This window comes from Myotis yumanensis, unplaced genomic scaffold (genome assembly GCF_028538775.1).
Source record: "Myotis yumanensis isolate MYYU_CA2020_CCGP unplaced genomic scaffold, mMyoYum1.0.hap1 SCAF_7, whole genome shotgun sequence".
In the NCBI taxonomy this organism is placed as follows: domain Eukaryota; kingdom Metazoa; phylum Chordata; class Mammalia; order Chiroptera; family Vespertilionidae; genus Myotis; species Myotis yumanensis.
Genome location: NW_027223758.1, coordinates 70300481 through 70415468, shown reverse-complemented (window position 1 = coordinate 70415468; position 114988 = coordinate 70300481). Strand labels below are relative to the sequence as shown.

Genomic DNA, 114988 nt, shown 5'->3' with positions numbered 1-114988 from the left:
ATTTTTCCACTTGTCAAAAACTAAGTCCTCACCTAGCCAGTGTGGTTCAGTGGTTGAACATCGACCTATGAACCAGGGGGTCACAGGTTCAATTCCTGGTCAGAGCACATGCCAGGTTGTGGGCTCCATCCCCAGTGGAGGGCGTGCAGGAGGCAGCTGATCAATGATTATCTCTCATCATTAATGTTTCTTTCTCTCCCTCTCCTTTCAATCAATTTATGTATACATATATATGTATATATATATGTATATATATATATATATATATATTCAATAAAATATATATTAAAAAGCTAAATTTGCAACCAGCCATGGCTGCTATAAAAGGAAAAGAAACATTAGAAGACAAGAAAGGACTTTGGGAAATTTAAAATGTTATTGCAGAGTTAAAAAAATTGAACACAAGGTGAAAGATAAAGTTGAGAAGATTGCCCAGAATATAGGATGTTCCCCCACAATGTATACACACACTTTGAATAATTATAAAGGTAGTGTTTATTAAGATACATTTTATTTTCAAAATTGAGCTATCAGTTATTAAAGTGTGTATAGACTTTTTGGGACACCCTGTATATAGCCAGGTTACAAACTTTTACCTCTTCTACACCTTTCCTCAGAAAGACATTGGAGAATGTGCTCCATCACAATGAGAGATTAAGTAAAAAAAGAGGAATATCCCAGGAATGCAAGGATAGTTCAACATATGAGAATAAATCTACTTTATGCACCACATTACTAGAATGAGAGGCGGAAAACACCTAATCATCTCAATTGATGCAGAAAAAGTCATTTGACAAAATCAACACCACTTCACAATAAAAACAGTCAGAAAACTAAGAACAGCTTATAAAAAAATAAACACAAAAACCCCATAGTTGACATTATATTCAATGGTAAAATACTGAAAGCTTTCTATCCAAGATCAGGAGCAAGACAAGGAAGCCCACCTTCATCTCTGCTATTCAGTATTGGACTGGAAGTTCTAGCCAGAGCAATTAGATAAGAAAAATAAATTAAAAGTGCCCACATTTGAAAGGAAGAAGTAACAACTATCTCTAGTCATAGATGACATGATTTTATAAATAAAGAATCCAAAAGAAAGGTGCTAGAACTAGTAAAAAAATTAACTACAGTTGTAGGGTATAAGATCAACACAAAAAAATTACTTATGTTTCTATATACCTGCAACAAACAATCCAAAAAAGAGATTAAGAAAGCAATTCCACTTATAATAGCATCTATAAAAATAAAATACACTGGAATAAATTTAAACAAGGAGATGAAAAACATATACTGAAACCTATAAAACATTGCTGAAAGAAATGAAAGAAGACCTAAATAAATGGAGAGACACCCATGTTCATGGGTAGGAAGACTTAATATTGTTAAGATGTCAATACTACCCAAAGTGATCTACAGAGTCAATGCAAACCTTATCAAAATACCAATGGATTTTTTTTGCAGGAATAGAAAAGCTGATCCTCAAATTTATGTGGAATTGCAAGGGATTTCCCAAAACCAAAACAATCTTGAAAAAGAACAAAGTTGGAGGACTCAATCTTCCTGATTTCAAAACTTATTACAAAGATAAAGTAATCAAATAGTCTGATACTGGCATATGGACAGACATAAAGACCAATTGAATAGAATTGAGAGTCCAGAAATAAACCTATATATCTATGGACAATTGATTTTAGATAAGAGTGTAGTCCATTCAGTGGGGAAAGACAGTTTCTTCAAGAAATGGTGATGCGACAACTGGATCTCCCCATGTAAAAAAAAGTTGAAAAAAATGAAGTTCAATGCCTTCCTTACACCATATACAAAATGAACTCAAAATTGATTGACTACCTAAATATAAAAGCTAAAACCGTAAAACACTTAGAAGAAAACACAGAGATAAGTCTTTATGACCTTGAAATTGACAATGCATTCTTGATGTGACACCAAAAACACAAACAACAAAAGAAAAAATAGATTAGTTGAACTTCATCAAAATTTTGTGCATCATGGACATTATCAAGAAGGTCAAAAGACAACCTACAGAATGAGAGGAAATAGTTGCAAATTGTATATCTGACAAGGGTTTAATATCCAGAATATATAAAGAACTCCTAGCCCTGGCCAGTGTGGTTCAGTTGGTTGGAGTGTTGTCTCGTACACTGAAAGGTCATGGGTTCAATTCCCAGTCAGAGCATATGCCCAGGGTTTCGGGCTTGATCCCCAATAGGGGGTGTGCAGGAGGCAGCCAATTGAAGTTTCTCTCTCCCTCTCCCTTTCTCTCTCTAAAATATGTTTAAATAAAAACATAATTTTAAAATATAAATAAATAAAATAAAGTAATAATAATAAAGAGGAAAATAGGATCCAAGAAACAGAACATGCATCAAGGACAAAGACAAAGGGAATTTCCAGAGTAATGGGAAGGAAGGGCCACGTTGACAACTGAGCAACTCTCCAGGTGAGAACCGAAGGGTGAAAAATACTCAAACAAACTGAAACCTAGATATTATTTTAAGAGGATATTTTCAGCTGTACCAGAGAGCTTAAGAGGGAATTATATGTATAGTAGAGGCCTGTTGCATAGATTTGTGCACCGGTGGGGTTCCTTGGCATAGCCTGTGGGGATCGGGCCAAAACCAGCACTCCAACGCCGCCTGCTGCTCCTACTCATCCTGGCCCCACTGCGCCAGCCATCACTGCCTGGTAGGCTCGCTGCTGCTCTGCTGTGGTCTCCAGGCCGCGGTGGCCAGCTGTGAGCCCTGCATCTGGCGCGCCCATGGGTCAGCTGAGCGGCACTCCCGCTGTGGGAGCGCACTGACCACCAGGGGGCAGCTCCTGCATTGATAATCTGCCCCCTGGTGGTCAGTGTGCATTATAGAGACCAGTCGTTCAGTCATTCAGTCACTTAGGCATATATATATCTAATCTAATAAAAGAGAAACATGGTAATAGCATACGACCGCTACCCTTTTCATTGGCTAATCAGGGCGATATGCAAATTAACTGCCAACCAAGATGGCGGTTAACCGCCAACAAAGATGGCAGTTAATTTGCATATGTAGGTACAATGCAGGGAGGCAAAAGGGAAAGCAGGAAGAAGCCCCCTGCCACTGACAGTGATCGGAAACCCAGGGGGGAGCTAAGAGCCGGGGTGCAGGGCAAAGGCAGCCCCCAGGGCTGCCTTTGCCCTGCCCCCCAGCCATGATTGGAGAATCGGGCGCCTTTGCTGTCCTGGCCAGTGATAGCAGGAAGTAGGGGTGGAGCCAGCGATGGGAGCTGGGCATGGGCGAAGCTGGCAGTCCCGGGAGATAGGGGTCCCTTGCCTGGGCCTAAAGCGGAGCCCGCGATTGCGGGACCGCTGCAGCTGCGGGTCCCTGCTGCCCAGGCCGGACGCCTTGGCCAGAGGCGTTAGGCCTGGGCAGGGGCGGAGCCTGCAACCGTGGGGAGCTGGGGTCCCCTGCCCAGGCCTAATGCCTTGGCCAGAGGCGTTAGGCCTGGGCAGGGGCAGACCGGGAGATCGCGGGGAGCGGGGGGGGGGGTCTCCTGCCCAGGCCTAATGCCTTGGCCAGAGGTGTTAGGCCTGGGCAGGGGCGGAGCCTGCAATCGCCTGGAGCTGGGGGTCCCCGGCCCAGGCCTAATGCCTCGGTCAGAGGTGTTACGTCTAGGCAGGGGCGGAGCCTACAACCACGGGGAGCTGGGGGTCCCCTGCCCAGGCCTAAGGCCTCGGCCAGAGGCGTTAGGCATGGGCAGGGGCGGAGTCAACAATCATGAGCAGCTGGGGGTCCCCTGCCCAGGCCTAATGCCTTGGCCAGAGGCATTAGGTCTAGGCCGGGGCAGAGCGGGAGATCGCGGGGAGCTGGGGGTCTCCTGCCCAGGACTAATGCCTCCACCAGAGGCCTTAGGTCTTGGCAGGGGCGGTGCCAGAGATCGTGGGTAGCAGAGGCGGAGCCGGGAATGGTGGGAGCTGGGGGTCCCCTGCCCAGGCCTGACACTTCTGCCAGAGGCCTCAGGCCTGGGCAAGGGGCCGATCAGGCGATCGGAGGGTGATGGGGATCGACGCCTCTGGCTGAGGCATCAGGCCTGGGCGAGGGCAGAGCCGGTGATCAGAGGGGTCTGGGGGTCCCCTGCCCAGGCCTGGGTGGGGGGGCAGAACCAGTGATTAGGGGGAAATGAGGGTCCCCTGCCCAGGCCTGACACCTCTGGCAGAGGCATCAGGCCTGGGCAAGGGGCCGATGCTGCGATTGGAGGGTGATGGGGGTCAATGCCTGAGGGCTCCCAGTATGTGAGAGGGGGCAGGCTGGGCTGAGGGACACTCCCCCCCCCCCACCCAGTGCACGAATTTCGTGCACCGGGCCCCTAGTACACACACACACACACACACACACACACACACACACACACATACTAGGGGCCCAGTGCACGAATTTGTGCACCTTGAAAGGAACTGTGCACTGTGAGGCTGTGGTGGGCACAGGGGCGGGTCTCGGCCCATCCTTTGCGTCCCTGCCCTGCACCTCCCACCGCGGCCCCCAGTCCCCTGTCTGCTGAAAGCCCCATTCCAGCCACCACCACTCCCACATACTGACAGCGCGGATCAATTGGGGCCGGCGCCAGCAGCAGGTGCGAGCGGGGCGTCACCAGCAATAGGTGCAAGAGGCAGCTGCTGGCCCTTATCGCCCCTCAGGAGCAGGAGGAGGTGGCGATCAGGGCCAGCATCTGCCGCTTGTACCTGCTGATCATGTGATATTTATCTTTCTCTGACTGGCTTATTTCGCTTGCATAATGCTCTCCAGTTCCATCCATGCTGTTGCAAATGGTAAGAATTTCTTCTTTTTTACAGCAGCGTAGTATTCCATTGTGTAGATGTACCACAGTTTTTTAATCCACTCTTCTGCTGATGGGCACTTAAGCTGTTTCCAAATCTTAGCTATTGTAACTTGTGCTGCTATGAACAAAAGGGTGTATATGTCTTTTCTGATTGGTGTTTCTGATTTCTTGGGATATATTCCTAGAAGTGGGATCACTGGGTCAAATGGGAGTTCCATTTTTAGTTTTTTGAGGAAACTCCATACTGTTCTCCACAGTGGCTGCATCAGTCTGCTTGCCCACCAGCAGTGCACGAGGGTTCCCTTTTCTCTCCATCCTCGCCGGCACTTGTCATTTGTCGATTTGTTGATAACAGCTATTCTGACAGGTGTGAGATAGTACCTATTGTTGTTTTGATTTGCATCTCTCAGATGATTAGTGACTTTGAGCATGTTTTCATATGTCTCTTGGCTTTCTGTATGTCCACTTTCTAAAAGTGTCTATTTCGGTCCTTTGCCCATTTTTTGATTGGGTTGTTTATCTTTCTTTTGTTGAGATGTATGAGTCCCCTGTAAATCTTGGATATTAGACCCTTACCAGATATAACATTTGTACCCAATACCGTTATGTGGGGTTTTAAAAACTGGCTTTGGAAGTGCAGGGAGGGGGGTGTGGTGGAGCAGGAACAGGACAGCTCCAGAAAGGGGCCGGACTGGGGCTCTGCCCTGATTTGCTTGGTGCACTTGGGCCAGCCACCGCCCCTTTCGGGGAGGCCAGTCACATGCTGATGGGTATGTTGGTGGAGGCGGGGAGTGGGGCACACGGGGCTCCTCTGGGGCGCTGTGAGAGCTGCCAGCTTTTAAAGCGCTACCAGTACTGGAAGTTGTTGACATTCTAATGACATGCAATTGGAGAAAGCATCCTGGCAGTCAGACTGAGGAGGGGTCACCGGGTGGAGCTTTTCTTACCTGTCCAGCAGGCCAGGCCCTGTCCTTCCCTGAGTTAGAAACGTCAGCCTGGGCACCTTCAGGTCAACCAGGGAAAGCCTTCCCTCCCTGGGAGCTGGTGAAAGCTGAGCCCTGGTTCCTGGGACTTAGATCTCCGAAGGGCAGAGCGGGGCCTGGGTCTCAGCCAGCTGTAGTTCTCCCACGTGGATGCCCGGACAGCGCCAGCACAGGAGAGCTCTGGACAGCAGGCTTTGGCTCAACACAAGAGCGTGCCAGAAGTGTCAGGCATGAGGCTGGCTCAGGTGGGCATGAGCTGCCCCCCCCCCCCCCCCCCCAGAGGTGTCCACAACAGGGCTGATTACACAGGCTGGTCGTCCTATCAGGGACTGGCGGAGGGGAGAGTTGTGTGCAACAAGCCTTTTGGGTGGTCAGCTCCCCAGGCTCTAAAAGGAAACATGATTCAGCTGATGGAGCCAGGGAAGGCTGTGTGGGAGAGTCAGCATATGCGCTGAACTTGGGAGGGGAGGGGAGGGGGAGATTTCAGACACCAGAACTGGGACAGTGTTGAGAGGGACTTCAGAGACCCTCCGTGAGGCCGGATACACACCATCACCACCAATTCGAGTGAGGCTCAGGGAGCTGAAGTCGCCTGCCCAAGGTCACACAAGTTGTGCAGTAGCTTTTAAAAGTTCAGAGGTTCCCCAGGGCAGGGCCTTTGAGGAGCCACTGGGTGCAGCCAGCATGGTGATTCAGGGCCCGTGGTTAATTAGTAACAGAGCCCTGTGGCCAGCTCTCAGCTGGCCTAGCTGGGAGGTTGAACTTGAGCTGGTTCGTAGTTTGAGTGAGTGGATGACAGGTCACCCCTGACTGGGAAGGTTCTTCCGGCAATTCAGGATTGGGGGACCATGCAGAGAGACGGGAGGGCAGAGCTGTGCTCGGGGCTGCTCCCCAGGACCTGAGCTGGGACCCAGCATTTTCAGGTGAGAGGCTCAGCTGTGGGCAGGACACCTGCCTCCCAGCCTGCTGGTCTGCCAAACCGACTAACTAGTTACCTAGCCAACTTCCTTCCTAACTACCTACCTACTTTCCTTCCTAACACCCTTCTTCCTAATTCCCTCTTTTCTTCCTAACTCTCCTCGCCCTCCCTCCCTTGCTTCCTTCTTTCCTATTTTTTTTTTCTTAACTCCTTTCCCCCTATCCTTCCCTCCTTTGCCTCCTTCCCTCTCCACTCTCTCTCTACCTCTCAGCCACCTAGTTGTCTTCCTTCCTAACTAACTAATGTACATTCTCACTTCCTTCCCACTAACTTCATGCCTCCCTTTTCTAAATTCCTAACTCCTTCCTGAAATTCCAGGCCTTGGAGTCAGACTGCCTGGGTTCACGTCTCAGTTACATCACCTACTAGCTATGTGGCCTGATCAAGTCACTTCACCTCCCCGAGCCTCAGCGTCCTCCTCCTTCAAACAGGGACGATGATAGTTCCTAACCCATGGCGTTGTGGGAACAAAGTCAGGTCAAGCAGCAGAGAAGGGAGCCCGAAGCCTTAGGAGCAGAGAGCTGCTCAGATGTGGGGTTCACAGTCAAGGTGATGGGGGAAGGAGAGGGTGTGCAATGGGCATGTCGAAGTTCCCACCAGGACTTAGAGACTTGGCACAGTGCTACAGGATAAGAAATAAGCTAACCCACTGTCACCTTGGGTCGTGGCCCTCAGACTTTTCTCTGTGGCTGTGGCTCTACACAAATGTCCATGTGCCCACCTGTCTTTTTGTTCTGTACAAAGACAGTACCCCTGGTACACCTACCATTTTGAAATCTGGTTTGTTTGTTTGTTTCGCTTGACACTGTAGCACATATATGTTTCTGCTTCCATGCACATAGGCTTGTATGTCAGTTTTTTTTAAATATATTTTTATTGATTTTTTACAGAGAGGAAGGGAGAGAGAGAGATAGTTAGAAACATCAATGGGAGAGAAACATCGATCAGCTGCCTCCTGCACATCTCCCACTGGGGATGTGCCCGCAACCCAGGTACATGCCCTTGACCGGAATCGAACCTGGGACCCTTCAGTCCACAGGCCGACGCTCTATCCACTGAGCCAAACCGGTTTCGGCAATTGTATGTCAGTTTTGTTTGCTGTTGGGTAATATTCCATTTTATATGTGTCCTGTAATTTATCTTATCAATTCATTCCTTGATTCATTAGTCAAATATGTAAGGAGCACCGACTGCCTTCCAGGCCCCGTTCTCGGTGCTGCAATCCACAGTGAACAAGAGAGTCTTTGCCCTCCTGGAGCCAATGTTCTCATTCGAGATAGAAAACAAACAAGACACTGCGTGTGAAGGTGTCAAAGAGTGATAAGTGTTCCGAAGTAAAAGATAGCGCAGGAAAGTGCAGAGGGAGTGAGCGGGACTGGTTTGCCCAGGGCTGTACTGGTTTTAGCACTGAAAGTCCCACATCCTGGGAACCTGGAAGTCCCAGACAAGCCAGGACAAGCGGTCACCAGGAATCAAAAGAGACCTGAGAGGCCACACGTGAGCAGAGACCCCTGTGAGGTTAGCGGAAGGCAGCTCTGCAGATGAGCATTCTAGGCAGAGGAAGTGTGAGGGGCAGGAGGCCAGAGGACACGCTGTGTGTCTGAGGAACAGCCCAGAAAGCCAGAGGCTGGCGTGTTGTGAGAGGAGAGCAGTGGAGATGGGCAGGCAGGGAGGCAGAAGCCAGGGTGGGGGAATCTCATAGACCAGCGTAAAGACTTTGGATTTTGATCCTCCAAGTGATGGGAAGTCACTGGAGTTTTGAGCAACAAAGTCACATGATCTGATTTACATTGTTAAAGAGTCATTCTGGCTTTTGGTGGGAGCTTGTACTGGGTAAAGATAGAAATAGAGAATCAGCCCTAGCCGGTTTGGCTCAATGGATAGAGCATTGGCCTGTAGACTAAAGGGTCCTGGGTTCAATTCCAGTCAAGGGCACTTACCTTGGTTGCGGGTTCCTCCCCGGCCCGGGCCCTGGTCAGGGCTGGTACAGGAGGCAACCAATCGATGTGTTTCTCTCACATCGATGTTTCTCTCTGTCTTTCCCTCTCTCTTCCACTTTCCCTAAAAATCAATGGAAAAATATCCTCGGGTGAGGATTAACAACCAAAAATTAAAAATTAAAAAAAAACTTAAAAAAAGAAAAGAAATAGAGAACCGGTAGGGCAGCTATTGCAGTGATCCATGCAAGGTGGTTGCAGCAGTGGGTTTCTGGTTGCAGTCAGAGGTTTGAGCCTCGTGGGATTTCTTGGAGGAGTGGAGGTGGGGTAAGGTGCCAGCTTTTTAGAATGAATTCCAAGTTGCGGGCTTGAACTTTTGAGTAGGTGGTAGTGCCAGGGAAGAGTGGAAGGAAAGTGAGTCAAGACTGGTTTCGGACGTGTTGAGTCTGAGGTGCCTCTGGACATCTAACCAGTGAAGGGTTGAGGAAGCCGTTAGCTATTTCAATCCAGAATTCAGGAGAGAATCAGAACCAGGGAGATACATTTGGGAATTATTGAGTACACTTGGTACTCAAAGCCATGAAAGTGCTTGAGCTCAACTAGGAACAAGTGTAGACAGAGGTCCAAGGGCTGAGCCCTGGGACAGGCCAGTGTTAAAGGTAAAAAGAGGAGGCGAATCCAGCCGAAGAGGTGGGGGAAGAGCAGTCAGTGAGGTGGGCGGGCATCCAGTAGCTCCTGAAGCCAAGTGGGAGGAGTGGGTGTGTCAGATCCTCCCGAGAAGCTGAGCGAGAGGAGGACGGAGGATCCATCACTGTTTCGGTGCCGTATTGGGGTGACAGCTTCTTTGTGATGGGTTCAAGAGAGAACAGAAAAAGGAATGGAGGCTGAGTCCACACAGTTCTTTCAAGGAGTTGAACTGAAAAGGGGAACAGCGAAATGGACAGCACCTGGATGGGGATGTGAGGTCAAAAGGGAGCTATTACAGCCAGCAATATTCCGAAGCGCCTTGCGGTGGAACATTTAGGTTATTACTATCACTGCCATCGCTTCCCTGTTCTAAACAGTGCTGCTGACTGGAGGGCCAATCAGGGGCTTGTTATTGAAAAGAAATGTCCTTGTTCTGCTACGTGTTTTGCCAACATGACACCCTGCCCATCTGTGTATTGGTTCAACATTTCTATTTTGTTGGAAGATGGGAGGCTCTGATGTCGTTCACTCGGGTTTCCTTGGCTGACACCTCCAGTGCCCTGCTCTCAGAGCCTGCAGAGAATCCCTGGGGCCACTAGGCTCAGGTCCCCCCCTGACCAACCCCCTTGGCCCCAGCTCCATAAATTCCTCCACTGTGGTGAATTGCAAAGGTCTGGGTGTGGCATGTGGCAGCCACACAGAGAGTTCCAGAAGAACAGGGGCTGTGTCAGGCCATGTCAACTCCTGCGTTCCCTAGAACATCCCTCATGAGCTCTGGGGGAGAGGAGAGACCCATGAGTACCTAATTACCACACCAGGGAACAAGAACTTCATGAGCCAAGTGCTGGCTGAGACCATGTTCCTGCCTCTTACATAGTCGCAGAGCAGTGGGCCAACCAGCCCTATCCTGGGACTGCAGGCCAGAGTCCTGGAGGGGCCAGCAGGGAAAGGCCCCAGTGGCCAAGGACTTGGCATTCAAAGACCAAAGCCAGCTGGATGAGCCAGACACCTGGGCTCCAGGTTCCTCTCAGGTTCTTGGGGAGGCGTGAAGGGCTCTCAGCTGCCATGGTGTAGGTCCTGGGACCTCATCTTCAGTCTCAGATGGTTTACATTAGGCCTGGGTATACCACAGGGAGCATATCTTACAGACAGGCACCTACACACACACACACGAGATTTACCAACATGCACCAATGTGAATGCAGACATACAATAACCTACATACACACATGTGGTTACACTGTCATGCACATGTATCAATAGATACCTATACTCATCTGCAGACTCACACATGTAGACACCCACACATGACTCACATGCATACACACAAGCACATTAACACATAGATACACACTGACACGTTGACTCACTGCACAGAGGCGCACACACATGCACACTGAGAGCATACAGTCAGAGTTGCACAGACACACAGAAAAATTATACAGACAAGGTCACCATGCCACACATTCATAACAGAGCACAGGCAGCCATCTGCATGGACTCACACACTGACACAATTCTTTGCCATACAGGGACACACAGACACCCCAGAAGACACACAGGCTGAAGCACATCTATACGTGAAACACTTGCACACGCACACACACATGCTGACCCACACCCACATGTTCTAACAAGCCCGGAGTCTCCAGGGCTCTCCTGCAGCTGTTGCCCACCCCCAGGGGGAGCCGATGTCCCCAGGGAACAGAGGTTTCCCATCCCATCTTTAGCTCTGCTGGGTCCTGCATGACATCAACGGTCCCCTCGGTGCTGATGCTGCCGGGAGTTCCGAGTTGGGGCCAGGCCGGCGCCAGGCACAGACACTTCAGCCCTTGTTGGGAGAACAGAGAGAGGCTGTGTTGTCCATTGCCCATCCTCCGGCTCCAACTGCTGGTTCTCTCAAAGGCCTCTCCTCAGGCCGGTGCAGGTATGTGGGTCCGGGGAGGCCAGGGCCATGCAGGAGAGGGTGTGGCAGCATCACAGGAGCGTAGGCCTGGGGCACAGGCTGTGCTCCCTATGGGCAGTTCTGCAGCTCGCTTTCTCAGGGCTCCACAGAGCTGGGGGACGCCCTCCCTTCCCCCGTGGTCATTTTCTCAGCTCCCAAGAAGGCCATGGGGGGGGTGCCAGGTGCCCCCTTGCAAGGATGGGCAGTGTCTACCGAGAGAGGCCAGGCTGCAGCCCGGGCCCCACAAAGAACCAAGGCTGTGGTCTTGGGATGCACAGTACCCAGCAGTTCCCGCAAGCAACTGGGATGTCAGATGAGCTATCAGCTCTTGGCCTTGGCCTTCCACCCAGGGGTGGGGCTGTGGGGCCCTGGACATCCTGAGTCAGGGCCTAGATATGCTAGCCTCCTCCAGCCTGCAGGGTGGGGCAGGGAAGACACGGTGCTCCCTCCTTTCCCTGGGCCTAGACCAGCTGATCTGTTTAATCTCAACTAGACACTGGCCAGTCTGGGGACTCTCCATGGCGTCAGTCCAAGGCCCCCAGGGCAGCGCCCTTTCAGGGGCTCTCTACAGGAATTCAGGGTTACAACATGCTTGTATGGGAACCTGGGGAGCCCAGCCTGCCCCTCACAAGCTGTGCAATCATAGCAAGTCCCTTTCTAGGCCTCAGGCTTCCCATCTGTGAAATGGGGGGAGGGGTGCAAACTTTTATGTTCTGCCAGAGTCCCCCCAGGCCTAGCCATCCTGGACTTCTGGAGCTGCCCTGACTCACAGGGATCTTGCTACCTTGGCTGTCCTTGAAAAAGACTCAGCCTGGGAGGAGCCATCCTGACCATTCTTCTTCCTTCCCTCCTGAGATGTTTGATTGGAGAGGCTGGGTCCAGTGGGTATCCTTTCCTGTCCCAGGCAGGGGTTGCCGCTAAAGCTCAGGCTGTGGCAGGTGCATGGACGGGGTTGGGGAGGGGTGGTGAGAGCAGCGGTGCTTGAAGCTCTAGACAGGTGAAGCTAACTCCCCAATCAGCTCTCTCATGCCTGCTCCTCCTTGTGCCCCCAGCACCCACCCTATCACTGTTACAGAATGGACTCTAGTGCCAGCCCGGCGGGGACTTCCAGTCCACAGGTGAGTGGGTCTTGGTTCCCCTGCCCACCAGCAGGGGGCTCACTTCCTTACATGGCTCAGAAATCTATGCCAGCACCCGCTGGGAAGGTGGGTCATCCCAGACAGGACCAGGGGGGTCGACAGGGGTCACTCTGAGCTCACAGAAGTGAGCCATTTGCAGGATAAACAGAGAAGAGACTTGGGCAAAGGCTTCACGAAGTAAATGGGGTGGAAAAATCATGGGATTGGCCCGAGGAACAGCCTGTAGTAAGTCCCTGGACAGCGCTCTCTGGGCCTCAGTTTTCTCACCCGCACAACTGGCATGACAGCAGCTTCCCAAGGTGGTTGTGAGAAGCAGATGAGATGGTGGATGGGGGAGTGGGGTGGAGAGGACGGTAGAAAGAAGGAAGGAAGGAAGGAAGGAAGGAAGGAAGGAAGGAAGGAAGGAAGGAAGGGGCCTAGTAGAATGGATCAGGGCCTGGGGCCCAGAGAATAGGGAGCCAAGGAGTAGGAACCTGTTGATATTAATCTCTTCTTTCTGTAAATGTCTTTAGCCTTCAAGGGCCAATGGGAACATCAACCTGGGGCCTTCAGCCAACCCAAAGTGAGTTCTGGTCTCTAAGGCAACTTTCCTCCCTGGCTCCCCTCAGGCCGGGCTCCCCTAGCCTTGGGAGTAAAATCCAAGCTCTCTGGTCTACCTTCAAGACCCTCTGTGACCTGGGCCCCGGACCACCTCCCAGCTTTACCCCCCCACGAATTCCCAGCCTCTGCCCATGCTGAGTCCTGGGCCTGGAATGCGCCCCAAAGTCTGCATTATTAGCAGCTCCCTGCCCTTCAGGCCCTTCTCAGGCTTTGAGCTGGCTCCCTCACCTCTATGCAGTTGTGTCTGGGTTTCTCCCCACCTTACCTGCTGTTTACCTGATCGTGAGATCCCCAGGTGCAGGGCCAGTCTTACAAGCCCCTCTTGGCTGGGAGGACATGTTATTCTTCAGTGGTGAGGAGGCTGGGCTGTAGGAAAGCTCCCTGTATTCCCCACCTTCAAAGTGAAAAAGAAGTCTGGACTTGATCTCAGGATGGAGTTTCACAATCTTGCAAATGCTGACCGTGTTCTTCCCTCTTCCCCCAGTGCCCGGCCCACGGACTTCGACTTCCTCAAAGTCATTGGCAAAGGCAACTATGGGAAGGTGAGTAACATGGTGAAGGTGGGAAGCCTAGGTCTCCCCTTCTCCAGCCTCCTCTACTCCGTGCCTATCACCTGCATGTGCAAAGAGGGAGCTCACAACCTGCAGGTCCAAGGATGCAGGGCGGGCGCTGGGGCCATCAGAGGAGTGGTCACCTGCGGGACCTTGCATTTCTGCTTCCGTCCAGGTCCTCTTGGCCAAGCGCAAGTCTGACGGGATGTTCTACGCAGTGAAGGTGCTGCAGAAAAAGTTCATCTTAAAGCATAAAGAGGTACCCGAGCTCAGGCATAAGCATCTCCTCTTCTCTTCCTCGACTCCCAGGCTTGGGGGGCTTCCCCAGATGGGTCCCAACTGTGAAGGGTCCATGGGCTGGGTGCAGAGGGGGTCTGAGCAGGGGGCCAGCTGGTGCCAGGATGCTTATCATTCTCGAGGAAGGCAGGCCAACCACATCAGCCACAGGCTGCAGGAGGAGCCAGTCCCAGCCCTGTGCCTCCCTCTGATGAAATCTGGGCCTCACAGTGGACAATCCTTGCCCTGCCTGGGTGCCTGCCACCCCATCTGTGCAGAGTGGGGTCACACCTCCTACTCTTCAAAGGCCCTCCCAGCCATAGCCATCCTGGAGTTCCAGATGCTTTAGCTGATTAAAGTCTCTTTACTGGTAACTCCAACCCCAGTTGGAGAGAGCAGGCCCATAGAGGGTTGGATATAAAATCAGAGCACCCAGGAGAGGGAATTAACGTTAATAAGGACATAATGAGGGTGGGTAAGGGGGGTCTTCCTGAGGGAAGTGGCCTTGCAGCTGGCCTTGAAGGTAGGGTTCTATGGTCTGAAAAGAGGGTGCCCAGGCAAAGGAAATAGCACAAGCAAAGGATGCAGTAATCATATATTCTTGGTCTGGGGGCTGGAGCTGCACCCATGTGAACTGACTGGGGATGAGACTGACCACGCAGACCCCTGAATACTAGGCAAGGAGCCGGGCCTGGCAATAAGAAGCCACAGGGGGTGTCTGAGGAAGGGCATGGGAGCCCCACCAGCGAGCGGTGGGCGGTGACACGGCCCCTGTCTGTGACCCCACAGCAGAACCACATCATGGCGGAGCGCAACGTGCTTCTGAAGAACGTGCGGCACCCCTTCCTCGTGGGCCTGCGCTACTCCTTCCAGACCCCCGAGAAACTCTACTTTGTGCTCGACTATGTCAATGGAGGAGAGGTGGGTGGGGCTGCAGGGGGCTCCCCTGGGCCAGCTCTTAGCTGGGAGCTGTCCATCCCACATACCCCCTGTGTGCCAGGTTCTGGAATGCTCTCACATTATCCATACAACAGACCCATTTTGTAGGGGAGGAAACGAGGCTCAGGAGCTAATCACTTGCTCAAAGCCACCAGCCCAAACCTGGCAGAGCCAGGACTGGAATGTGGATCTGTATTGACTTCCCCCTGCAAAGCTGCCCGACTCACCTGGGAAGGTCAATGTTACAGGAGCTCTGTGGTCAAGATTTGCAATGCCCCAGTTTACAACAGAGGCCCCTGGTGGGGGTGGCCTGTCACTGTGGTAAATGGAGACCTGAGGCCCCCTGGTGACCTAGCAGCACAGCTGCATGAGCTGAGTTCCTTCTTGGACTTCACCCTGGCTTTCTTAGTGAGGCCCCCTCAGTGACCCCAGATTTAAGCTCTATGACCTCATGCCTTTGGCCTGATGCGGAGAGGGAAGTTTTTGTCCTGCCTCCCTAAGTCCCCTGATGGAGTTGGAAGGTTTTCCATGCTAGCAGAACACGCCAAAACAATTGGCCCACGGGCCGATCTACCCTGGGTTGAGTTTGACTTGGCCATGATAATCTTCTCACCTGGGTTGGAGGAAAAACCTGTCTTTGAACCACCCAGTTTCAAATCCCAGCTCTGCCAATTGCAAGCTATGTGACCTTGGCAAGTCACCTGACAGCTCTGACCCATCCCAGACTCCTCTTAGGTGAAACTAGCGTCATATTTGATACTTTGAAGACGGTCATTAGGATTAAATAAGAGATGTGAAAGGTTCTGGCTTGGAGCTTGGAACATAGTAGGTGCTCAATCCATGTGAATTAATCTCTCCTGCTGACCCTAGGGACACCTACAACTGCTGTATGGGGTGCGGGCAGACATGCCCTTTGTTGTCTGAGTACATTGCTGTTCAGAGAGGGGTGACTTGGGCCGCTGCCCTCCTGCACTCCAGCAGCTGGAGCCCCCCAGGAAACCCTCTCACAGTGTCCTCCTCCTCCAGCTCTTCTTCCACCTGCAGCGGGAGCGCAGGTTCCTGGAGCCCCGCGCCCGGTTCTACGCCGCCGAGGTGGCCAGTGCCATTGGCTACCTGCACTCCCTCAACATCATCTACAGGTGAGGCCTGCCTGTGGCTCAGGGGTTGTGTGGCCCCTGAATCCTGATGAAATGCCAGTGAACTGGTCCTCTGTCTGAGGAAAATGCCCCCAGGGGGTAGGGTGAGAGCCTCCTCCTTTCTAGGATCAAGTGCCCATCCCCCCTGGACACCTCCGTGAGCCTCCATGAATAGTCCTCCCGCCAGGCCCCCAGGTCCCCAACTGTCCTCACTCAGTGGCTGAGCCGTCACAGCGTGCTTTTCTCATTTTATGCAGGGACCTGAAACCAGAGAACATTCTCTTGGACTCCCAGGTTTGTGTGTGTGTGCACCTGTGTGTATGTGCATGGTTGCACATGAATGTTGTGTACCCACATGTATGTGTATGGGTGTGCATGCATTGTGTAGAGATGCATTCAAATATATGTGTGCACATACCCATATATGTGTACATCTGTATATATGTGCATCATGTGCACACAAGACCATGTATATACGTACGTGGGTGTGCACATGTGTATTCAGGAGGTCTGTAGAGGGCAGAGGTGGGGCCAGGTGGAGGCTTGTGGAGTTTGTAGTCCCTCCATGTCTTAGATTGGGTTCCCTGGAAACAGACCCTGAGATGAAGCATTGGGTGCAGGTTATCAGGGGCCACTCTCAAGAGATCTCCCTTTAAGGGGGTGAAAGGCAGGAATAGGCAGAGGAGGAAGCTCACCTCCTCCTTGTGGTTGGAAGTGAGGCCTCAGATGATCTTATAGGGCAGGGACGACCCCAGATGGAATGGCTCTTTGGACCTGTTCCAAACTGAGGCAAGAAGGCTGGGCATTTGTGCCCCTGCATCAGTCAGTCATTGGGTGGGATTGCCCCTAGGAGGGGCATAACTTTGGCTGAGGGCAGTGTCTCAGCACGGGTGGGGGGATGGGCATGACAGCTCCCAAAGGGGAGATTTGGGCAGAGTCCCCCAGTGTCCACTCACTCCACGGCCTCCACCAGCCACCCACCTGCCCAGCTGCACAGGTGTGGCTGCTTTCTGGGCCCCAGCCCGCTGTCAAGGGACTTCTGCCACCGGGCCTCTCCAGCCAGGACATTCTAGAGCTGCCAGTGTAACAGGGCATGGGTCTGAGTCTGTGATGAGCTGGGCAGACAGTGGAATGCCATCTCCCCACCTTGCCCCCTGTGCAGCTCCTAGTCCAGAAGCCCTGGGTCGCTGAGTAAAACCTCAGCCTGTGTAGGGGCATCAGACCCCAGAGGTGCTGCCCTGGGGGGTGGGCATTGGGCATTGGGGTTAGGCCTGGCCATACCATTATCTTAGACCACCCTCCTGTCCCTGACTTCCCTCCTCTGCAGGGACACGTGGTCCTGACAGATTTTGGCCTCTGCAAGGAAGGTGTAGAGCCGGAGGAGACCACGTCCACATTCTGTGGCACCCCCGAGGTGAGCTAAAACTCCGAAGAGAAGGCAGGCTGGGTGGTTGAGGCCACAGCTCCTGATTAGAGGTGACAGGTGACAGCTAAAGGGGCTCACTCCTTCCACCCAAGCACTTCTCCTGAGCTGCTTGTGCACTCAGCCTTGGTTTCCTCATCTGCATAATGGGGGCATCAGCTCTGGGGGCTGCTGGGCCCCCACCAGCTGCTGAGGACTCTGCCACAGTGATGTCCAATAGAAATAGAAACAGAAATGCAAACCATATAGGCAATTAAAAATTTCCAGCAGCCATGTTTGAAAAGTAAAAAACAAACAAGTGAAATTGATTTTAATAATATATTTAAATTAACCATATATATATATAATATTGTCATTTCAACATACCATCAATATAAAATTGTTGAGGTATTTTATTCTTTTTTTCTAAATTTTTGAAATCTGTGTGTATTCTACACTGATGGGCCATCTCAGCCACACTTTAAATGTTTGATAGCCATGTGTGGACAGTGGCTGTGGTCCTCCATGTGCAACAGGAGGGCCTAGCCTGACAATTAAGATCAGGGCTTGCAAGTGTGAAGGAAGCACTTTACTTCTGCCCTCTTTCAGCCACAAAGAGCCTGGGGGTTAAAATGTATGTGTCCCAGCAGTAATTCACGCGTCTGTCCAGCCACGGCCTCTATGCAGCCCTGGGGTTCAAACCTTCCCTTAAACTCCGGACAGAAGGGTCACTAGTTGCTTGGACAGATGTCTGGGTGGGGTTGTGGGCCTGAGGCTGTAGGACCTGGCATGGGGCAGGACATTAACTGCTCCATTTTTCTCCCTATGCTTGAAAGTCTGGGTTTCAGATCTCAGCTGGGCCTTCTCAGTTTGGTTTTCGGGTAGCCGATGGACAGATGACCCCTCTGAACAGGAGCCATTGCCCGTGTTTGTGTGTGGCAGGATGTCTGCTGGACAGAGCTGGCCTCCCAAAGCCCGACAGCCCAGCCATCCTTTCCCTGGACATTGCCAGGGGCAGGGAGCAGAGGATATGGCTCGTGTAGGAGACATGTGGCCCCAACATGTCATCTCTTCCACGATCTTTTTCTCCAAGTGCCTTGTTTACAGATGGGGAGACTGAGGCTGAGGGTCTTTCAGATAAGTGTGTTTCCCCTCAACAGTACTTGGCTCCAGAAGTGCTTCGTAAAGAGCCTTATGATCGGGCGGTGGACTGGTGGTGTCTGGGCGCTGTCCTCTACGAGATGCTGCATGGCCTGGTGAGTGGGGTGCAGCTGTCTGCTAGGGACATCTGGCTCTGGGGAGAGATGGGGGTGGGTCTCTCCCTTACATCACCTGCTCTGGCTCCTCAGGGAACTGAACAGGCCACTCCAAGCTAAAAAAGATGATGCCAGCCTGGCCGGTTTGTCTTAATGGTTAGAGCATCGGCCTGCGGACCGAAGGGTCTCAGTTCGATTCCCGGTCAAGTGAACATACCTAGGTTGCAGATTTGATCCTCACTCCGGAGGCAACCAATCGATGTGTCTCTCTCACACTGATGTTTCTCTCTCTCTCTCCCTCTCCCTTTCTCTCTCTCTCCTCCCCCCTCTTTTCATCTCTTCCTGTCTCCCTCCTTCCCTCCCTCCCATTCTCTCTAAAAAAAAAAAAAAAATTAATGGGAAAAGTACTCAGGTGAGGATAAAAAAGAAAATGACACCAAAGTGAATATTACAAGGATTATATGTGATTTTTCAATACCGTCAGTTCAGCACTTTATAATACACTGTCTCTTATGTTACTCCTCTTGTGCCTCAAAACAGCCTTTGGAGGGCGGCTGCAGGAAATGGAATTGTTCTTCGTTTAATTAGTGGAAAGGGAAACTGAGGCCCAGAAAGGTCTCAGTGCTGGTAGGTTGTGGGACCAGCCCTGGACCCGATCCTAGGCTGCCTGCTTGGATGGAGGCAGTGCAGGCGCCCCAGGCCAGGCTTCACTCTGGGCAGCTTCGTGGATATGAAGGAGCAGGCTCCGTGGAGTCTGGAGAAGGAAGAGCTGGCAGAGGAGGTGGGAGGAAGAGCATCAGGAAAGGTGGGCTCTGGATATGGTTGGGGCCTGGCTCTCTTCCTAGCTATGCCACAGGCTTTAATCTCTTTGAGCCTTGTCTTCTTATCTGAACAATTACTACCTGTCTCTAAGGGTGGTTGTGAGGCTGGGATGAAATGATGAAGGGTAGAGCATGAACTCTGCAAAGTGCAAAGTTGGTGCACAAGCCAGATTTGGAGAGCTGGGATAGGGGATGCTCCAGGAGGCCCACAAGCCTTACACCCATGAAGAGAGACTCCTCAGCCTTCCCAGCAGCCCTCTCCACTGTGCTGGAAGCCCAGGTCTCTCTGTCCCTCTCCAGTCTGCCCTGTGAGCCATTGTACAAGACGTGGTCTGGCTGAACCCTTCCAGTGACCCAGCTTTGCTCCATGTCTCTCTGAGACCTGTGTCCACTTGAACATGGATGATCCTGCAGCTCTCTCCCTCTCTCTCCAGCCACCCTTCTACAGCCGAGACATCTCCCAGATGTATGAGAACATTCTGCACCAGCCACTACAGATCCCCGTGGGCCGGACGGTGGCTGCCTGTGACCTCCTGCAAGCCCTTCTCCACAAGGACCAGAGGCAGCGGCTGGGCTCCAAAGCAGACTTTGTAGGTGACTTGCCAGAGGCGCCCTGGCCCTTCCTGCAGCGGCAGCTCAGCACAGTGACAGGCATCCAGCTGTCTGTGAAACCGAGCACTGCTAATTCGTTCATTTGGATATTCACAGCTGCTGCTGCTTGATTACTCCCTTCAGTCTAGTTCTAGTCAACCAATATTTACTGAGCACCTACTATGTGCCAGACATGGAACTAGATGCTAGGGATTCAATAGACTGGGTCTCTGCCCTTATTAAATTTTTTTTGGGTGGGGGGAGGGCAGACAACAAGTTACTTTCTCTGCAAGGGTTTTAGGGCTTGATAGCCAGCTGCCAATAGAGTTGGAGCTCAGGGCCATGTGGGGTGAGGAAGGGAAAACCCATGGAGAGGGCTGCTTCTGATCAGCACCTTCTTTCTGCAGACTGAGATCAAAAACCACGTATTCTTCAGCCCCATAAACTGGGATGACTTGTACCACAAGAGGCTGACCCCACCCTTCAACCCAAACGTGGTAAGAGGTCACCGCATTCCAGACTCTCGTTGCTAGGGCTGGGGGCAGTTTGGAAGGTATCTGGCCAACTCTCTACGGATGGAAAAACCAAGGGTCCAGGAGGTTCCATGGTTTGTCCAAGGCCACATAGTAAGTTAGAGGCAGACACTGGTCTAGAACCCAAAAGTCCTGACCGCCAGTTCAGCTCTGTGTGATGAGCCATGCTTCTGCGCCTTTATTTGTAGCACCGGTAACTCTCATTGCACAGGGCTTTGCAGTTTTTAAAGTGCTCTGTGTCATGTGCACACCCAGAGGGGGAAAATCCCTGTAAAGACATTTTCTCCCCATGGTTCGCTTTTCCCCTGGTAAATAAAATGCCATGTAGTCATTGTAGAAAGTATGCAAAACAGAGAAGTTTAAAGCAGCAGGAAGAAAAGGCTTATTAGCTCACTACCCAAGAGAAACCATAGCTGGCATGTTTCCTTCCAGTTGTTTTTCTATGTGTGTGTGTGTGTTTACATAGGTCATATTTGTTATGCCCAGATTTCAAGATCCCCAAGAAACCACATCAGGGAGCCAGCCAATCCGATGCAAAAGCATAAGAATCTGTATTTCAAGCTAGCTTGAGCTCCCCATCCACCAGACTCACCGACACAACAGCAAACCAAGTGGCTGAGAGAGGGAACCCCCGCATAGAGACGGGCTTTATAGGGGGGGTTGGAGTAAGGGGAGGAGAAAGGACGTAGCCCTTACCCTGAGGCAAGATGGAGGGCGTAGCCCTCGCCCTTTCAATATTTTATACATACATATATTTCTCCTCCATACCCCCTTTTCTTTGCTAAATACTATGCCATTATTTCCCCAAGTCATATAAAACTTTGTAAGGACCATTTTAAGTAGCTCATACTATTTCAACCCTATGCTGATGATATAATTTATTCAAGTAGGCTCCTAATGGTGAACATTAGGTTATTACAACTTTTTATTTATCATAATGTATTGATGAACATCTTTAAGTGTCTATCGTCCAGAATTCTGATTATTTCCTTGTGATGGATTCCAGATGGGGAATGACCAGGTCAAAGACTGTGAATGTTTATAGGTTCTTGATTCATACTGCCTCGCTGTGTGTTAGGAAGGGCAATCTATTTCCGATCAGTAGAGGCTGCGGGAGAATTCTCATCTTACTCTCTGCAGCATGTGAGGTTGCTTTTAACTTTGCAAATATGTTAAGTATAAAATGGCATCTAGCATTGTTTTAATTTCTATTTCTTTGATTTACAGTGAAGGTAGTTATTTTTTAAATGTTAATTAGCAGTGCTAGTATGAAAAAAAGGAACCCCATTTGAGGTGGACACTGGAGTTCTCTTGGCCACCTGTAAGGGTCAAGCAATGTCAAATCTCCTTCATCTGAGCAGTCGGCACACTTCAACACTGCCAATGTCACTACTGACATCTTTCCTTTGGCGATTTACCTGTTTGTGAATGTGTCTTTGAGCACCAGATTCTTGACATCAGTTGTCTTTTAGGGTACGCTCAGTCCAGGCACCTGAAAAGTTTCTTTATCTGGGGACATTTAAAAAGAGTCTGAGGATAATATTGAACATACACCCTGGAGAGAGAATAATATGCAAAATACTAGGCAGGGAGGTAATATAATACAATGCATGAACTTGAGTGAGGCATAGTGGGGGTGGATTCCTGGCTCTATCACCTATCACTTGTGAGACCTTGAGTAAGTTTTTGTTTTTTAATTAATACTCACCTGAGGATATTTTCTCCATTGACATTTTTAGAGAGAGTAGAAGGGGGTAAGAGGGAGAGAGAGATATAGAAATATCAATGTGAGGGAGACACATGAATTGGTTGCCTCCCATACATGCCCTGACCGAGGCCATGGATTGAGCCTTCAACAGAGGTACGTGCCCTTGACTGGCAATTGGACCCACGACCCTTTGGTGTGTGGCCAATGCTCTAAACACTGAACCATGAGGGCCTGGGCTTGAATAAGTTTCTTTATCATAAATGTCCTCGTTCATTAAAAAACTAACAAACAAGAAAACAGAAAATACCTGCCTTGTCTAGGGGCACACAGCATAATAGGGCCAGGATTCACATTTTGGTCTTGGAATGCTAAGTCCTAGGCTAGTACCACTGTGTCCTGTGGCCTTTTTGAGAAGCTGGGAGCCATGGTCTCTTTGGTTCTACAGGCTAAGGCTTGCATGCTAGAGTGGATCTACAGACCTTTTCACTTGCTCGCTTGCTCACTTCATAAAACCCAGGTGGCTCAGTCTTCTCCACAGACTGTGCCTCCTCCACAGAGAGGTTGTATTGGTTAGCGCTTGCTGCGCAACAAGCCACCCACTAACTATGTGGCTTAAAACAATTTTTAATTTCATTCTGATTCTATGGGCTGGTTGGGTAGTTTCTTTGGCCTGGGCCAGGCCAGCTGACTCTACTGGGCTCTCTCATGTTAGCAGCCAGCTAGCAGGTCAGCTGGCAGTTGATGATCTAGGCTTGCCTCACTCACATGACTGGCAGTTGGCTGGCAGCTGGGGAAACTGGGTTCTCCTTCATGAGGCCTCTCAGACTCCAGCACGATGGCCTGGGCTGGATCACATGGCCTTTAGGGCTCCAAATGCAGCAAGAGAGAACTCCCAGTGTGTGTTTTTCAAGCCTCTGATTGCATCCCATTTGGTAACATCCTATTGGCCTAAGGAAGTCACATGGCTAACTCATATTAAAGGGATGGGGAAAGAGACTCCACCTCTGGGTGGGGATGGAGAATTTGTGACCATTTTTATAATGTCCCTCACACAAAACAGCTAAAGCAGCCCAGTCACTCTCTACTATATAACCCTAAGTTATATTTTTTAATAAGATCTATCAACACCCCAAATTATCCGTTTGTGTAGGTGCTAATTATTCATCCTCCTACTCTCTGCATAATATAAGCTCTGTGAAAGCAGGGCCCACTCTATTTTGTTCTCCTGTATTCCCAGGGCTATGAACAGTGCCTGGTAGGCATTCAGTAAGTACATGTTGACTAGACTTGTCTTGGGGTTATTGTGTAGCAGGCAGGGAGGGTGCTAGGGGGGTTAAAGGAATTGTTAAGTGGTTATTGGACCTTGTGGAATAAATTACTAACGTAGCCCAGCCAGTGTAGCTCAGTGGTTGAGCATTGACTCATGAACCAGAAGGTCACGGTTTGATTCCCTGTCAGGGCACATGCCGGGGTTGCGGGCTCAATCCCCAATAGGAGTATGCAGGAGGCAGCCTATCTGATGTTTCTCTCTCTCTCCCCCTCTCCCTGAAATCAATAAAAACATATTTGAAAAAACAGAAAAAATAACTAATGTAAATGCATAGGTGACAGTTAAGTAGGGGTATCTAGAAGGCACTCAGAGGGGAGGCCTAACATCCCTTTCAGGGTTTGTGGGTTCCTTTGGCAGCTCTGACCCCAGTGTTCCCTTCTCGTCATTGGCATTTATTTATTCACAGGAAGGACCTGCTGACTTGAAACACTTTGACCCAGAGTTCACCCAGGAAGCCGTGTCAAAGTCCATTGGCTGCACTCCCGACACTGTGGCCAGCAGCTCCGGGGCCTCCAGTGCATTCCTGGGATTTTCCTATGTGCCCGAGGATGATGCCGTCTTGGATTGCTAGGAGACAAGTACCTGTGACGCCACTGAAGACAGCTGGTACCTGTAAGGAATTACCTTCAGCTGCTACTCAAAGCACCAATGGCTCAAATAAGACGATTTTCCCCAGCACATAAAGAATTGTGTTAGGTGGTCCAGGCCTGGGACAACAGGTCACCAGATACTCAGAGGCTTTCTGTATTTTGCTCTGCCATCCTTGGCAAATGGCTTCAATATCAGTTGCTACGTTATCATAAGGTGTTTACTGGAGCTCTAGCCATTGCTTTTGTGTTCTGAGTAGGGGGAAAAAGGAGGGGAGGAGAGAAGAGCAGAAGGACACTTTTACAGAACTTCCCAGAAGCCCCAACCAATGACTTCTGCTCACTAGCCACCCATGCCTACCTGTCATGGAGGCTGCAATATGTGACTTATCACTGGCACATTATCACACCTAATAACACAGGCTTTTGACACTGAGGAGGGGAAACATTGTGTAGGTAACCAGAAGGCCTCTTGGTATTTAGATTTTGATTTCCAAGTATAAAATGACAGAGATGTGACAAGCCTTTAGGGTATCACCCAACATCCTCTTATTTTCCTGTGTTGATGGTATCTCTTTGTTGTGGGTATTAGACACTTGTTATCAGGCTTGTCTGCGTGGCCTCTGAACCCCTTCCTATATTCAGGGGATCTCCTACTTTGTGAGTCTGGATGAGGGGCCATAACCTCCATTTACAGTAGCTGAGATTCTAGAAAGTGACTTTTGCAGCCTCCCCTGCAGCTAGGGCCAGGCGTGTGGCCCAGGGATACTTGTGCCAGATTTTGACTCAAAGAAGGGACGGGAGCTCTCTCTCATGTGGTAGCTGTGGTGACAGCACCCACAAAGCTGAGTTCCTGGTGTAGAAGTGGCAACACTGTACATTGGAGCAGTTGGGACTCAGTGGCAGCAGCGCCAGTTTCTTCATATCAATCTGAGATGTCATTCCTGGGAAGCCTTGAGTCTTGACCTCTAGCTTTTGAATAATCTTGAGAGCTTCTGATCCTCTTAAAACCCTCTTTTTTGGCTGAATTGGCCCAAATCAGCTTCAGAACAGCAGCCTACGCTGAACTAGTTTCTATGCTAGACTCTTTCAAGTCTATTATAAGTTTTTATCCAAACAACCCCAAGGTAGGAACTATTACTGTCCCCTTTTACCAAGGAAGAAACAGGGTCAGAGTTGTTCCCTAGCTGGTCACATAGTTAGTAAGGGTCTGAGCTGGGACTTAGAGCCACATGAGCTGACTCAAGGGCTCCCACATGTATCCTTTGTGCTCGTCTGCCTCTCGCCGTTAGGTCCAACAGAATGGCCATCAAAACCTCTAGTGAAAACCAAATCTGGAATTAATCAGAAAAAACTAGGTGGTGGGAAATGGGGTGAAGATGAGACATTGAACTGGAGGCTCATGGTCTGAGCCTGGCTGCCAAGTTCATGCTGTGCTCCACCTCCCCTGCCCCTGTAACGTTTGGCAGTTCTAAGGCCATGGGGAGCCCAGGCCTTGGACAGGGCCAGAGGCTGGTGCAGAGCTTCCCAGCCACTTATGGAGCTCCATGTATTCAAGATTAGTCATTTCTCAAGGTAATTCTGGACAGAACCTGAGCACATAACCTCATGAAGTCAGAACACCCTGCACTTGCAGAATGGATCATGCTGCTTTATTTCAGTGGAAAGGGGTTTCCTTTTCACAAACCTGTGATTCATCACCTCCTTCTGGGTGGTGTTATTAGCTTTTTTGGTTTGTGGGAAAGAGAGGGGCTGTCTTAACATCAGTGTGTGCTGTGATTTAATTGCCTTTTCGTCTTCAGTTCCACTCTCTCCCTTCCATTTTTCCAGGGCAGTCCCCTGCCCCAGGAACTATAGGGGATGAAGCGGAAGACCATGGAAAACACACCAATGACACTGACACTGGAGACCAAAGCTGGGTCAGCAGAGCTGTTGTCACCCTTTGGCCTGCACTGAGAATTCCGAAAGTCTGATTTGATTCCTATCTTAATAGTGTCTGTTAACTGACAAATGTGGAACATGAGGGAGGGGCCCAAATTCCCCCAACTCCCCAGAGCAAAATTCAAGATTCTAATTGTCTGAAATGTGCTGGTACTGCCAAACGTATGCAATCTGCTATGGATTAGGAAATCCATAATGACTCTCTGTTCTAAGACTATAAGATCACAAAAATTTCAGGATAGAAAATAAAAATGAAGAAAAACTATGATATTGAATTAATCATGCTATGCCTATGTTTATTGACCACATTCTGAGTGTTACCTGCATTATCTACAATCCTCACAGTAAGCCAGCACTTAGAAATTAAACTTCCCTTTATAAATAAGGAACATTTGCTCAGAGAGATTAAGCAACTTGCCCAGGGTCACCCAGCTAGTACAAGGCACAGCCAGGAATGAAACTTGGTGGCAGCTGATTCTAAGACCTTTGCTCTTTCCACAACTCCCAACAGTGGGAGAAGCGCTCTGGACAGGTACTCTTGTTCTTCTAGCAAACACTGACTCTACATCAAGCAGCAGGGTACCAACACTCAAGTGGCACCGCCTACTCTCTGCAGAGGAAACACATGAATTCCATTTGTATCCCTCACCGAAGACTGTAGTCACCCAATTTTGCACCAAAATACAGCATCCCCGGGAAGACAATTCCGAATCACCCTCCTCCACTTTTGAACTTGGCAATGACAGTAGTTGTGAAAAGGCAGCACGAGTTTTGTTTTAAGATCCCTACACTCCTACCACTCTGCACAGGCTGAAGATTCTAACAAACATAAATTCAAATTGAAACTGCCCGCAGTCTGCTCTCCCTGGGTTGGCCCGCGAGGCAGTGGCACTGCACCAAGGTCCTCAGTCCAGAGCGCTCCCCTGGGCGCAGGGAGGCCGTTTGCTGGCACCTGCGCGCGCTCTCAGGGAGATGGCTCTTTCGCATGAGCAGCTCCTGCCCGGAACGCTCTTCCCAGCCCTCGCCTTAATGAGTATCACTCTCCTTTCATATCGCTGCTCATCGGGGGCGCCTTTCGGCCCAGCTCCGGCCCCTCGCAGCTCCCTCAAGACAGTTTATATTTTCACTTTTTTCTAAGATCTGACCAGGTCTAACTCCTCGCTGGGAGACGCCGAGACGGCAGGTTCATCGCCATATCCTGGGTCTGTTACTGCGGTGCTCAACGTGGCAGGACAAATCAAAGAGAAAGAACGATCTCATGTCACCCTTCTCACCACTAAACGCTCCTCCGGGAAGTCGTCCCTGACCTCCCTGGGAACCCAAACCCACGCGTATCGCGCTGCAAGTCCCAGGTCCGGCGCTCCGGGTGACCGGGCGCCGAGTCCAGGTCTCAGCCGCTAAGCCCCGCCCCCTGCCCCTTGGCGCCTGCGCTCTGGGGATCGGTCTGGGGCGTTGCTCACCCGCACCGCGGACCGGAAGTCTTCACTCTTCTTCATCCTCAGGGTCGAGCGAAGTTCAGGCCCTTGGGACCTACCATTTATACCAGCCTTTAATAAGACTTGATACTAAAGACACAATTAAATCGGGTTATCTTTGGCCTAAAATCAATCCACCTTCTGTCTGGACTTAACCCCACCCAACATAATGGTACAGTCCCATATAAGTCCCGCCCCTACCACCACCGGCGTCTTCCGTTCTGTCGTCATCACGTGGCTACGCGGTACGCCACGCCCGGTCCACGCCATCTCAGCGCGCCCTCGGCCTCCGCTGTTGCTAAGAGGCCTTGGATACCTGGCGGCGGGATGCTGGGCGGCGTCAGGTGAAGATGGTGGTCCCCGGGCCTCAGGTAAGAAGAGCTCCGACCGTGACGGGCCAGCCGGGGCGTTGGGGCGGCCTGGCGCCGTCCTCGGGGCCACGGGGCCGGTCTTATGGAAAATAGAGACCCCCTGGCGTAAAGTAAACTGGGCACGATGTAGGCCTGAATCCCCGACCCTGGACTGGGCTCGAGTCTCCGTCGCCTCCGGCCGCGCGGGTTTTCATTGGTCCTGCAGAGTGTGAAAGCGTTGGACAAGGACTCGTAACATATTGGCCCCGTCCCCTTTTCCTAGGAATCCCGCTCTTAGGAATCTGCCCTGCAACAAAAATAATGGCAGAGGTAGACATATGTAAATTCCAGTGGTATCTGTGCTGGCACGGAATTGAAAAGATGCCCATGAGGGCGGTGGTTCAGTTCATTATGACATAGCCATGCAACCATTAACCTAATCACGAAGACTTTTCCTGTGGGAAGCTGGAGAAAGCAGAGTACGATGTTGTAGATACACACAAAAACCAAGCATGCACAGGGATGGAATGAAACAGGAAAAGATAGCTGTGGTGGGTTCATGGGGGCATTTAAAAAAATCTGACAAAATGATTTTAGAGTTAAACTGCAAAAGTAAATATGTGAGACTAGCCAGGAAAATCTAAAAATTAAGAGTAATAAGGTGTATGTAAATACCGAAAATTTAAAAAAAAAGTAATAAGGGGGATTAGCTCTACCGTATCACCAGAAATTATAACATAACTAGAGGCCCAGTGCACCAGATTCATGCACTGTTGGTGGGGGGTTCCCCTCAGCCCGTCCTGTGCCCTCTCGAAGCACGGGAGCCCTCGGGGTATGTCCGACTGACAGATTAGGCCTGCCCGCTAGGCCAGCAGTTGGACATCCTTAGCACTGCCATGGAGGGGGGAGAGGCTCCGGCCACAGCCACTGCCCTTGCCAGCCATGAGCCTGGCTCAGGGCTTCTGTTCCCCCGGTGGGAGTGCGCTGACCACCAGGGGCAGCTCCTGCATTGAGCCTCTGCCCTTAGTGGTCAGTGCATGTCATAGCAACCAGCTGTTCCACCGTTTGGTTGATTTGCATATTAGCCTTTTATTATATAGGAAGGATTATAAAGCTGTAGTAATTAAAATAGTATGGAACTGAGCAGGAACTACAGGCAGGTAGAATGTATAGAATTCAGAATAAGATCCAGATATTTATAGTGATTTATTGTATAGTCAAGGTGATGTTTTAAATCAGCATCAAGCCCTAGCTGGTTTGGCTCAGTGGATAGAGCATCAGTCTGCGGACTGAAAGGTCCCAGGTTCGTTTCCGGTCAAGGGCACGTGCCGGGTTTGCGGGCTCAATCCCCAGTAGGGGGTGTGTGCGAGGCAGCTGATCAATGATTCTCTCTCATCATTGATGTTTCTATTTCTCTCTCCCTCTCCCTTCCTCTCTGAAATCAATAAAAATATATTTTTTTAAAAATCAGCATTGAGCCGTACCGGTTTGGCTCAGTGGATAGAGCGTCAGCCTGCGGACTCAAGGATCCCGGGTTCGATTCCGGTCAAGGGCATGTACCCTGGTTGTGGGCACATCCCCGGTGGGGGGCGTGCAGGAGGCAGCTGATTGATCTCTCTCATCAATGTTTCTGACTCTCTATCCCTCTCCCTTCTTCTCTGTAAAAAAATCAATAAAATATATTTAAAAAAAAAATCAGCATTGAGAAGTTCGATAGGTGTCGGGCAGCTTTCTAGTAAAAAGTACCAATTTATTTTCATCGAAATAAATTCCAAATGGACCATTATTTTTTTATTGATTGATTTTAGAGAGAGAGGAAGGGAGAGGGATTGATTTGTTGTTCCACTTATTTATGCATTCATTGGTTGCTTGTATGTGCCCTGACTGGAGATCTAACCACAATTTTGGCATATCGGGGGGGATGTTCTAACCGATTGAGCAACCCAGCCAGGGTCTCAGCATTTACATTTTAAAAAATGACATGCAAGTATGGGAAAAAAGCATTGTCAGGTGTATTCATAACCTTAGCATGGCAAAAATTCTTCTAATTAGGTCATGCAATTCGGAAGCAAGAAAGGAAAAGATTAATACTTTTGACTCTAAAATTTAAAACCTTCTGTATGGCCTGCAAAATTTCACCAAATCAAACAAAGAAAGCTCCTTCCTATAAGCTACGTTTAAAGACAAATTTGTGAAAGTATTTGTTTAATGATCAGTTAGAAAAATATTAAACCCAACAGAAAAATAAGGTGAGTATATGCACAAGGAAATCAGAAGAAATACAAGTGGCCAGTATAAACAGTAAAAAATGGCTATCTCACTAATTTTAAAGTGCTAATTAAAACTATATGGGGTGCCTATCTTATTAGAAGAGATAAAAAGGATTAGAAATAGTATTAGTATTAGTGGAAGTAAAAGTAACAAATTTTTGTAGGGCATTTTACTTAGCCATTCAATAGGTAGGAATTTATTCTACAAATGTGGAAAGTGCACAAAAGCATCATGTTCAAAGGTGATTGGTAATATTGTTTTACTAGCTAAATTTTGGGGGAAAAATGTCAATTTGTATATAACTAGTTTAATTATGGTATATCTATAAAATGGAATACTGTGCAGTTGTGTTGTTTTTTTTTTTTTAAAGATCCCTAAGTACCAACATGGAAAGATGCGAAAAAATACAGAGTTTAGTGAAAAAAGTGTGTTGTAAAATAGTGCATATGATAAAATCCTATTTTATAAATAAAACTACAAGTTAATGAATGTATAAAAAGAATCTAGAAGACTATACCTCCATGTTGACCAATGTCACCCCAATAAACTTAATGTAAAAAAAAAAGAAAAGGAAAAATAAGACTATACCTTATAGTTAACAGTAGTGAGCAGTAAGGAATCATGGTCTCCCACAGGGATAGGGTGAGGGCAGGGCAGGGCCATGTGAGTAGGCCGGTGGGAAGGCCAAGGCAAGAGACACGAGGTCACCAGGGTTGGCCGTAGGTTTCTGCAGCTATGCGTTTCACTCTCAACCTTTGAGAATTGCAGAGATTTCATAGGTATGTTGCAGCTTCCTACCCTTTCTCATTAAATTAGAAGTAGACGCCTTTGTTTCTTTTGGGGTCTTTCTTTTGGACTGTTGGTTATTGTTTTTCTTTTTCTGATCCCTTCTTTTTTCCATAGGTAACCATGGAGAAGGAGCTTCGGAGCACCATTCTTTTCAATGCATACAAAAAGGAACTATTTACCACCAACAATGGCTATAAATCGATGCAGAAGAGACTTCGGAGCAATTGGAAGATTCAGAGGTGATCTTGTGGATTGTTTTCCCTTCCAAATAATAATAACCTGCTGCTAAAACTGAAATTTTTCATTTTCTTATATAGGCCAGATTGTTTAGGTGGGAAGAGCTCAATTTAAGGATCATTCAGAAGTAAATAAATTATTAAAGCATTTCTTGAAAATTGGCAGTTAGCATATTACTAAGTTATCCCCCAAATCACAAAAAATTATTCTAATTATACATATACAACTTTTTAAGATGTTAGAGGTGTTCTCCATATTTTAACTTAGGTTATACTTCAATTTAGAGAAAGGAAAAATGAAAATATTTCTCTTTTTGGGGTGTGTTGTTTTTTTTAGTGGGTAAGGATATGTAGTCATACAAGCTAATGGTAGATGTGATTGCATTAGCAGTGGGAGGGTTCTTTCTGCTCTGGCACAGTTTAATGTGGCTTAGAGGAAGCATCTGAGCAGAGGCGATGGCTCTGGTGCCAGCTCGTAGTGGAGATTCTCACTGTGGGGGAGGCTGGAGTGCCACCTCTAACTCCCGTTATTTCCAGGCCTTGGTGGCCCCTGGGTCCATAAAGTCTAGAGGCTAAAATGACATAAATTGGTTTAATTATGGATCTAACACTTGCTTTTAAAATCATATTTGTAGCTTAAAAGATGAAATCACATCTGAGAAGTTAATTGGTGTGAAACTGTGGATTACAGCTGGGCCAAGGGAAAAATTTACTGCAGCTGAGGTAAGAAATACCCTTTAAAAAAATAATAAAATAAAATAAATATATTTATAAAGAAAAAATATAATGAAATGGTTAGGAGCCTGGGCTCTGAAATTCTGGATTTAAACTCTTATTTACCACTTACTGTGTTGCCTTCAGGTACTGACGTCATCTTCTTTTTTTTAAAAATATATTTTATTGATTTTTTACAGAGAGGAAAGGAGAGAGATAGAGAGTTAGAAACATCGATGAGAGAGAAACACCAATCAGCTGCCTCCTGCACACCCCCCACTGGGGATGTGCCCACAACCAAGGTACATGCCCTTGACCGGAATCGAACCCGGGACCCCTCAGTCCGCAGGCCGACGCTCCATCCACCGAGCCAAACCGGTTTTGGCGTCATCTTCTTTTTGATCGAATTGTGATGGTTAAATGAGATAATGCACGAAAAGTGGCAGACACGTACTGTAGGCTCATTAAATATTAGTCACACTTCTTTGCCATTATTTTGCTTTGAAAATAGGAAAATTCCATTTTAAATTATTTTATTTCATGGAATAAACAAAGAATGATAAATGTAAAACCCAGAACACAAATAACAAGTGTTGGCAAAGATGTAGAGAAATTGGAACCCTTGTGCACTGTTGGTGAAAATGTAAAACGGTGCAGCCTCAAACAGTATGGAAAAAGTATGGTGGTTCCTCAAAATTAAAAATAGAATTATCCTATGATCCAGCAGTCATACTTCTGGATATACATATATCCAAAAGAATTGAAAGCAGGCTCTCAAAGAGTTAGTTACTTGCACACCCATGTTTATATAATGCACACTAGCCAAAAGGTGGAAGCAACCCAAGTGTCTATCAACAGATGAATGAATAAACAAAATGTGGTCTATACTTACAATGATGTATTATTCAGCCTTAAAAAGGAAGGCAATTCTGATACATGCTACAGCATGAATGAATATTGAGAATGTTATGCTAAGTGAAATAAGCCAGACACAAAAAGACAAATACTTTATAATCCCATTTATGTGATGTATCTAGAGTAGTCAGATTCATAGAGAGAAAATTACAATGCTAGTTGTCAGGGGTTGGGGTATGGGGGAGGGAAGTGTGGAGTTGCTGTTTAATGGATGTAGAGTTTTAATTTTGTGAGATGAAGAGTTCTGTAGATTGGATGCACAGCAATGTGAATATATTTAATACTACTGAACTGTACATTTAAAATGGTTAAGATGGCCCTGACTGGTTTGGCTCAGTGAATAGAGCGTCGGCCTGCGGACTCAAGGGTCCCAGGTTCAATTCCGGTCAAGGGCATGTACCTTGGTTGCGGGCGCATCCCCAGTGGGAGGTGTGCAGGAGGCAGCTGATCGATGTTTCTCTCTCATCAATGTTTCTAACTCTCTATCCCTCTCCCTTCCTCTCTGTAAAAAATCAATAAAATATATTTTAAAAAAATAAAATGGTTAAGATGGTAAATCTTATATGTATTTTACCACAATTAAAAAAAACCAAAAAACCCACAACACAGCAAGAGCCTTTCCCACAGGGACTTGGAAAAGTGCCTTGGTGCCCAGGGAGGGCTGTGGGGAGCGGGGAGGTGAAGCTAGGGTGGGGCCAGTGTGGTCCTTAGTCTGAGGCAGACCAAGTCTCCTGTTCTTATATTGGGTGGGGCCAGAGAGGAGTCCACAGGGGAGCATTTCTGTTGTTCTTTTTTTCTCAACCTGATTGCAAGGCCACCTCATCCAGGAAGGGCATGAAGAGGTAACTGCTTCATCAGGTGAATTGAGAGGAGTAGGAATGACCATTGGGAATATGGAGGTGACCAGCTACCCTTCCCAGTGAGACCCTGGGGGAGGTGGTTACGCAGCTGGTAATGGCCTGCAAAAGAATAACTTTATTTGTTGGGCTTTGGCCTAACTCTAGTATATTTTCTCCCCCACCACCTCCCTTCTCCACCTAGGGAAGACAGACAGCAGTGACCAGGTCCTTGCCAAGGAGCAAGCAGCCTCAGGAAAGTGAGAGTATCCAGAGAGAGGGTCAGCGACCAGTGCCTGGGGACATTTGGCAATATCTGAGACATTTTGGGTTGTCGGGAGCGGGTAGGTGCAATTGGCATCTAATAAGTAGAAACCAGGGATGTTGCTGAGTGAGAGACCGGTGAGCTTCCTTTAGCTAATAGTTTCCCACTTTTGGTTTGCTTGTCAACTTGGAAAATGTCACTTTAGTTTGAGTATTTTTGAGCTTTATGTTTAAAGACAAGCTTGGAAATTCTATGAGGAAAGTAAATTTTATATTATATACATTTATATTTAGGTGCCTTATAGATTTGAAGTGTTTATTTTTCAGGTAGTTAAGATCTTATTCATAGAATTGTGGACCAAAGTTTTTTGGGTATATTCACAGATTGTTTTTTTCCTTTGTGTAGTTTGAGGTCCTGAAGAAATACCTTGACGGCGGTGGAGATATCCTTGTGATGCTAGGAGAGGGTGGGGAATCCAGATTTGACACCAATATTAACTTTCTCCTTGAAGAATATGGAATCATGGTTAATAATGGTAATTATTATTATTAATTTAATAGAGGCAGTCATTTCCTATTTATTATTCCAGTTGCAACCCTCTGGGCCGAATAGTACAATGGAAAAACGCCTGGGCTGTGAGGGTACATGGTCTAGCATTCTGGCCTCACTGGCAGTCTGAACCTTCTGGGCCTGGGCTTCCTCTGTTTATAAAGTGAGAGGGAGTGGAACAGAGTTTCAGGATCCCTTTCAGATCAAAGTTTTAAGCATCTTTACTAGTAATATCAAACTTACTTCTAATCTGAAATGTGCCTTCCTGTCTTTTCCCCTTAAAGATGCTGTGGTTAGAAATGTATATTATAAGTACTTCCATCCTAAAGAAGCTCTAGTTTCCAATGGAGTCTTGAATAGGTAAGCATGTTGAAAGCAGAAATGTCTTTATAAATGACTCTCATCTTTCCTACATGAATCTTCCCTCATCTCTTCTCCCACATTCATTTCACTGGCCCTTTTTTCTCTTTCCCTTTTGTTTTATTTCATTTTATTGTATCATAATTTATTTACTGTATTACTTCTCATCCATCAATTTATATTCCTCCCATCTTTTGAAACCTTACTAAACATTCACCCTTTGTCAGTTTTTATTTTATTTATTCATTTTTTATTTTATTTTATTAATCCTCACCTGAGGATACTTTAAAGTTCCATGCTTTTCAGAGAGAGTAGAAGGGAAAGAGGAAGGGAGGGAGGGAGGGAGAGAGAAACATTGATGTGAGAGAGACACATTGACTGGTTGCCTACTGCACTCGCCCCAACCAGAGGCGGGGAGCAAACCCTTGACCTGGAATCGAATCCCCAACCCTTCAGTGAGAGGGGGCGACACACTAACCACTGAGAAACACCGACTAGAGCACCCTTTTTGTCAGTAGAATACATTCCGTTGCAAGCAAAAGAAAACCCTATTCAAATGGGATTAAGCACTAAAGAGACTATTGTTTCATGCAATTGAAAAGCTCAGAAATAGGCAAATTTTGGACATGGATTAACGGAAAATACATGATGTCTTCAGGGTTCCAATTCCATTTCTCTGCGAGTCTGTTGGATCTGCTCTCCTGAGTGTGTGGGCTGAAGTTTTAACAGTTCTCAGATTCAGCTCCGCTTGCCACACCATCTGGAGAAAGAGCGTGTGCCTGAGCTCCAGCATTCCCATCAAGAATAGTTCTGACATTTGCCCTGTTTGAGCTGGCCTAGGCCACATGCACATCCAGGCTGGTCACTGTGGCAGAGGGCATAGAATGTCCTGATGGCATAGCTAACTCATGTTCTCCAGCCCTGGAGCCCGGGATGAAGTCAGTTCTTTCTGATCCATTGTCTCTGAAAACATAAATTAGGGGCTTTAGGGAAGTGGGAAATGAGTGCCTGAGGGGAACAACATCAGGTCCCTCTGTGAGCTTTTCCCTATATGCAAAATGATTCCACACTTGAACTTGTTACGTGGCAGGTACTCTGCCGGCTCTGATGATACAGAGTCTAGAATGCTAGTCTAGAATGTGGGTTTAGTATATGGACCCCTCCCTCGGGTCTCAAGAAACAGGAACTGATCCTTATACTTCAATGTTAACTTTTGCAAGTTTCCCAAAAGAGGTATAGATGTGTAATGGGTGTATACCTTTAGTTATTAAGAATTGTGTCTTGCACTGGGGGGTAAGGGAGGGTAGTGGTCTGTCAAGGGCGGGGGGGGGGAAAAAGGATACTTATGTAATACCCTTTGTAATACTTTAAGAGGAAAATAAAAAAAAAAAAAAAAAAGATTAAATAAAGCTTGGATTATGAAAAAAAAAAAAAAAAAAAAAAGAATTGTGTCTTGAACAACTCTGCAAAGTCCTCACATCTAGTTTATGCTACTGCTGAATGGAGGGTGAAATTCCTAAATTGTTTTCATATTTTTCTTCAAGGGAGATTAGCCGAGCTGCAGGGAAGGCTGTGCCTGGAATCATTGATGAGGAGAGCAGTGGAAACAATGCCCAGTGAGTGTGTTTTCTGAGGCACCTGAAGGTGACGCCTTTGTCATTCTACAGAGTTTTCTTTTTCAAAATGAAGAGCTTTTTGAATGGTTCAAATAATATGATTGTCCAAACACTATGCTGTTTACCTGAAACTAATACAAGATAATATGGAATATATATATAAAAAAAGCAGAAGCCGGTATAATACTAAAGGAATTTGTAAAAAAAGAAAAAAAGAATTCTTCTGAAACAAAATAGAAGTCCTTTACTGTAAATCTATGCCAAAGATAATGTGTCTTAACAGTATGGTATTTAGATTTCTAGATATTTTTTCATACATAAAAATTTTTAATGACTAGATAAAATTGGATTTATCTGAACTTGTCTAATCTCTTATTATAGAACATATAGGTAATTTAGAATATTTTGCTTTAATAATATCTAATTTATGAAGCACTTGCAATGTGACAGGCATATATTATCTCATTTAATCCTCACAACAAACTAGATATGTACCCTGACCCAGAATCAAACCTGTAACCTTTTGGTGTATGGGACGACACTCCAACTAACAGGGCATAAATTAAACTCTTAATAGGAGACTCCTCATGCCCCCCAAGCCCCCAAGTATCTAACTTTATGCTTTGGTTTTAACATTGCTGCTTTTCTTCATTCTGAGAGCACTTCCTTCAAACAACTACCTTTGCAGAGCTCCAGCTTTCTTTCAGTAGAACCCTGCCCCTTCTATATCGGTTGGCCTTACCCCAGGATCTGCATCCTCCTTCCCCTCCCACCCCACTCCCTTTCCATGAGTACGTTGCCCAAGTCAGACTGATTCACTTGAGATACCCTAAGTCCCTGTTAGGACAGTCTGTGTAGAAGTGTTCAGTGGGGTAGATGCATGCTCTGTTCATGTAAGCGCTCAATTGGTAGCACACTCTTCTAATGCTGGACAGTCATTCTTAGAGAGAGCACCAGTCAGATCTGTCAGGGAGAGGGAAATGTTTACCTCTGCGACGTTGTACAGAGCAGGCTCATGTGGAACTCGGTTCAGTTCTTAGATGAGGCTTCCTCTTCCTCCCCCTCCACAGGGGCTACTTTAGTTCTTCTAGTTATAGTCCTTTGCACATTATTGTAAATTGTAAATTTACATTCATATTTCTTAATGTGCTTTATTAACCTGGCAGCTAGAATTATATTAATTTTTGTGTTAACAAATCAAAGCTTAGAGGATATTTTGTGTTTGAGGATGAATTACTGAAGAAACACTGAAATTATCTAAAAAAATATTTTTATTAATTTCAGAGAGGAAGGGAGAGGGGGAGAGAGATAGAAACATCAATGACGAGAGAGAATCATTGATTGGCTACCTTCTGCATGGCCCCTACTGGGGATTGAACCTGCAGCCCAGGCATGTGCCCTGACCAGGAATTGAACTGTGACCGCCTCCTAGTTCATAGGTAATGATCAACCACTGAGCCACGCCGGCCAGGCTGAAATTATCTTCACAAAGTTTTTATTCATTATTTTTTAAAATTGGAATGTTTCTTTAATGTTTTACAGGGCTCTCACCTTTGTATATCCTTTTGGTGCCACATTGAGTGTCATGAAACCAGCAGTTGCTGTTCTGTCCACGGGTTCTGTCTGTTTTCCACTGAACAGACCCATTCTGGCTTTCTATCACTCCAAGGTATAGCCTTTCCTAGACATGAGTGGATATGTTCTTTTATTATTGAAGTAGTAAAAGCTACTGTTTCTAGAGGGGTTTCATATACAGAATTTTCTCATTGGTCTGCTCAACAGTCCTGCAAAGTGGCATTTCAATGATCTACACTTTACTTATGGGGATAATTGATGGAGCAAGCTTTTATCATTCTAAATCCAAAGCTTTCCGCTATAGCATGAGGCTATCTCTATGATAACTTCTTTTTAATTAAAAAAATTTTTTTAGCCTCACCTGAGGATATGCTTATTGATTTTTTTTGAAAGAGAGAAAGAGAGAAACATCAATGTGAGAGAGAAACATTGATTGGTTGCCTCCTGTATGTGCCCCAACCAGGGATTATGACCCGCAACCTTGTTGTATTGGGACAACACTCTAACCAGCTGAGCTACCCGGCCAGGGCAAATGGGTTTATTTCTAATTTTTTTGTGATTATAACTGTAAAATAGTGCATAAGTTTTTGTATATTTCAGACTGCTTTGTTGAATATATTGAGAATTTTAGCAACATCGTATGAAAGAACTGAAACCTGATCAACACTGTTTTTAGTCATTTTGACACATTTATTAATCTAATAGTCAAAAATACTTTATTTTGATTTGTTTAAAATTATTAATATTGAAATTTTTTCATTTCTGTTGTGAATTTTTCATGCTCATGGCTTAGTTTTCTAGCTTGGATCTTAGTTAACTAATACTATTTTTGTTACTTGAAAATGTCTTGAACTCTCTTTGGATTTATCTTTTTTTTTCTTTGAGGTTATGATCTTTATAAGATAACAGTGGGAAATGCTATAGAACCAATTCACAGTGTTTTTTGTTAAAGTCCAATATAAGCATCTAAAATGAGAAGCAGATTGGAATGTGGTTATTATCATAGTTAATATTTCTAGACTGTTGAAATCCTGATGAGAATTGGCACTTATTTGTATACAAGATAGTTGCTTACATAATTCTGATGATAGGTGGGGTGCATGCAGTGCATTTTGGGATCCTGATGTCTGATGCTGCTTTGTCATTTGCAGAACCAAGGTGGGAAGCTGGCAGTGCTGGGCTCATGTCACATGTTTAGTGACCAATATTTGGATAAAGAAGAAAATAGCAAAATCATGGTAAGCTTTTCCCTTTCATCACATTAACGTATAATGTATAAATATGATTTTCATGTCATTTAAAAAAATACCAATTCATCTTTTCTTTTAAAACCAGCTGTTCAGCCGAAACCGGTTTGGCTCAGTGGATAGAGCGTCGGCCTGCGGACTGAAAGGTCCCAGGTTCGATTCCGGTCAAGGGCATATACCTGGGTTGCGGGCACATCCCCAGTGGGAGATGTGCAGGAGGCAGCTGGTCGATGTTTCTCTCTCATCGATGTTTCTAACTCTCTATCTCTCTCCCTTCCTCTCTGTAAAAAATCAATAAAATATATTTAAAAAAAAATAAATAAAAAAAAAAAAAAATAAAACCAGCTGTTCAGAGTCCATTTTGTGCCATGCACTAAGAATACGAGGTTGAGTCAGGCATAGTCTCTACTTTGAGACTGTATAATGCAGTGAGAGAGAAAGAGAGAGAGCGTGAGAGACCAAGAAGGAAATCCAGAAGGAAGCGGCGAGTGTTTCTAAGCATGCCAGCGTAGAGTGGGAGCCGATCTGGGGAAGTGGTTGGGAACAGGCCCAGTCAGGGTCTCATGTATAAAGTTCAGGAGCTTGAACTTTCTGCAGAAAGCCTCAGGCGCCCTTGCAAGGTGTTGAGCAGCCTTGAGTATAGTCAGATCTGAGTTTTAGAAAGACCCCTCGGTAAGGCATATGGAAAGTGGAAAGGAGGAGGCAGCCTGGGGCCAGTTCTGAGGCTGGTGGAGTCAGCCAGGTAAGAGGAGACAGGACCTGAGGGAGGTCCTGAATGAGGTGAGGGGGCTAGCAGGCACAAGCAGTATTTAGGAGGGGGTATTTATTTATTTTGTTAATCCTCATGTGAAGATATTTTTTCCATGATGTTTAGAGAGAGAGGAAGGGAGGGAGGGAGAAGGGGAGAGAGAGAGAGAAACATTGATGTGAGAGAGAGACATTGATTGGTTGCCTCCAGCACACACCCTGACTGGGGCCAGGGATTGAACCTGCAACCCAGGTATGTGCCCTTGACCAGGAACCCAACCTGTGACCCTTCAGTGCACGGCCAACACTTTAACCACTGAGCATATCATCCAGGGCTAGGAGGGGTCACTGATGGATGTGGGGAATGAGGTACAGGTATGGCAGCTGCTTCAGAATAGTGTGAAGGAGACCTGTGAAGGGTGACAGACTGCGTGCCCAGGTGTCCATTGATGTGATTCCAGTGACACTTCCCAAAGGAAGAAACTCCCATTTTCCACTAATGAAATGCAATCCTTCAGCCTTGGAGACTTGAGGCCTTCAGGACTCTAGGTGTTGGGAGATGAATTAAGTGGTTGATTCTGTGGAATCCACATGAAGTTCCATTGTCACTAGACAGTCTGGGGAGATCTAGGTATATTCTCTGATTTAAGTGCAGACTTTCAGCACATTAAACAGGGATTGCTTTGGGACTGAGAACACGTTTTATCAAATCTGGCTTGTGGTTAGAGGATAGAACGCCCTAAGATAAACAATAAATTTCCGATAATAAAAGTGGCATTACAGTGAGGAAAACTTAAGTTTTTATATGATTTCACAAAGAGGAAGGTGGTACTCTCATTTGAATCACTGGTTCAGTCTTTTTCCTATTATTAATTTTTCTTTATTGATTGAATTCTCTATTCCTGTCTTTGGCTTTCTCAAATAACCAAGTGTTTAATTCTGGCTTATTTTTTTTTAAATACAGGATGTTGTTTTCCAATGGCTTACAACAGAAGACATTCATCTAAACCAGATTGATGCTGAGGACCCAGAGGTAGGAGGTTGTGAATCATTAAAAAGACTTTTAAATGAAAATGGAGTCCACCTTCTCAGCACCACTTCTAACAGTACGAAGGGAATAGATCTCTTACCTTGTCTGTAAGACAGATGGCAGGAAGTGATGCTTGTTGGGGAGATGAAGGCTGTGTTGTAAAAAAAATAGTAAATCAAATTACATAATTATAGAATTTATTGGCATGGGAGCCTCTATATGTATATAATAATTGGAATTTTAAAATATGGTGCCTGGTTCAAATTTTCAAAATCAGTATCTGTAGAGAAATACTTCTTTCAGAAATATGAAGGATATAAAAATATTTTTTTCATGAAAGAAACAAGAATCATCTGAATTGAAGTTTTAAACTATGATTTTGTGGCCTTTGGCAATAAAAGTCCTAAAGGTATTATAATACCAGTCTTAGGACCAGTGGTAAAACCAGCACTGGACTGGGCACCAGTAGCCTTCACCACCAGTCCTTGGGCCTTCAGCAGGTTATTTTGTCCTTTTTTTCATTCTGATTTTTAGGGGACACTAATACCTGTGATGTTTGCCTCTCAGTGTGATTGTGAGGCCTAAGTTCATAGATGTAAATAGACTTGTTAAATTAGAAGATGTGAAAGGTGCTATAGATCTCTACAAGACATTGTTTTTAACTTTTGTAATTACTGTATATCATATACTTCCACATAAACCATCTGATCTAAGCCTCGAAATAGCCCTGGGAGGTAGATGGTGTTAAACTCATTTTATAGATGAAGAATCTAAAATTCTGTAAGATTACAGTGTGCTCAGATTTCAAGCACGTGTGGAGCCAGGATCCAAGCCCAGGTCTCCTGATTCAGTCCACTCATTCTACAGTTGTTCTCTGTACCTTAACCTCAAAATGTCAGGAAAATGAGTTCCTGGGTGTGGAGTGGAGGTGGGCAGAAGGCAGTCAGAAATGCGTCCCGATTGCCTCCACCCTCAGCTGAGGACATGGCCCCCCAGGAGCTGACTCGGGTTAGGAAGCAGGAGAGCCCCATGTCTGATACTCCCTTACACGGAAACAGTAAGTGCATGGCTAGTTAGCTTAGATTCCTCCTGAAAAGTGATGTAAGCCCCCAAGATAAAAGAATTGGGGTGCACCCAGGAATTCGCTTTTCAGATCTCACAGGACCCAACTCTGAGTGGATGGATCGTTGGCAGCTGCCAACCCTAGTTAGAGGGTCGTAGGTCAAGGGACGCAGCCCCGAGATGTTGCATCCACTCCCATTCTTGGCGGCCACCTTGCTCCTGCTCAGTTTCCGTCACTCCTGTTTTCCAGCTGAGGAAACTGAAGCAACTAAATTCTTGAAGCTCCCCACTGAGATTAGTACTTGGCCAGGCCATTATTAATGCCCACGTCAGCTTGATTGCGGAGCCTGTGTCTCTTCTCTGTTATTCACATGTGACACTGGACTGGTTCTGAGGGGACATGCCAACAGGAAGCCAGAGGAATAGTGTCGTGAAGCCTTCCTCTAAAACCATGCAGGTTAATGTGTATTCCAGGTGTGAGGCCTGGTGAAAACTGTCCTTCGAGTTTGAAGGCTTCGGAAAGTAAAAGGCTGGATCCAGTAGCATTGCGAAGTAAGACATCCTGAGAACCTGAACTTCCTATGGTTTTCGGTCAAATCTTGTTACAGCCAAATGGGTTTCAACCCCAGATAATATAGCTCAATTTCAAATATTTAATCAAATAAAATGGTGGCTCGATAAATAGTTGAAGAAATTTACATAACAAGTTTTAACCTCAAAAGCTGCCAGGAAGTCATGAAAACCAGTGGTCTGAGAAGCACTCTTAAGTTTCTGTCTGGACACTTAAGGCCTTGATGCTTTTCGGAAGTAGGAGTTTGTAGCAGGTCTCTGTGCAGAGACAAGAATCAGCCTTCGGACCTTTGGGATTCCCGGGCCCATTGCCGGGCTCTTGTTACTCCTCTCACCTTCAACCACTGTCACATTAGAGGGTTGGAGCTTCTAAAATAGACCCGTGTTATGGAGAAGAGCAGTTACTTGTATGCTCCTTCCTTGTTTCTTGTCTACAAAAAAGTTTGAGGATTGGGGGAGACTTGGACCCTTGGAATATAGGGGAAAAGTGAGCCTGTTTGTCCTGACTTATTTCTGTAGTGCTCAGGCGTGGCTCCTCTAGTGCTGGCGCTGGAGAATGTGGGACAGTATGTTGCGTGACTTCAGAGGACCGATTTTCAAACTGTTACCAAGTTGGCCTTGTTAGAATCAAGGCTAAATGCAGCTCAAAGGGCATAAGGAATAGCTCTTGTTGCCAGCATGCATTTATTTAAATTTAAATTAATTTTTGAGTAGATAATACAGTCACATAGTTTGGAGTTCAAAAGCATATGCAATAAACAGTCTTCTTTGCTTTAAACAGTCTTCTTTGCCATCCGCAGTGATGGCAATCTTAGCAGTTTTTCGAATGTGTATATACACTAATAGCACATTACTTTTCAAAATTACCAACCTGTCTTGGAGATGTTCCCATATTTATACATAAAGAGCTTTTGTTAGTTTAGTCCTGTTTTTTAAGACTGTGTTTTCATTGTTTGTATATAGTATATTTTGCCAATCTCCCATTGATGGACATTTAAGTTTTCTTGGTCTTTTACTGTTTCCAGCACACAGCATGTGTCATCATTAGGCATGTCCTTGGTTAGGTGTGAGAAGGGCTGGGGTCTGTGTCCATGCAAGGGGGTGGCGGGGGGGGGGGGGGAGGGGGAGGTTGTCTGATCTGAGATCATAGGGGTTTGTACATGTAACAGGAGAAAAAGCAAAGTGTATGGCCCAGATGCTGGTGGGTGGGTAGATGCAGTGGAAGCTTGTGGACTTTCTTTTGTGATTGCCTGTTTTCTCACTGAAATAGAAAATAAGGTCATTGGCTAACATTAAGAAAGGAAAAATCACTTTAGATGGTTGAAGTGACAAAAGGAAACTGTAGGATATGGGAAGTGAATGGACTAGGGCAGGGGTAGGGAAACTTTTTTCTGCCAAGGGCCGTTTGGATATTTATGACATCATTGACGGGCCATACAAAATTATCAACTTAAAAATTAGCCTGCTGTATTCGATCAAACATTTAATGAACTCACCCCCAATGCCTGATTTTGCGGGTTTTATACGGCCTGCGGGCTGGATGTTCCCCACCCCTGGACTAGGGGAATATTATTGATTGCTGAGCACTCAAGGTCAGTGATCATGAAATTAAAAGCAGACCAGTCAGCATGGTGTGGGTTTCTCCAGCTGTGTCCAGTGACGTGAATACCAGCATGTGTAATTGGAGAGGTGGATTTAGCCAGCATTGGGGTTGAGTGAAGTGACTCAGAGTGGCTTATTTAAGGGTGTTGTCAGTGGTCAGGAATGGTGAAATCTCTTGGCAAGAGATTATAAAATTACAGATTTAGACCTGAGACATTGGAGACTTGACAGATTAAAATCTTTCTACCCTGATGAAAGGAACCCTCTTGTGGCTTTCAGATTTCCGACTACATGATGCTACCTGACACAGCCACCCTGTCAGAGATGCTTCGAGTGTGCCTCCAAGAGGGTGATGAGAACCCACGGGACTTCACCACCCTCTTTGACCTGTCCATTTACCAGCTGGATGTCACCTCCCTCTCCAAGGTCATCAAGTCAGTACCTGTGGCCCTCTGGGCTGCACTGCACTTCATTCTGTTTGGTTTAAAAACATGAGCCTGGGGAGGGAGGTTAGGGTCACAACAAATGTGTATGCAAAACACATTCTCAGGTCTATGATGAGGTTGACAGAGAGGGCTGGGATATTGGGGTAGGGGTGCTGACACAGAGGGAACGGCTAGCCGTTGTTAGCCCTTACTGTGTTTCAGGTGCTGTATCAGCCTTTTAGGGTGATCAACTTGTTCTGGTTTTTCCTCGGTCTTCCCTGGTTTTATTTATTTATTTTTATTTATTGATTTGAGAAAGAGAGGGAAAGGAAGAGAAGGAGGGAGGGAGGGAGAGGAGAGAGAGAGAGAGAGAGAGAGAGAGAGAGAGAGAGAGAGAGAGAGAGAGACATGGATGTGAGAGAGCATCTATCAGTTGCCTTCCGGAGACCGAACCAACCGGAATTGAACTGGCAACTTCTTAGTGCATGGGACGACACTCAACCAAGTGAGCCGGCCAGGGCTCTTAATATCTGTTTTCACTGTTGCTATACTCCTGGTGACTAAAACTGCCTGCACATTCAGTAAGTATTTGTTGAGTGAATGAGCACACAGATGTGGATGTCATACAGATCTGTTCAGTTACTAGATGCAGACTTCAGATTTGAGTACTGTTTGCTGATGGTCAAAACAAATAAGGCCTGGCCAGCATGGCTCAGTGGTTGAGTGTTGACCTGTGAACCAGGAGGTCATGATTTGATTCCCGGTCAGGGCACATGTCCGGGTTGCGGGCTCAATCCCCAGTGTGGGGTGTGCAGGAGTCAGCCGATTAATGACTCATCATTGATGTTTCTATCTCTCTCTCCCTCTCCCTTCCTCTGTGAAATCAAGTAAAAGAAAAAAAAAACCAGGTGCATTATTAAAAATACAAACAAAAAACAAACAAGGAAACAGTGAGTTAAAAGAATCAGTGTTCATTGGGTAACAATGAAAAGTCTACTAGGAGAAGCCTGATATAAAACTTTCCCTTTCGCTTCTCAATGAAGTCGTACTCGATGATGCTGTAGAGGAGAGTCACGAAAGGATTAGTGCATCACGTGTAAGAACACACACTTTTTCTGCAGAAGTGCTGAACCGCCCATCTGATGGAGAGCACCACACGATCATAGATGTTCTCCGCACACTGTCTCTCATCTTGATCCTGCTTTTCTTTATTGTTAACACAGGGCTTATGAACAGCTCAACGTGAAACATGAACCTCTCCAGCTCATCCAACCTCAGTTTGAGACGCCGCTGCCTGCCCTTCAGCCAGCGGTAAGTGGGTGTGCTCGGGGGATCCCACTACAGAAGCCCACTGTTTGCCCTTCCCTTGGCAGCCGGGGCCTCCTGTGGATCCTCCATATGCTATTTGTGCCGCTCCTCATGGAGGATCATTTCTCTGGCTCTAACCATGCACAGTAACCAAATCTACTAGCATTCTGCAGAGACTTTTATTTGGTATAGTTCCCAACGGAGAAATCAAGGACATAGACATTTTTTGCTGTTAAACATTTTTCATCTTGTGGGGTTGGAGGGCATATGTGAGGATTTTGAGGTAAAAAAGAGGAAAAGTGTTGTGCTGCAGCTTTCTAGGCAACAGGCACTCAGATTCATAGCACAGTTCTGACAGCCCAGGGCATAGTCATGTGCATAAAGGTGATTTTCCAACATTCCAGTCCAGCATTTACTCAGCTTGGCCATGTGGAAGTATTCACATCACAGAAAATCACAAATGCTGTAGATCAGGCCTTTTGTTTTGAGAGCTGATAAACATTTATCAGCACATCACTGGTTCATACCTACAAAATTTGGCTCCAAGTTCAGCACTTCCTACACTAATTGACATCTGCTTCCCCAGTTTCTGTCCCTAAAGAGTTCCTGATTAAATCAGAAACAAGTTGTACAGTCAAATGTTCACCACACATGAGCCTAATAAGCCTTAAGCTTTGTGTCCTTACAGGAGTCAGTGGGTGCTGGTACGTCAGCTTGGTCAGTTTAGCGATGTAGTTAGAGCTGGCTCTGCTTGGCTGTTTACAATGGGTCTTGCTTGATATGGTCTGATGGGGGAGGGCAGGAAGGGGTGATGGGTGGTCCATCCCAGGGAAGGCTGAGTTGGCCTCTCGTTTCCCTTACGCCTCATCACTGCCAGGTTGGCTTTGGATACGCTCTTTCACGACAGACCCTATTTCTTTTAGGTTTTCCCTCCCAGTTTCAGGGAATTGCCACCTCCTCCACTGGAGCTGTTTGACCTGGATGAGACATTCTCCTCGGAGAAGGCACGGCTTGCTCAGATTACCAATAAGTGTAAGTTTAGTTTGTCTTCTTTTGTGAGTTTTATTTAATTGTGAACTTCTGAGAGATGTTGTGAGAGAACACTTAACATTTATTTAGGGAGAACAAAATATGAACAGGAGAGTAAAGTTACAGTTTTGTTTATTTCATGTAAATTTCTTTCCAGGCCAGTTAGCTCAGTGAATTAGAACATGGTGCTGAGCAGAAGCCAAAGTCTCAACTGTAATCCCTGTAGGAACTTAGTTTTGACCTATCTAGTGACCATAGAGTGAATTCTGAGCCTGGCTGCCACATAGCAAATCTAGGATACTAGACATAGGAGCAGTTAAATAGGAAAATGCAGTCAGGGCCAGAAGAATTAGAGAGACTTCAAATTGGATCCTTCCAAGGGATCCTAGAGAGAATCGAGCACGCCCACCTTACGTGTACGTGAGGAAATGAGACCCCAGTCCACACAGCTGACGGTGAGTGCTACTCCTGACTCTCAGTCCAGTGCTCCCCCTGACGTGCACAGCCTCCAGGACAGAAATGGGCCTGCACACATGTGCCGAGAGGCATCAGCTTAACCACTTGGAGGCAGAGACCCCACTCCTGGGACTCTCAGGAGATAAATGAAGGTATACAGATGACTACATTACATACTTAAAATAAAACACAGTTGGGAATGATTGTAGTGTTCACTAGCAGGGGAATGGTAGTAAATTGTGCCACATTCAATCGATGGGACAATATGCAGTCATTATAAAAGAAGTTTATGCCGAAACTGGTTTGGCTCAGTGGATAGAGCGTCGGCCTGTGGACTGAAAGGTCCCAGGTTCGATTCCGGTCAAGGGCATGTACCTGGGTTGCGGGCACATCCCCAGTAGGAGATGTGCAGGAGGCAGCTGATCGATGTTTCTCTCTCATCGATGTTTCTAACTCTCTATCTCTCTCCCTTCCTCTCTGTAAAAAATCAATAAAATATATTAAAAAAAAAAAAAGAAGTTTATAAAGGCCAGGGAGTGACACTAATAGAATTTAAGTGAGAATCCTAAATTAAGAAAGCAAAATAGAAAACCACATGTCCAGTAGAATCCCAACGATGTGAACAACAACTGTATGTCCCCAGAGACTAGAAAGGAGTATGCAAAAATGAAAATTATTCTGCATCTCTGTTCTGCACCAGGCACTGTGGGTAGGTGCTGGGCAATCAAAAATTAGCAAGACATAGTGGTTAGTCCAGTAGTAATAATAGACCAGTAGTAATGATGTGACCCAGCATTTCCAATTCTAGCAATTTATTCTACAGAAACCCTTGTAGAATCGCCAAACGAAAAAGCTATAGCTATAGAGATATTAATTGTAGCATTCAAAAAATTGGCAACAGTCTACTGGGCCATCAGTAGGGGGATTGGTTAAAAAAATACAAAAAAAATAGAATATTATACATCTGTTGAAAGAAAGATGTAAGCTTTGACATGGAATTCCATATTACATGGTTAAGTGATGAAGGCAACTTACAGAGCTATTATAGTTTGATCCCATTTTTACACATATGTAAATATATAGGCATAATGTGGCAGTAATTACCCTAGGTAGTATTGGTGGGGACAGAGGTAGTACAAGAGCTGTATGGTTTGAATACTTTAATTTAAAAAATTAGATTTCGATCATAACGTTTAAAAAAAGAAGTCACAGGGAAAAAAAGAAATTACAGTGTAAGGAGGGCAGTAATGGCTTTCCATCTTGAATATGAGGCTGCTGGGATGATTTCACAAACATATGCTGATGATGGAATTATGGGTGATTGTTTTCCTCTTTAATTTCCACTTAATTCCTTTTCAATAATATTGCCATAATAAATGCTATTTAAAATACCTGTGCCCTTCTCATAATTGTCCTTGCTCATTCAGAGAATGGTAATTTGATTTCCTACTGGTTGCTGTTCTTTGTAATGTCGGAATGCTGGGTCTGGGGATAGGAGAGCCAGAGCCAGTCCAGCTTTATTCTAGTTAGGAGTGTCGTACTTTTGTCCTAATTTATAAATCAGCGCATCAGAGACCTTTACAGTGTGTCCTGTGGTCACATTACCCAAGGAAGAGGTGAGTGATCTTGAGAGATGTAGGAACCTGACAGGGGTATCTAAATCACAATAAGTTTGTACTTGGGGAGGGGCAGAAGGTGAGGGTTAATCTAACTGCCCCAACTGTGCTTAGGTACTGAAGAAGACCTGGAATTCTATGTCAGGAAATGTGGTGACATTCTTGGAGTAACCAATAAACTACCAAAGGACCAACAAGATGCCAAACATATCCTTGAGCACATCTTCTTCCAAGTGGTGGAGTTCAAGAAATTGAACCAGGTATGAGTCTAGAAGGCCCACTAATGTGGGAGTCCTTCGAGTGTCGGTATCATCCATAAACTGAGTTTTATGCCATTCATTCATTCTGCAAGTATTAAGTAACTACTAAGTGAACACAATCCCAGTACATCACATAATATGCTAGATAAGTGCTATGCTATTAAAAAAGCAGAGCAGCGTAAGGGGATCAGTGGGCTGAACGTGGCAGTATTGGATTGGGCGGCTGGGGTAGGTCTTACCACAACGCTGATACTGGAGCAAAGGCGTGAAAGTTTGAAGGATTTAGCCATGCAGATAGCGGGGGATGAGAGTCCCAGGCAGAGGGAAGACCTGTGCAAACTCCCTGTGGCTGGGCTTTGCCTGGCAGGTGTGAGGAACAATGGTGCTGCCAGTGTGGCTAGAGAGAACTGAGCAAAGGATAGAGCAGGACGTGAGGTCAGCACTTTATGTTGGAAACCATCTGTCTCTGGACTAAGGACCAAGACTTTGAAATTATAGCTGGCCTTTATTTTTATACCTTGACTGGATTTCTAACATTAAATGCCAACCACTGTTGTTAAGTGGGCATTATTGCTGGAAGAATAAATTGGTCCCACTTTTCTTGAGGTATTTTTTATATCATTCAAAAGCCCTAAAAATGTATATACTTTTGACTCAGCAATTCTGATCCTCAGAATTTGTCTTAATAATCTTGAATATATATAGATTTACCCACCTGGATTCTCAGCGCAGCGGCACTTAATTTAAAAAATATATGTTTTTATTGATTTTGAGAGAAAGAGAGGAAGGGAGAGGGAGAAAGAGAAACATCGATGTGAGAGCAGAACATTAATTGGCTGCCTCCTGCACACCCTCTGCCAGAAATGGAGCCGGAAACCTAGACATATGCCCTGCCTGGAATTGAACCAGCAACCTCTCAGTGCACGGAACGATGCTCAACCACACTGGCCAGGGCACAGCACTGTTTTAACAGAATAAAATAATCAGTGGGCAAGAATAAAAATCATTATTAGTAGGTTGTTCCTAGGGTGATCCATAAGATTTAAAATGTTTGAAGAGTTTTAGGACTTAGGGAGACATTCATGATCCAGTAAATGGGGTGGGGGAGGGCTATAAAGCAGTATAGAGAGTCTGTTTTTCTCCATATATATAGTTAGGAATTTAGATGCTGAGTGGAAAGACTAGTCAGGGTCTGAGCCTTTAGTGGCAGTGGCTGGCACTGCTGGGTACTCATACTGCACGCCTCATATGTGCCAGGCATAGTGCTGGATGTTGGGGCTGTCAGAGAGCAGGATGAATGCAGTCCTTGCTGTCTCTGATCTATGTGTAGTGGGGCAGATGGAATATGTGGGCATTTACAATGCTCTGAAATAAATGGCATCCAGAGGTGAGTTGCTGATATAGCTGCTCAGCACTAAAACATGGGATGGGGGCTCAGGTAGATTCCCAACAGTACTTACCCTGGTGGCAAGGCAGGGACAGGTCCCAAGGCCAACTCTGATGGGTCTTAGCATCAGCGCCTTCAATGGTATTTGCTCCCTACTTATCATGGTGGGTGATGGGCAGTGGTCAAAAGCCCTGTCCTGGTAGTGAAAACTTGACTCTTGGGTTTAAAGCCAGAGATAACCTACTGGTATGTGTCCCAATTAAGATGTTTCAGAATCTTTAATCAAAGTCCCAAACTCTAAAGATCACATTTCAGACTTTGCCCTGAAATACTAAAATATATGTCTTATTCCCTCATCCAGGAACATGACATTGATACAAATGAAACTGCATTCCAGGACAATTTCTGAGGACCGTGCCTCTTGAAGCATTTTCTGCCTCCTTATTTGTAAACTGTTTTTCAATTGTTCCTCAATCCTTTATCAAAACTGTCCATCTACTCTTCTATGAACTGTGGAAGAGTTGTGTATCTTCTGTAGTGCCAGATAGGTATGACATTTCTAACTTAGAAAACCCTTATGTAAGATATGTTCCGTTTTTAAAATCAAATGATTAAATCTGTACTTTTATAATTTATGGAATAGTCTTGCATTGAAGTCTTTTCTTTCAACTCCAGTCCTGGATTTATCTTTATTTTATTTAAAAACATTCTTATTGCCGAAACCGGTGGATAGAGCGTCGGCCTGCGGACTGAAAGGTCCCGGGTTCGATTCCGGTCAAGGGCATGTACCTGGGTTGCGGGCACATCCTCAGTGGGGGATGTGCAGGAGGCGGCTGATCGATGTTTCTCTCTCATCGATGTTTCTGACTCTCTGTCTCTCTCCCTTCCTCTCTGTAAAAAATCAATAAAATATATTAAAAAAAAAAAACATTCTTATTGATTTCAGAGAGGGTGAGAAACATCAATGATGAGAGAATCATTCATTGATTGGCTGCCTCTTGCACTCCCTCTACTGGAGATAGAGCCTGCAACCCGGGCATGTGCCCTGACCGGGAATCAAACCGTGACCTCCAGGTTCATAGGTCGACACTGAGCCATGCCGGCTGGCTCTTCTTTTTTTAAAAAATGTTTTTATTGATTTTATTTTTTTTCTTATCTTTCTTTTTTTTTTTAGAGAAAGAAAGGAAGAGGGAGAGAAACATTGATCGGCTGCCTCCTGTATGCACTGGGGTTTGAGTCAGCAACCTGGGCATGCACCCTGACTGAGAATTGAACCAGCATCCTTGGTGCATGGGTCGATACTCAACCACTGAGACACATTGGCTGGGCCAGATTGGCAAGATTTTGATCCTTACAGCTTGGTGGAAGTATTGGAAGATGGGGGTTCTGAAGGCTGAACTGTTTTGAACATAAGATTCCAATTAAGATGATAATATGAATTAATATAGCCAGTAAATAGCTGGAAATTCCTAACTGGGGCTTAGAAAAGATATAGTCTCAAGATCTGAGTTCACATGGAGTTGATAATTGAAGCTATGAGAATAGTCTGTCCAGGAATTAACATTTTTGGAAATCTAAAAACCTTGGGAAGAAAGGTTCAAGTCACATCCAGAATTTCAAGTAATTCAGTCATGTTCAAGCCCTGTTCATAGACTTCCATTCTCACCCTCCAGCCCTAGTGCAGGTCTTTCAGTGTAGCCAAGTAGGAACAAAGTGCTGGGGAAGGGGGGGCCCTTTGCTCAGAGGGCACAATCTGGGAGCCAGCTGAGACAAGCCGCTCTAGAACAGGCGAGTGTTGTGGAAAGGTAGTATTTACCACACATTAAAAAAAATGTACTCAACGATAATCTCCCAACCCATATGCTCGTACACTGTGGGTTTGACACTTTTGCCATCAAGAGGTGCGGTCTTGTTTCCTCCTCTTAATCTGGCACTCCAATGGAAGTGACACACATTGTCTTCTAAGGCTGTACAGCTTCTGCCTGGTTCTTTAGAGCCACAGGCCTCCATGCAAGAAATAGGAGGCCACTTGAGATAGACTACCTAGGTGAGCCTCCCAGTGCTTCCTGCCCCCAGCATCAAGTCTCCGTAGTCTTGGAGTTGTCCTGAAGCCCCAGACATCATGGAGTAGAGACAAGCTGTCTTTGCTGTGACCTTTCTGAATTCCTAACCCACGGAATCCATAGACATAAATTGACAGTTTTAAGCTATTAATTTGGAGTAATCTGCTATGCAGCAATAGATAACTAAACACGTACCAAGGAACGTTTTGGATCTATTTGAATCTAATCCAAAACTTCACTTTCCAAAGGGGACAGAGGCCTGGGGAGTCCAGGGGCAAAGAAGCACTGACAGCCTGCCTACTAACCCGGGGCTTCTCCCACTCACCTCTCCTAACTGGAGAGATGCTCTGAGGGCCAAGGCCTGTCCAGCCACGGGTCAGCTGGCATTTTTCTTTCATCTATGGGTGACTTGTGGCAAGGATGTATGTTTTCCCCCAACTTCTTATGAAAAAATTGAAACACCCAGAAAAGTGGAAAGAATAGTACAAAAAACACCAGTACACACCACCTATTTTTAGAAATTAACATACTACTATGTATGCTTTATGCATGTAAATTTTTGTTACTGAACACTTGAAATTAAATTTCAGATATAATACTTCACCTTAGTATACTTTATTTTTAAAAATAATGTTTTTATTGATTTCAGACAGAGGAAAGGAGAGAGAGGGATAGACACAGCAATGAAAATCATTGATTAGCTGCCTCCGGCACGCCCCCTACTGGGGATGGAGCCTGCAACCCCAGCATGTGCCTTTGACCGGGACTGACCCTTCAGTCCGCAGGCCGATGCTCTATCCACTGAGCCAAACCAGCTAGGGCATGTGTGTGAACTTTTAGATAAAAAAGTTAACTGACTTGAACAAGTGTTTCAATTTTATTCTTTAAAAAAAACCACACAAAAAAACCCACCACAAACAACAAAAAGTGTTAGCACCAGTCCTAGCAGATAACAGCATAACAATAACTATTGGAGATTTTACTTGTTGAACTCCAATACCTCTCTGGTCAGAGAAACATTAGTGTCAAAAAGAGGAGGAAACACAAGAAACGATATGTGTAGGTGACAAAACCTTTCCTCTCCCCATGAGCAAGGAGGAACATTTGTGGTATCTTGTGATTCATAGACTTACTATGGCTCTTACTAAGTTACTTCTTACTTACAAAACCAAATATTAAAAGTTTTAAACTCTGTTCTGTAAAAGGTTCTAGAGCTCTATGCATGCCTTCATGAAATTTAATTTAAAACATTTTTACGTTTCTGAGTTTGTAAGGCTGCCATGCGGGCCTTCCCTGAGCTGGTCAGTTTAGCACGTGGCCCCTTTTCACCCACAAGACAACGTGGTTAAGTGTAAAGAATAAACAGTACACTGACTGGCCAGACACTGGGATGCTTAATTTTAAAACATTTTAAAATAAAAAATTTAGGTCATACCTGAAAACGGACTAACGGATGAAGAGAAAGAATTTCATCCCGTCCCCCTTTCTCCAGCCCATGTTATCAACTTCTTCCGCTGCCTTTAAGAGACAATAATAAAAATACACTTGTAAGAAAATTCTTGCTTACACCAAACTTTAACAGGAAGCCTACTCAGGTTTCATCCTAGGGCTGCCTGCAGCCCACAACCTAATCCAGGAAGGAAATGAACTTCCTAGGAAGTGCAAAAGGTGACAAATAGCGCGAAGGACACCTGCGGGGGTAGGAGCCTGCCCAGGAGCTGACTCGCGGGAGTCGTCGGGGACGGCTCGGCTCCGAGCGGCACGGGGTCCACACGGCTCGGCTCCGGGCGGCACGGGGTCCACACGCCCGGGCTCCGGGCGGCACGGGGTCCACACGGCTCGGCTCCGGGCGGCACGGGGTCCACACGCCTCGGCTCCGGGCGGCACGGGGTCCACACGCCTCGGCTCCGGGCGGCACGGGGTCCACACGCCTCGGCTCCGGGCGGCACGGGGTCCACACGCCTCGGCTCCGGGCGGCACGGGGTCCACACGGCTCTGGGCCAGGCCAGGGGCGACGCCACCAGGTCAGAGGCCGGCGGTGCACCCGCCCTGGTCCTGCTCAGCCCCGGGCCTCTCTTCCTCCGCCCGACCTACAACGGTAGGCGCAGGGGAGGCTGCCCAGCCACGGTGGCCCCGCGGGTGCGGAGCAGGCGGGATCGCCCGGGAAGAAGCAGACCGCGGGGAGGTGGCCGGAACCCGGAGTCTCCCAGCGGAACCGAGCGCAGGCGCCCCCTGGTGACGTCAGGCGGCGAGACTCCCGTGATGCCTCGCGCGGCGCCCGGGTCCGAGCGCGCGCGTCCGATGTGGGCGCTTTGTGAGCGGAGGCGGGGGACCCGCAGTCAGATGGGTCTGGGTCTCTCTCTGGGGCAGGCCGCGTCACGGTCCCGGGGCCGAGCGGCGGAGAGAGACCGAAGATGCACTTGAGCGTGTGCCGCGTGCAGAGCAGCTTCCTGGACCTCCAAGGACAGCATGAGAGCGGCGGGATTGCCCTAAGAATAAGCTGGAGAGTCACAAACATAACTAAAAGTAATACAGCACTTATGTACCAGGGACTGAGTTTAGTGGTTTACACATGTTTATTTAATGCTGTTCGACCCTACAAAGTAGGTGCCAGTGCGGTGGTTAGGAGCACAGACACTAGAACCAGGCAGCCCAGCTTTGAATCCCTGCTTTGCCACTGACCAGCCGTCTGACCTGGGGGAGGCCTGCGTCTCCGTTTCCCCATCTGCCAAAAGAAGATAATTCTACTTCAACCTCCTAAGGTTGCTATGAGAATTACATGAATTAAAATGTGTAAAGCATACAGAACAGCGGTAGGCGTAGAATATAGTAAAAGCTATCTAAGTTTTTGATAAATCCCTTTACAGATGAGAAAACAGGCACAGAAGAGTCAAGTAATTTGCCTGAGACCACACAGCTGAGTGATGGAGCGGGGACTCAGACCTCAGGAAGTCCGCTTCAGAGCCTGCACTCATAATACTACGCCCTCGTGATGAAGAGGGGAAGTCCGTATGAACTACTTTATGGGGGAAGTGGGTTCCCGAGGCTCGAATTAATGGGTGTGGAAGCGTCTAGCACTTAGGATGTCAGTGTTTCACCCTGGCCTGTGTTGTCCAATGGTCTATCGTCCAGTACACCAGAAGGTGGTGGGTTCTATTCCCAGTTGGAGCATAAAAGAAGATGTCTGTTTCTTCTGCCGTGGGAAATAAAGTTTTCATCAGCTGGCTGGACTGTCCCCAGTGTCCGCAGTTTCTGGAAGAGGGGTCTGCAGCATAAGCAGGGACCGGAGGCTGAGCTTCCGCCAGGTCTTCCCAAGATCCTGCTAATTTACTCTCCTTTCAGCATGCCTCCCAGGGAGCTGGGTGTGGAAAGTATTGAAATTACAATTTAAAATGGAAATCCTTGCTAAGCCTCTAGGAATTTAAGCACATGGTAAACAGAATTGGACTCAACAGTTGAATTCTGGGCCTTGGAGATACTGCCCTGAATTTAGGGACCACTTGGACCTCAGCATGCCCAGAGTTTTGTCAATTTAAGAAACATTCAAACCCGTAGAGAATTTTTATGATTTTATTTGAGCCAAACTAACAATTGCAGGGAAGCAAAATCTCAAAGGATTGAGAAAATGCTCAAAACTGTGATTTTCCAGTTTTGCCATTTATTTATTTCTCATCCGAAGACATATTATTTACTGATTTTTAGAGAAAGAGGGAGAGAGAAACATCGATAGGTTGCCCTCCTGTACATGCCCTGACTAGGGATCTAACTGGTAATCAAACGTGAAACCTTTGCACAGGATGATGCTCCAACCAACTGAGCCACCCAGCCAGGGCCGTTTTACCACTTATTTATGCATCATTATCAAAGGGGACGATATACAGGAGTTAGATGGAATTCACTGGTGATAGATTAAGGAGGCGGGAGAGAGCAAAGCAGGGAAATCTCTGGGACTGATTGGATAAAAAGTAAAAGGAATAGACACTTTCACATTTGTTGGTATAGGATAGTCAACAGTCAACAATTAATATGATAAAATAACAATGAGGGGACCTGTGGTCTCTGCTTTAGTGGGTGGTTGTGCACTGTGGGGGGAAGTTCAGGGGGGGAAAAAGGAAATTAACTTGACATTCTGAAGGTATGTTATTGTAGATGCAAGAAGACAACAGGCAGGCCCAGTTCAGTTGCAGACTGACCTGTTAGGGAGAAACACTGCCCCAGGACATGACTACTCCCATGAACTTTTGTAGTTGGAAAGTTTCCTTTTCAGACCATCCTATGCGGTTACTTTCCGTTTCTGAGTTTGTGAGGCCGCCCTGCAAGCCTCCTGAGCTTGTCAGGTTTAGAATATGGCCCCTTCCCACCCCCACTCCCTCTCATCACCGTCACCACCGCCGCCGCCGCCGCCGCCCAAGGGGAAACGCTCAAGTCAACAAGCAGATTAAGGGCAGTGGACCCCAAGATCCACTAGGTGGGAGGGGCCGGAAGCGTTCCCGGCCCCCGCAAAGGCGGGTAAGTTGCTTTTGGGTGGGGGTGGTGGGGGTGGTGATCGGGCAGAAGGCTGTGAACCTGATTACGGAGTATTTTACCCAGAGGGAGAGAGGGCAGAGTTGTAAGTTCTGGAGAAGCTGGGTCAGGTTTACATTTTAGGGGGCTCCCTCGGGCTGCCAGAGCCGCTGAGTTGGAGGTGACGGGAAGCAGGTGGGAAGGCGCAGCCCTGGTCCAGGCGGGGTGGGGGGCGCTGCGGGGCGGGGCGCAGCCGGAGGGGCGGCTCGGACGGGCCCTGGTCTCCCTTCTATCCTGGCGGCTCCCGCCCCGCCCGCAGCCTTTGCTGTGTGGGCGACTCCCGGGCCCCCCCATCCCCACCTGGCCGAGCCCGTTCTGAGTCCGGGGCAGCCGGCCCAGAGCCGCACCTTCCCGGTCCTCCCTGCCCTGGGGCTTCGGGGCTGGGAGCCGTGCACCGCCCGCCCGCCGGCCGCCCCGCCCCCGCCCGCGAAGCCCCGCCCCGCGCCCGCCCGTCCGCCTGCGCGCCAGGCCGGGCGGTGCCGACGCGCTTGGCGGGAGATAGGAAAGTGCTTCTGCGCGCCGGCGGCGGCTGCAGTTCCTGCGAGCGGACCGGCGGCTGCGCCGACGCCTCCCAGCGCGGCCCAGGGCCCGGAGCGGCCGGAGCAGCCCGCGCTCGGACCCCGGCCCGGCTCCCGCTCCGGGCTCCGCCGGCGGGCAGCGAGCGCGGCGCGGCCCGGGCCGGGGGGATGTCTCGGCGGACGCGCGGGGTGAGCGGGCGAGCGGGCGGGCGGCAGAGGGCCCCTCCTCCTCTCGGGGACCCATCCCCCCCACCCACCCTCGCCTTAGCCCCTCGGAGAGGGGCCGGCGGGAGGGGAGCCCGCGGGCACTCATGCGTCCAGGGCCGCCCGAGGCAGGGGGCGCACGGAGCCGGGGGTCTCTTGGGGCTTCTCGCGCGGCTCTCCGGGCCTGCCCGGCCTCGGAGCCGGCGCGGGGGGGGTCTCCTGGGATCTTGGCCCAGGCCTGTGTGATGTCACTTCGTCTCCCGCCTAATTGCGAGGTGGGGGTGGGACAGCGGTGTCCGCTGGAAGAGCCATTCTGGGGCGGCTGGCGACCCCGGAGCGGGAGTGCTTTTCCAAGTCACAGAGCGCGCGCGGGAGGCCGAAGCGGGGAGGACACTTGCTGTTCGAGCCTGTTGGCGCTCAGATTTGCCGGTGGCATTCCCCCTCCCACCTCCCACCCCCCCACCCCCCACCCCCCCCCAATTCCGGGAAGCGTAGAGCACCCTCGGCCCTCTCCCTGGCCTGAGAAGGGCGCCGGGGTGGAGGGGTGGAGGGGTGGGGAAGGCCCCTTGGCTCTCCCACCACCTGGGTTGCGGGTCCCAGCTGGGTTGCGTTTCGGAGATCCGCCTTTGGGGCAGCTGGGGTGGAAGGTGAGGGGAAGACCTCCATGTGTGTCAGACTTCTGTTCCAGGAGCCCCTGGGGCCGAGGCCGGAACTGCGGTCTGCGTTTGACTTCTTCCCCTAGAGAATAAGTGGCAGAGTGGAGCCCGAAACCCGGGCTCCGTGCGCGGGGTCCCTTTCTTGCACCTGTGCGCCTGGGGTCTGAGCGCTGGGCTTCGCGCCAGGCGGGGTGTCCGGAAGGACAAAGGGGTCCTCCCCGGTTCCCTGCCTGCAGTACGGCGCCCCCTAACCTCGCACCCTCCCCTGGGTGGTGTCTGCCTTCCCCGGCAGAGGCTGTAGACTTGGAAAGCGCTGGCTGCCGGCTCCCCCAGAGTTCTCGGCAGGGAAGCACCCGATCCCTGGGCGGTGGTCGGGGGCCTGGCACAGGGTCTCTCTTCTTCAGGCCACAAGTTCCCAGGTCAGCTCCAGTGCTCGGAGGTTTCTGGTGAGGCCCTTGTCAGGTCCCGTCCTGATCTTTGCATCAGGAAGTGTGACTCCCGGGAATCACAACAACCCCAGGTCCTCTGCTGCTTCTCCCCGGGGACTCAGGGGAGGGGTGCTGTGTGAGGGATGGTTTCTGCACCCTGGCACCCCACAGTCATCATCTCCATTCTTGGCCCCTCACTGGAACTTTCCCCTCAGCAGCGCCCCACTTCCTACTCAGCTTCTGACTCACTCCACCTGGAGCGGAGCCCAGCACCTGGAAGGGCATAGAAAGGGTGTGTGGGACCTCCATGTGGCTGCCACCACTGACGTGGCCTCTGCTTCTTCAGCGGAGGAGAGGACTTGAGGGTGTAGGTTTCGAACCTGGCTCTGGACTTGGCAAGTAGCATAACCTCTGGGAGCCTCAGTTTCCACATCTATTAAATGGGGACCGTGAGAATGCATGTGAAGGGGGTGGTCAGCGCCATGTCGGTGATGGAAATTTATCATCTCACAGAATTCTCCCAGCTGAGTTGCTGTGTCCATCAAGTAAAAGATTACAGTGTTCATACAGACACTTTTCATCTTGGAAGGAACATTTCCTGAACTTCTTTTAGAAAAGGGGTATTGGAGAACTAAAGGTGGTTTCTGTTGGAAACAGGCCGGGGGGCAGCTGATGATAAAGCCAGCTTCATTTTGTCGTTATGAGTAGCTTACAGAGTTTTTGTCCTCTACTTGGAGGTGGTGGAGGACCTCATGAATTGGGTCAGGAATGATGGGGCATGGCTGAATTCCCGGTCCTTCTGTGACTAATGTATTGCTGGGTTTAGACAGTCTGTCCTTTTCCTCCTTCCAAAAAATTCACATTAATTGGCATTTCTTATCTACTAGTCGGCAGCATTGTATGTTCATTCATTCCTGAATCTGGTCATTCTCTTGAGTAAACCTTTAGGGCCTTTTGGTGCCAACCCCCTACGACCCAGCAGGTGTGGAGGTGGAGCTGACCTCTGTCCATGAGGGCAAGGAGACAGGAAGCCTAAGGGCCTACATTCTTTTTTTTTTTTCTTCTTTTTAATGATTTTGAGAGTGAAGAAGCAACTGGGGAGATCCTAGGCGGGGCTGCTTTGACTCACTGAGAAGTCAAAAGTGGGCCTTGGAGACAGATTCAGGGGATTAGCTTGGGATGAGCTGCTGCTGCCCATGGCCCCCCTGATTACAAGTCTCCTGGGGGTCCCTTAGAGTTACTGTCACGGAAGAAGAGGGGGAAGGGAAAGGTGCAGGCTGTTCTCAGGGTGGGGGGTGGGGACATGGGGGAGCCCTTGCTGGGCCTGCATTCTGAAATAGAATTTCCAAGGTGTCCTAGGAAGGAGCATAGGAAGAGGTTGACTTTAGGAAAGACGCTGAGTTCTGGAGGAGGCAGAAGGAAGATGGACACGAAAGGAAGTCCCTTTCACACACTGAGGAGGCTCTTTGCGTGAGGAATGTGCTCCACGAAGGGGACCTGCTGCAGATCCCACCACATGGAGCTGGGAGCACTGGACATCCGGGACGTGGAAAGCATGATCTCGATTTTCCTAACCTGATCTAATTAAACCTGATCAAATAGGAAAGTTTGGAGCAACTTGGAAAATTGCCAGTTAGAAAAGCAAAACATCAGAATTCAAAGCTTTTTATACTTAGATTTTTCTCTACATAAACTATGCTTGTGTGTAGGCAAGGATTGGGAAGGGATGTGCAAAATGGACATATTTACTAAGATAATGTATTTTAAATGTTTTTATCAAATAACCAATATTTCTTAAAATTTTGCTGCATCATATTGACTGACACCATCAGATTTAATCATTTTTATAAAAAATGTTTTTATTGATTTCAGAGAGGAAGGGAGAGGGAGAGAGAAACATCAATGATAGAGAATCATTGTTGGGCTGCCTCCTGCACGCCCCCTACTGGGGATCGAGCCCACAACCCTGGTGTGTGCCCTTAACCAGAATTGAACTGGGGAACTTTCAGTCCTCAGGCCAACACTCTATCCACTGAGCCAAACCGGCTAGGGCCATCAGCTTTAATCTTTAGAACATCCATGCAAGTTTAACAGTTGTTATCGAAGAGAAAATATTAAATTGGTGTCTAGTTTTGATTGAATATGATAATCTTAGTGAAATCACAACTTCTTTTTTCTTGTAGCTTTTCCAATCCTTGGGGTGTACCTGAAAACAAATAAAAGAAAATGAAAATAGCTCATAACCCCATTTTGTTAAAAAATTTTTAAAAAGGAGGATGAAAGTATCTGTTTTTGAAAGCAAAAAGAGTAAAAACCTGCTTCCCACAAAACTTTACCTTTCCCTAGAAGTCACTGGCCCCTGCCCATGCGCTGTCCATCCATCATATTGTAGCAGGATGTGGAGACATATGTCCTTGACCTTTAGCTTGCTCTCCCTGCAGTGAGGAGCTGGATGAGCTACACTACCAGGACACAGACTCAGACGTGCCAGAGCAGAGGGACAGCAAGTGCAAGGTCAAATGGACCCATGAGGAGGTGAGTGACCCTGAGGGCAATTACAGCAGGAGTGATGGCAGTGTGTGTGTGTGTGTGTGTGTGTGTGTGTGTGTGTGTGATGCCCTCTTAGAGGCTGGTGTATTCTGCATCATCATAAACAATGATTGTGTTTCTTGTTCTTTAACTGCTAGGAGGTTTAGCCAAGTCTGCAACCCCCTTTATTATTATTGTGTCTTTGGACCTCAAGTTCTGAATTGATTTTCTTTTTATTCTTTAGTCAACTTTATGGAAGTATAATTTACATACAACCAAATACACCTTTTAAAAGTGAACAGTTCAACAGTTTTAACAAAACGTTCCCTTTGTGTTCCATCTTTCCCATTTCTAGGCCGCCCTGATCTATCTCTTGCCTTAATTTATTTTGCCTGTTCTTGAATGTCCTATCAGTGAAATTGTACAGTTGTGCTCTTTTCTATTTGGCTTTTTTTGTTCAGCAAAATGTTGTGTGAGTCACGAATTTGTTTGTTTTTATTGCTGAATAGTATTCCGTTGGATGGGTATGCCCCGTGTTTCATTTGTTGTTGGGCATTGGGGCTCTTTCTAGTTGTTGGCTATTGTGGATAGCGCGTCTGTGAGGATTCTTGATGAATCTTTTTGAGGTTTGTTTTCTCTCTGGGCAGGATACTTAGGTACAGCCATGGGACAGGAGTATGTTTAGTTTTATAGAAACTGCCAGGCCTTTTTCTAGATTGGTTGTACCATCTTAGATGCCTGCTGGCCTTATTTACTTATTTATTTATTTGACTGTAGGAGTTGGAAATCCCTCTTATATTATAAAAGATTAGAGGCCCAGTGCATGAAATTTGTGCACAGATAGGGTCCCTAGACCTGGCTGGCAATCAGGGCCGATTGAGGCCAGGCTGATCAGGGCTGGGCTGGAGAGGAGGCGACGGTCACCGGGCACAGAAGGAACGGATGCTGCCATTGTTGGTGCCCCGCCACCATGTGGTTCCTCTTCCCCCCCTTCCCTTGCTGCCATGCCGCGCCGCCACTGTGGCAGGCGAGATGATTGGGGCCTGCCGGCCGGGGGGAGGAATGGGCCACGGGAGGTTGGCCGCTGGCCCCCTAGGAGGGAGCTGGCTCTCAGCCCCCCTGGGAAAGGGGCCATGAGGAGGGAACATGGGAGGTTGGCTGGCGGGGGGAGGGCTGGGGGGGGGCGGGAAGGGATCATGGGAGGTTGGCTGGCCCGGGAGTGGGGAGGGAAAGGGCCGGAGGTTGGCCAGCCAGGGGAGGTTGGCTGTGGGAGCGCACTGACCACCAGGGGGCAGCTCCTGTGTTGAGCGTCTGCCCCCTGGTGGTCAGTGCGTGTCATAGCCATCAGTCGTTCAGGTCGCTTAGACTTTTATATATATAGATGCTTCTGCAGAGGAGTGCTAAGCCAGTCTTTCTGTCCATCCTATTGTGGACCGGGAAATACTCAGCTTTTGTGGGCTTTGAAGAATCAACAAGATGGGGTCCCTTCCCCAGAGCAGCTCTCTGCTTGGGATGGAGAGAGAAGACTGCACAGGCCCCTGGATGCACTCTGGTCTTCCATGGCGCCAGGAGGATTGCACTAATGCTCCTAGCACATTGAAGGCACTAGTAATTGTTGAAATACTTTAGGGGGAGAGTTAATGTTGTCTGAAGAGATAAGGGGAAGTTTCATGGATAAGGTTTGGAAATTCAGCAGTCAGGGGGGTAATTGTTGAAATACCTTTAGAAGGAGAGGTTACTGTTGTCTTAAGAGGTTAGGGGAAGTGTCATGGAGAAGGATTTGGAAATCCAGCAGTCAGGGACGTGTGTGAAACCGTGGGCAAGTCAGAATAGGAAATGGGTGGTAGGTGGACAAAAACCAGTAGAGGAGCCCCGGTGTGGCTGGAGGGAAGAAATCCTTGAAGGGGAGGGAAGAAGAGTGGTTGGAAAAGATGGATTAGGGCAGTGGTTCTCAACCTTCTGGCCCTTTAAAACAGTTCCTCATGTTGTGGTGACCCCCAACCATAAAATTATTTTCGTTGCTACTTCATAACTGTAATGTTGCTACTGTTATGAATCGTAATGTAAATATCTGATATGCAGAATGGTCTTAGGCAACCCCTATGAAAGGGTCGTTTGACTGCCAAAGGGGTCGCGACCCACAGGTTGAGAACCGCTGGATTAGGGCTAAATTCTGGAGGGCCTTGACTGCCAGGCTCAGAATATAGGCTTATTCAGCTGGCAGTGCAGAGCCATTGGAGGCTTTTAAAGCAGAGGAGTGACATGAACATAGCTGGGCTTCAGAGGCGCTGACCTGCTGTGCGTAGGCGGATAAGAGATTTGGGGGCAGTGTGGGTCCCAGCAGCAGTGCCTGGAGCTGGGGAGGGCACCGCATGGGGCAGGTAAGAGACGATGCCGTGGAGAGACTAGGGCAGTCCAGGGTGGAGTTAACAGGTGGAGGAGTTGGAGGCGAAATGCGAAGTGTCTGTGTCAGTTACTGGGAGGACAGTGGTGCTGGAGATGGACATGGGAGGAAGGCAGGTGTGGGCCTGGCCAGGCTGGACGGCAGAGGAAGCCGGGGTGTCTGGGGATGGCTGGGTGTGAGCTGGCTCAGCTGTAGGATTTATGGGGACTTTGTCCAGCGCTGTTAGACTGGCCAAGCTGCAGCTGAGGGTCTGGATTTCTGTGGTGGCCTCTTTTCCTGTCCAGGAGAGAGCGGGGGAGGGGAAGGGAACACATAACATTAAATTTACCACTTTTAAGTGTACAGTTCAGTAGTGTTGAGCGTATTCCCATGTGTAACAAATCTCTAGAACTTTCTCATCTTGCAAAAACATCTCTATACCTATTAAACACTAATTGCTCATGCGTGGAATGGTAGTATTTGCCCTTTTGTGACTGGCTTCTTTCACTTAGCGTAATGTCCTTGAGGCTCATCTATGCTGCAGCATGTGTCCGAACTTCCTTTTGTTTCAAGTCTGAATAATATTCCACTGTATAGATATGGCACTATATATGTAGTCTTTGTTTGCTTGTTTTCTTCAAGTAAAGTCGATTTCTTTCATTTTGGAAGCAGCTTTAAATACCTACCACCAACTTTCTCAGGCTCTGCACACTTCTTGTTTGTTCGTGCTGAAATGGGCCCGTGTGCATTCCAGCGAGGGGTGTTCCTCTCCCTGCCCCCGGAGGCCCCACTCGAGGGCCAGGGCAGCACTGAGCAGGAGGGTGCGGGGCCAGTATGTTCCATTCGGAAGTTATCGACTCTAGACTCTAAATGTCTTAGCAAACACTCCTCTGGCTTAAGAGTGGAATTACCACTCAGAACTTATAGGTCCACAAATGGAGTGCTCCTTCTCCCTCTCTCTCTCTTTCTGTAAAATAAAAAAACAAAGAAGTAGTGCAAAAGTCAATAAAAAAAAGAATTCACAGAAAAGGGGATTGGGTTCCAAGGAGCCCTGGCTCCACCCACTGAATCGTTTACTTTATATATAAATATTAAATTTAAAAATCAATTTGAGCCCAGCCTGTGTTACTCAGTGGTTGAACAGTGACCCATGAACCAAGAGGTCACCAATTGGATTCCTGGTCAGGGCACATGCCTTGGTTGCGGGCTCAGTCTCCAGTGGGGGATGTGCAGGAGGCAGCCAATGATGATTCTCTCTCATCATTGATGTTTCTCTCTCTCTCTCCCTCTCCCTTCCTCTCTCTGAAATCAATAAAAACATATTTTTTTTTTTTAAAAAAAAGAGGAATGGAAAGGCCTTACTGCATTATTTAAAAAAAAAAAAAATCAATTTGAGGAATACTTTATGTACAACCCACTACAGTGACTTAGAGAATAATTCGATGAGTTTCTACCGAAGTATTATGTGCATCTTTCAGCACCTTCACCTTATAGGACATTTTCATTACTCCCAAGCGTTCCATGCTCCCCTTGGCTGCCCATCCTGCCTCCCTCCACCCCTGACCTCAGACAACCACTGCCTTTTTGTTCCTATGGTTTAGTTTATAGTTTCTAGAATTTCATATGCATGGAGCCATACAGCGCTTACTCTTACGGCTGGCTTTATTTTTTTTCCTTTTTTTATCCTAAGTTGAGTCTACACTTACTGATTTTAGAGAGAGAGGAAGGGAGAGGGAGAGAAACAGAAACATTGATATGAGAGAGAGAGAGAGAGAGAGAGAGAGAAACAGTCATTGATTGCCTTCCATACTCACCCTGACAGGGGATCGAACCTGAAACCCAGGTATGTGGCCTGACTGGGAATCCAAACCCACAACCTTTTGGTGTACCGGAGGATGCTCCAAACCACTGGGCAACCCAGCCAGGGCTATGTCTTGCTTCGTTGTCATGATGATATTGAGATTCTGTGTTGTGTGAATCAGTAGTTCATTTTCAGGAGAATATTTGTGACAGACACGGTTTTGCCTTCTGACTGCTCTGTGTTCTGCCCATGTCTCCCCATCTTCAGAGCTGTGTCACTATCATGTCTGGCCTGAGTGCCTGGAATGGCCTCCTTTTGTCCTTCCTGTCCTCTCGCAGTCCCTTTCCCTGCAGCTGCCCAAGTGAACCTCACAACAAGCATGTTGGACTGGGTCCACCCAGTGCTCAAATGCATCAGGGGCTTTGCGTAACATAACGTGGAGCCCCGAATCAATCCCGTGTGGTCTGGGCCCGGCCGTCCCCTCCAAAACCAGCTTGCATCTCTCTCTCCTGTGTTCCCTGCATTCCAGCTACACTAGACTTCTTGGACTGGGCCTGTCCCTTTTCCTCCCTGAATAGGCAGTTGCCACACACCTCTCCATGCCCCCAGCATCGTGGCTTTACTTTTTTTTTTTTCATTGATTTTTTTACAGAGAGGAAGGGAGAGGGATAGAGAGTTAGAAACATCGATCAGCTGCCTCCTGTACACCTCCTACCGTGGATGTGCCCACAACCAAGGTACATGCCCTTGACTGGAATCGAACCTGGGACCTTTCAGTCCGCAGGCTGATGCTCTATCCACTGAGCCAAACCGGTTAGGGCCGTGGCTTTACTTTTTTTTTTCTTTTTTTTTTTCGTGGCTTTACTTTTGTCTGTGGGAGACTTGGATTGTCATCTGTCTCCCTCTGGACCGTAAGTCCCTCAAGGTGAGTTGTAGCACCTGGCTCAGAGCAGGTCTTGCTGAATGGCTGAATGAGGCTGTTCCTGCACCCATGTGAGCTGAGCTCTCTCTCTGGTGTTGGCAGGATGAGCAGTTGAGGACCCTGGTGAGGCAGTTTGGACAGCAAGACTGGAAGTTCCTGGCCAGCCACTTTCCTGTGAGTGCAGCCCTTCTGTGGCCTCCTGCCCCAGGGCCAGGTTCTGAGTGACCAGACAGCGTTCCTGGGACAGACGTGCTGCTGAGCAGAAGAAAAGGGAGTTCCTTCCCAAACCCCACCCCACCCCCAGGCTCTTGCTTCCCAAACTGGAATTCCAGGCACCCTGATTCAGCATCACCACGCAGCAGCTCAGCATGCCTGTGGTCTTTAGGCTCTGACCGGTGGCACATAATCAGTGGCATATTTGCATTTCTTCCTGTGTTGGTGCTCAGTTTCTCAATAGTGAGACTGAAACTGAAGGGAAATGGTACTTCCAGCAGGCTTTGCGGGGAGAGCTCCCTTAAGGGGTGTCCCGCAGATCCCCCTCCCAGGACTGCAGGTGTCTGCTTTGGAGAGGTGTATGGCTGGAGCTGCTGTCTGGCTTATTTCTTGGGTCACTCAGGGACCAAGTCACCAGACCTCCTCTGCCCCATTCCTCACCTCCCTGATTAAAACAGCATGATCAGGGAAATAACGCTGTCCCAGAGGCAAGCAAGCTGGCTTCCCACAGGGCTCTTAGTGTGCCCAGTTCCATCCCAGTCCTTTGTAGCAAAGAGAAACCATGGGTATTCTGCCATGTGGCCATGTGTATGGTGGTTCCAGGAACAAGACAGAACCCATCTGAGTCACCTGGCCAGACTCTAGTCCCCCGAGCCCAGTGATCAAGCATGATGCAGGGCTGCCTCCCCAGTTCTCATGATTCCTGTCCTCCCAGAATCGCACTGACCAGCAATGCCAGTACCGGTGGCTGAGGGTCTTGAATCCAGATCTTGTCAAGGGGCCGTGGACCAAAGAGGAAGACGAGAAGGTAACTAGTGGGACAGTGTCTTGTACACAGTGGGCCTTCACTTACCCCAGTGAGTCAAGAGACTGTGCGCGCGGCTGCCGTTGCGTCAGGCTGCAGGTTGGGTGTGGGTCCTCCCCTGGTCAGTTTTCGCACCTCTCATGGCTGCGGTGAGGCCCACGTGGAGAGAAGGTGCTGGTGTGAAGTGGGGGCAGGTTTGCTGCCTTCACCAGGCTTATTTCCAAGGTCATCGAGCTGGTTAAGAAGTACGGCACGAAGCAGTGGACGCTGATTGCCAAGCACCTGAAGGGCCGGTTGGGAAAGCAGTGTCGTGAGCGCTGGCACAACCACCTCAACCCCGAGGTGAAAAAGTCCTGCTGGACCGAGGAGGAGGACCGCATCATCTGTGAGGCCCACAAGGTGCTGGGCAACCGCTGGGCCGAGATCGCCAAGATGCTGCCGGGAAGGTGAGCGACGTCCGGGGTTTGGGGACGGTGGTGACAGGCAGGGTGAGGTTCCCAGGCCAGGGAGAGCCTTGTGGGTGAATATTCCTCCAGTCTTCTTTGGAGTTGTTCGCTTTGCCCAGAGACGCATGAGTCCTTCAGACTGGCCTTTTTCTAGAGAATAAACTCCCTCTTCCTGTGAGGTCAAGGCCAGCATCTGGACGTCCAAACCACTGCTCTGTTTTCACCCTGCTCCTCCCCGGGCCTGGTCCCTCCAAGCCCTGAGCCTCTTGGGTTCGCAAGGAGCATCAGGAAGACTTGGCTCCATTCTTGCCAGAATCTTCCTCCGGATCAATTCCCAGTCTTCTATGTGGCTTATTGCTCCCCGTGTTCTCCAATTTCTGGAAACATAAAACTATTGTTTGCGCCGAAACCGGTTTGGCTCAGTGGATGGAGCGTCGGCCTGCGGACTGAGGGGTCCCGGGTTCGATTCCGGTCAAGGGCATGTACTTGGGTTGTGGGCACATCACCGGTGGGGGGTGTGCAGGAGGCAGCTGATCGATGTTTCTCTTTCATCGATGTTTCTGACTCTCTATCTCTCTCCCTTCCTCTCTGTAAAAAATCAATAAAATATATTTTTTTAAAAAAAGCCTTTAAAAAAACCCACAAAACTATTGTTTGCTATTGTCTTCTACCCTGTTCTCTTTGTCCTTGTGCATTTTTACCTTATTTTGCTTTATTTTTGATTCTTCTTTTCTCATGACACTGGGGTCCTGAAAGGTAGAGGTGATAGAACGTCAGCTGGTGTATTTCCCTTGACGTATAAATGGGTCTGTTTTCAAACTCAAACCCGAGCATGCTGTCCTTTCGGAGCTTCTCCTAGCACTGGGGTTGAAGACGCGGCCTCTTTCCCTCTGTGGCCTGTTGGCCCGGCTCAGGCCACCAGCCCTGCCTTGATCCCTCTCTTCGTTATACACAGTGAGCTCTTCTCTGAGCTGCCCCTGTGCACCCCTGCCTTCTGCCCAGTGTGTTCACATCCTTCAGTTTTCAGTAGGAGTGTCATTTCCTCCGAGAAGCTTTCTGTCCTTCCAGCCTCTGGTCGGTCCCTGGTGACCTGGCCACAGTGCTCCCACCTGTCTTTGGAGCAGCTTGTACCCCGGTTGTAATGAGACCATGATGCCCGTCTCTCTTACTAGAGTGGACTCTAAATGTAGCCGCCCGCCTTCCTTGCCAGTGTGTCCCCAGTGCCTGGAGAGCAGTGTTTGCCACACAATGGGCACTCCATAAATATCTGGATGCATTGTAGCTTGGAGCACCCAGATCTGATCATTGTGGGCAGGAGTGCCGGGAGGTGTTTGGGTCAGGTTTCCTAGAAGGAACCTGAGATGCAGAGGTTAAAGGTCCAGGGGTTTATGGAGGGAAGGGGCTCTTGCCTGTGAGAGGAGGGGTGGAAAGAATAGGGCAGTGGCCCAGCAAGATGGGGACTCAAAGTCTGGCCCTGACGTGGTACATGCTGTGTGTGTTTGTTTCCTGATGATCTGCAGCAGGAGTGACCAGAGGTGGAGACCCTCCTCTTAGCCTGGTTGCTCAGCCAAGCTGTTGTTCTCTGTTCACAATCCAAGGGCAAAGCACTCTGCTTGGAGCCTCAAAGAAAGAAGTGGCTACTGTGTGTGAGCACTTCTCTACTCCTGGGTACTAGGATTTAGCAGAGTGAGTGGAAATGCTCCGGGAAACGTTAAGTGCTAGAGACATGTGTGACTTCATCTAAGAGCTAAAAGACACCTTCGAGTTTCTCAGATTGAACCCTCATGTACAGAAGTGGGAGCTCAGCTCAGGGAGGTCAGTGATGTGATTGGTGGCACACAGGCCCCAGGGTTCAAAGGTCCCTCGTTTGCCCCCGCAGGACAGATAATGCTGTAAAGAATCATTGGAATTCCACCATCAAAAGGAAGGTGGACACAGGAGGCTTCCTGAGCGAGTCCAAAGACTGCAAGCCCCCCGTGTACCTGCTGCTGGAGCTTGAGGACAAGGAGAGCCCCCAGAGTGGCCACCCCTCGGAAGGCCAGGTGAGACGGCTGCCCGGGACTGCCCAGCCACGGGCCTGGCTCCAGGTTGGTTGGTAGGATTGATTGCAGGGTTACCCATCACCGTGTCACTTAACACCTGCTCTGCCCTTTTCACCTTGCCCATGGCCGTTCATTAGTTCCTGCTGAGGGTCTTGGTGTGGCCGAGTGCCTCTCCTTGTCACACACATGTCTGCACATACCTGGCATTTGTCTGCCCACAGATGAAGCATGACGGAGCACGCTGACATAAAATTGAGTTCTCTGTCCTTATCAACACCTCCCTTCCTGCCTGTTTCTCTTTCTGGCTTTTTCATACTAAAAGCATGTTTGCAATTTTAAAAATTCCGGTTTATTGAAGTATAATTTACATATAGCAAACATTCATTGTGTTGAGGAATACAGTTCTGAGTCATGACAAAAACATACAGTCATGTATCCACCACCACAGTCAAGGCACAGCACCTTTCCATCGCCCCCAGGCTCCCTTGGGGCCCCTTCAGCCCTTCTCCACCCTTAGCTCCTGGCACCCTTCATCTCTTTCTGTCTCTGTAATTTTAATTTTATATGGTTTCCTAGAAAGGCATATAAATGGAATCGTTTATTATTACATTGCAATTGTAAAAGTGAAACCCCACACCCCAGAGCGAACTTCTTATTGATATTTTAAAAATAGATCTCATGAATCTTAAAAAATGAAGATTTGAAGCAAACGTCAAAGTGTGAAGATTTGACAGCCCTGGGTGTTGGTAACACACTTCACTGCTTTCTGGTCTTGCTGTCATCGTGAACTAGCAAACAACTAGCAAACAGCGAAGTTGTCTTTCAGGCGAGAGCAGAGTAGACAGACCCCCCTCAGTCTCTGAAACTCCTACGTGGCTTTCGGCTGCTGGGCCTGATGAGCCCAGGGCCTTAGTCAATGAGTTGGTTCAGCCATCTAGCATTTAATGGTTCTGTTGTGCTGGTTATTTCATTAAATTAAGGTTATATTCAGTTTATTGTCATTAGAAACAAAACTTGAATGGTTTTAATGGCTGTGTGTTATTTAAGGTTAGATCCAGTTTGTTTGTTTTTTTTAAAAATATATTTTATTGATTCTTTACAGAGAGGAAGGGAGAAGGATAGAGAGTGAGAAACATCGATCAGCTGCCTCCTGCACACCCCCCTCTGGGGATGTGCCCGCAACCAAGGTACATGCCCTTGACTGGAATCGAACCTGGGACCCTTGAGTCTGCAGGCCGACACTCTATCCACCGAGCCAAACCGGTCACGGCCAGTTTTAAAAATTTTACTTAAAAAATTGTTCCGCTTTTTTGTGTGTTTTTTCTTTTGTGTGAAATCTAATGTTTTTGATATTAGAAACAAAACTTTTAAGGGTCAGTCTTGTAGCTAAATCACTGCTTGTTTGCTCAGTTGTTTCTTGAGAAATTCTTAGAACTGGATAGTCATATTCTTAGAAAACATTTTTTTTTCTTTATAAGATATGGAATGCTTCATGAATTTCCATGTCTTCCCTGCATAGGAGTCATGCTCTGTATCATTCCAATTTTAGCATATGTGCTCCAAAAGCAAGCACTTAAAAAAACCTCTTAATACATTTTGCTAGATTGCTTACCAGAATAGTTTTTCCTGTTAATGTGTAGATGGGAGCACCTCCTGTTTTCCCCACTGGTCAATGTTTGCAATTACAAATTTCTCCCTTATTTTTAAAGGTAATAAGTTAAAAATGAGGCTATGTTATATCTCACTGTCTTACAGGTTTCTCTTTCCACTTTGCTCAAGGTCAGCTAGTAAGTGGCAAAGTTCTGTGACTCGGAGCTTGCGTTCTCTCCTTGACTCCATTGTGCCCCCTTAACATGGGACCTTACTCTTCGCTCTCAATGTGGCCTCTTAACCACAGACCCCTACACTGGGATCTGTCTGCCAGGTTCATGTGTGAAGCTTTCTAAGGTTCTGCCAGGAGAGCTAGTGCCATGAAGGATCTTCCTGTATTTTTATTTTCCCTGTCACAAAATTAGTATACACTCATTTTTCATTTTTTAATGAGTTTATTTCAGCCAAATTGATGACATATTCCAGGGAGCAAGATCTCAAATGCTCTCTACATGAATTTTTCAAACTTTCATTTTGAAATAATATTAAGCATACAGAAAAGTTGCAAGAATAGTACAAAGAACTCTCACATGACCTGTACTGGGTTTAGTTTTTAACACTGGCCAGTTCTTTCTTACACATATTTTTATTTTTTAATCTGAGACATTTGAAGGTCAGTTACATACATTGAGCCTCTCTATCCATTAAGATTTCAGTGTGTGTTTCCTAAGAACCCAAGCATTCACTTATATAACCATAGCACAGTTAACGTCTAATTCAGGGAATTTAACACTGATTCAGGACTTTTTTTTTTTCTTTTCCATCTAATCTATAGTCCATATTCCATTTTTTCCTGTTCCTGATCCAGGATTAGACATTGCATTTAGTTGTCCTATCTCTTTTTGCCCACTTTTAACTGCAGTCTTTCATGATGTTGATATTTTATTTTAGAGATTCTCAATTTGGGTTCCTTATTCGACTCAGGTTGTGCGATTTTTAGCTGTAATATGGCATGATCTTTATCTCATAACAAAAGCTCCACAAACGGTGTGCCCTGTGTCCAACAGGGAAGTCTTGGGACCAGCTGGTCCCCAGCGCTCCCTGCCATGAAGGAAGAGGACAGCAGTGAGGAGGAGACCTCAGCAGCAGCCCCTGCTGAGGAGCAGGAAGCTGCCCCTGCAGAGCTGGACCGAGTGTGCACACCAGAGCCCTTAGACGACACCCCCAAGCGTGAAGACCAGGAGGGCTCCTCGCCAGAAATCAGCCTGCCGTATAAGTGGGTGGTGGAGGCTGCCAACCTCCTGATTCCGGCCGAGGGGTCCAGCTTCTCAGAAGCCCTGGACTTGATCGAGTCGGTAATGTTGGTCACAGCACTTCCAGCGGGCCCAGAGCACCTCCAGCAGGGAGTCCTCTCGTGGGCGGGCATCTTTGTGTTCACTCATTGTCCCAGTAGCATTTACCGGGCAGATGCTAAGTGCCCAGCCTGCAGCCAGGGCCTGGGACATTGAGCTGCCATATGGTCCCTGCCCTCAGGAGTCTCTTGACTCATGATGTACAGCACAGGGTGGGTGGGAGGGCTCCCCAGGGGATGATGGCGGGGGAGGGTGTTTGAGCCGATAACAGAGTACAGTTGAGCATGGTGTTTGCAGCACCACAGGTGGTTGGGAGTCCCTGGAGAGGGACCTGGGAACTGGTGGGGCTGGAGCAGTGAGTGGGTTCTGATTACTCAGGTGTTGCAGCCGTAAGGCCGAGCTGGCTGTGGACTGTGCCCCATGGAAGAGAGCTCTGCAGTGGGGGATGCACCTCTTGGTGTGACATCCCCAGCTCTCAGCTGCATCAGCCAGGCCTGTGTGGTGGAATGGTTTCAGGAGGTGATGGGCAAGAGACCTGGCCAGTTACATACATTGTGCCTCTTTATCCATTAATATTTCAGTGTGTGTTTCCTAAGAGCACAGGCATTCACTTATATCACCACAGTACAGTTACATCTAGCTCAGGAATTTAACACTGATACTGAACTCCAGGGGCAGTTCAGTGTGGACGTTTGTTGAACATCTATTAAATGCCAGCCTCTGAGTTTAATGTGCAGTCCACCCAGTGAGGTGAGGTGTGTCCTTTCTGTTTTGTAGATGAGGCTGAGGCTCAGAGAGGTCAAGTTGTGTACCCAGGGTCACACAGCAAGTCAGCTGGGTGGTGTTGACCATTGTGCTGTGCTCTCAGTGTCTTGCTTAATGGTGGTTGAGTGGCACAGTCCCTAGGGAGCCATCTCTAAAACCCTCTGACTCGGAGTCTCATCTTTTAGCCCCAGTGGCTGGGACTGGGCCCCGCTACAGGGTCTGTAAGGAATTCTCACAGTATCTTGAGAAGCAGACCTGAGTGTTCTTCAGTCTGCAGCACACAGCTCCGAGACTGCCACGTCCTTCTGGGCCCTAAGGGGACTGTTGAGATGAGACCTGTGCCCGGCATGTTGGCACTTCATGTGTTGCCATCTCCATCCTCAGCCTGTTCTGCATCTTCCTCCAGTTACTGGGCACAGAGAAGGAGGGAGGGGAGCACCCAGTGTATGGGAGGAGCAATGCTTAGTAATTACCATATCCAATATTTGAGTGCCTACTATGTGCCAGCCTTGTTACTGGCTACCTACACACCTGCTCTCTGTTCGTCCTCTAACAGCCCTGTGAAGTGGGTGGTGGGCTCATCACCAGTAAGGGAATCCCACGCTCAGAGATCAGGAGGCTAGTCTGGCATCACACAGCAGGTGAGTGCTGGGCTCGGAGTTCAGGCCCAGCAGCCGAGGAAGGAGCTACAACATTTGTAGGAAAACAGCTCTCGCTTGTTCCCCTGCAGTACCTGCAGGAAGTCTTTGCAGGATGTGCTTCTATTAGATGCCATCAACTCTAGGGCCTCCCCTAGCTGTGGGGCTTGTGCTGAAAGTGGGCCCGAGTCAGACTGCCCTGAGCTGGCCTCCACCACTAAGAATGAACTGCCCACCTTCCTGCGAGTCTCAGGGACCAGAAATCATCACTGGGGTCCAGGTTCACGCAGGGCAGACCCTCCAGGGGCCAAAGTGGAAGCTTCTGTCCAGTCTTTAGTCTGGACAAGATCTGGGTGTGCCTCTCGGGGTTGATTGCTCTTAGACACTGGTGGGCAGATGCATCCTTTCTGGCCTGGGCTCCTCTGTGGGATTGGGAACAGCCTCTGTGAAGGGGCGAGGGAGCACCGTGAGGAGCACAGGAGCTGCCTCCTCCCCAGGAATGTGACCACAGCCTCGCGCCCATGACTTCCCCACGTAGTGATCTATATTGATGGAAAACCTAAACATGCGGGAGAAGATTTATATACAAGATGTTCATAAAACAGTTAAATAACTGATGTAGTCATGTGATGGAGTACTTTGCAGTCATAAAAATCATTATAAAAGTTGGAAATTTTTCACCATTTATTCATAGTAAACATTTAACTCATAGGTAATAGAATCAGGCATGATTATTTCTGCTTTACAGACATTTTAAATGGAACAAAAAGCAGGATATAGAAGTGATTTATACTAACGTTAAAAACATGCAAAATACTAGAAATGCATGATGACAGTAAATTCTAAATTCCAGTAGTGGTTTCCCACCTGAAGGCAGAGGATGTGAGCGGGCAGGTGAACATGGGGTCTCAGTGATAAGGTTTTATTTCTTTTTTTTAAAAAATATATTTTATTGATTATTTACAGAGAGAAAGGGAGAGGGATAGAGAGTTAGAAGCATTGATGAGAGAGAAACATCAATTCAGCTGCCTCCTGCACACTCCCTACTGGGGATGTGCCCACAACCAAGGTATATGCCCTTGACCCAATCGAACCCGGGACCCTTCAGTCCGCAGGCCGACGCTCTATCCACTGAGCCAAACCAGTTAGGGCAAGGTTTTATTTCTTTAGCTTATTGATGGATATTTGGGTTTCTTTGTATTTTTCTTTGTGTTTTTTATATTTTAAATAGTGCTTGGAACATTTTTTAAATAACAGCCAGCAGCCTTATGCACAGCATACCTTCACTTTTATTCACAAGCATAGATATGCAGGCATAGAAGATTTATATTTCCTTGGGGAAACGGGAGAAATTGTTAATGATGATTGTTCCTGGGCTGTGGGATCATACTTGGCACTCGTGTATTTTCCTTCAGTGAGTAAGTCCTCTCGTATCTGCTAGAAGAAAAGCAGACAAATTGCAGTGATTACTAACCTCTCCTCTCTGGGCAGGACCCCGATGGTTGGTGTGACCTGAGTAAGTTTGACCTCCCCGAAGAGCCGTCCCCAGAGGGCAGCATCCACAGCAGCCCCGAGCAGCCACAGCCATCGCAGTGGCCGGCCCCTTCTCCTCGCCAGTCTATTGCCCCGGGGCCCAGCGTGACCGAGTACCGCCTGGACGGCCACACCATCTCAGACTTGAGCCGGGGCAGCCGGGGCGAGCTGATCCCCATTTCCCCCAGCACTGAAGTGGGGGGCTTGGGCATTGGCACCCCGCCTTCTGTGCTCAAGCGGCAGAAGAAGAGGCGTGTCGCCCTGTCCCCTGTCACAGAGAACAGCGCCAATCTGTCCTTCCTGGACTCCTGCAACAGCCTCACCCCCAAGAGCACCCCCGTCAAGACCTTGCCCTTCTCGCCCTCCCAGGTGTGTGGACCCCACCCCAACTGCTCACTGGGTTTTGTTTACAGACTCCCAGTTCCCAGTGCAGGGCCTTGCACGCAGGCACATGTACTCATGGGTTGTCTGCCGTGTGGGAGGGCTGGCGATGAAGGGTGAGCAGACACAGCCTGGCTTTCCCTCATGAAGCTTACATTCTGGCAGGAGGACCAATTAATAATAATAAAAAAGACCCAAGTAAACATGGTAAATGGAATGACGGAAAAGGCTTTTGCTCCATCTCGTCTGGGGGGAGGAGGTCATCTAGAAAGGCTTCCATGAGGAGGAATTGCTTGAGCTGAGGATAGTGGGTGATAACTGGGCAGAGAAGGGAAGGAGCTCAGTATTTGGTAAAAGAAGCAATTTATTGAGCAACTATTTCACATCGGCTTCTTTGTCACTGGGGAGCACAGGTGGAAAGGACAGCCCTGTCCTTGAAGAGGGCAACTAGTATTGGGAACAGGCTTGTGATGAATGAGCTGATGCAGAATGTAGTGAGGAAAGAGCTCTGATGATAGCAATTTAGAGTTTATTGTGATCTGAGTACTGCTCAGGAGGGCCCTGTCTTTCCTAGAGGTTGGGGTTGGGGGACGCGCAGGGGTAGGCTTTCTGGAGAATGGTGCCTGAACAAAGGTGCAGAGATGGGGAGGGCGAGTGAGTGAAGTCGGAGCTAGGAGGGATTGGTGGGGGGTGGCATGGGGGCAGGAGCCTTGGAGGGCCTTAGGTGTAACTGAGGGGTATGTACTGCCCTGGGGACTGTGCGGGGATGGGGCAGCAGGGCTTTGCGAGGATGCACTGGAGCCGGGGGGGGGGGGGGGGGGCAGCGCAGGTCTTAGAGTTCCCATGTCCTGGACAGCAGCAGGGTGTGTGGAGGCTCCCTCCCTCCCGTGAGGATGTGAGAGAGCAAGGCCAGAGGTGGCATGTTTGCAGAGGCTACACCATCATCTGCAGTAGAGGGACTGAGGCCAGGCCCATTGTTGGGGATGCTTGTTTTTCCAGGAGAGGTTGGTGTTCCTCTGCTAGAGCTGCCGTAACAAAGTACCACACACTGTTGCTTAGCAGAAGCTTATTTTCTCAGTTCTGGAAGGAATGGGCAGGGTTGGTTCCTTCTGAGGCCTCTCACTTTGGCTTGCAGGTAGCTGACTTCTCCCTGTGTCTTCACATGGTCTTCCCACATAATCTCTATCTTCTCATAATCTCTTACCTCTTATAATCGTCCAAGGGCACCAGTCTTACTGGATTAGGGCCCACCCACATGACCTCATGTTACCTTAATTATCTCTTTAAAATACAGTCAGTCATGTGACTTCAACGTATAAATTTGGGGAGAGCACAATTTAGCCCATATTGGACCCCAAGTGAGGACTACAGGCTGGAGGAGTAAGACAGCAGAGCCTTGAGCTGCCCAGGCAGCATTCCAGGATGATGGGATGAGGTGGCCGCCTTGCTCCGGGGACCCTGCACAGGGCGGTGGACCTGAGGCCTGCAGATGGACCTGAGCTACCAGGGACAGAGACAGGGAGAAGGGAATGCTTCAGACTTGGCTCCCATCTGGATTTGAGTCCTGCCTGGAGAAGTCACAAGAATCTAACTCCCTCTAAACCTCAGTTTTCTTATTTAAAAAGGGGTTCACAATAGTGCCTACACCTCAGAGGGTCTGAGAACACGAAGTTCTTGGTGTAAAGTGTGTACCTCTGGCGGGAGAAGATGCTCTTTAATGCCAACATCAGCCACTGCCGCCCGCCATGGTCATCCCGTCCATTACAGGTCCTTTAGGAGCTGTTCCCACACCATCTGTGTTCTTTGTCCCAAGTGCACCGTCAGCAGCCTGGCCAAAGGGGACGGGCCGTGACCAGCCCAGTGATACATGAACCCACTGGGTGGGCGCCTGCTGATCTGTCTCAGCCTTTTTCTCTGGTGCCTGGCTGGAGGGGAGTCTCCCATATCAGGAGGGACCTCTGTCAGAGCAGACAGGGGGAGAGGAAGAGAGGGTCTCGAGGGTCTCGTCCCACCTGCAAGTCACCCCTTTGTCTTGTTTCCTTTGTCTTCCCTGGCAGTTTCTGAACTTCTGGAACAAGCAGGACACACTGGAGCTGGAGAGCCCCTCGCTGACATCCACCCCCGTGTGCAGCCAGAAGGTGGTGGTCACCACACCCCTGCACAGGGACAAGACGCCCCTGCACCAGAAACACACTGCGTGAGTGCTGTGCCCGCCTCCCCCCCCACCCCCCACCCCGACGCACCCACTGCTGGCCCAGGAGTGTAGGACGGGTCCCTCCCCGAGCAGAGCCAGGGGCCAGGATCACTGGTGGGGAAAGGGCATCCTTGGAGAAACACCTGAGAATTGGTTATCGGAAGGCAGCCTCCTGGCCACCACGCCTCTTCATCTTTGTCGGGATAGTCTGGTGCTTTGTCATTGTTCTGATTCTTCTTATATTTTAATCTGGCGGTTTTCCAATCTTGAAAATGGAGAGGGTCCAAATTGCCATGAAAAACTTAATTTCTCTGTGTGTTTCAAGCACAAATTCACTGTTGAGTAGCCTTACACGGAGGACGAAAGTGTCCCCAGTTCTGTATCTGCTCAGTCAGAAGTGAAGGCTGCATCCACCTGCCAGGCCTGGATGGGTTGTAGGCCTGCTTGTGTATTCATGATTCTTTTTTTTTTTTTTAAGTGTTAGAAATTGTATTACAGTTAACATTCCACAAGGTCATATTCCTACAATTCAAACCGAAATTCCAAGCACTCAAACTCATCTCTGGTAACATTTGGTCTTTCATTGCAAATGTCAAAAATGGAATTGTTTTAAGATAACAAAAAGGAAAGTCAAACTGCTGTCCATTCGTGTTAGATCAGAAAGCTATTGTCTTCATTCATTTCATGAAATCCATGTTAAATAACGCTGTCTTGGTGGTATAGTGTCACACCATTCTTGTGGTAACCCATTTTCCTCTACGTCCCATAGTGGAAATTTGTTGCTGGCAGGGTCCATTGGAGACTCTTCAAGCCGACTGGGTGTAAATGCTTCCACCAATATCTATTAGCAACTCAGTCCCAAGATTCATATTTTTACTATATAAAATACAAACTTTTGCAAAGATTTTCTCTCTCTTTTTTTGATGTTTTTGATTTTTAGAGAGAGAGAGGAAGGGAGAGGGACAGAAACAGGGATGAGAGAGGAGCATTATCAATGGGCAACCTGCATGCCCCCAACCGGAGAGCAAGCCTGCAATCTGGTGACCTCTTGGTTCATGGTCTGGTGCTCAACCACCTAACCACACTGGCAGGGCACTGAGATTTTCCTTATCATTGATAAAACCCCAGGGTCCCAGGGTTCTCAATGGTCAAACTCCTATAAAAGAGCTGTACTTGTTCAGAACCATCATCAACCAAATTTAATTTTAATCTTGTTAAATCTGAGCCCTTCAGCAGATACGCTGCAGCCTCAGAAGGAAGTGACACTTGTCTTTCTCCTTTTCCTTCTCATCTGTGTTCCTTCTGCTGCTCCACCTTTACTACTTTCCTCCACACAAAGATCGCCCGGGCTCTTCATTCCTCTTAGGTCCTTATTTCCACCTGGTGGTAGCTTCCTTCTGTCTGGAGGCCGTCCTTGAGCGTTCTTTAGAGGGAGCCTGCTGGTGATGAATTCTTCAGCTTGTGTGTAGCTGAAAAGTTGCCCTAATTTTTGAAAGCTGTTTTTGCTGGGTATAGAATTCTGGGTGACAGCCCTCCCCGTTTTCTACTCTTGCCCATCTGTTGGGTCTTCTGGCTTTCAGAATTGCATTTCTTCCATTTCCAAGCCATCTTATGTGTTTCCTTTTCAGTCAGCCTCCCTCCGTTCTCTAACAGGCTTCTCCTGTCAGTTCTTGCTGACACGGTGACTTCAAGAGGTTCTAGAATTCTCATGTTTGTTGTAAAAGTTCCGTGTCTCACATAGATGTTGGGCCATGTCTCAGATTCATGCCTTTGAACTGCGGTTTGAACTGTGAGGTGTTTCCTTTTGACCAGCGCTGATCTGTCTGCTCATCCTTACAGAGGGCTCTGTGTGTATCTGGGGTGGAATGTAACAAGGATATGGGAACCGATTGACTGGGTGATCCCTGTCCAATCTCTCAGTCCCAAGGAAGGAAGAAAAGAATGGTTTGTATTCTTCTAGCTTTTACCTCCCTGTGGAATGGCTGACAGGCCCAGGGAAGTGGCTGGGGCGGCAGCCCCAGGCACCGTGTCTAGGATTGGCCACTGCCCCCGAGTTCTCCACAATCTGGGGTGTTTCTCACATCCTTGGACCTGCCCCAGGGAGGCTGTGGGAGTCGGCTGTGGTGATGCCTCCTGTTGACTAAGGTCACACAGGCCTCCTGCAGGTGGAGTCTGGCATGTGCTATCCGCCGAGGTTTGCCCACAACCGGCGGCCTGGCCGTGGGCACCTCTTCTGTCCCTTCCCCAGCAGGCTTCTCCATCGCAGGCAGAAATCACACATTGGTGGGGCCACATGTGCTAGAAGCGTCCTAGTGTTTCTGCCTGCGGACCGACCCTGCCTAGGTTTCTCTCTGCTAAAGCTTTCCCTCCACGTGTCTGTCCCCACTGTGATCATTCTGAGGAGACTGGGGAAGACGGTAAGTTCAGCATGTGCGTTGGCCTCACCATCTCACGCCTGGTGTCTGCCCAGCCTTGCCCTAACGATGCTGTTGCCGCTGGATCTCCGAGAGGTGGGGGAGGCACACGGCCTCCAGGTTCCCTCCTTCCCCCCGCCCCTCCCTTGCTGGCCACGGCCTTCTGTGTTTTATGGAAAGTCCTCATTGTAGACGGATGACCAGGCAGATCCTCAGCCATTCTTTTACCCCCTGGGTCTCCAGGACCCTCTGAGCCTCTTTCCTGTCCCTGGGGATGGCTCCTTGCTCTCAGTCCCTGATTAAGACCCTCTCGGGTTGGGAGGGGGTGGGCCAGTGCCAGAGGACAAGAGCCTGTGTGTGGGTTTCCTCCCTGTTGCCAAGGCCAGAGGTCCAGGTGGAGGGGGGCTGGAAGAGCATCTGGTGACTGTCCCCAACCCTGTCACTAAGCCTCCTTCCTGGCCCTGGCAGGTTTGTAACCCCAGATCAGAAGTACTCCATGGACAACACTCCCCACACACCGACCCCGTTCAAGAACGCTCTGGAGAAGTACGGACCACTAAAGCCCCTGGTATGTGGCGTGGGCAGGTCTGTGCGTGTGGCCTCCTGGGTTCGTCCAGCCATTTGCAGTTCACGGAGCCCTCTCAGGTCTCATTGGGTTCTTCCAGCAGCCCCGGAAAGTTGCAGCTATCCTAATTTTACAGACGGGGAAACTGAGGCTGGGTCACTCATCAGTTCCTCAGACCTTTCCTGAGCACCTACTACGTGTTAGAGACACGGCTTCACAGCATCCTGGTGAGGCTGAGTGTGGGATGGTGGAGGAGGACACTGAACACATGAATTCATAAGTAACTAAATACTTCCAGCACATTGTACGGCTGGAAGGAAACGGAAGGTGCTGGGACAGAGGAGGACTCGCTCAGATGTTAGGACTAATTCGGGGAAGAGGCAGATTATTCCTCGTGTAACCAAAGCCTTTTGCCTAACTGCTGGCTCTTTACAAAACCTGGGAAAGCTGCTCCTGGGTGGGCTGGAGGTGGCCAGTGAGGACCCACCGCCAGCTCCTCCTGGCCCTCCCAGTCACCACATGGCCATGCTTTTCCAATGACAAGACAGCTGGCACCTTGGGCTCTGAGGCAGGCAGTGTTTCAGTGGACGGTGAGAGGCTGGTCGCAGAGAAGCACTGGCCTGTGAGCAGTCTGCAGCGGCCCCCTGGCTTCCTCTCCCCTCATGCGCGGGTCCTCGTGAAGGCCTGGCAGTGGGGCCTGTGGGGGCCCGTGCTGTGTGCCGCTGATTGGAGTTAAACGGGCCCAGGCCAGGCACGGTGAGCTCCGCCCTCTCCTGTCCCAGGGGATTTGGCTCCTGTATCTGTGTGCTCTCCAAGACGGGCTTGGGAGGGCCAATCTGCCAATCTGACCTGGGCAATAGGAGGACAGTACAGGGGCTCCGGGTGACTTCTGGGGTGTCAGTGCACCCTCCCCTCCCTCTGCTTGGGGGCTCTCCTTTCTCTGGTCTCTGCTGCCCGAGGCCCGAGAGGTCGCCTGGAGCCCCCAGGCTTGAGAAAGGGGAGTGGAAACAAGTGTCCGCATTCGTGTGGAACACAGGGGTGAGGGAGTTTGGGCTTGGAGTGTGTCCAGGTTCTGATTCCACAGCAGTGTGACACTGGGCCAGGCTCGCTCTCTGAGCCTCCGTTTCTACCCTGTGGGTGACGACAGCTGGGTGAGGGCTGCTGTGGTGACTCGGCTGGGGGCGTTCCTGGCCCACGGGGCCCTCAGTACGTTGAGGTCAGTGTCTGCTTGTCCAGGGCAGGACAGTGAATGGTGTGTGCGTGAGGCCAGTGCCCCAGCACTGGACCTCCTTCCTGCCCTGCCCTGGACAGCCGGAGCGTGGCTCTGCCCCGGGTCCGACAGCCCCGGAGCCTCACGCGGCCCTCTCTGCCCAGCCCCAGACCCCGCACCTGGAGGAGGACTTGAAGGAGGTGCTGCGCTCCGAGGCCGGCATCGAGCTCACCATCGAGGACCAAGTGAGGCCGGAGAAGCAGAAGAGGAAGGCTGGGGTGAGTCGGCAAGGCGGGCAGTGTGGCAGGAGCCCAGGCAGATGAAAGGTGGCTGGGAGCTTGTCAGGACAATCGGTGAATGTGGGACGTCGGGAAGTGGAGCTGCCCCAGACCCTTGCTCCCCCAAACGGTTATCTATGAGACTGGCCAAGGGGAGGCCTCCTCTTCCTCTCTGAACTGTCGCTTAGCTGTTCAGCATTGTGTCCCTTGTGCAGTGGGTCCAGGCTGGGTGCAGTGGGTAGAGCAGTGCAGACCCAGGCGCGGTTGCTCCCTCGTGGAGTTCAGTGGGCAGAGACACACTGGTGACTCGGTACACATGGCAGAGAGGGACACAGAGGGAGTTTTCCAAGAGAAACCCTTCAGAGGGAGCCGGCGGCGTCTGGGCCGTAGCAGGGTCAGTTCAGGTGAGGTGGAGAGCTGGCAGCCACCCTGGTCAGGGACTCCTGGAAGCAGAGGCCAGGGCAGGCACTCTCCCAGGCCAGCCTCTCCCCCCTGCCCTTCCTGTGGTTTCCTGATAGCGGGAGGTCATTGTGCTCCTTTCCCCGGAGGCTCCCTCCGAGGAGAGGCAGGAAGATGGGAACCTGTCAGGGTGGCAGGTGGAGGTTATGGGGAGCGAGTGGGGGAAGGTGGGCAGGCAGGCTGGGGGCACCCCCTGGCTGGGGCCACGGGTGTTGTAGGTAGAGAGAACTTCACCCCAGGCCTTCCTGGGCCTCTCCTCCGTGTTGCATGGTGGTTCTGAGCCAGGACTGCACCTGTTTGGGGCACACTGCGGGGTTGGGGTGCTGTTAGTCCCAGGGCCTCTCTCTGGTATTAGAGCCTCACCACCCCCCCCACCCCTGACCCCCGACTTGATGGGAGGTGCAAGGGTGGGGCTGGGGCAGCCCTGTCACAGGTGTTGGCAGAGGGCCAACAGTGGGTTTATGTCTCCATGTTACTCCCCGTGGATGGTGATTTTAGTGGAACTTGGATGATTATTTTTGGGGCCTGTTTGGGGTGGGGGTGGGGCTGTTAGAGACGGGGAGTCTGTGCTGGGATCATTCAGGGTGAGGAGTGGGTGTCTGGGTGGCGGTTGGTGTTTGTGTCCTGGCTCCCATTGTAGCATCTGGCAGGAAAGTCTGCCCTGGGCGTGGAGTCTTCAGTGGGGCCACTGTTGTTGTGTCCCCCCGAGGGAGCCCCAGCCCAGCCCTGACTGCCTCCTTCCCCCCTCCCCCCACCCCCCAGCTGCGGCGGAGCCCCATCAAGAAAGTCCGCAAGTCCCTGGCTCTTGACATCGTGGACGAGGACGGGAAGCTGATGATGTCTTCGCTGCCCAAGACTCTGTCCTTGGTGAGGGGCCGAGAGACGCTGTCCTCACTTGGGAGCCGGGAGGATGGCTTTCCCTGGAGGCCTCTGCCTCTGGGACCCTGAAGCGGTGGGCTGACCCTGCAGGTGGAGTGGTCTGGTGGTTCTTGGAAGTGACTTCTGTGTGCTACTCAGCAGAAAGTTTTATTATTTACAGGGTTTGCTAGAATCCTTGTGAAAACCATGGGTCTGGGTCCCCAGCACCTTCCTGGGATCTTACTCATGGGGGTGACCCCGGAGAGTCAAGGACAGGCCTTAAGTACAGCCAGGTGGTGGGTGCTCAGCCTGGGCTGGGTGCTTTCCAGTTCCCAGGCCGACCTCGGGAAGGGGGCTACTGCCTACACACAGACGAGGTCCTCAGAAACTATGCCACAGTGTTGATCTCTTGAAGCTGGGGAGGGGGCGAGCTGCCTTATCCAGACACCCAGTGGGAGGCAGTGAGGGGCGTGGGGGTCACGATGGAATGGATTTCCAGAGCAGATCTTGCAGATATCCACAGTCCTTGTGGAGAAACCTGTTTGGACTTGGTCCCCTCTAGCCAGACCTGCAGCTGGCATCATGTAGGGCACATAAAATAATTACCAGAAAGAAAAACCGTTTGGTAAGTGGTTAAGAGCACAGGATCTGGAGCGGTGGACCTGGGTTGAATTCCGGCCCAGCACTTGCTCTCTGAGATCTCTCAAGGCCCCGATCCTCAGGCCCTGCCTGTGACAAGGGCCCCGAGCCCATCAGACTGTGAGGAGGGTAAAGGCCAAGCTGAGTGGGGAGATTGGACAGACCTGGGTGCTTGGTGCAGCTCCTCGGGGTGCTGGTAGAGCATCGCTCCGACTGGCCGGGGACCCGGGAGAAACCAGAGCACCCTCGTCTCCACCTGATGCTGGCGGGGAGGAGCCAGCTTCCTGGAAAAGGACCCAGCATTATTGAGCATGTCCTGGGTGCTGGGCTCCAAAACAGGCACTTTCCAAATAGCGCCTTAATCTTTACGTGATCTCCCTGCCTGGAAGAGAAAACTGAGGCTTAGAGGCTAAAGTCGTGCCTCAGGTCGCCACAGCCCAGGAGGGTGTGGTACTGGGGGATGTGACCGTGGGTACTTTTTGAACATGTGGCAAAATAGTGTCTTTCACTTGGTTTTGATTTCAGCCGACACATGTGCCATCAGGCTCCTCCAGCCTTATCCTGCCAGGCATCAGAGGAGACAACAGCCTGCTCAACCAGGGCTTCCTGCAGGCTAAGCCTGAGAAGCTGGCGGCGGCCCAGAAGCCCAGAAGCCACCTGCCAGCACCAGCACCTGCACCTGCACCTGCCCCTACTCCTGCTCCTGCTCCTGTGAGTGCTGTTCGCAAGTGTGGCACCACCCTGGGGGGCTTGCTCTGCTGCCCTCTCACCGCAGGGCCTTTGCACAGGCTGTTGCTGTGTGGATTCCTGATCAACTTAGGTTTCAGCTCTCAGTCCCGATGCCACTCCCTCAGAGAGCCCTCATGCTGGCAACCCCCCCGCCGCCCCCCGCCTCCCAACACACACACACACACAAGTCCCTTTTTCACAGCAGGGGTCTCACTTGTCTGTATTTAGTTGCTTAGCACCTGGCTGTCCTTGAGGACAGAGGCTGCCCTGGTTGCTCCCGTGTACAAACATCTGCACGTGTGAATCCCTCCTCCCCACCTGCATGGCTGCAGGTTTTCCTCACATGGAAGCTGGTACCACAGAGGGGCGTGGTCAGGTCTTGTGGTCCAGCCTCCATGCCCAGAGGCAGGAGTGACTTCCCCAGGAAGTTGGAGAGAGCACAAGGAGATTGGCTTCCTGAGGGAGAGTCATAGAAACAGCCCCCACCCCTCCCACCAGGCTCGCTTCCACCAGGATTCCCTGGGAGCGCGCTGCCCCTGCCTGGATGGTAACCTTCTTGCCTCCTCCCAGATGACCAGTGCCTGGAAGATGGTGGCCTGCGGGGGGACCAGGGACCAGCTCTTCATGCAGGAGAAAGCCCGGCAGCTCCTGGGCCGTTTGAAGCCCAGCCACACGTCTCGGACCCTCATCTTGTCCTGAGGGGCTTGGCAGTCACGAGCCCACTCTCATGTTTACAGGGGGCTGGGGGACAGGCTGGTCTGTGAATTTGAGAACCACACTCAGGTGGCCACCTGCAGGGAGCCTTCTGCTGCCAGCCCCGCCCCAGAGCTCTCAGGTGGAGATGCAGGGCCACCACTGTCCTGTCTGCATGCAGCTGTGCCTGCAGCAGTATCTGGTGCTAACAGAACGAAGTCCTCTTCCCAGGGCCACAGGGAGCCCCACGCTCTGGTTAGGCCTGGCCTCATCTCAGACCCCTGCTTAGGACCAGGCATAGCCTGTGTGTTTCCTCTCACCCTGTTGGTGTGTGTTCTTGAAAGAATAAAATTGCCTTTTCCCTTGCAGTGATGGTGCTACTCTTTCACCACCTTGTGGTCGTTGGTGTGTTTGCAGCAGTAGGTAAAGTGGGCCATAGCTACTTCTTGAAGGCTTGGAAGGTCCTTTTATCTGATTTTAGGCTCCCTCTTCAGCATCCTCGTTAAGCAGTTGTCTGACCTTTGAACACCTCCCGGGATGGGAGAAGTGACCCTTTCTCAGCAGCCAGCTCCATTGCTGGGATAAGTGGGATGAAAGATTCTGGAATCCAGAGGCATTGTGACTATGCCTGTGTCTTGATTGTTCCCCAGGACACCTGGCAACTCTCTGTGGCTCTCCTGGCAGCTGTGGATACAGCTCTGCCTTTGGATCACACAGCTGGGAACCCGGCTTGGCCACCTCTAGTTGTGTCTCTCCTGCTGTGAGCCTGGGAGTCCTCGGCTGTGAAATGGGGAGAATCATTAACCTTTCAGAGTTGTTGAAGGGATTGGCGAGAATATACTTGGGGCTCAGAAAATATGGACTCTTTGGATGTTATCACAAAAGCTTTCTCATTCCTTATACACAATAAACCCTACGAAGGATTAGTGTCAATGTTTCCGCTGGGAGCCCTGAGCAGAAGTTATTAAGTGACCAAGTCAGGACTTGAACCCAGCCCTGGACTTGAAGGCTGCACTGGAATCATCTGTTTGGTAGTTTCCAGCCAGGGAAGCAGTGCAGTGCAGTAGAATAAGCTTCAGGTGTAGGGTCAGTTTCTAACGGCTTTCCATGAAAATGCAACACATCCCAAGTGAACAACAGCTGGATGAATGCCCACAAAGTGGATGCATGTTACCAGAACCCAGACCAAGAAATAGAGCGTGACCAGCCCCCCAGAGGGCCCCTCTACACCCCGTCCAGGTTAGCCATGATCCCAACTTCCAACACCACAGATTTGTTTTGCCTGTTTGTGTTTTAAATTTTTATTTGTTTGAAAAACATTGGTTTGTTGTTTCTAGTTATTGGTACATTCATTGGCTGATTCTTGTGTGTTTCCTGACCCAGGATTGAACCCATAACCTTGGTATGTGCTCTGACTGGGAATCGAACCCTCAACCTTTTGGTGTATCGGCGATCCAACCATAACAACCACCTCTCAGAGCAAGGGATGCTTCACATCTGAATATTGGCAATAAAAACTTGCCCCTTAGTGTCGTGACCAGGACATCTAAAAATATCTGCAAGGGACCTGGCCCCAGTGTAGCTCTCTTCTCCCTCTGCCATGCCAGAGTCCCGCTGTCCTAGGACACGGCTTTTCTGCTAGGCGACCCTCTGCCAGGAACCCTGCGTAAACTTGGAAAGCTTGCCTGCCGCCCACGGCTGGTGGGGCTGCCTTCACCCAGTCCACTTGCCAGCTCTCCTTTGTCATTGTCACTGGCACCCAGCCCAGCACTTGCTTGCTGTGGTCACTGTCCCTGTTAACAAGTGTTTTTATGATGGTCCCTGTAAGAGTGTGTACACCAGCAGATGTTTTCTGGAGTCAGGCCCAGTAGAGGCTAGGAATGAGGACTGAGGAGGGAACAGGTGGCTGAGATCCAGCTCAGGGATGTGGAACAGACATTCCTCTCTTTCGTGGTCTCCCGTTTCCCCTCTGCCCCCACCTCCAGGCAGGAGTTTTTCTTGAGCCCCTGCATTTCCTTACTCTTCCTAAAACACCTCGAATCAGGCCTTGAGGGGACAGTAGGCCAAGTGGGGAACCTGCCTCTAGGGGGCTCTGTCAAGACTGTGCAGACTTCCGATATGTAGTGACAGCCTGGAGCATTGTGTTGAGGATTCTGAGGATACTGTCAAGGCTCAGGAGAGTGCTGTGATTGATTAGTTATGTCTGTTATGAGCACAGAATGGGTCGTAGTGACATGTTTCACATATTCACTATCTCTGGCTTAAAAGTATTAGTTAGTATTGATCAGAATGGACATGTATTTTATTTGAGATAAATGAACGTTTTTAAATAGGTGCCAAATCCTTTTACATTTATATGATTATTGATATAAAGAGCCTTTTCTTCATTAACTCTACTACTGACGTTAATGTTCGTTCCTTGTACAGGGGTGGGCAAAAGTAGGTTTACAGTTCATATGGTAAATAATACTCCCTCTGTCCCATAATAATAGTAGCAGTTGATGAATGTAATTTGTCCCATAATAATAGTAGCAAAAGAAAATAAATATAAAACGCAACATTTATTATAAAAAAACCAGATTAAAGTAAACAATAAATTAAAAATAGTACTCCTAATTTTTATTTTGAGTGTTCAGATAGTTTCTGGATTTTTCAATAATTTCGTTACTGCATTTTATTTTATTTATTTTTTTTTTATTTTTTTTTATTTTTATTTTTTTAAATTAAATCTTTATTGTTCAGATTATTACATTTGTTCCTCTTTTTTCCCCCCATAACTCCCCTCCTTCCAGCTCCCACCCCACCCTCCACCCTCACTCCCCACCCACTGTGTTCATCCATAGGTGCATGATTTTTGTCCAGTCACTTCCCGCATCTCCCACATCCCTTTTCCCCCAAGAATAGTCAGTCTATTCCCTTTCTATGTCCCTGATTCTATTATAATCACCAGTTCATTCTGTACATCAGGTTATTTATTCACTTGATTCTTAGATTCATTTGTTGATAGATGCATGTTTGTTGTTCATAATTTGTATCTTTACCTTTTTCTTCTTCTTCCTCTTCTTAAAGGATACCTTTCAGCATTTCATATAATACTGGTTTGGCGGTGATGAACTCCTTTAGCTTTTCCTTATCTGTGAAGCTCTTTATCTGACCTTCAGTTCTGAATGATAGCTTTGCTGGATAAAGTAATCTTGGTTGTAGGTTCTTGGTATTCAGCACTTTGAATATTTCTTGCCATTCCCTTCTGGCCTGCAAAGTTTCTGTTGAGAAATCAGCTGACAGTCGTATGGGTATTCCCTTGTAGGTAATTGAGCCTCTTTCTCTTGCTGCTTTTAAGATTTTCTCTTTGTCTTTTGCTCTTGGCATTTTAATGATGATGTGTCTTGGTGTGGTCCTCTTTGGATTCCTTTTGTTTGGGGTTCTCTGCGCTTCTTGGACCTGTAAGTCCATTTCTTTCACCAGGTGGGGGAAGTTTTCTGCCATTATTTCTTGAAATAGGTTTTCAATATCTTGCTGTCTCTCATCTTCTGGCACTCCAATGACTCTGATATTAGACCGCTTAAAGCTGTCCCAGAGGCTCCTTACACTATCTTCACACTTTCGGATTCTTTTTTCATTTTGCTTTTCCAATTGGGTGTTTTTTGTCGAATCTTTGGTTTGATTATTGTACTCCTCTGGTCTGCTATTGGGTATAATATTCTTTATTTCAGTCCGTGTATGCTTACTTTCTAATTTCTTTATCGTAGCATCGAGGGTCTCATTAGTTTTCGTGAGGCTCTGCACAAATTTATGGCAAGCCCTCAAAATTGCGATTCTTAGCTCCATATCCTCCATTTCTGTCATGTTTTTTTGTCTCCGCATCTTTTATGCTTTCTTGGTGCACCCCCTTGTGGTCTCTGTGCGCAGTCTTGTTCTAGCCAAGCCTTAATTGTTGTAGTTAACACTAGAGGGATTTGACCCCCAGGCCGACTGGCTATAGGAATCAGCTGTATGGAAAATGTCTGCCTTCTGGGGAGGCGCTAATCCAGCCTTTGCCTGAGGCGATCGGCAAATGGCTGTGCGCAGGTTTTGGGCAGGGCGGGATCAACAGGGCAGGCGGAGGGAGCAGTTATGGCCACGCTCAGTCCCGTTCCCAGAGGCTCTGCTTCTCAGAACCCCGGCAGCCGCTGCAAACCTCGGAGAGAAAGCTGCCCTCAGGTCCCAACTGATGCCGGATAATCCCGCTTCTCCCGTTTGAGTCTGGGTCCCTAGATACTCGCCCGGATCTGGAGCCCAGAGTCTGAGACTCACTCCCGACAGAAAACGACAACCGCGCCCTCAGCCACCAGCCCGCTTTGCGCGCGCACCTCGGTACCTTTGTATTTTCCACACTGTGCCGCCTCTGAGCCTCGATTTGCTGTTCTCTTTCCTTCTAGTTGTAGAGTCTCTCTTCAGCCAGCCTTCCTGTGGTTCTGGGTGATGTCCGTTCAGTCTTTTAGTTGTATTTTTGAAATGGTTGTTTGCGGCAGCGGTCTCCGGTGTTTACCTACGCCGCCATCTTGCCCAACTTCCCGTTACTGCATTTTAAACGGAGCCCTTGGCTGCAAAGCTTTGCTTTCCCTATATGCGTGAGCTTAAAATTATTGGAGCCATCGTTCTTCATTGTTTCCAGCATAACTTGTTGAAGTGACAGAAACGTATTATCCAGTATTTCGGGAGAAATATTATCAAAGGCTAATATGGTGCCTCTTCTGCTAAGGGGAATATGTCTAAGTTTTTCAAGTTTTTCTCCATAATTTTTGCATTTACATCCATAGTTTTGTTTTTTCAAAGAATCAACATTAGCATAAGATTCTCCTTGACAATTATTTTCAGAAGCACGTTTCCAAATTCTTGATAAGGTCATTCTGTTGCACTTAAATTGTTTTGCAGCTAATGTAATTGCACCTTTCTGGAACTTTTCCTTTTTCTTTTGATGCATCAAGAACTGGACAATCGCAACTCGATCTTTGCTTGAAAACTCTCTTTTTTTCATCTTACTTTTACAATGGGTTGATATTCAACTGAAATAAAACAATTGATTCGGTCAGCGGATGAAATTAGAAAAATAGTTATAATTCGTAATAATTAGATTAACCTAAAAATTGAAAGATGTGTCAAAACAAATGACAGATGTCATGAAACATTGATTTTGATTGAAGGCTTTGCAATTTTGCGCTACAACATAACTTACAGCTGTGTTCGCCAATAATGCCCGTTTAAATATTCACTTGCTACTGTTATTATGGGACAGAGGGAGTAATACAAGAATAAGTTCTGTCACGTTCTCACAACTGTAAGTCCGTAAGTATTTTAAGCCTAAGTTTAAAAACTTGACAAGACTCTTCCTCTTGTCGTATTACATCGGCAAAGTTTGTTTCTACTTGTTCTCATGTTTACTCCCCTCTGCTTGTGTCTCAGACCTCCCACGAGGGGGCATGCAGGAGAATGTTGTTTCTGCTAGAAGTTTACCTTTTATTTTGGTTTTGTTTGTCTGACAATGTCTTTATTCCTCCCTCATTCGTAAGAGATATTTGTGCTGCATATAGTTGTGTTCTTTTCTTTTTTCTTATTGAAGCCAAGTTCACTTTCTTCTAACTTCCACTCTGTGGCTGAGAATCCAATATTCCACTGATACCTAACTTCCTTTGAAGGTAACCAAGCTATTTCTTTTCATACATCTGTTTTAAATAATTTTTCTTCACCTTTGGTTTTCCTACAGTGTCACTCTGATGATGAACAGTGAATTTCTTTTTATTCTTCCTTTTTGTTTATTTGTTAGACCTCTTGAATCCTGTGGCTTTGTGTCTTCCATTGGTTTTGGAAAATACTCAGCCATTGTCTCTTCAAATATTCCTTCTTACCTTATTGTCTAATTTCCCCTGAAATAATAGATGTAATTTTCATTGACATTTCAGTGTCCAAAGGAAGTCTCTTGGCCACATCTAACTTCAAGGGTCCAGAAGTACAGTCCTGTCACGTGTGCAGAAGGAGGGGGATAGGAACTTGGTCGAGAGTTCTAAGAACGTTCCAAGTCACCAGTAGTCATTTCCCTTTCTCCACAAGTACAATGTACTCCCTCCTTGAGGGAGAAGACCCGAGTGAGATCTTAGCTCAGAGTGGGGGATAGATGGCTTGGTCACTGCTCACTGGGGACTTCTCGGGCTCTGGCAAGACCTCACTCTGGACTGGTGGGAACTCTAGTGTCTCCAACCACACTGTCTCCATGAGGAATGAGAGGCACACGGAGTCATGCTCTCTGTACCCCTACCCCAGGGCTGTCTCCTGCTATACAGTGGGGCCTTGACTTACGAGTGTCCCGACTAACGAGTTTTTCGAGATACGAGCCGTCTCTCGGCCGATTTTTTGCTTTGAGTTGCGAGCTAAAATTCGGGTTACGAGCCAGCTTCAGATACCCCACCGCTAGTTGGCGCAGCGAACGTCACAGTGAACGCCACAACATCAGCCCAGCATCACGTGTCTCACTCGTCCACTTTTTGATTTGACATACGAGTAATTTGAGTTACGAGCTCCGTCACGGAACGAATTAAACTCATAAGTCAAGGCCCCACTGTACTTGGTAAATTGTAACTTCCACACCATTTATGTGACGGAGAGCCTCTTTTCTCCAGGCCTGTGATCCAGTATTGAAGGCACGGTGACCCTGCCCCCCCTCCTCCCCCCGGGAGTTAACAGGTGGTTCAGCATCTGCTCTGACATACCCCAGAGCCCAGCACGCTGTTTGTTGACAACACGGATGATGCTTTTGTATGCCAGTCCCATACCCTTTCTCATGCTCATGACCAGGGCTGGCCAGGCTCAGTAATCCAGGCATTTGTAAGTCTGCGAATGGAGATAATGAAAGCACTTCATCTGTCCTTAAAATCCACATAGGAAGGAACAGGGCATTAGCGGTTGTCTGTTTCTTTGCGGCTGAGCACCCATTAGTGCGGCAGGCCCACATGCAGTCCATTAGGGAGAGAGGGAAGGCCCGGCTTGTTAATGCTTCTAATGGGCATCTCGAATGGACCTCAAGCCTGCAGCCTTCTCCTGGGTCTGCTCGAGCCTGGGACCTGACAGGTCGCTCACCATGGCAACCAAGGGAGAGAGGGATGCAGACAAACCTGTCTGCACATACATGACCAATAATGCAAGTGAGGTCTGGTCCCCCTTCCGCTCACTCCCCTCCCACACCGATCATCCTGAGGGATGCTGCGACAGGTGGCAATGCAGGCATGGACGGGAGGAGGTCACTGAGTGTTCAGAGACATGCTTTCTGGACATGTCTGTGTCCTGGCCAGCCAAGCCAGCAGTTAGCATTAGGGACGGAGCCGTAGGAGGATGAGAGTCACCATGAGTCTGAATCCTTCAAGCTTGGAGAGACTTCTCACATCAAGGCCAGTGCTACTGCCCCCTCCAGGGCAGCCCTAGAGGATGTCCTAGTGACAGGGCGCCCCCTACCTCGCAGGAGGTCCACTGTTAGGTTCTTACACTGAACTGAGCCGGCCTTCCCTCAGCATTCAGCATGCACAGTCGCCGCTGTGCCCTCGGCCCTGCGAACATCTATCCCAGGCTCGCCGAACTCATGCAGCGTGCACGTGGCGCGGGTAGGGTGTCCACACCCTTTCTGGCTCCTGGTGTGTCCTTGCTTGTGCAGCACACAGGTGTGGACAGCCTGGCCCCTCCGAGCACCTGAGTCTGGGCGTCCCCGCGCTGCCCTCCATGGGCCGCTGCTTCTTCAGGCTGCCTGGTCTCTGCCCGTTTGGGCCCCTGCTGGCCCCTTGATTGAGGACCGTATTTTGAAAACCTTCCGCCTGTGCTGTGCAGCGCTTCTCCAAATGGACCGGGGGACCTTGCTGAGGTACCAGACCGAGAGCCGTTTGGGTTGCTTGTCAGGTTTATGTGTCACGGCCCTGCTAGATGCGAAAAGGAATTGGAACGCTGCTGGAGTTCAACCCCAGCAGGTCCAGGGGTCCCCAAAGGTGTGGATGGAGTCGGCGAAGAAGGAATGACACGAAGACAGCCTTCAGTTGATCAGCAGCCTAGTCAGGACCTCTAGCCAGGATCTCCAGCCAAAGTTCTGGTCGGAGTTCTGGTTAGGAACTGATGAGGATCTGATGTTTATTGTCTTGTTACATCCGTATTTATACCAGCCGATTTTAATCCTGTCAATTTCTATTACAAAGGTTAGGGCGTTTCTTATCTCCATTCCAGGGAGTAAAGATTATGTAGCTTAACTACCCGCCTGGCACTTAATTAAGGGGTTGTATCCCCTCCCTAACCTCAGGGAAAGATCCCCACCTGGGGAAACAACCTTTCTCGGAGAGGTGACCTTGGTTAAAACACATGGCGCTAAAGGGAGCAAACATATTAAGAACAGTATGCTATATATGCCAGGTCCATTGAAACATATGCTGTGCAGATGTTTCTTTCCTGCAGCGACTGTGTCAAGCAGCAAGGATGGACCGGCTTCCGGCAGAACGCATTCTATCTTTGCCTCTTTTCTGCTCGGCTTAAAGAGCCTAGAAAGGTTCTTTGGGAGTTGGGAAGAGCTTCTTTACTAAACTCTCTGACCCCTACCCTTTTGGGAAATAGTTCAATGTCTGTTTCCAAGTTGGTTTCATGGTTTTCTATTTGTCTTGGTAATTTTGTTTTTCTAGAAAAGCACGCTGTTATGGAATGAATTGTGCCCCTCTCTCCCCCCAAATCCATATGTCGAAGTCCTAACCGAAGTGTGACTGTATTTGGAGAGGCATTTAAGGAATTAAGGTTAAATGAGGTCGTAAGGGTGGGCCCTTATCCAGTAGGACAGGTGTCCTTGTAAGAAGAGGAAGAGGCACAGAAATCTCCCTCTTTCCACGGGAGCACAGAGGAAAGGCCATGTGAGGCCACGGTGAGCAGGTGGCCATCTGAAAGCCACCTCAAACCAGCCCTGATAGCACCTTGATCTTGGGCTTCAGCCTTCAGATCTGTGAGAAAATGAGCTTCTGTTGTTTAAGACACCCGGTCTGTACTATTTTGTTATGGCAGCCAGAGCTGACTCATACACAAGCATTCTCCATTGAACACTCCAAATTAACCAGCAAACCGTATGTGTTTAGTATTCTCTTTCATCTGAAAATTCCCTCTGCCTCTTTGGTTAAATTTTCTTTCCTTTCCTAATGTGTTTTTGTATTCGTCTCCCCTCCCCTTCTCTCCTCCCCCCCTTCTCTCTCTCTCTCTCATCTCTTTCTCTCTTCCTGTCCCCTCCCTTTCTTGGGCTTTTTTTTTTTCTTTATTGATTAAGGTATTACATATATGTCCTTATCTCCCCCCACACACACACTCATGCCCTCACCCCCCTGGTGTCTGTGTCCATTGATTAGGCTTATATGCATGCATACAAGTCCTTTGGTTGATCTCTCCCCCTTACCCCCACCCTCCCCTACCTTCCCTCTGAGGTTTGATGGTCTGATCGATGCTTCTCTGTCTCTAGATCTGTTTTTCATCAGTTTATGTTGTTCATTATATTCCACAAATGAGTGAAATCATGTGATATTTATCTTTCTCTGACTGGCTTATTTCGCTTAGTATAATGCTCTCCAGTTCCATCCATGCTGTTGCAAATGGTAAGAATTCCTTCTTTTTTACAGCAGCGTAGTATTCCATTGTGTAGATGTACCATAGTTTTCTAATCTACCCATCTGCTGATGGGCACTTAGGCTGTTTCCATATCTTAGCTATGGTGAATTGTGCTGCTATGAACATAGGGGTGCATATATCCTTTCTGATTGGTGTTCCTAGTTTCTTGGGATATATTCCTAGAAGTGGGATCACTGGGTCAAATCACTGGGTCAAATGGGAGTTCCATTTTTAGTTTTTTGAGGAAACTCCATACTGTTTTCCACAGTGGCTGCACCTTTCTTGGGCTTTTTCAAGTCTAGATATCTTACAGCTATTTACAAGTAGCCAATTTTCAGATTTATCATTTCTACTGGTTTATATGTTTTCTTTTTCATTCATTTTTATTTTTACTTTTAATTCTCTCCCCAGGCTTATCTCGTTGCTTCTTTTCTAGCTTCTGGAGCGGGAGACGTTATTCACTCCCAAGCTTCCTTGTTAATGACGAAAACATTTAGAGCCGCGGAGAGAGCCTTGGTTCCGTTCCATGAATTTGCATGTGGAGTTCCAAGTGTCATCATGTTCTAAGTGGCCGATAATTGCAGTTCTTTCCCTTCTTTGACTTGAGTTATTTAGGGATAAATTTCCCAGTGATTTAATTTTTCTGTTTATTCTTTGGTTTTTAATTCCTGCTTTTATTGCACTGTGGTCAGATAATGTGGCCTAAAGAGGACTGCTTGCTGGTACCACTGAGGTTTTCCTTGTGGCCAAGAATGTCATCAACTTCAGCCATTTCCTCACAGATGTTTGAATTAAAGGTTGTTTCTGTTTGTATTAAACTAAGCTCGTTTTTCCAAGCTGACATTCCTTGGAACGTGAGTCCTACAAATCACTCTGGGAAACACAGTCACTCTGGGTGGCTTCAACAACAGAAATGGATTTCCTCCAAGTTATGGACGCTGGGGTCCCACCGTCACTCCTGGGCATCATCCCATGTACCAGGAAGTTGCCAGTTTGATTCCAGGTCAGGGCACACACTCGTGTGCCTGGCTCGATCCCCAGTGTGGAGTGTGTAAGAGGCAGCCAACCAATGTTCCACTCTCATCGATGTTTCTCTCTCCCTCCCTCCATTCCTCTCTCTAAAAATCAGTAATCTATTCTTTAAAATAAAATCTATCTATATAGAAAAGGCTAATATGCAAAGTGTCCCCTTGGGAGTTCAACTGGGAGACTGGGAGTTCCATTGCTCGCTGATGTGTGCTGACCACCAGGGGGCGGCGTGGAATGAAGGAAGGACCTGGCCTGCAGCTGGCAGCTGGGGAAGAAAAGCCCCAGCCGGCAGCCAGAAGGCCCCGATCGGCCCTGATTGCCGGCCAGGCCTAGGGACCCTACCTGTGCACTAATTTCGTGCACCGGGCTTCTAGTATTAAAATAAAAAGCTATTTGGTGTTTATCTGATATTCAAATTTAACTGGGCATCCTGTACTTTTACTTGCTCTACCTGGCAACCTGCGGTGGCTTTATTCTAGGGGTCGCTGAGAACAGCTGTCTCTCAGGTTTTGATCTGGGTTTTCATGGAGCCTCTGGTGAGAGCTCATACCCAATCATAATAATGTGGAAACTTGTTTTTCATTTTCTTTTGTTTTGGAGAATCTGTACCTTGGGAACCTCGTGTGGAAGGGCGGTTGGCAGGGAAAGATTTAATATTTCTGCATCCTCCAGCGAGCTATCATCAAATAATCAAATACCAGGAAAATCGCACTTTGAGATCTAATAACGTGGATTTTGGTTTTGGATCCAATCACAGAGAAGCCACTGGTGGAGCAGGTTGGAATGGAGTTGCCTCAGGACAGCATCAGTGAGACCAGGGACCCCAGCACAGTGGAATCCTGGGCCCCAGAGGGTGTGCCTGTGGCTGAGGGTGGGTGCTCTCTTGAGTGGGCAACAGGGTCTTTGGAATGAATGTTCGGGGGCTATGGCAGACTGTAGCCATCTCTGCAGCAGCAGGAGGAATCGGGGTGGCCCAGACTCCAGGGAGGCCAGTTTGGGCTAAGCACCACTCTCACCTGGACAACCCTCCCCAAATGCTAATGTGGTTTGTACCCCCGCCCCCAGCTTGGGTCACCTCTGGGTGGGGTGTGTGTGTGCACGTGTGCGCCTGTGAAATCCAAATACAGTGAACATTCACCCTAAGCAGAGTTGGATGAAGTGGCTGTTCTATGTTTACATCTTTTTCTGCCTTCAGTGGAAATGGGAGCTTAAAAGCTACAATGAGTTCAAAGATGAAGAAATAGGGAAAATGATAGTTTTTATCCCCAGGGATGTGACCTAGGAAGTGGCTACTTGCTAATAGACCCACCCCTGTATTACCTGAGGTTCCAGCAGGAAGCAGAATCCCACCCAGTTGGATTTGTAAAAAGAATAGAACAGAAAAGTAGGTGGGCAAGGGTCCCAACCACAGTGTCAGTCTCCCAAGAATTAGCAACAGTGGGAAGCCTGGGGGTGGGCCGGGGAAGGGGATTGTGCTGTTGGAAGCCTGGGCGTGGGGCATATTGGGGTCCATTGAAAACGGAGCATGACACAGGACTGAAGCTGTGGAGGGGCTGAGGTGCTGCCTGAAATGAGACCCAAAGAAGGAAGGCAGTGGAAAAGAAATAGCCCCGTTTTTCTCTCTCCTCCAGCCTCCAGTCCCCAGAAGACAGCCAGCAAGAACAGGTGGGGTGGGGGCTGGGGATAAAGAAGCGTGGGCACACTCTTCTGATGGAACAGATGGGGATGCTGAGGCCCAGGCAGGGAGAGGACTTGCCTAAGGTCACTTAGCAATTGAAGGGCAGAGTGAAGACGTGCGACCTTATTCTCGTGTTAGAGCTCGTTGCCCCAAACAGTGCTGCTTTATTTCCTTAACACGTGGCTGTATTTTCTCATTTTCAAACCTTATTATACAAAGAAATCAGAAAATGCAAAAATGTCTGGAGAAGAAAATAACATGTTGGCGTCTCCTTCCAGATTGCCTCTCTCTGCATGGACACACACACCTAATAAAAGTGGGAGTGGGCTGAATGGGGTGGAGGAGTGAGGTTCCTGCGAGTCCTCGGTGGGGCCTGCACTCGGCAGGTGAGCAGCCGGGTTCCTTGGAAGAAAGGCACACCCAAAAGAAGAGGAAAATGCAAAATAAATACAACCCCAAAAGTGGTCAGTGCTTGGGTCAGCCTCAGTTTCCCCAGTTGCTCCTTGGAGGAGTGGTTATAGGTTTTAATCAGAAACACAGGAACAGCAGCACTCTGTGAGTTCCCGCGGGCTGTCCTTGCACCCTCGGCCTCAGCATTCTCATCTGCACCGGGCTGACCCAGCACGCCTGTTTTCTGGTCGAGGATGCGCGAGTGTTAACCATGTTCCTTCGAAGGGACTCGGGGCTGGTGATGTTTGGGTCCTTAGAGTCGCCAGGGCTGACTGTAAACGTATTAGACAACAGATACGTGCAGGAGTCAAGCCAGAATGGGTGGTGTCAGTCCATAACCTGTGAATGTCTCCATTGCCCAATACGGAACCCCAGCTGCCTGCTGAGTGGGCACTAATGGTCCAGAGAGTAGGTTCATGCTGTTTTCACCACTCGGCCCAGGACACTCTGACAGCTGCCTGAACCCCACAGACCCACTCCAAGCTTTGAGCTTCAGCCATGGGGGTCCAAGGGAGGGGGGTTGGAAGAAAGGAGGGGTGTGGTGTGGTGGGAGGCAGGCGGCTGCCTGGAGCCGGACCCTGTGGCAGGCCCCTGCTACCTGCATGTTTCTGGGCATTTATCCAGATGTGTTCCTGGCCCTGCCCAGTTGTCTTATCAGGAGCCAAGGGTTCTTTCTCGAGCTCAGTCTCACCTTTATTTTCAGCTGCACTTTTGTAACAGTTTGCTTTTCTCTTGCTGCTAGGATTCTCTCTTTGTCTTTAATTTTTGGCATTTTAATTATGATGTGTCTGGGCGTGGGCCTGTTTGGATTCTTCTTGCTTGGGCCTCTCTGTGCCTCCTGAACTTATGTGACTTTTTCCTTCACCAGGTTAGGGAAGTTTTCTGCCATCATTTCTTCAAACACCTTCTCTATGCCTCTCTCCCTTCCTGCCTCTTCTGGCACACCTGCTCTTCTAATATTGTTACCTTTCACATGGTCCCACAGCTCCCTTAAGCTGTCCTCTGTTTTTTAATTGTTTTTTTTCTTTTTGGTTCTCTGATTGAGCAATTTTTTCAACCCTGTCTTCTGATTTACTTATTTGATCCTCAGCTTCCCCTAATCTGCTGTGTATTCCTTCCAATGTGTTCTTTATTTGTGTTATGTCATTCTTTATTTTTGACTGTTCTTTTTTCATAGTTACTATATATTTTCTCATGCTGTTGAGCATCTTTACCACCATTATTCTGAAGTCTGTTTCAGATAAATTTCTTATCTCTGCTTCATTTATCTCTTCTTCTGGAGAATTCTCTTATTTTTTCATTTGTGGGTTGTTTCTTTGTCTCCTCATTTTGGCTGTCTGTTTGGGTTTGTGACTATGTATTATAGATCTGCTACACCTCTCAATCTCTAGTGTAGGACAGAGTCATAAGCAGTTTCTGACTAATTAGATCAGGCAAAGACTCTAATCCTCTAGAGCAGTGGTCGCCAATCATTTGGACCTCAGGAACCACCAGTGATCCGAGAAACCACCTCTGGCTACAGACTGATAGGGTTCCTCTTGATCTGCCCTCAGGCAACCATCCACAGGTGTGGCAAGGTTTTTTCAATAGGGTGGGGCAATTGTTTCTGCCTGGAGGCTAATTGTTGTTCTCAGTCTCATAAGGGGCAAGGTGTTTTCCAATAGGGTGGGTCAGCTGTCTTCCTTCCAGATAATGCCACCTGTAATAGCAATTATCTGTGTGAGAAACCTCTGCAGCTTGAGGGAATGGCTCAGCACAGAAAACCAGGGTTCTGCCTTCTGAGGTCTAACCCCAGAGCCCTAGATCCTCACTTCTGGTCACCTAGCTCCAGTCCACTCTGCTGTCCCTCTGCCAGAGCACAAGGTGGGTGGCTCCACAGGGAATTTTATGCGTTGGCCCTTTAAGAGGGTGCCTGAATTTCCAGCCATCCCTCCTTGGCAGATAGCTACCACAATGCTTTTCACAGTCAGATACTATGTGGGTACCCTTCTTAGTTCTGGTGCTCTCTGCTGGGGCCCAGCTAGGAATTAGACCCCAGAGTTCTCAGTGGCAACCCCCCACAGCTGCGATATCTCTCTGGAACTTCAGCTGCTGTCTGTAAGGGCCCGGTCAGCCATTTCGTGCCTCCGCCCGTCCTATCAGCCTCTATGCGGTCTCCACTTTTGGTCCTCGGCTATCGGGGTTCTCTCCAGGGAATCTTCTGTTGGTTATTCAGTAAGTTTTTCTGTATTTTAGTTGTAATTCCAGTTTGGGCTTGGGAGCATGTCTGTGCAGCATCCACTTACTCCACCACCATTTTTAATCTTCAGCTGCACATTTGTAAATTACTTGTATTTCACTGTTTATTTTTTATTTCCATAGCATTTTAAATTATGAAATATGAAGAACAGGAAAAATGCATAAGGCTCATATATTCAGGTTGACACATAATTGTAGTTCCCAGGTTAAGGATACCTGAGGTCCCAGGAACCCCACCATTCCTTCCCCCAGAGATAACCTCTATCCTCACTTTAATAATAAAAATTTCGGGTGCTGTTCTTTATAGTTTCACCACCTGGGTAAGCCATTGCTTATTTTTGTTTCTAAAATTGTAATCTTTTTATTTTTAAAAAATTGGTGATTTTTTCCCTATTTCTCATGTCTCCAGTCCCCTTCCCCACTCCCTGTTTATGGTATAAGTGAAACTGTTTTTCCCCATCTACTGTGGGGATTCAAGTGTCTCTTTTAAAATGAGTTATTTTGCATAAATACATTTAGGGAAAAATTAAGTAAATAATAATAGTTGAGGTAGCATACGAGATGGACAAAATGTTGAAGATGTTACCCAATGAAACGGAGTTTGGGGAACATTATGTTACATTGATGAAGGGAAACAGTCCTGGAGAGGCCACTGGAGAGTTAGGGAACAGAAGGCAGGTGCTGTGTCCCAGGGCACAGTAGGCACCTGTGTCATTCGGGAAGTCCAGCAGCTGCTGCAGCGCTATGACCACCAGGGGGCAGCACCACCCAAGCTTCTGCAGCTTCAGCAGGGGCCAAGTGGGGGTGGAGGGCTGAGCGCCCCAGGGATTCGAATTTGCATGTGGGTTCACCCTAATCTAAGGATTCTCAGATGGAGGTTGGGAACATGTTCCCTTCAAAATGACCTGGGTGCTTGTTAACAATGTATATTGGGGGGTCTTCCTGGACCCACCCAATCAGCACCTTACAAGCTCCAGGGGTGGGGGTTTGGAATTTTGAGAACTACTGTTCTAGGGAGGTGGGCACAGTATTGGGTCAGAGTTTGGGTGTGGTGTGGGGTGTAGTGTGTGTGTGTGTGTGTGTGTGTGTGTGTTAGAGAGAAATGGGGCAGAGAGCAGAAGATGATCAAACACAGAGCAGGTGGAACTGATGGACGGAAGGCTTGGGCTGACATTTTGGCCCCATCTTTTTTTTTTTTTTTTTTTTTTTTTTTTTTTTTTTTTTTAATAATTTTTATTTCTTAAAGTATTACAAAGAGTATTACATATGTCTCCTTTTTCCCCCCCATGACATTCCCCCGGCCTCTACCCCCCGCCCCCCCCCCCCCGCCCCGTGTCTTGTGTCCATTGGTTAATCTTATATGCATGCATATAAGTCCTTCAGTTGGTCTCTTAATCCCCCCCCCCGCCCAACCCTCCCCAGGCTCCCCATTGTAGTTTAACATTCTGTTCAATGTTGCTCTGCTTCTGTATCTACACCTGTTCATCAGTCCATACTGGTCCCCTTTATTTGTCCCAACCTCACTGGAGTAGTCTCAACCTCACCAGGGCCGTCTGAGCCTCACCAGGGCCATTTCAACCTCACCGGGGTCGTCCCTACCTCTCGGGGGCCGTTTCAACCTCACCGGGGTCGTCCCTACCACACCAGGGCCGTTTCAACCTGACTGGGGTTGTCTCTACCAGACCGGGGTTGTCCCTACCACGCCGGGGCCGTTTTGACCTGACTGGGGTCGTCCCTACCTCACGGGGGCTGATTCAACCTCACCGGGGTTGTCCCTACCACACCGGGGCTGTTTCAACCTGACCGGAGTTGTCCCTACCACACCGGGGCCGTTTCGACCTGACTGGGGTCGTCCCTACCTCACGGGGGCCGTTTCAACCTCACCGGGGTTGTCCCTACCACACCGGGTTGGCCCCATCTTTTACCTGGACGGGTGGCAAGTTTTTTTCATTTTTGTTTTTAGCACTTCTTAACTATCCATTCTTTCTTTCCTTCCTTCCTTCCACACCCATCCATCCATTATTCATCACCCTCTATCCACAACCCTTCATCATCTACCCACATTTTATCCATCATCCACCCATCCATCCACCTTCCATCCAATATACAGCATCTAAACTCTTACTGTATGTCCTTTCCAGATTTGGGGATACAGTGACAGACAAGAAAGACACCATCCCCGCCTTCCTGGAACTCCTGCTTTCTGGGGAGCCAGGCAGTAGCAAATAATCCGGTAAAAGTGATGTTACAGATTTGAGTAGCTGCTTTGGAAGAGGAGGGGTATAGTGCGCTACACGAGTGAAGAGCCCTTATAGGGAGACGTGGGAGGGTGCGAGGAAGCCTTCCCTCAGGAACTTACGTTGGAATTGAGATCTGAAGGGTGGGACAGAGCTAACCAGGCACGGAGTCAGGGGTAGAGTGCTTCAGGGGGAGGAATCTGCACGTGCAAAGGCCCTGAGGTGAGAACTAAGGCAGCAGCCAGGCTGGCAGGCAGGGAGAAAGGAGAGTGCTTGCACCTGGGGTTTGGGCCAGGACCCTCAGATTCTCAAATTTTTCATTTTCAAAACGGAGCAGTAAAGTTTGTCTTGCAAAGATGATTGAGTGTAACGAAGAGTCCAAACCATCCAGTCTAATGCTCAGTATCCAGTTGGTGTCAAGGGATGTGATGAGTGTGGGGGAGGGCGCCTGGGGGTGGGGAGCAGCTTGGTTAGAGGGTGAGCAGTGGGGAAGCACCGGCAGGTGCAGGGGCCGGGCTCTGCTGGCTGCGGGGACCAGCTGAGTAGCAGGTTTTCACCCTGGTGAAAAGCACCGTTGGCATCACTCTCCTGTTGAAAACAAAGTGAAATTGAGAACATGGTGTTGTCTTTAACTAGGCCAAGATGACTAATTATTAGACTCATTTTCTGAAGCTTACCATATACAGACATGCGATTAGCCGGAGAGAGGAGCGTGTGGAAACCTGATTCATTCTGAAACCCTGATAGATGGAACGTGTGCAGGGCTTCTGAGCGTAATGACTGTGAACATTCAGTTTAACTCAGCTGTCACCACAGGCGTGATACAAAATGAAATGTTTTGCATCAGCTCTGTGGAGCATCTTGGGGCAGCTCCTGGCAGCGCTGGGGGCGCGGAGGGAGGGAGGGAGGTGGATCTCTGCCAAGTTGTAAATGGTGTAAATGTGGGAGCTAAGGGTAGGGAGGGGAGGGTCCTAGCTGTGGCTTTGACACTTAGTGATCAGGTGGTCTTGGCCCTTAGGCCAGATAACCTTTAAGGGCCTTTCCAGTTTTGTTCTATAGCAAAACGGGTCTCGGCTGTCCCCTTCACGTCCTTGGCCTCAGTTGGCTTCCTTTGGTCATTTCAGTCCCCTAAGAAGTTTGGTTCATTTTACTCCCCGATGGGTGCACCTTCTTTGCAGTCCAGCGACTCAACTCCCCGGTCCAGACTCCTTTGAGGACACGTGGCCCGTGTTCTTTCCCCAGAAGTCAGTGGTTTAATTTGGGGCTGTGAAGTCCACTGGGATTCAGTCTGCAGATACAAACTCCACTGGGACCCATACTCACAAACCCCAGGGCTCCCTGAAGGCCCTTGAGCCCCTTCAGAAATCACTTCTGGGACTTGCAAAGGAGCATTCATGAAGCCAGTATCAGGCCACACGTGGGCCAGGGCTTTCTAAGTGCCGAGAGCCGTGCTAGGCACGTGGACACATGTGATTTCATCTCCTTCACGTGGCTCACGTGACGTGGGTATCATCCACCTCTGAGAAGCAGGGGGCTAAGTGATTTCCCCAAGTCACACAGTGAAGATGGGGCAAAGGGCACACATTTACTCAAGCCCATCTGGTTCCAACCCCTTCCCGATTTTGGAAACTGACTCCACCATCTCATTTAATCCTGACAACAGCAAACAGGGCCACTGGCAGAGAGCCCATCAGAGGGGAGGGGACCTGTGGGTAGGCCTGCTCCCTCCCTGAGCTTCTCTCATGTTGCCCCTTCTTTGCTCACCTTGTACTAGTTTCTCTTGTCTCCTTGCCATTCCTCCAAGTGCATTCCCACCTCAGGGCCTTTGCACCGGCTGTTCTCTGCCTGGAATATTTATGCACATTCCCCCACATATCCCGGTAGCTCCCTCCCTCCCCTTTTTCAAGTTTTTGCTCAATTGCCACCTTCTCAGAGAGGCTCTGCTTGACCACTGCATCTAAAATACCAGCTTCCTCACCAAGACACAACATAATTAAAATGCCAAGAGCAAAAGACAAAGAGAGAATCCTAAAAGCAGCAAGAGAAAGAAAGTCAGTTACCTACAAGGGAGTACCCATACGACTGTCAGCTGATTTCTCAACAGAAACTTTGCAGGCCAGAAGGGAATGGCAAGAAATATTCAAAGTGATGAATACCAAGAACCTACAACCAAGATTACTTTATCCAGCAAAGCTATCATTCAGAATTGAAGGTCAGATAAAGAGCTTCACAGATAAGAAAAAGCTAAAGGAGTTCATCACCACCAAACCAGTATTATATGAAATGCTGAAAGGTATCCTTTAAGAAGAGGAAGAAGAAGAAAAAGGTAAAGATACAAATTATGAACACCAAATACACATCTATCAACAAGTGAATCTAAAAATCAAGTGAATAAATAATCTGATGAACAGAAAATAAAATACCAGCTTCCTTCCTTCTTTATCCCTCTGCCCACTTACCTTTTCCTCGTATTTTGTCTCCACCTGACATAGTAGGATATCAGTAATGAAAGCATGGACTTTGCTCTGCCCATTGTTGCATCTTCAGGGCCAAGACCAGTGCCTGGGCTGTAGTCGGATATCAGTAAAATGGGCTGAATTGAAATGATCGAATGAAGGAATAAACTGAGCTTTCATTTGAAGTGTTTTTGCCCATGACGGGAGCACTTGCTGAAAGTTTCATGAGCCACATGTTCTGATTTCCATATTGAGTATATATTGAAGTTATTCACGTGGTGGATTTGAGATGCACTGCAATTTGTTATTCTTTTTCAGTAGGAAGCTCTACATCATCACTTTTGTAGATGCCTTCACTTTATCTTCACTCCCGTTACCAACATAAGCCATTGGATTTATTTCGGGGTCCGTTTCTCATAAAAGCAACGTTTTATCACTTCTTGGAAGTAGTTGGGGACATGTAAGGACTATGGGAGGATAACCAGACCCTGTTGAGATGTGTTGAGGTGGGCTTGGCTCACTCGCTGGCTAAGGGACTCACTGTCAATACCCTCCACACCCAGTCTGCTGGGCACATCATTTGAATTAATTCATCAATAATAATATATCAAACAACAATCGATCTCAAGTTGTAGTGTTTGAGGGTGGCTTACAACAGCGGTCGGCCAACCTTTTGGACTTCACGGACCGCCAGTCGTCTGCAGACCACTGGTTGGGGACTGCTGGCTTGCAAACTATTAATGGTGACTTTGTCAACGTCAAAGAGTCTGTTGAATTTATCTACTCCAGGGGTGGGGAACCTTTTTTCTGCAAAAGGCCATTTGGATATTTATAACATCATTCGTGGGCCGTACAAAATTATCAACTTAAAAATTAGCTGCTATATTTGGTCAAACATTTAAGTAACTCACCCTGATGCCTTGGCAGGGCCAGACCAAACGATTTCACAGGCAGGACGTTCCCCACCCCGATCTCCTCGATCTCTGCTTACTTAACCTTGGTGTCTTCCAGGTTTCCTGGCGCCATGGCATTCTGAAGTTCTCTTTGTTCTCTCATGGTTCTAGAATCCTATCCCCGAGGCTTCTGTCAAAGGCAAGGTCTTGAATGTGAAGGTAGATGGAAGCAGAGACTGGAGTGATGTGGCCACAATCCAAGGAATGCCAGGAGCCGCCAGAAGGTGGAAAAGACAAGGAATGGTTCTCCCTTAGAGCCTTTGAGGGTGCCCTCCACTGTCTTTTTTAAAAATATATATTTTATTGATTTTTTACAGAGAGAAAGGGAGAGGGATAGAGAGTTAGAAACATTGATGAGAGAGAAACATCTATGAGCTGCCTATTGCACATCCCCTACTGGGGATGTGCCCGCAACCAAGGTACATGCCCTTGACCGGAATCGAACCTGGGACCCTTCAGTCCACAGGCCGACGCTCTATCCCAGGGGTGGGCAAACTTTTTGACTCGAGGGCCACAATGGGTTCTTAAACTGGACCGGAGGGCCGGAACAAAAGCATGGATGGAGTGTTTGTGAGAACTAATATAAATTCAAAGTAAACATGATTACATAAAAGGGTATGGTCTTTTTTTTTTTTTAGTTTTATTCATTTCAAAGGGGCTAGGTCCGGCCCGTGGGCCGTAGTTTGCCCATGGCTGCTCTATCCACTGAGCCAAACCAGTTAGGGCACCCTCCACTGTCTTACTGACACCTAGATATCAGCCCAGTGACACTGATTTCAGACTTTGGCCTCCAGACTGCAGACACACATAGGTCTCAGTTTCTCTTTTTCTGGGTCAGTTATTTTTTTATCTTAAATTTTTATTTTATGTTATTTTATTTTTGTAGATGAAGGCTACTTTGCTGAGTCCATGTAATTTACTGATCCATGCAATTGCCAAGGCCACTGTGTACAGGTAAGAAAGGTGGAGCTTCTTGGTCTCCTCTTCCTTGGACAGAGTCTTGATATGTCCCCCTTCTTGGCCTGGAGCCGCTCTGCATGGCACCTGGGAGCTTGCTTGGTCTCAGACCTGCTGGCCTCAGTCTCGTCAGCCAGAAGCTGCTTGCAAACCTTGTAAAATTTTGATGTCATCTCTGTTGTCATCACTTCTGTTATATTTGTTCTTAAGAGTTTATGCTTTTAAAATATTCATAGTCTTATGTAGTTTTATAGCAGAAAAAATGTAAATTTTCTGGCTTTGGGGTTATGTTTTGTTCTAGACGGGGTGATTTTTGCTTGGGGTGTTGGTTGAAGTATGTTTGCATAGTTGCCATTTGTTTCTTGTGTCCTGGCATTTCTATCTATTTCTATCTATCTATCATATATATATATAATATAGTGTGGCTTTTAGACCCACTTCTCAGTAGCCGAAACAGGTTTGTTTTCCTTGCCAAGTCATAGTTTGAGGTCTGGGCATTTTGTGTTCTGAACATTTTTCCTCTCACCTGGGATCATGGTGGATGAGGGGAGGGTGGAAAAACTCAACCAGATCAGTGTACAGCCATTGGAAGAAATACCTGGGGCTGTTCTCTCTCTCACTTCTGAGATTTTTTTAAATCCTCACCTGGGGATATGGTTTTATTGATTTTAGAGCGAGAGGAAGGAAGAGAGTGGAAAAAATCCCCAATCAATCAGTTGCCTCCTATACAGGCCCCGACTGGGGATCGAACCCACAACCTTTTGATGCACAGGATGATGCTCCAACCAGCTGAGCCACACTTCTGAGATTTTGCTAACATGTTATGCGAGGGGCACACCTCCTTGGGGAGAAGGATACCTTTTCTTTAGAATGTGGGCTGATTAACACTCAGCTTTGTTGGGGAGGAAGGTAACACGACAAGTCACACCCAACATTCTGAAACAGATAAATGAAGGTGGTGGGGTGAGCTCTGAGGGGAGCCGATGGCCAAGTCAGGCTGGTGTACTGGCGGGGACAGGATAAGGTCCCCAAAGCCTCCATGGGAGTGAGCAGGTGGGACTGGAGTGGGCTGGCTCGTCTGGAAATGCTGGCAGCGGACAAGAGACCTCGAGGCTGCTTTCGGATTGTGCCCCACGATCAGAATCCTGAGGTGAGGATCTGGAAGGCTCTGACCGGGTGGCTAAAGAGTCCAACTCCATAATAAGGTGGAATCACCAGGGACCATTTATTGATGTTTCCAGGGAGAAATGAGAAGGAATGCATCAACTGAATAAGATGATGTTCATTTATTATATCCACGATGTCTTTCAAGGCTTTGAAAAACACTCTCTTTTGTCTAATTAGTCATTGTGACCATGTCTCCATAGAAACCATTATGTTTGTACTCTCGATAGACACGTGTGCATCCATTAAAGGGACACAGTTGCCAATTGTGAGCTGTGGGTCCAGGGTGGAGTGGCTTTTTACACCACAGCCATCGGGGCTTCTGCAGAAAGTGTCAGAAAACAAGCAGCTGCCGTTCCTGTCCATGAAGAGAGAGACGCTGCTGTCAGGCCTGGGTGCAGGGGCGTGTAAAACCCAGGAAAGCAGTTTTCGTCCTGCTCATGGTGACGGCCTGAAGGGACAGATCACTTCTTTTTTGGGAAGCTGTGTCAAAGATTTTTTTTAACCCATTAATTAATGAAGGGACCAGTAAGGTGTTCAAAAGTGGCTCCTCAAGAGAGAATCAGGAGAGCAGACTAGGCCAGCAGGCAGGTGGCCATGACTGGGGAATAGATGCAAAATTGGCTTCTTCCAAGGGAGGTAATGGGACAGGAGGTTTCATTTTTCATTTAAAATAATATGGAGAGACAAAAAGCGCCCCGTGGAGGTGAGTGAGTGCTCTGATGGAGGGGCAGACAGGCTGGGCCGGGGACTGGCGTGGGCCCTCCAGGGGGGCTGCACACAGAGGCGCAGGAGGCTGGTGGTTCCCGTCTGCTTATGTTAAGTCCCCAGCGCCCAGCGCAGGCTCAGAATTAGGTAAGTGAACTGCCAACCTAGGGGCTTGAAGGGATGGCAGGGAACTTCCCGTGAATGGAGTTGGAGCCGAGCCTCTCACGCCCAGGGTTACAGGACACCAGCTCTGTCACAGGCGAGATCAGTCCTTCCCAGGCAACACGCCAGCGCTCACTTCTGCCTCAAGACTGAGAGCTGCAAAGGGCTTTTGTCCTCCTGGCTCTTTTGTCTGAAGGATTTCAGGACTACAAAGACCTGAGCTAGCTTGTCAGGTGCTGACCATCGGCACCAGCTCTAGAAATCGGACAAGAATGAAGACCTCAGGCCCTGACTGGTGTTGCGCAGTTGGTTGAGCATCATCCCGTGCACCGAAAGGTCATGGGTTTGATTTCTTGTCAAAGCACATACCCAGGTTGTGGGTTTGATTCTTGGTCGTAGGTGTGTGCAGGAGCAATCGATTGATGTTTCTCTCGCTCCCTCTTTCTCTAAAATCAATAAGAGCATTTTAATCTCCAGGTGAGGATTATTAAAAAAAATAAAATAAAATAAAAAGAGCCCTGGCCTGTATTGCTCAGCTGGTTGGGTGACCTCCCATGCACCAAAAGCTTGCTGGTTCCATTCCGGCTCGGGGCACATGCCCCATTTGATCCCCGCTAGGGGGCGTGCAGGAGGCAGCCAATTGATGTTACGCTTTCACATTGATGTTGCTCTCTTCTCCCTCCCTTCCTCTCTCTCTAAAAATCAATAAACTATTCTTAAAAAAAGAAAAGAATGAAGTCATCAGACCCCAAACCACAAAACATTGAAGCCATCAAAGAGGGAAACATTTTATGAATGGCTTGTCTGGAAACTTCACCTTCCTGGACCCAGGGAACAAACAGGACTGCAGCTAGGCCAGATAGCACTGTCTGTAACGGGTGGGCTGGCAAGTCCTTGTTCATAGCCACTTGCTCTTGTTTGGCACACAATTCTAATACCCCCAGTGTTTGGTTTCCTGGGCGCCGTGGATTAGTACAGGCACAGTGACAGGGCAGTAGGGAGCAGCTGAGAGCCTGACAGTGAGCTCAGGAGCCCGATAAATAGGCAAGCAGCTACAAGACACTGCGGCAGAGCGTGCTGGGGCCATGTAATGTGGGAGCAAAAAGCTCTCCACTCACCCTGGCCGAACCCACCCTTGGACTGTGCTTAGCAAGAGCCTTGAGTCATCCAGGAAAGAGGGTCCAGCAACGGCAGGAGTTTGGGGGCCGTAAAGTGCTGGGTCCAAGTCTCCGCTGTTGTGGGGCTCCAGGCAGATCGCGTACAATGATGCCTTCATCTTAGAGAACTGGGAGGCTGAATGAATTACAGGTGCATGGTAAATGCTCATTAAAAATTAGCTGCGTTAGCAGAGCGGTGAATGATGGTCGTTTGCAAGGGGGATCTGAAAAAACATAACGAGGGTAGGAAGTCAGGCATGCAAGGAGCCGGAAAGCACAGGGACAGGCAGAACTAATCCATGACAGCAGAGGTCAGGATAGGGCTAGGGAGGTAGCGACTCAAGGGGGACTTGCCCTTTCCCTTGTAAAGTGCAGCAGATACAGAAATCCACATAAAGCGGACATGTAGCCCTCAGGGGATGAGGGTAAACCACCTGAGAAACTGTCTGCTCACAGGCTCCTCCCTCCCTCCAGGTGTTTTGTTTCTGGATCTGAGTGTTGGTTGCCTGGAGGTTTTCATTTTATGGAAAGTCAGGGAGCTGGGCACTTAAGATAGGTATACTTTCTAAATGCACATTATGCTTCAATAAAAATGTGAAAATGTCAGCTATTATTGTTGTTATTACTGTTACTATAGAGAAACATCGATGTGAGAGAGTGCCCTGACCAGGGCTGGGGATCGAGCCTGCAACTGAGATATGTGCCCTTGACCGGAATCGAACCAGGGACCCTTCAGTCCACAGGCAGATGCTCTATCCACTGAGCCAAACCAGCTAGGGCACTATTGTACTGTCTTTAAGCCTCGACCTCTTTGCCTGAATAATGGGGATGCTAATCCCTTTCTTTGCAGAGTTGTTATGAGGATGGTTTTCACAGCACAGTCACTCATTGGTCCATGCAACATCTCTTTCCCGAGGACCTGCAGGCCTAGGCGCTGTTCTAAGTGCTGGTGAGAAAGCAGTGAGCCAGCCAGACAGAAACCACGGCCTTGCACTAGAGATGGGGGAGAGGCAGGCTAGGCCTCCCTTACAGGGACCGATTACACTCCGACGGTGGCCTCAGGGCCAGGAAACAACAACCTGGGCCACATCTCCACCTCAGACGGTGAAGATTTTTGTTTGTGTGGTTTGGTTCTATTTTGGCTCTTTACATAATCGGCTTCACTGTTATGAAATCTCGGTTAGAACAAAGTCAGACCAGTGAAGGCATATGGATGGTAGGCACACTAAGAATTTCTGCCTTGGGCGGGGGGTGTGTGTAAGAGATCAACCAAAGGACCTATATGCATGCATATTAGCATAACCAATGGACACGGACACTGGGGCGGTGGGGGCTTGTCCTGGGTGGTGGGAGTGGCCAGGGAGGGGTCGATGGGGGAGAAAGGAGGCATATGTAATACTTTAAACGAAGAATTTCTGCCTTTTCTAGACCTTCTGGGTGCAGTTAAATTGTGAACCAGAGCAATTATCCTCATGAGCTGCAGTGTGTGTGTGTGTGTATGTGTATGTGTGTGTGTGGGGGGGGTGCCTGAGGAATGGATGTCCCAGCAAAGAAATGCATTTCCCTCCTGCTTTGAGGAACTAGGTTTCTAGGCCCTGAGCCCTGCAGGCAGGAAAGCGTTAAGAAAGAAATGTGCATTTCCACTGAACAAGAAAATCAACTTAGAAAAGAAATGTGTATTGGAAAATATCTATTTGCCTGCAAAATAATGTAAAAATAATGAGCTCCTATTCCCCTTTGATGTGCAGCGTGCACGCTTTTAAGGAAAGATTCTGCATTTCTGAGATACTGGGCCTGGCGTGTAATGAAGTGGTTGTTATGGCAACAACTTTCAAAAGCAAGTATTTTCACAGCCAGCATGAGAGAGGAAAACATGAAAACAGAGGCAGGGAGATGAGCTCAACAGAAGGCATCAGATGCGGGGAGAGAGCATCCGCTCTGTGTCTGAGGGGGAGGGAAGTGTGCCCTCTGCAGTACCCCATCCCGGCTTTGCAGACCCACAGGGGAAACCAGGCCCTGCCCTGGAAGGGGTCCCTGTGGGGAATGGGGGTGGGCCCAGAGGAGGTCAGGGCTGAGACTGTGTCTTTCCCTGGAGATGTGGTTTGAGCCTGGGGTTCCACCACCAGTCCCTCTCCAGGGTCCCCTCTTCCAGGTAGGCCTCCCAGACTAGCCCTCAGTCCTCATCCTTCTATCAGCTCCTTTCTGTACATCCTGTTCAAGAAGAGCATGAGAGGCTCACTATTCATTCCAGAGTCCAGACTTCCCACTGGCCTTCAGGGCCTCCCATTCTACTTCCTCACATGCCTGGGGGTCCTGCCAAGCTGGTGCCCAGTGTGTGTGCAGACATGGCACCAAGAGCTGGCATCCATCATCTGTAATCTTCACAACTCCAAGTGCCTGGATCAGTGCCTGGCACAGAGTGAATGGATGGTGGTTCTCTGGGGCTACTGCCATCATCCCCGTTCTGCAGATGAGGAAACTGAGGCTTAGAGACACGTAGCGACTGGCCCAAGCCTGGAAGACAGTGAGCAGTGGGGCTGGGCAGCTCATACCTCTGCATGGCGCTGCCCCTCCCTCTCAGCACCCCTCTTCTCAGCGTCTCTGATTCTGTTCAGGCTGTGTCTCTGCCTGGTACACCCTCTCCTGCGTCCTGTAAGGCCTGGCTCAGAGGCCACCTTGACCATGATGTGAAAATGCCACTTTTAAACTAGACCCCGGATGTGTCAGGGCCTAAGGATGGGGTCTCACACCGCCTGCAGGTGAGTCGGGCAGGGGCCGCCGGGAACAGAGCTGCTTCTGGGCCAGTGTCTGTCTCGGTCACCACTCCCCTTCCCATACTGTGCCAGGCGCAGGGAGGACACCGCAGCCCTTGGTTGACGCTTGGAACCCAGACAGTCCTGGAAAACGCTGTTGGGCCGCTCGCTGGGTTTCCGAGGTCCTCCGGGCTGCCCCAGACCAATGTCCTTGCGGTTGGGAAACCTCCTCACATCCAGCCCCAGCTCACCTGCGACAGCGACCGTGTGCGGCACCGGGGTGGGTAAACACGTGTGTGCGTGGCCTTGTTGGAGGGGGCTTGCTCTAGAAGGGAGTCCGGGCTGCATACATGAGTGCTTGTGTGCCCCGGGTGAGGGAGATGAGCGTGCGCATGGCCCTGAGGGGATCTGCCCTCTAAAGAGGCTTGTGTCTAACCATGTGCGTGTATGTTTCAGGAGGAAACACTATGTGTGTGTGGATGTGTACATGTGAGAGATGAGCGTGTGAGGGAGTGTGCTGCAGGAGAGAGTGTATAAATGTGTGTGTGAGCGGTGTGCCTGGGAACCTGTGGGTGGATGCGCAGGGAGACGGTGAATGCATTCAGGGGCTGCTGCATTTCCAGGTGCAGGTGGAGGGAGCCCACTGAAGATGGGCTGCGTTTTCAAGCTGAG

The 114988-nt window shown here is 48.5% G+C and overlaps 3 protein-coding genes, 1 long non-coding RNA gene and 1 pseudogene across 8 annotated transcripts; 3 read left to right on the top strand and 2 right to left on the bottom strand.

The window, feature by feature from the left end:
• Nucleotides 1–6583: 6583 nt before the first annotated feature.
• On the top strand, nt 6584–26446 carry SGK2 (serum/glucocorticoid regulated kinase 2). 3 transcript variants are annotated; one of them, XM_070420918.1, is made up of 14 exons: nt 6584–6736; nt 12414–12479; nt 13013–13062; nt 13585–13642; nt 13827–13910; nt 14717–14848; nt 15893–16005; nt 16260–16296; nt 17330–17416; nt 18565–18660; nt 19916–20071; nt 20480–20569; nt 24050–24255; nt 26061–26446. In XM_070420918.1, exons 2-13 carry the CDS (start codon nt 12438–12440, stop codon nt 24212–24214), a joined length of 1110 nt encoding a protein of 369 aa, XP_070277019.1. In that variant the 5' UTR covers nt 6584–6736; nt 12414–12437; the 3' UTR covers nt 24215–24255; nt 26061–26446. The 3 variants fall into 3 exon arrangements, with proteins under 3 accessions (XP_070277019.1, XP_070277021.1, XP_070277020.1); XM_070420920.1 differs by lacking the exon at nt 6584–6736 and adding an exon at nt 11192–11343; XM_070420919.1 differs by lacking the exon at nt 6584–6736 and adding an exon at nt 11263–11343 and having other exon boundaries at nt 14720–14848.
• A 1452-nt stretch (nt 26447–27898) lies between these two features.
• IFT52 (intraflagellar transport 52) lies at nt 27899–51496 on the top strand. The gene is made up of 14 exons (XM_070420915.1): nt 27899–28017; nt 31171–31295; nt 31928–32015; nt 34428–34557; nt 34856–34931; nt 36476–36547; nt 38090–38216; nt 39274–39360; nt 41081–41149; nt 44660–44814; nt 46029–46116; nt 47037–47145; nt 49329–49474; nt 51223–51496. The coding sequence occupies exons 1-14, from the start codon at nt 27997–27999 to the stop codon at nt 51268–51270; spliced, it is 1341 nt and encodes a 446-aa protein (XP_070277016.1). The 5' UTR covers nt 27899–27996; the 3' UTR covers nt 51271–51496.
• LOC139014138 (uncharacterized) lies at nt 35287–55081 on the bottom strand. Its single transcript, XR_011472195.1, has 3 exons — nt 54360–55081; nt 41247–41297; nt 35287–35894 (listed from the first exon to the last, which is right to left on the bottom strand). It is a non-coding gene; the product is annotated as an uncharacterized lncRNA (long non-coding RNA).
• Nucleotides 55082–58039: 2958 nt separating this feature from the next.
• On the top strand, nt 58040–87100 carry MYBL2 (MYB proto-oncogene like 2). 3 transcript variants are annotated; one of them, XM_070420914.1, is made up of 14 exons: nt 58040–58193; nt 61735–61828; nt 67031–67102; nt 67857–67949; nt 68172–68392; nt 70272–70434; nt 73092–73379; nt 76271–76681; nt 78751–78890; nt 81770–81869; nt 83241–83354; nt 84576–84680; nt 85836–86021; nt 86610–87100. In XM_070420914.1, exons 1-14 carry the CDS (start codon nt 58174–58176, stop codon nt 86736–86738), a joined length of 2136 nt encoding a protein of 711 aa, XP_070277015.1. In that variant the 5' UTR covers nt 58040–58173; the 3' UTR covers nt 86739–87100. The 3 variants fall into 3 exon arrangements, with proteins under 3 accessions (XP_070277015.1, XP_070277014.1, XP_070277013.1); XM_070420913.1 differs by having other exon boundaries at nt 70272–70479; nt 85836–86015; XM_070420912.1 differs by having other exon boundaries at nt 70272–70479.
• LOC139014725 (U6 spliceosomal RNA) lies at nt 71909–72007 on the bottom strand (annotated as a pseudogene).
• Nucleotides 87101–114988: the final 27888 nt, after the last annotated feature.

Coding starts and splice junctions, on each gene's coding strand:
- SGK2 (XM_070420918.1), top strand. CDS start 12,438: ATGGACTCTAGTGCCAGCCCGGCGGGGACTTCCAGTCCACAG. Junction 12,480..13,012: donor CGGGGACTTCCAGTCCACAG/GTGAGTGGGTCT, acceptor AAATGTCTTTAG/CCTTCAAGGGCCAATGGGAA. Junction 13,063..13,584: donor GGGCCTTCAGCCAACCCAAA/GTGAGTTCTGGT, acceptor CTCTTCCCCCAG/TGCCCGGCCCACGGACTTCG.
- IFT52 (XM_070420915.1), top strand. CDS start 27,997: ATGGTGGTCCCCGGGCCTCAG. Junction 31,296..31,927: donor AGCAATTGGAAGATTCAGAG/GTGATCTTGTGG, acceptor TCATATTTGTAG/CTTAAAAGATGAAATCACAT. Junction 47,146..49,328: donor TGCTCAGATTACCAATAAGT/GTAAGTTTAGTT, acceptor AACTGTGCTTAG/GTACTGAAGAAGACCTGGAA.
- MYBL2 (XM_070420912.1), top strand. CDS start 58,174: ATGTCTCGGCGGACGCGCGG. Junction 67,103..67,856: donor TCCTGGCCAGCCACTTTCCT/GTGAGTGCAGCC, acceptor CTGTCCTCCCAG/AATCGCACTGACCAGCAATG. Junction 68,393..70,271: donor GCCAAGATGCTGCCGGGAAG/GTGAGCGACGTC, acceptor TTGCCCCCGCAG/GACAGATAATGCTGTAAAGA.